This window comes from Mesoplodon densirostris, chromosome 3 (assembly GCF_025265405.1).
Source record: "Mesoplodon densirostris isolate mMesDen1 chromosome 3, mMesDen1 primary haplotype, whole genome shotgun sequence".
Lineage (NCBI taxonomy): Eukaryota > Metazoa > Chordata > Mammalia > Artiodactyla > Ziphiidae > Mesoplodon > Mesoplodon densirostris.
In genome coordinates, this window is record NC_082663.1 from 125,042,679 (window position 1) to 125,164,574 (window position 121,896).

Here is a 121,896-nt window from a genome sequence, read left to right on the forward strand (position 1 = left end):
TAAGAGTTTTATAGTGTCTGGCTTTACATTTAGGTCTCTAATCCATTTTGAGTTTATTCTTGTGTATGATGTTAGGGAGTGTTCTAATTTCATCCTTTTATGTGTAGCTGTCCAGTTTTCCCAGCACCACTTATTGAAGAGGCTGTCTTTTCTCCACTGTATATTCTTGCCTCCTTTATCAAAGATAAGGTGACCATATGTGCGTGGATTTATCTCTGGGCTTTCTATCCTGTTCCATTGATCTATATTTCTGTTTTTGTGCCAGTACCATACTGTCTTGATTACTGTAGCTTTCTAGTATAGTCTGAAGTCAGGGAGCCTGATTCCTCCAGCTCCTCTTTTCTTTCTCAAGATTGCCTTGGCTATTCAGGGTCTTGGTGTTGAGATGGAGACCTCTAGGAGATTTTCGCCATCTGATATTATGTGGAGCTGGGAGGTCTCTTGTGGACCAGTGTCCTGAACTTGGCTCTCCCACTTCAGCGGCACAGCCCTGACACCTGGCTGGAGCACCAAGAGCCTGTCATCCACACAGCTTGACAAGGCTGCCTGCCATCAGCTCCTTCTTGACCCTCCCAAGGACTGTCAGCTCCTGTTCAGTAGTGTCTTCGCCACCCTACTGTAAGCTCTAAAAGGCAGATTCTGTTTGGTCTTCTTCACCCTGTATCGTTGGTACTTGGCATAAAGCCTGGTGCATCACAGACATCCAATAAATATCTAGAACCAAAGAGCTTTCTGACTAATAGCTTAGATGTATATATGAATTTCAGCTCCAAAAAAACACATCCTATCAGAGCCCCTGTGGATAGGTGTGTTGCACTTTGTAACTTGATCCTGCTTAAAAACTCAACCAGAGACCCACAACAGCTGGGGCCTCAAAAAACTTGGCGGCAGTCATCAGGAAAACTGTAGCTGTCTCTTTAGTATCCTCCTCAGGTTTCTCATGAGCAATGTCTAGCATCCCATTCAAGATCCGCCCTCTAGTTCCCCAGCTCCAGGGCTCCGCATCCACTCAGTCCAGTCTCCACATAGCGCTTCCCCGGCTACCTGCATTTGCTTTTAACAAAAGCTAGAAGAGATGTTTTCCATGTTCTCGCCTGGGGAGAACAGAGTTTAAAGTCATGCTGTAAGGAGAGCTGGAGCCTTCAAAAGAAAGTGATGCTTAATCTGTTCTATTTCTGAAGCACAAATGAAACCAAACAAAAAAGGAAAATAAGCTACTGCTTCACCAGTGCCAAGTTTCTTCATGCATAAACAGAGAACTATCCAGAAAAACAGCCTTCTCAGTTGGGTGGGACAAATCCTCATGTGCTTTTGTGGAAAATTTCCCAGCAAACTGGCATCAAGGACACTGTCTACAGCTGCCTCCAGGTATGGCCAGAAAACCGCACAAAGGTAGTGAGATGCCATGAGCTATGCTGGGGCAAGTGCCTGAGTGGGAAAGTTGCCCTATCTCTGATCCCATGGAATAAATATAACTGACACCTCCCAAAATGACTACAAGACCATCCTGAGCAAAACTTCTGTAGAACAGGTTTGATTTTAGACCTCCAGTCGCCATGTTTTTGGTGTCTTCTCCTGGCCCAAGAATGTCCTTCCCCCCATCCCACCCAGTGAATCTTAGTAGTGCTCAGTTCTGCTTCCCCATGGATCTATCATTAATCCTCTCTCCCCCTTCCTCATTAATATCTTACTCCAGAAGGGACCGTAGTCACAATCATTCAAAAATAAAATGATGTGGCTTCCTGTCATCTCTCTCATCAGGAGCAGGGGGAGCTTCTGGGTCCACCTGAAATCTCACATCAGAACTGCCGCACTATGAAAGTACAAGACAGGACCTCTTTTTCTTCTTTAGCTACACACTCCCTCTAGCTGAGCCCACCCAATCCCCTGGTTTTAAATACCACATCTGCCTTCAATAGTAAATGGTAAAAAAAAAGCTATGGTACATACAATGGAGTATATTCTGTGATAAAAAAGTAAATTAGCTATTAAGCCACAAATATACATGGTAGATTCTTAAATGCATATTGCTAAGTAAAAGAAGCTAGTCTGAAAATGTTCCTACCGTATGATTTCAACTCTGTGACATTTTAGAAAGGCAAAACTATAGGGACAGTACAACTATCAATGGATGAGAGGGTTCAAGGGGAGGAAGGAAGAGCTGAATTGGTGGAGCACAGGGCATTTTTAGGGCAGTGAAATTATTCTGTATGATTCTGTAATGATGGATACATGCTATTATACATTAGTAAAAAGCCATAGGACTGTAAAACACGAAGAGTAAATTATTCTAACTATGGAGTTTAATAATTATGTATCAATATTGGTTCATCAATTGTAACTGCACTAACATAAGATATTAGTAACAGGAGCAACCATGTGCGGAGGAGAGACAAATGTGGAAACTCTAATTATTATATGTGCAACTTTTCTGTAAACCTAAAACTTCTCTAAAAAATGAAGTCTGTTAAGAAAACTAGACTTAATAAATAAATAAATACCACAGCAGTATTGACGACTTCTGTATCTCTCCTGGAAATCCACACTCATATAATAAAGTCTCCATTTGTCATTTATATTTGCATATCTAATAGGAATCTTTACTACAATCAAAACAGAACTTTTTTTATTCCCCAGACAGTCTTCAGTTTTCTTCAAAGGAAATAGCATCACCACTTACTCGTTTACTCAAGCCAAAAATCTAGGAGTTATCTTTGGCTCTTTTACTTCCTTCATGCCCCACAATTCAGTTGCAGATCCAGGTAAATGTCTTCAAAAGAACCGCAACAGCCATTTCTTCTCCACAGCTCCTACCCTATCCTGAGTCATCATCATCTCTTGTCTAGACCGTTGCTATACTTCCCAACTGATCTCCCTGATTCCATTCTCCCTAAAATCAATTTCCCAAAGAACAGGCAGTTAGATGTTTTTTGAAACATAGATCCAAGCAAGTCACTCTCCTATTTAAAACCATCTAATGCTTCCCACACTTAGAATAAAATCCAAACTCCCTGCCCTAGCTTACAAAGCCCCACACGATCTGATGCTTGTCTTCCTCTCTGACCTCATTCTGCTCCCACTTTACCCACCACTATCCAGCAACACACACACTGGCCCATTTTCTGTACTTCCCACCCACCAATTTGGTTTCTGCTCTAAAGCCTTCAGGTGTTGCTATTCACTCTCCTGCAATGTTCCTCCCCAGAACATTCCCATGGACAGCTTCTTCTTGTCATTTAGGTCTCAACAGGTAAACTTCTCTGCAGAGAAGTCTTAACCACCAAACTAAAGTAGCCACCCCAGGGACTTAGCCGGTGGCACAGTGGTTAAAAATCTGCCTGCCAACGCAGGGGACACGGGTTCAAGCCCTGGTCCAGGAAGATACCACATGCCGCGGAGCAACTAAGCCCATGTGCCACAACTACTGAGCCTGTGCTCTAGGGCCTGTGAGCCACAACTACTGAGCCCTTGAGCCACAACTACTGAAACTGCATGCCTAGAGCCCATGCTCTGCAACAAGAGAAGCCACTGCAATGAGAAGCCTGAACACCACAATGAAGCGTAGACCCTGCTCTCTGCAACTAGAGAAAGCCCACATGCAGCAATGAAGACCCAATGCAGTCAAAAATAAATAAAATAAATTTCTTAAAAATATAATACTAAAGTAGCCATGCTGTCTAGTATCATCACATCATTGTATTTTAATTATCTACACAGCACTTATCATTGGTATTTTCTTGTTTATTTATTTGTTGGTATAAGTCTAAGATTTTTTTTCTAATGTAAAACTCAAGAACTCTCCATTGTTCAACATAGTTCACTAATGTCCATTCAGTGCCTAGAATGCCTAGCACACAGTTGGCTCTCAATAAATATCTACTGAATGGATGCATAAATGAATAACCAAGGAGATAAAGCAAAGATTTTTACAATGAGGGGAGAGAAAACCATGAGGAAGCCTTCAGAAGATGATGAAAAAATCATGGTGAGCTACCTTAGTCTTGACTCATTCCTGTCAGAGCCACATTGTTTTGGGTGGGGGGCCCCCGTAGGAAGATGCTTGGGAACCTCTTTCTCACACAAGGGCAAATCAAGATTTCTTCTTCTCTCTCCACATTTCTTATCATTTTATACTGACATAACAACATTTTGAAAGACATTCTGAAAACATAAAAAGGCAGCCCACAATACCATCATCATAGCAAAGCAATTCTTTCCACATATAAATATTTCCTTTGAGTTTTTATTCATAAGCAGATATAGTTATCACAAAATTGCAACCGAAGAATATATACTATTTTACTGGGTTGCTTTGTAAACTCACTACTGTATCATAAACATTTTCTATGCTACTGAAGATCTGAATATTTCTGTAATATTAATAATAGCTACCATTTATTGAGAGTTTGCTATTTGCCAGGCATTGTTCAAAGCACTGGTATTTTCTTGCTTTATCTGCACAATAAATTTTTAATGGGTACTATTATTATTTTGTAGATTCCCCTGGTAGACAAAGCTCATGCACATTACATGTATCAATAACAAATTTCAGTATGAGATTGTTGATAATATTGACTGGCTACAACCCATATATTCATCAATAATGGAACACGAATAAACTAGGATGCATCAGGTCCATGTATGCTATACTGCCACTAAAAATAATTACACAGAAATATATAAGATGATATGAAAGAAATACTAAGAGAAAAAAGAATCAGAATGATATGTTTATTATGATCCCATTAATACTTATTTTAAAAAGTCATATGCAGCTAAGTAAAAGAAGATCGCATATTGTTTGATTTCAGTTATGTGAAGTATCCAAACTACACAAATCCAATGACTGAAAATTTATTAGTGGTTGTGCGATGCTAGAGGAAGAGAGAGATGGCAGGTGACTATTAACCACTATGGGGCTTCTTTTGGGGTGATAAAAATGATGTGGAAATAGTGACAATGGTTATATAACTTTATGAAAATACTGAAAACCACTACATTGTACACTTTAAAACAGTGGAATTTATGGCATGTGAATTGTTTCAATAAAGAATATATTTAAAAAGTAGCTGAAGAAAAAAGTTGTGTAATAGATAAGCATATGTATTTAAATATAAAGAAACAGGATGAAAGATGCACCCAAAAACTGTTGATAGTGATAGAAGGAGGGGCAGGTGGACATATGAAATAAGATAAAAGGAGGGGCTTCTATCCTGTCTAGTTCTACATCATCTGAATACGATTTGAATAATTTACAATTAAAATGTTTTATTACTTATTTAGTTTAAAATAATAAATTGTGTAATAAAAATAACAAAAAATTCTTAATTCAAATCAAGTAAGTAAAATAGACAATGTTTGATTTTTGTTAGTTAGTTAACTCACCAAGGTATTAAGATCAACAGATATCTAAAAAACTAAAAATAGAACTAACATATAATCCAGCAATCTGACTCCTGGGCATATATCTAGAAAAAACCATAATTCGAAAAGATACATGCACCCCAATGTTCATTGCAGCACTATTTACAATAGTCAAGACATGGAAGCAACCTAAATATGCCCCTCGACAGAGGAATGGATAAAGAATATGTGGTACATATATACAATGGAATATTACCCAGCCATTAAAAAGAGTGAAATAATGCCATTTGCAGCAACATGGATGGACCTAGAGATTATCATACTAGGTGAAGTAAGTCAGACAGAGAAAGACAAATATCATATGATATCACTCATATGTGGAATCTAATTTTTAAAAAGTGATATAAATGAACTTATTTTCAAAACAGAAACAGACTCACAGATTTTGAAAACAAACCTATGGTTATGAAAGAGCAAATGTAGTGGGGGAGGGATAAATTAGGAGCTCAAGATTAACATACACACACTACTATATATAAAATAGATAACCAACAAGTACCTACTGTATAGCACAGGTAACTCTACTCAATATTCCATAGTAATAAATGGGAAAAGAACCTGAAAAAGAATGATTATATGTATATGTATAATCGAATCACTAGGCTGTACACCTGACACTAATACAACATCGTAAATCAACTATACTCCAATAAAATTATTAATAAAAAAAAAGATCAGCAGGTATCATACAAATGAGAGGACTTCAGAGAAATGTTTCTCCTCCTCAGTACATGTGGTCTTCAGAGGCTGAATATTTTCTTCTCCATGTTACAAAGAATGACTTTTTTGGACTCATAATGAGTCTTAACATAATACTACATACACATACATACACACACACACACACACACACACACACCCCTACAGGTGCTGCCCCAACTCTCAAATAATCACGCTGGACAATACAGGTAAGAATAAATGAAGCTCATGGGCAACAAAGAACAAACCTGACACTGCTATATTTTCTTACTTTTATTTCACCCAAGTACAAAATAAAATGCTCAAAATGCAACAGTGAGTACTGGAAACATTACTTATAGATTATATATGGCCGTCTATTTAGAAAAACCAACATAATCTAAAGACAAACTACTAGAAAAAAATCAGAGAGCTTAGCCATGTTGTTGATATATGATTGACCTACAAAAATCAACAGTATTTCTCAACATCAGCAATAGCCAATAGAAAATATAATAAGCAACAAACATATTAAATATTTAGGAATTCAGCTAAGCAACAAATCTCAATACCTCTCTAGAAAATAATTTTAAAATCCAATAAAGGACAAAGATGAGTGGAATAAATGGAAATTATAATTTTTAAAATGTAAATTTTCCCATAACTAATCTATAAATTCCCAATAAAATTTCAACTTGAAAACCTTTGAGAAAGTCATATTTACTCTAAAAATTACATGGAAGAGGAAAGGTCAATGCATATCTAAATCAACTATAAAACAGAAAGTTAAAAAGCTGCCCACCATATATAAAGACACACAATAAAGCCATAATAGCAGAAAAATAGACCAATGGAAATGAATATCTTAAAAACACAATCATGTGTATATGAATACCTCATATGACAAAATGCAAATAAATGTATTTGACAAAGTAAATATGATATAAATAAAAAGTAGAAGAGAAGGGAGAGGGAAAATGGAAAGGAGAATAAATTCACTGATGTTGCACAAATGTGGGATTTGACCTCCCAAATCCTTGCACTTGTAAAATTTGAAAATCTCAGAAAGTTTTTATTTATTGAATTATAGGTATCAATATATCCCATATTACAAATTAAAACTGAGAAGCTATTTATTTACTTACAAATAAGAATAATAAGCCTATTACACAGAAACATAAACAACAGTTTTATGAAAAACAATGCTTTTCCCAAAAAATATAGTTAGAAGAGTGGCATCATTTCACATTTTTGCAAATCCCTTTAAGGTCTGACTTAATAGAAGACACCTTAATTTTCATATGTGTTTCACACATTTCATTAGCTATCAAAGGGATAATATCATCACATATCATGTAGCCCCTGGAAAATGTTCATGTGCATTCATGAGAGAGTGAGAGTGGAAAAGCAAAGTAAAGTCTTAGTATTATTATGAAAACAGTTTTGACATCACAGACCCTCTGAAAGGGTTTCAGGGGCCTCCAGTGGACCACACTTTGACAACATCTGTTATACAGATAAAAGGGAGGAGTCAAAGGATACATTAGAAACTGACACACCAGATAATAAAGGTTAACGAAGCAAACAGTAGAGAAGGGCATTTAAAAAGGTATAAGTACAGAGCTTATCAATAGATACCTAATCCTAATTTTAAAAAAATGTCTTGTTATTAAAGACCAAAGCAAACACGTCACATAGAGAAACAGAGAAAATTTAATAAGAGGATATAGTAATTATAATTAAAATAAAATGACAGAGACCCAACGTAACAAGTATATTAATAAATGTGAGTTAGCTTAACTCATCTTTTAAGAGAAAAATATTTCCAAAATGACTCATAAAGAAATATCGAACCTTTGGTATACAAGAGCCACACCTGAAAAAAAAAAAGTGATTCTGAAAGGCTAAACATATAAGGATGGATACAGCCACAACAGGCAAATGAAATCAATACGAAAGCAGTGTTTGCAATCCTGATATCAGTCAAAGTAGGATGCAAGCCAAAAACAAAAAAATATTAATGTGACAAGGGCACTACTAATGCTAAAAGCTGCAATTCAAAATAGAGCTATAATATTCAGAAGTGTCTATGCACCAAATAACACAGCAATCATCTTCATAGAGCTGAAACTACAAGAGAAGCAAGTAGAAGTACCCAAAAATACACTGATAATACACTTCAGCAAACTACGCTCACTATAACACAGGTGAAGTAGACAAAAAGTTAACAGGGCTATAGAACACCTAAACAACATGCTCAATAAAATAGATCTTATGGAAACATAGCAAACATTAAACCCTGATAATGAAACATACATTTTCCTCTCAAACAGCACAGAACATTTACAAAATTGACCACTCATCTCTTAGGTCACAAAGAAAGCATCAGTAAGTCCTATGGAGAAGAAATATTACAAACACCACTCCCTAATTATAATGCAATAAAATAAGCAATAAATTTTTATCTTAAACAAATATTAAGTGAAAGAGGAAATACAGCTCCAAATTTCAAAATCTCTAAAATATGATAATGAAACTACTACATATTAGAATTAATGGAATACATTCAAGCAGTAATCAGAAGAAAAAAATTGATTTATATGCTTATTGCAAACTAAAAATATATCTTTTTAGAGGGAACCCAGACATACGGAGGCCCTCCACGATATTCTGAGGTTTACTCTCAAAAATTGTTTTTTAAAAGAACAGTAAAGTTAACCAAAATAAAGTACAAAGAAGAAAATAATAGATAAAAGTAAAAATTCATGTAGTAGATACCCAAAGCAATCTACAGATTTAATGCAATCCCTATCAAACTACAAATGGCATTTTTCACAGAACTAGAACAAAACATTTCACAATTTGTATGGAAACACAAAAGACCCAGAATAGCCAAAGCAATTTTGAAAAAGAAAAATGGAGCTGGAGGAATCAGGCTCCTTGACTTCAGACTATGTTACAAAGTTACAGTAATAATGACACTATGGTACTGGCACAAAAACAGAAATATAGATCAATGGAAAAGGATAGAAACCACAGAGATAAACCCACATACATATGGTCACCTTATCTTTGATAAAGGAGGCAAGAATATACAGTGGAGGAAAGACAACCTCTTCAATAAGTGGTGCTGGGAAAACTGGACAGCTACACGTAAAAGAATGAAATTAGAACACTCCCTAACACCATACACAAAAATAAACTCAAAATGGATTAGAGACCTAAATGTAAGGCTGGACACTACAAAACTCTTAGAGGAAAACATAGGAAGAACACTCTTTGACATAAATCACAGCAAGATCCTTTTTGATCCATCTCCTAGAGTAATTGAAATAAAAACAAAAATAAACAAATGGGACCTAATGAAACTTCAAAGCTTTTGCACAGCAAAGGAAACCATAAACAAGACAAAAGACAACCCTCAGAATGGGAGAAAATATATGCAAACCAAGCAACTGACAAAGGATTAATCTCCAAAATATACAAGCAGTTCAAGCAGCTCAATATCAAAAAAATACAAACAACCCAATCCAAAAATGGGCAGAAGACCTAAATAGACATTTCTCCAAAGAAGATATACAGGTTGCCAACAAACACATGAAAGGATGCTCAATATCACTAATCATTAGAAAAAGGCAGATCAGTACTACAATGAGGTATCACCTCACACCAGTCAGAATGGCCATCATCAAAAAAATCTACAAAAAAATTCTAGAGAGTATGTGGAGAAAAGGGAACCCTCTTGCACTGTTGGTTGGAATGTAAATTGATACAGCCACTATGGAGAACAGTATGGAGGTTCCTTAAAAAAGTAAAAATAGAACTACCATATGACCTGGCAATCCCACTACTGGGCATATACCCTGAGAAAACCATAATTCGAAAAGGGTCAGGTACCACATTGCTCATTGCAGCACTATTTACAATAGCCAGGACATGGAAGCACCCTAAGTGTCCATTGACAGATAAATGGATAAAGAAGATGTGGCACATATATACAATGGAATATTACTCAGCCATAAAAAGAAACGAAATTGAGTTAATTGTAGTGAGGTGGATGGACCTAGAGTCTGTCATACAGAGTGAAGTAAGTCAGAAAGAGAAAAACAAATACCGTATGCTAACACATATATATGGAATCTAAAAAAAAAACACAAAATGGTTCTGAAGAACCTAGGGGTAGGACAGGAATAAAAACGTAGATGTATAGAATGGACTTGAGGACACAGGGAGGGGGAAGGGTAAGCTGAGAGGAAGTGAGAGAGTGGCACTGACATATATACACTACCAAATGTAAAACAGATAGCTAGTGGGAAGCAGCTGCATAGCACAGGGAGATCAGCTCGGTGCTTTGTGATCACCTAGAGGGGTGGGATAGAGAGGGTGGGAGGGAGATGCAAGAGGGAGCGAATATGGGGATATATGTATACGTATAGCTGATTCACCTTGTTATACAGTAGCTACTAACACAACAATGTAAAGGAATTATACTCCAATAAAGATGTTAAAAATAAAATAAATTAAAAAGATAAAACCTTGCTGATGTTACAGACTTGTCACCCAGGACCTCTCATTACTGCCTCTGGTGTCTGGAAAATGCAAATTGAGTATCATTTTTAAATAAAACAAGATGACAAATTAAAGTCCAGGCAGGTTCCTTTGCAATTACTACCTAACACTGCAACTGGTCCTTGTTAAAATGGTTCCATTAAATCCAGCTGCTCAATTCCCTCTTTCAACGTATGGTATTTAACTGCTGCTACACAGTGAGGCCACACATTTATTATAAAAATAAAATGCCAAAAAGCACAATTACTTTGGTCTTTTTTTCAAAATAAAGTTTTTATCAAGTGTACAATATAGTGACAAGTGGGCTGCTCAGACCTGTTTTTTGAGAAAAACATTTTTGTTTGAATGTATGTACTGGTGAGGCAGAATAGATGCTAAGTGAATTGTGAAATGGATTGTCTTAACTTTACACCTCCCATACTCCTGAGCAAAATATTTGTTAAATGAACACCAAAAAAAGAGAGGGTAGCAGGTGGATAAGCAGCTAATGTGGAGATGTAATTCACAAAAGATACGTAAATGATCAATAATAATATGAGAAAACCTCAACTGTAAGCTCCATGAGAGCAAGGCCTTTGTTTTGAGAGTTGTTCTACGTCTAGGGCCTTCTTCCACAGAGTTTGGAACATAGAAGATGTTCAATATTTGCTGACAGGATGAATAAACTTCCCTGGTATTCAAATAAGTACAAAACAGAACCATAGTAAGATGTCATAATTCATCTAACATAACCAAAATTTTGATTTTGTTTTTCATGATAAAACCTAATGTTGGCAAGGCACAGAAGGAGAAGATTTCAGGTATGATTCTATTTTGGAAATTATTTGGAAGGGGGAGGTGGGAGAAAAGGAGAGAGAGAAAGAGAGAAAATGGGGAGAAAAAAGGAAAAGAAGGGAGAGATGAAAGATCTCTAAGTTCATCAATTTCAACTCCCTCGTTTTACAAATGTTGATGTCACTCATTTAATCAGGATGGGACCAAATTCCTGCCCTCAGAGCTGTCAAATGGAGGAGACAGACATTGAACAAAGTCATTAGAACAAGAAGTGCAGAGTGCTATGGGAAAGAGAAATGGAGCGTCAGCCTAGGGTGTAGACTCAAAGGGAGTTTCACAGAAATGACACTTCAGCTAAGACTTGAAAGACAGGTAGGATTGAAGTAGAGAAAGGAGCCCAATGACTTTGGACTCATAAAAAGTCAGTAGTAGTAAACTTAAACCCCTGAACAATGAACATTGTGGTACATGACTCTTATTGAATTCTGGTTTTCTCAGGGTATATGCCCAGTAGTGGGATTGCTGGGTCATATGGTAGTTCTATTTTTAGTTTTTTAAGGAACCTCCATACTGTTCTCCCTAGTGGTTGTATCAATTTACATTCCCACCAACAGTGCAAGAGGGTTCCCTTTTCTCCATACCCTCTCCAGCATTTACTGTTCCTAGATTTTTTGATGATGGCCATTCTGACTGGTGTGAGGTGATACCTCATTGTAGTTTTGATCTGCATTTCTCTAATAATTCACCAGGACATGGAAGCAACCTAAATGTCCATCTACAGAGGAATGGATAAAGAAGATGTGGTACACATATACAATGGAGTATTACTCAGCCATAATAAGGAACAAAATTGGGTCATTCGTAGAGACGTGGATCAATCTAGAGTCTGTCATACAGAGTGAAGTAAGTCAGAAAGAGAAAAACAACTATCGCATATTAAGGCATATATGTGGAATCTAGAAAAATGGTACAAATGAACCTATTTGCAGGGCAGGAATAGAGACACAGAGGTAAAGAATGGATGTGTGGACACAGGGGAGGGGGATGAATTGGGAGATTGGAATTGACATATATACACTACCATGTGTAAAACAGAGAGCTAGCGGGAACCTGCTGTATAGCACAGGGAGCTCAGCTCGGTACTCTGTGGTGACCTACATGGGTGGGATGGGGGTGGGGAGGGAGGTCCAAAGGGAAGGGATATATGTATACATATAGCTGATTCACTTCATTGTACAGCAGAAATTAATACAACATTGTAAAGCAACTATACCCCAGTTAAAAAAAAAAAAAAAACCCTGAACATGACATACAAAACAAAACAAGAATGCTATGAAAAATGAAGTAAAGAATGCAAACCAACCAGGAAACTTGACACCCAAATGACAACACTGCAATGAGTTTTCTGAATTCTCTCCGTGACACTCATATTTCAGACTGAGTGTTAGAGAAGCCAGCAACCTGGAAATGCCAAGAGGCACAGACAAAAACAAAAACAACAAACAAAAACAATAAAAGCCTTCTCTCTCTAGGCAGAGGACCAGGAAAGGGGCAGCCTAGCAATCACTAGAAGAAAAGGCTATACAAAGAGATTCACTCAAAAACACTGTATTGATAAACCAAACACGATTTCTAAAATGTGTTTGAATAACACCAAGGAAGGCCCCCACTCAAAAAGAACAAAGATTTTTTTGAAAAGGAAGACTTAAGCCCTAATAAATCAATAATTACATTAAATGTAAATTATCTAAATCACCAATTAAAAGTCAGAGATTGGCAAAGCAGATTAAAAAACATGACTCAACTGTATGCTATTTATAAGAAATGCACTTAAAATGTAATGTTAATTAAAAGAAATGTAGGCACTCCTATTAAAGGTACTCCAGCTAAAGGAAACTTCAGGGCAAAGAAAATTATCAATGACAGAGAGCAACATTATAAAATGATAAAAAGGTTAATCCAAAAAGAAGACATAGCAACCCTAAATGTGTTACGTACCAAACAACAGAACTACAAAATATGTAAACCAAAAATCTATAGACATAAAAGAAGGAACAGACAAATGCACAACTGCAGTTTGAGATCTCAATACCCTTCTCTCAATAATTGATAGTACAACTAGACAGAACATCAGATAGAATACAGAAGAACTCAAAAACACCATTGACCAAGAGGAGATAATCAACATTTGCAAAACACTTCCCCCAACAATAGCAGAATATCCATTCCTCTCAAGTGCCCATGAAACATATACCAAGATAGTTTATACATCCTGGGCCAGAAAACAAACCCCAGCAGATTTAAAGAGTTGAAATCATAGAGGGTGTGTTCTCCACTCACAGTGTAAGCAGATTAAAATGAATTGCAAAAAAGACATCTATTTTTGACTTACCTCACTCTGTGACCACCTAGAGGGGTGGGATAGGGAAGGTGGGAGGGAGACACAAGAGGCAGGAGATATGGGGATATATGTATATGTATAGCTGATTCACTTTGTTGTAAAGCAGAAACTAACACACCACTGTAAAGCAATTATACTCCAATAAAGATGTTAAAAAAAAAAAAAGACATCTAGAAAATCCCCAATCGGAAGACTAAACAACACACTTCTAAATAATCCATGGGTCAAAAAGAAAGTCTTGAGAGATATTTTTTAAAAATAAATTGAACTGAATGAAAATGAAAATACACCATATCAAAATTTGTAGAACACAGTTAAAGCAGTGCTAGGAGGGAAATTTATAGCACTCAATGTACACATTAGAAAAGTGGAAAAGTCTCAAAAGAATACTCTAAAGCTCCCACCTCAATACCTAAAAAAGAAGAGAAAAATAAACCCAAAGCAAGCAGGAGATAGAAATAATAAAGAGCAGAAGTCCATAAAATACACCAGAAAAGCAATAGAGAAAAATCAATGAAAGAAAGAGCTGGTTCTTTGAAAAGACTGATAAAATTGACAAACAGAGCTTATCATTAAAGACCAGGCAGACATCAAAAAGATAATATGAAAATACTATGAACAACTCTACACACATAAATTTGACAATTTGTATAATATACAGCAATTACTCGAAAAACACAAACTACCTCAACTCACCCAGTACGAAACAGAACATTTGAATTCTAATAGCTCTACAACTATTACAGACCACATTTGTAATTAAAAATCTCCCTAAAACAAAAATCTGAGGCCTGAATACTTTCACTGGTGAATTCTACCAAATGTTTAAAGAATTAACGCCAGAGTCTCTTCCAGAGATTGCTGAGTGTTTATATGTGCCAGGCACTGTTCCATTCCAACTGTTTTTACATGTCTGGAACTTATTCAATCCTTTCAACAACCCTATAAAATAGTCCCTATTATTACTCCATCCCATATGAGGAAAATGAAGCCCAGAGAGCTTATGTACACAGCCAGCACAGAGCATAACTAGGATTCTAGTTTAAACCTTGGGGCTATATTCAAATCCAATCAGATGCTCAGATTTCTTGTATTTTAATCTAATGCCAAATTTATTGTCAAATATCACTTTTGTGAAGGGAAATTCAGATCTGACCAGGATGTGCTATTTCAACAAAGAAGCTGGGGTAATACCAAAGTTGTCATTCTCAATAGAAATATGTGTTTTGTAAACAAAAATAAAGGTTATTCCTGCTAGCAGCTGCCATACAATTTCCATCTACATGACAGTTAAAATATATCTGTAAACCAGAAAAGAGGTTTCTTATTGGAAATGATAAGAGCTTCACTATAGCAGAGCCAGTCACACCACTATAATTACAAGAATCAAAACACTGCTTCATTAATTTTTCCCTGCATTTGTTATTTTACCTCATCAAGACTTAATCACACCCCTTCCCATTGATTTTAACAAGCAACCTGGGTTAACACTGCAGACAGCCTGGTTAGAGAAAGCTGTGGTTTATAGGTGCATCTGAACTGCCTCTGTTTAGGAGAAAACAGTATGTGAAAAACATTATATTGACAAATAAAATTTTCCTGACTAATGTTTTCTCTGAACAAAAGTGGAAACAGAACTGCCCCCCAAAAAATTATAGTGAAAAATATTTAAATTTTAATATTCAATAATTGCTCTTCCTACTTATGTTCTTCCTTCTCAACAACTAAGAGACATTAACTCAGCCCTCAAAATAATCTGTGATGCCCCTGAAGGCAAGGTTTACCCATTTTATATTACAAGACATTGGCAGACAAAGGCCATGCTGCTGGGAGGGAAGACCGACTCTGAGGGGCATGGGAATTCTGGGAGTTCCAGGGGTTGGAGGTGGCCTACATCAGGGTTTCTCCAACTTTTCCAAAGAGGGATTTCTCCCCAGCAGAACAAGGCCCTGCAGTGTTTGAGGATGTACTAATTGTAAGTGCTTCTATCAGGCTGAGCCTATGTAAATGTCATCCTTTGGTATTTCCATTATATTCAACCTAATATAACACCTGCTACGTACAATGCAGCTTTCTAAGCAGTGTCCCAAGCAAAATGTCTTCTACATCTCCTTTTTTAAAAATTAAGAATCCATTCCAATCTTACCCTCTACGAAGTTATACGTTTGTTTTAATAAAAATGTTTTTCCCACAAATCTTTGAGAAAAAATGTTCTAAGAGGAACATTTTGCCCGTCTATCTTGTGGCTCCACACCTCCCTCACATAGACGGCCATACATTCCCACTACAAATACATACCCTGCTTTGATTATGGCAGGTGATACCCCAGGAAGAGGTTTCAGAGGCAGATCGAGGGAAATAAATGCCTGGCTAGCACTTTGCTATTCCCCAATTCTTCTCGGCAAAATCTTTGCCTTTGATACGGCCCAAAAACATTGTTAGCATTTATTTTTCCAGGAGGAAATGGACTCATACCACTTGACAGAACGATTAACACCTAAGGAAATAAGATATAATGCTAGCTCTAACTTCACACAGACAAAAAGACTACTTCCCATACTGGAATCGTTCTAATTGTATTCTGAGGCATAGTTTAATCCAATTTAAAAATCGTAGCCATCTAGTGCCTCAGATGTGACTCCAAGTTTTCCAAAGGCTTTATTTAAATCCAATCATCAAGATACCAGAAGAACTGTACTGAACTTTTTTCTGCTGTATCTATGGGTATGTTCAGAAATATTTTTTTTAAGATATGAATTAAGGCTCTAAACTTCCATGCTATATCCCCCAACTCTGAAATGTCACTTGGGAAAGAAATTGTCAGACAGTAAAGGTTTCCTGGTAGTCACCCTAATGAGTGACAGGTATGACCTTGTACATTTCTCCCCCTCCTTGCCCCAAATTCTGTTCCCATTTACAATAATGTTACGCTGGGGTAATTCATTCATTAAATATTTCTGGCTATTTTTGTAAACCTCTTGTCCTGAGGACCAAGGGAATTTTTTTTTGGACTTACTGACAAGAATGGTTTTGACTACACTAACGACTACATCCTTAAACAAACACAAATAACAGAGGAGCTTCAGCCCAGAAAATAATGTCCCCTAAACCTCTAAAGAAACTGGCAATGTGATGATTTCAAAGTTTGAACAATTTAAAGACTTCTGAATTTAAGAAGACACCTAAACTCAAAATAGGAAAACAAAAACATACAACTGAACAGTTAGCATTTTCCTTTGTCATCGGATCTAAATGTTCATCCTGGCACCGACACAAAGAAGAAATGATTCCACCGGCAGCCTAACAGATGGCAGGCACAAAATGGCTCTAACCTTCTCTGAGAATGCTGGAGAAGAGCTCCATGAAGTTTAATTTAGCAGGATGGGGGCTGCTATTTTCTCTCCGTTGCCTCCTGCACAGCACGGCTGTCCATAGCACAGAGCACTACATCTTAAGGTCTGGAAGTACAGTTACTCAGTTTAACCCTTTCAGACAAGTAAGGGTCTTGAGTTATTATGGAATCCTTTTTCTGCATGGGATCCTGTTCCACCAAATACAACCCAAACTTTTAATCATAACAAAGCAGGCTGAGCATGGTGAAATATTTTTAGGCTCTCTTTTCTTCTATTAGCATTTAAGAGACACTGGAGCACCTTTTTCTTAGACAGTGAATTATATTTTTCTTAAGGACTAGAGGCAAAACATTAGAGAAAAGAGTTCACGTATTGCAAACTCCTTCTGCCAGCTAGCTTAAGGATAACCCCTTCTGGGAGAACAAACATTACTTCTGAAGTTGACAGAATTGCTGTCCATGGCATCAGGATCACCTGGGGAGCTTGATGCATTCCTGATGCAGGGGCTGCAGCCTAGAATCTCGGGGGGTGGGATCCAAGCATCAGTATTTCTGAAGCTCCTCAGGGGGTTCCAACTGGCAGTCGAGCAATGTAAGAAATACTGCATTTTAAATTTCTGTCAATTGTTTCTGTAAGTTAATTTTTATTCTGAGTCCTCACCACACCGGGTTTGTCGTTCTTAGGACTCTACCCCTCTATCTGCCTCAGACTCTCCAAGGTTCACGTTAAGGTTCCGCCGTTTGCAGGATTAGCCAGAACTAGTTAGCATGACCACCCAGACATCAGGGAAGCAAGACACATACTGCAGCCCTGAATTCAGGGACGTCCTCAGATCAGGCTGTAATAGAACAGTCTGAAAGTAAAAGACTTTTATGCCAGAAAATCCTGCACCCTGCAATCATTGTGCACTGTGCAGCCCCTACGTGGCTCAGATGAGAAGGTGGTCTCATGCAGGGCAGCTCCACCTTTCTGTATATAAGGCTGAGGCTGGAGAGAACCCGTTATCTTCCAAAAAGGTATGAGGTGTCTCCCACTAACTCAGACATGATTACGCAACCATGCAATCTGCTGGTGAGGCTCTGAGGCCATCAAGCTATACATTTTGTGCTAAGCTCTCCATTATGCTATGCCTCCTGTGCTATTTTCTGCATCCTTTAAGCAATCATGGTGTGATTTACCCAAGAGGTAAATGTGCCTGGTCTTACCATCAATTGGTGCCCATTACTGCCCTCTGTCAGCACAATGAAGGTGCAAGCCTCTTGGAAACCTACTGGATCAAGTCAAAAGAGAAGACATATCCTGCCTTTCTCTTGCATGCAGCAGGTGCTCAGTAAGTGCTGGGTGAACCAAGGACTCTACCCCTGAAGGCCTTCAGGCTCTAACAAAAGAAAGGCATCAATAGGGCTTGGACAAGGCACTCTGGAAACCAGGCACAGAAATCCACTCGCATACATTCAGGTAAAAGGCAGACAAATAAAAGGATAAAGGCAAATCTCACGGAAACAAAGTACAGAAGGTACAGCTGAGCCTCACATGCAGGTCAACAAGCACTTGCTCTGTCTCTCCCTCCCCCTTTGGGACCCCATGACTTCATGCCACTGTTTGTGCTTCATTTCTTCTTGCTCTGCATATCCTGGTCCTTTGCTCCATTAGCACGTGGCCCATTCTGTCACCCAGTAAGAGCAGCTTCTGCTTATTTCTGGGAGAAACGTTAACAGCTCAACTTGGGGGAAGCGGGGAGCTAACATCATCTGGCTGGTATAACACTCTTATCTGGGGCTGCTGAAAGGACTAGAATCACTACTACAAATGATAAACACAAGCTCTGCCAGGTGATGTGATACCCTCAAGAAATTAAAATTCACACATAAATATCAGTTGTGACACCTTTATTTCAGAATGACGGCAGGAATGAATTTCACAGGTATACAACTAATTTATAGTTCTAGATCACAGTAACACTGAATCAAAAACACTTTATCCTGCACAGAAACTTGGCACAGAAATGTTCACTTGTAATCTACTTACATTTCACATTATAAAACTGGACATATAAAAACACTAACACAGCTGGGGAGACAATAGCTTACAGATCTAAGTAAATCATTTGTAGCAATATCTCAGTTATCTTGAGGTCACAGATCAGACAACTGCAATCAAGGATGAGGAAGTAAGTTAGAGGAAGTAGCAGAGCCACTAAAATAATGTCACCAAGTCAATGCAGCAACGTTCATCCATTTCACTGCTAAAAAAAAGCCTCCCAAAGACTCACTCAGCTCCTGTTTACTGTTACTTGACATATAGTATGCAATTAAAGCAATTCCCAACTCCATACAGTAAAGGAGAGCAAAGTTCCTAAAGACAGGCAGAGTTAAGGAAGAGAGAAACGACAGGGAACAGTGACGGAAAAGAAGAAACTATGAAAACCATGGCAAAACTCAGAGCAGAGCCATTCAGTGGAGGGGCTTTAACAAACCTAAATAGGACCTGAAATAATTCAAAACGTAAATGATGACTCAAATGATTTCATTATGTTCAGTAGATTCTGCTTGCAAAAGCAGGGAAATGTATACTAAATTAGGAGGAGGCTCAAGAGGGAGGCAATACAGGGATATATGTATACATATAGCTGATTCATTTTGTTGTACAGCAGAAACTAACACAACATTGTAAAGCATTTATACTCCAATGAAGATGTGGGAAAAAAAGAGTTCCGCGTAAATGGCAGAAATAGAGCAAAAAAGATGTGAGACTTAAAAGAATAACCTTGAGTCAGCTATACCATGCATCCACGATGTCTGATAAATGGGATGTTACTACACAGGTACTGCTTATAAAATACACAAAGCAATTTATATCAAAAGAATATAGCACCTTTTTTATCCCCACGATTGAAACCATAAAAGCCCGTTCATGGTAAAAGCACCTCAACCACGTAGGGATAGCCTCAGTCAGCTTCTCTGTGCAAGGGAACTTTATATTGTGTCCTGAGTGATCAGCTGTATTGATCAGTAGGCCCAACTGACTATAAACCCTTCTTAAATAATAGAAGACACAGAGGCCACAAACACCTCCCCTAAATCACTGTTTCTCAAAATCTGGTCTGCGAAACAGCACAACCAAGACTCCTGGTGAGCTTGTTTTAAAATGCAGATCCCCGAGTCCCAAATGAAATTCCATGAATTAGAATCTCTGGGGGAGGCCCTGGGAACCTGCAGTTGAGCCCACCTACCCAAGGATTTCTGGTACAAGTAGAAGCCTGGGAATCACTGTAATACATCCGCACCTTCCGTGTGTAGGTTCAGCAACCCAGTCAGGAGGATACTGGTCAGGTCTGTGAATTAACCCTTCCCACACTTGTTCCTAATGTACCCAGTAAGGCTATACTCCCGGTTTTGACATTTTATAGATAATCAAATCACATGTGGACTTCTAAATGTTTTATCACAGGAAGAAGATTCTGACACATAATAAAAAAGTTTAACAAGCCCTAACTGATTTTAAAAGGAGCATACGATTTCTAAGCCATATATGTGAAACCTGAAGTAATGGATGCCCGCGGCGGGGGGGAAAAAACTGAGGATAAGTGTCTGATGCAAGTTCAGAGGATTGCTTGGGAATGTGGAGGAAAATACATGTAAAAGCATGTATTGGAGGAGAGACAGAAAGCAGCTTACAACCAGAATAGGGAAACGCAAATCTCTTAAAAGTTGGCTGAGATGTTTAAGCTGGTCCTTAACACTCTTGAAGCAAAGGCTGGAAACTACTGGCAAACATGTTTTGTTTGGCCGGCACAATGTTTTAAACAATCCTGAATTCGTTGCCAACACATAAAAATTGGGTGATTTCTTTCTTTTTTTTAATACTATCTTTTCCTGGAAAATTGGAAACTGGAAGAACTAGAAAAACCAGCCACTTGGCAACACTGTGCTGGAGCCGGGCAGCAGCTGCCCACCTTTCACCACAGCCATGTACTCCTGGGGTCTCCCCAGTGGCCACCAGCCTGCTGCACACATCAGATCACCTGCCAGACCGCTGCAGGCATTTGCACTGGCCATGCCAGCTTCAAGGAATTAAGGCAAAAAATCAGCCTCTCTGTGCTTCACTCTAACAATAATTCTTACTACAAAGATACTTTCCTACCTCGGAGATGTGAAGAAAGGAATCAGATGATATCTGCAAATCACCCAGAACTGTAGTGTTCGCTGGCCATTGGAATCACCTAGGGAGCTTTAAAAAATACTGCTGATTGGGTTCCACCCCCAGAGCTTCTGACTTATTGGTCCGAGACGTAAGGTAGGCAGCAGGAGTGCAGAAAGCTCCCAGGTGGTTCTAATGGACAGTCAAGGTTGAGAACTTCTGCTTTCACAGAATGCAAGTTGTTGAGTATGAAGGGTTACATTTATTCTTTTTTTTTTTTTTTTTTTTGGCTGTGCCAGGAGACTTGCAGGATCTCAGTTCTCCGCCCAGAGATTGAACCCAGACCCTGGCAGTGAAAGCTTGGAGTCCTAACCATCAGGCCACCAGGGAACTCCCAGAATTACATTTATTCTAACATCAACCTCCAAGTACAGATTTCTCACCTCTCACCTCTGTGATAATTCACATCACCTTTTATGTGTGTAAATGCACTCTTATTCCTAAAGCCTACCAACTGCCATTTACAAACCGGAAAAAGGTCAAAGTGTGTTCTGGCTTCTATCATTCATTTTCCCTCCAACACAACTGAAGAATGAAACACTAAGGAAATGAAGGGAAATTATCCTAAGACACAAAACTCAGGCAGAACAAACAGCTCAAATGCAATAAGAGGAGCTCAGTGGCAGGCTTGTATTAAAATTAAAAAAAAGAAATTTAAAAAAACAATTGCTTTGAAATTCATCAATTCACTAAATGGAAAATTTTTCAAATATTAAAAAAATAATAATTTCCCCAGGACTTTCCAGTAATAGCCCAACTTGTTTTATCTTAAGACAATGAATTGCAAATTATTGCCCCTCTTCAAGCTTTCTTTTAGGTAGTGTGCATTTACATTTTGGCTTCGGATCATGGGGAATGCAAGCTACCATCACCTAATTTTCAAACAATACCACTACATTACCTTACGTTAGAAAAGTATATTTCCAAAATGGTTTCATGTACTAATAATAGCTTCTATTTACTTCTGTGTACCAAGTAGCATGCTAGGCACTTTATCACATGATCTCCAATTGTTCCAACAGCCTCATAAGGTTAACTCTATAGTCCCATTTTACAAACCTAAAAAATGAATCTAGGAAAGATCTTTAAGAAAGATTTTAAATTACATACATAATCACCGAGCTGCTGCGTGGTCCTGCTCAGATTCAAACCGGAGTGCGTCTGACTCCCAAACCTGTGCTTTTCATACCAAACAACCTTGTTTAATCATCACAAGTAGAAAGAGCTGTGCCCAATTATCCCCATTTGCCCAATGAAAAACAGAGAGGTCACGTAATCTGCTCCACATGCCAGAATGAGTTAGAAGGAGCCAAGATGATAGCCTGTCTCCCCACTCCCCAGGTTCTTTTAAGGACCAATCACAGTTCATGTGTTATATTATAAAAGCTAGCTGATGGCAGTTATGTAGTACTGATGGGTAGAAATCAAATGCTCCTGATTTCTGAGAATCTTCAACATTACTGTGAATATGGCTTAACTTCAACACAGGTATGGTATATTCCTGTCTGTTCCAGGCCACCTAAGAATCAGGTATCAGGTTTAAGTCCTTTATTCGCCCCAGAATCCTCTCATGAATCCTATGAGCAACGATGTAGAGAACGAACAGGCAAAAGCAGCATTTTCCATGCCTCTGGCCCATCCTTGGCTGCCCCAACACTGCCACCAGGCAACCAGCAGGACATCCTGAAGAAGGGCAGACATCACCTTCTATGGGATTTTTCCTTTATTTGTAAAATCGTAGAGATTATGCCATAAGAATCAGCCAGAAGGTCTCAGCTCCACGAGAGCCACTATGTGAGGTCAGTTCCCAGGGGGAGTGTATCATGTCAAATCCCGGCAGAAAGGTTTCCTCTTCTGTAAGCTGCCAACACCTGTATTTCGAAAACTGTGTCTTTGGATGTGTTGTGTCCGAGAAAAGATTCTCGAGCAAAAGTAGACACAACACAGCTTCCCTGCAAGAAAAAGCAAACAGGCTTTATCACCTAATAAACATGTCTGAACAATCAATACTTATTTTCCCTCTTTTCTGAAGCAACTCTTAAGAGTCACTTGAATTCTATCACTACGGATAATTCTTGAAGAAATTGCATTTCCGCCTCCTAATGATCTTCAAACAAAGCAAGCACCTCATTTTATTAATAAGCTACCAACTGCCCAGAGGAGCTGGTTCAAAGGGCAGTTAAGACATAGCTAAAATTGAGGTCTTAATCATTCCGATGTGAAAGAACTCTCCTGTATTTTCAAACCTCACCAAGCTCGGTCTCCCAACTGCCAGCAGCAAGAATAAACAGATGTCAGGGCTATTTGTTTTCTTCAAAAATGACAGGAAATCAAAAATCTATCAGATGGATGTGTCAGCAGCAACACCCCAAGCCCACTGATTAGTGAGATTTATGCACCTCCATTTGTCCGTTTGGCTCAGGACAAAATCACTTTCTAAGCTTTTTAACTATCAAATGCCCACTTAGATATACAGGCCAGAGAGATCTAGGGAGCATCTTTAGTGTGAGGTACCCTACCCAATGTGGTCACGTTCTATGTGACTTTAAATTATGCAAACTTGAAATGTGGTAGAATATAAAAATATTAAATAATGTCTCCTTAGGCACACTTGTGCAGACCCCATGGAATGTTTTTTTAAAACATTAAGAACTGCAAAATTCCAAAGCTCAAAATTTGAGTACACTGTATACGGCACCTACACTATTGCCACATCCCAGTGCTATCTTATCTGCGAAACAAAATGCCTATATTCCTACCCCATTCATGCACATGCATTGGAACTTTATGAAGCAGTTTTAATGATCACTATTGCTGGTATCTTAACTTCCTTGTTGTGATCATTTTAGTGCTTTTTTATGCCTTAAAATAATACCATCCAAGTGGTTATGTTGGCGCTAATGCAGAAAAAAATAAACTCTTGCACTATTAACTTTGGAATAGAGGTAAGATGTGATCAAATGCTACATTAAAAAAAGGCCAAACCACCACCACGAGGCCACCTGATGTTAATTTAGGCAAACTGTAATCCCAGGGAGAGCCAACTTTTTTTTTAAAGGACCAGATAGTAAATATTTTAGGCTTTGCAGGCTGTAAGATCTCTGTCACAGTTCTTCACTTTTCTGTTGTAGCTGGAACATAGCCAGGAACATAGCTGTTTTCTAATAAAACTTTATTTACAAATGGAGGCCACAGGCTAGATTTGGCCCCCAGGTTACAGTTGGCTGACCTCTGCTCTACAGCTATGGAGCTAATCCCCCCCACAGCCTTTTCTTTTAATGTAGCATTTTACTGCTCATAAAAGGTAGTTCCCCTATCTACAAACATTCTCCCACTTCCAGTAGATATAATTTTGAGAAAATAAAAAGTTCCATTAAAACAGGTGTATTTCAAACTTGCCAAACTTTGTAAAATCAGTCAAGAAAATGAGCTAAAAGTAATAAGCTGGCAACAGCACTGCAGCAACAGCAATGCCTCAAAATGTTCCATATCATGTTTTTTGTGATGCTTACATAACTGTACATATGTGTCAAAACTTACCAAATCCTACATTGAAATTAGTCGTTTTAACTGTGCACAGATGATACCTAAATGAAGCTGATTTTGAAAAAAGCTTAAAGTCTCATCAATAGCCCCTAATTTGCAGTAATTGTAGATCCAAGTGGTAAGAGTATACACCTCTTACTTCATATTTACTCCTGAGAAAACTGGTCATAAATTATGACAGTTCCAACTATGTAAATCCTTCAGGAACTACGTTGCATTAAATGCATTATATGCACCTGTCCTGCACTAAACTCGTAGTTATCCGGACCTCAACTATTTCACTTCAGCGAGGAGGAATTGGTTGCTTTTTAGAAACAATACAGGGACTTCCCTGGTGGCACAGTGGTTAAGAATCCGCCTGCCAATGCACGGGACACAGGTTTGATACCTGGTCCGGGAAGATCCCACATGCTGTGGAGCAACTAAGCCCATGTGCCACAACTACTGAGCCTATGTGCCTCAACTATGGAAGTCCGTGCACCTAGAGCCCGTGCTCCACAACAAGAGAAGTGACAGCAATGAGAAGCCCGGCACTGCAACCAAAGTAGAGCCCACTCGCCTCAACTAGAGAAGGCCCGTGCGCAGCAACCCAACACAGCCAGAAATAAATAAAATACAATAAATTTTTTTTAAAAAAGGAAATACAAAGCCCTGAGTTCATGACTTAGCTCTCCACCACAGTAAAAGCAAAACAAAAAAACAAAAACATGAGTCATTTAAGACAGGAGGTAATACTTGTTTAGTTTCCTCTTTCCCATTAGCAACACTAAATCACAAACACAAGTTGATAATTTCAAATACGAGTTGTTGTTGAATCTCAACTCTTCTTTTCAGTCATCTTTGCTCCACTGTGGAGCCTGTCAACATTCAAGCAGGGGGAAGAAAAGAAGAAAAGAAAAAAAAGAAAAAAGGGCAAACAAGCAGAAGCTGAGATGCTAAAATCAGGGAAAGGCCCCACAAAGAAAATCATTCCTCCTCTGATTAATCTAAAGTCGATGGAATACGTGACAACAGTTTCAAAACCCCAGCTATTAGCTTTTGCGGGGCTTGCATTTCATCTGTCTCAAACTCAGAGATGAGAACTTATTTAAAGCAATCGTTCTCAAAGTGTGGTCCATGGATCAGCCTCACCAATATCACCCGGGAACTGGCTAGAAGCACAAATTCTCAGGCTCCCCTCCCTGCAGACCTAATGAATCAGAAATTCTGACAGTGGGACTCACCACGCTGTGTTTACCAAATTCTCCAGATGATTCTGATACTCACTAAAGTTTCCAAATAACTAATTTAAAATCTGAAAACCAATGTACACTTGTAAGTGGAGTTTCCTCGTCCTCTCTTTTAACTTGGAGCTGACTTTAGATCCCACCCTGCAGGATAAGATGGGCTCTGTGCTCAAGTGCACAAGTACTAGTGGTGCTTGGTGAGCCTCACAGGAGGCCAGCCTGGAAAAACAGGAGGATATGGCCAAGTTCTTCTCCACAGCTTTTCCACATACAGAGATGTGGGAGCACGCCACATTTAGATTCCATGCCAACATTTTTTGATTGAGCACCTGCCATGTTCCAGGCTTGCGCTAAATGAAATTATCTTGCTTAGCCATTCCAATAATAAATAAATGTATTAGTATGTGTTATGTATACAGAGGCTTGATATTAATCAGAATGGAGTCAAACCTGCAAACAAGCAGAAACCTTTATAATTCTCCAATTCTCATTCACAGGCCTGGCCATCATGCTTTGAAGGCTGAGGTTCTCGTACACAAATATTCCTTTTGCTTCCTCTTTGGTTAACTGTTCTCAAACTTTATTGTATATCAAAATTAGAGACCAAGTTGCTTACACAAAACCATGTATACTCTAGTTTTAAGCCAACATAAGGAAATTTGAGGTAATTCTGAACTACCCACAACAATGTGTGCTCTACTCAAAGGTTTTACCTTCTCTCAGACATTAAAAATCAAAGTCCAATAAATCTTGTAAGATGCAAATCCACTATACAAATTTATTTTAGGCTTTGAGTCTCTCAGATAATTTTGTTCTGCGCTTTCCACCATGAAGACCATTGTCCCTGAGGCAGACCATAAAAACTTAAGGAATAAAAAAAGGAAGTAATTCCAAAATCCCCCTGCTTATCTGTTAACCCTACATCACTTGCCCTAAAAGTGCCATGTGCTACAGCACAAGTGCTATATTCTTCATCCTGTGCCCATGGCAGACTTTGTTAATCAATCATAACACTCTTACCCAGAGCTGGAGAGTTATTCTCAAGGCCTTGGAATCCTTCTCAATAGCATTTCAGGGAGCACCCTGCCCCCAAATCGGGAGGAGTATTCATGACTGGTAAAATGTCTGTATTTCACTGGCCAATCAACATGCCCCTTTCTTGTTTTCTTTTAAACAGTTGAAGCAGTTTAAATCTGCTCCAAATACAATTTTAAACCCCTCCTTTCACTGCTCTCAGGACAATGAAATTAAGCTTCAGTTAATTCTGAACTGCAGTCTCTACAAACCTATGCCACCTTGAGGGTGCTAATCATGGTGGATTGTGTTAAACAGTTTAAACAATTTGAGTGCGGTTGTAACCCAGAACGTAGTACAAAACTGCTTTGAAAATCAAAGAACCAAGTAAATAAAGGTACAGAACGGATAACAAAAACCTATGAGGCAGTATCCCATGCATATAACTGGGAAACGTACAGCATGAATAGCCCAGGGAGGCTGATGCATAATACTCAGGCTTATAAGCATGAAGACATGGCTTGAGTAAATAATTCTGATTTTGCTTTTGGTACTCACTGATGATTCTTTATTCAGCTAAGGGGGCACCACACTGTTCCTTTAACAGCATCTCCATTATTCTAATTCCCTATGGAGAGAAGAAAGAAAAATCAAAATGCCACATTTCACGGACAAGCACTTTTACATTTATCACAACCTTTCCCTTCAAGGAATCCAAGCCATGGCCACATATTCTTTTCAGAAAAGGCTCGTAGTCATACTTTACATTTTTATAATATTCTACTCAGCAATTTCACATACTTTATCTTCACATGTGCTCAGAACTACTCAGGGAAGCAGGCAGAGCAGAACTGTGCCTCTTCCATTTTAAATATAAGAAAGCCATCCAAGTGATGTTAAGAACTTCCTGAAAGTGGCCCAGTTACTAAGTGGCACTGCTAGAGCTGGAATAATCATGGTAATAGTTAATACTACAATAGTGACATTAAAAATCACAGATCACGGGGCCTCCCTGGTGGCGCAAGTGGTTGAGAGTCCGCCTGCCGATGCAGGGGATACGGGTTCGTGCCCCGGTCTGGGAGGATCCCATATGCCGCAGAGTGGCTGGGCCCGTGAGCCATGGCCGCTGAGCCTGCGCGTCCGGAGCCTGCGCGTCCGGAGCCTGTGCTCCGCAACGGGGGAGGCCACAACAGTGAGAGGCCCGCATACCGCAAAAAAAAAAAAAAAAAAAAAAATCACAGATCACCATGACAAGTATAATGATAATGAAAAAGTCTGAAATTACTAAAATGTGACACAGAGACACAAAGTGAGCAGACGATGTTGGAAAAATAATGCCAAAAGACTTGCTTGATGCAGGGTAGCCACAAACCTTGGGCTTGTAAAAAGTGCAATATCTGCAAAGTGTGCTAAAGCAAAGCATGATAAAGCGAGGTATGCCTGTGTTCACTGAACACTTACAAATGTGCTAGACTCACTGCTAAGGTCTGTATGTGCATTATTTGAGGTAGTGGGTGCAGGGTGCACCACGGAGATACCCCCAGGACTCAGGCACTCCTCCCCTTTCTGCCAGCACCATAGGCTGGCACGCAGCTACCCTCAGCCAAAGGGAGATGCATTCCCTGAGGTCATGCCCCTCTGCAGGGGTGGCCCACATCTCATGGCTGGTGGGTATAGCGTAGAAAGACCCAGCCCCCGCCCATAATTCGGGACAACTCTGAAGGGCATCCCATCGCCACAGTTCCCCACGGGATCAGCTGGGACCTACATCACAACTGCATCGCTGTTCAACGTCACCTTCTACCTAATCCTGCTTGCCTCGCTCCCTTACAAGAGGTGTTTCCGAGAGCCCTCTCCAGTGACCCTCCGCATAAAAATGTCCATCTGAGTCTGTGTCCGAGAGCCGACTAGGACACCTTGTGTAATACACACAAAATCTATGAACAAGTACTATTCTTACCCCCGTTTTACTGATGAGAAAAACAGAAATTCAAAGAGAGTTAAGTAATTTTCCCAACGTTATACAGCTATTAAGTAATAAAGCCAGGGAAGGAACAGACACTGAATTCTAATTTCAAGGGCACCCCTTAACATTGCAAGGCTCACTCCATGACTGTACGCATCAAGCTGTTTGTATGCATCAAGCTGACTGCCCACCCACCCCAGCCGGTCAAATTCTACCCTGGAAAAAAGAGGAAAGCAGATACTCCCTCTTTCCTCCTTCAAGGACAAGTCCTGTACCAGAGGCTGAACCTTCAGACGGAAAGGCAGGATTGTGATATAATTATGAACTGGGGTGTTAAGGAACTCAAAGCTGGATTGTGGGGAATGGGACACGATACTCTCAGGGACAGGAGTGTGGATGAGAGGGAATAATAATGATCAATGCTAACTTAAATTGCAGGTCCCCAGGCCCCGCACAGGAAGGCTTTGATTTCATAGGACTCAAGTAGGCCCCAGAGGGCTGTACCTTTAACAAGTACCAGCTGCTTGCTCCACATGGTCAGGCAGGGCTGGGAGACACTGAGTGGGCCTACAAGAGAAAGGCAGGGACTTCTTACCTGGGGTTTGTTCTGAGCCACAGGAGGGGGATGCACCTCCAGAAGACAATAAAATATATTGAGTCCTAAAGTACACTGAACAAAATCTAATGTTTCCTTGAGGTTTCCGAAGGTCCTTCAGATTCTAGCTGGCTATCACCACAAATACTGCCACTAGCTTGAGAGGAGAAAGTATTAATTAAAGGATCTTGGCAAGGCCAAGGAGCACGGACTGTGGGGTGAGCCACAACAGTAGACTGTAGGACCAGGAGCCCTGTTGTCAGAGTCAAGAGACCTGGGTTCTGGTCACAGCCCTGCCAATTATTGTGCTGGGTACCTTAGGCTAATCACTTTTACAAAGTTGCAACTTAGACCAGAGAGCCAAGGGGACTGGGAGGTTGACTGGATAGTGCAGGTGCACACCAGAATTACTAGGGGAACCCACAAAAGCAAATACAGATTCCCAAGCCCTACCCAGACCCATTCAATCAGAACTTCGAGGACTGGGGCATGGAATCTGCAAATATTCCTCATGTGGTTCTGAAGCACAACTAGTTCATATACTAGAATTTGTAAAAAGCAGCTTGATACCACCTCTGCAAGCCTGGGAATTGAGGAAATAATTGTCCTTAATCATTTGTGAAGATACAGTAATATACTCTTGTACTCTTAGAGCTACTCACCTTTTTAAGAACTAGGGGGAAAAGGAGGGGTTGGGGGATGAAACAACCAGTGGAATGAAATTTAACTTAATGCTTAACCTAAGATCTGAATTGTGCTCACTTCTGCTCTCTCTCACTCAACAACAGAACAGTTAACCAATATTTATTGTGTACCTGCTATGTGCACTGGAGATGAAGTGGTGAACAAACCTAAGTCCCTGCCTTCATGGAACTTACAGACTAATAGATTTCATTCCCCTTGTCTCAACTTCTTTTGTTTGTTTCAACAAACCCCTGGGCAATAATTAAATGCCTTCCTTCTATTTTCAGGAAGAATAAAAATAGCCATGGTAATTCCTTTGCAAGCTTCTTTTGGCAGAGTGGGCCCATAAGTCTAGTCAGAATGTCTTTAAAACCAGAAAAGCTGACTCCTTCCTTAGGAAGTGAGCACAGGTGAGCTCTCCCCATCTGTCTAAATTAAGAACGCCACCATTTACTGAGCTGAGCGCTAACTGACACAAGTGAAGACGCTGGGGTTTGCCTTGGGAATTGAAAGACATTATTTATTGAATCAATTATGCTCACACTGTGACAGTTGATTTTCTTTCCCTTTTTCCCCCCTCTCTCATACCACTTTAGTCTTTTTAAGCAGAACAGTTAGAAATAGAAGGTGGAGAACAGGGGCAAACAGAGAGAGACCTATAAATGAATTAAAAACACAAAACCTACCAGGGAGGCCAAGCCATTATTTAGTCTGTCTCTTTGGTAAGGAAGGACCAAATCAAAACCCAATGGATAGAGTCCTTTCGAATAGTTTCAATGCTTAAAATTCAACCCCCAAGAGATCAGGCTTAAAGGGGCTAAATTTACACCACTTATCACACAGTGATGCCTGAAATGCAGAACAAACATTATGTGGATCCACCTTTATAGATAGAGCTTAACTTAAAAGCTTTTTGGACTGACAAACCATAAACCAGCTTGATTTGATTATGTCCTTCCCCTCTGAGAATGTTTTCTCCCTGTTACCAGGCCATCTTTCTGTATTTGCCAATGTACAGACAAGGGAGACCTCCCAGGCTCATTTCCCTAATACCAGGGCTGTGCTGGTCAGACACGTTCCCACAGAGGGGTCCCAGAGTCACGTCTTTCAGATTCAAAACACTTCACCAATTCCCCACTCTAGAAGTGTCTGAAAAATAGCTGATTATTACAGAAAACGAAAACCTTGCCTGAAGAGAAGGCAGAATAAATTGGAACTAAATGTGGCTAGATCCAGATGCTATCTTTATTTTGTTATCAAACTGATGCTTCCTTAAGAAGCTCTGATTTACCTATGAGTCCCCGAAGAGGGCTGCATGAAGGGAGGACCTGCAGAAGCTGCTAGAAGATGAATGGTTTGAATAAGACACAAGCCTGGTTATGAGTGTGACATACAGAGTGAGGGGAAGGTCCAAGCAGAGGAGAAGAGGGTAATATTAGATGTTATAAAAATTACAAAGTTCTTGGGGAGTTCCCTGGCCATCCAGTGGTTGGGACTCTGTGCTTCCACTGCCAGGCGCCTGGGTTTGATCCCAGGTTGGGGAACTAAGATCCCACAAGCTGTGTGGCACAGCCAAAAAAAAAAAAAAATTACAAAGTTCTAAAGCAGTTCTCAAAAGACACATATATAGGGAGCTCTTAACAAAAGAGAATTGCTCAGTTAGTTATCACAATGATAAAAGATTGGCCATAACTAGATGAAGAACAACTGTTTGCATACTGAGTGTTTACCAGAAGCTAGGTACTGTGATAATCAGATTAGGCACTGGAAGACCTCTCCTCCCGCCACAGAAAACAAGCTTTCTTTTGGATCATGGCTTTGGAATAAGTACCGGAAACAGTATCCATGCCCACTGTGTGTAAAAGACTGCACTGCTGCTGTGAGGAATGAGATGAATATAAGACATGATGCTTCTACTCAAGAGGGCATCATCGGTCTCTTGGGAGGAATTAGAAGAATGCAAAATAACTGAAAAACAACACAGCCTCTGAGAAACATTATCACACTTGAAAAAAAAAAAAAAAAGGTCAATGGAAGAAGGGAAGTAGAGACTGATCTTGCGTAAACGGAGGACCTGCAGAAGCTGCTAGAAGGTGAATGGTTTGTATAAGACCCAAGCCTGGTTATGAGTGTGACATACAAGAGTGAGGGGAAGGGCCAAGCAGAGGGATTAACAAAACGCACGGGGGTGGGAACATCAGTCCATGTGCAGTTAAGCGGACTGGATGCAGCAGGAGACGAGACTATTACACTTCCAATGTTTCCACTCCCCTGCAAACTCCCCACCTGCTCACACATACTCTTCCTCCCACCTTAGTTCTGCTCTTTCCTGGAAGAGACAACAGCACATAAAACATCTCACAAATAGCCCTGTAATTAGGCAACAACACTCTTAAAAGGTTTTAGGGTTGAGTCCAAGCTAGCTGTGAAACCTTGGGCACTTTAAATTCTCCAACCTTCAACTGCCTCATCTTTGAATGGAGATAATATAGTAACTTGGGTTTGTGCTAAGAATTTGTCAAAATAATGTCTGGTCTGGTTACCACAGTACCTAGCCTCTGGTAGACACTCAGTAAATGGTTGTTCATCTAAATCTCTTTCATGATCATCTAATCCCACTAGAATTCAAATCCCATAAGGCTAGAGGCCTTGTCTGTCTTGTTCAAGATGTAACCCCTAGGAAAACAATGCCCAGTACACAGAAGGCATGCAGTAAATGTGTACTGAATGAACGAATGAATCTATCAATCAACCCATCAATCATCGGCTTACAAGTCTACCACACTAGATGGTAAGGTGCTCAGAAACAGGGAACAAAAGTTACTTACGTTTGAATCCTTATTGTCTGGTGCAGAATCTGGCACAAAATACATGCTCAATGTTGATGAATCATAAGACGGACCAACTGATACTTTTGAATGCCAGGCTGATGAGTGTGAATTTTGGAATTATAGTGCGATCTGCCCAGTAGCTGGCATCCTAGAAAGTGTGGTGAAAGGTCAGGATAACAGGGGCTGCCATAGGAAACGAAAAAAAACCAAACAAGGAAAGAATGAAGAATGAAAGACAAAAGGAAGGGAATGCTGTGGGAAGAACTGACAGCAAAGCAGGGACTTAAGATGAGTCCTGAAGAATCCTGATTAGCCGAGAGGAGTTAGAAAGTGACATAATCTCAGATGCTGAAGTGTGCATTATAAAACCACTCACCTTTTGATAAAAAGGTACACATTGAGTTTACTTTAAAAATATCACTTCCCTTTTGATTCTAAACTTTTTTTATTAAGTTGGTTTACAAAAAACTTTCTCGGAATCTTTTCATTTCCGTTATGTAGAATCATAACAGTATGAATAAATGGTAGAAAAAAGAAAATGTCGCTTCCCTGCTTCAACCCTTCAACAGTGTTCCACTGCTCTTAAAACCTAAGGCTCTGTCTGATCTGCCTCTAGCCCACTTCAACCGCAGGGAGGGAGGAAGGGAGGAATCCTCATTCAGTTTTCTCATCAAAAGATAAGAGAACACTGCTCAATGCTTCTCCGGGAAAGGATTCTTTGCCACAATAAAGTATCTTTTAATCTGATGCTGTCCAATTCTTTTATATTTAGGATTTCTCATCTATAAAACCAGGATAACACCAAACAACAGGAGTTCAAATGTACTGGCACACACTGTGTGCCAGGAACTGTGCTGAGTACTTCATCTGCACTGGCTTATTATACCCTCCTATCTGCCTTAGAGAGTATTTTCTTCTTTTGGATGAGACCCAAGGCTCAGAGAAATTAAGCATCTGGACCAAAATCACATAATAACCAAGAGGTAGAGCCTTGATTTGACCCAAGGCAATCTGGATTAAGAGTCCAGGATCCAGGATCTTACAACACTGGGGGCTGTAGGGTTTTAATGAGATTGCATGTGTGAAGACACCTAGTATGATGCTGGGTACACAGCAAGGGCTTTCCTTCCCTTCCCTATTGATTATGTTCAAAAAGCCTGATACATAAAGCAGGTATTTCAGCCCTACGCCCAAACTAAATGGCATGATTCTTAATATACAAATCAATATTTAATTGCATCCACAAATTATTTTAAATATAATGCTTTTCAAGTAGGAATATCCTAACAGACTGTATGACTTCAATATAATTTTCCCACAGGGGCTAATAAACTATTGAGTGAGATTCACTTTTATTTTGATAAGTAACTCAAAATCTTTAAATGTAACTGCAGAACATTAAACTGATACAGTAATTCAGATGTCTTTGCTTCACATTATAAAGCTTCCTCTCTCCTTAAGGAGAACACTTAATCTCACAGTTTGTAAAGGAAAAGAATATATTCCAAAATAATAAAATCTAAAAATTGGAAGGCACATTATATTACCTAGTCCAGATAGGAAAGTCTCAGCAAAGAAATGGAAGTGGACCATCCAGTTTAAGGAGTTGTCCTGGGATCAAATATCACAATGGAAGATGACAAAGCCATTTCCATATTGCCAATTTGCAAATAAACCCTGATCTGACATGAACCTTTTGTTGGCTAAAAGGCATTTAGTCACTGGTCTCCCACCCTCCAGTGTGACTCAATAAGTCTATTTCCATTTTTCGTTTTTTTAAATGTGACTTGTATATAATTTCAGTTTTTCTGACTTAGACTTCATGCAAAATATGGCTTGTTCATGTGTATCTGTTGGGTATAATTATCAGTAATTGTTTTAAACATCAAAGCCAGCCTCCCATGCAGTGCCACATCCACCCATGACATTTCTGACAATTGTGATCTTGCTTAGAAACCTCCATGGATGGGATGCTTTATACTCCTTATTCCCTCTGTCTCAGGCCTAATTGTAAGACAATCTTCCTTACATTGAAGCAGCACTGGCTCGGTGCCTGGCACCAAAGGGTCCTAGTACCAAGTCTTGTACCAACTCTTATACTACCAAACTAAAAAACAACAAGGTTCCTATCAATTCCCTTTATTAGCCATTTTTTTCACTATTCATCAGATTTAAGCTCAGTCATAATTTCCCCTTGTTTCTTCCCTATTCTGAGAGAGAAAATGGTTAGCAGCATGCTGGTACATTTAATCAATGAATTGTCTCTAACAGAGTAAGTAAATCCAACTGATGCCTAGACAATAAACAAATCCAATGGGTGCCCAGATAATTCTCTTTTTATCTTAAGTTCGTATATACCCTATCAGAGAGGGGACGGAAATTTAAAATCAGGTTGGGTTGACTCCAAAACAGCCTCATTATAACCGCTAAACATTTGTCTATCATGTCATAATGAAAAAATTAAGTTTTTGCCTATAATTTCCTTGCATTTTTCTTTTTAAATAATAGTAACAACTGGGACTTCCCTGGTGGTCCAGTGGGTAAGACTCCTCTCTCCCAATGCAGGGGGCCTGGGTTGGATCCCTAGGCAGGGAACTAGATCCCGCAAGCCGCAACTAAGACCTGGCACAGCCAAATAAATAAATAAATAAATATTTTTCAAAACAGTAACAACTGATCATTTACTGTATGCCAAGTCGGCTCCTAAGCATTTTATGTATGCAACTCATTCACTCCTCACAAGTACTCTCTGAAATAGGTTCCTGTATTATCCTCATTTTACAGATGACAACAGTGAGACTCAGAAAATTAAACGGCTTGCCCAAGGTCACATAGCTGGTCAGTACAGGGTACGCTGCTTTCAGAGAGCGCAAGAGCAAAAGAACACAAATGGCTCTGCTGCAAATATAATTTAACACATTTATGTGCAGGTAATACCTACTCAAAAACATTTTATATAAAATGTTTTTTTTTTAATTCTGCTTAAAAATGGAATAAGTCTTTTTGGGGGGAGTGCAGCAATTTTTTAAATTATGAAATATTTCAAACATATCAAGAAGTGCAAAGAGTAGAAAAACTAGTGGGCTTTAACAAACATCAATGTCTTTAAAAGTAACAAAAGCTACATCCTCATCAAAGGCCAGTGATCAAGAAAATTTTTAATTATAGCCTTTAAATTCTTCTTAAACTGGGTATCAACAACTCAGCTCTCAAAAACCCACCATTTTCCTTTACCAAGGAAATTCAGAAAAAAATAGTTTAGCCAGAATCTAAGAAAGAAACCCAGACAAAGAATAAGGGGTCAAATCCCAGGCAGCAAACGGAATTCTGAGGATATTGAAAGTGACAAGAAACATCACTCCAACAAACCTGGGCTCATGAAATACAAGGCTTCTTTTCTCCTTAACAGGCAGACACCCCAGTGTCCTCCCCATCATCTGCTTGGGGCTCTACCTGGTGCCCCTAGTCCCACAGAGTGTGGGCACACCAAGGGGTCCTTCAGCAAGAGATGAAGTTCTACCATAGCGTGGGGATACAGAATAAGAAATGATCACTGACAGAAGGGGTGAGAATGACCAAGAGGAACAGCTGAACACCTCAGAGAGCTCAAGGGGCATTAATTAGCATGCTTCAGGGCTTAAGCACACAACTGAAGTTTAACTATTAGATGTACCTTCAAAAAATTAAATTAGCTTTGCAATTCAAGTTGCTCTGTCCAGAATTCTGTATTAATTCCTGGCCTTGTTGGTCAAACTAACAGCCTTAATTTTGCACCAAGAGCCTAGCTGAATCCAAGCCCGATCCTACAACAGATTTGATCCACCAAAGATCTGTGACTAAAACACTCTTAGTCCACACAAGCTGCGGATACAGCCCCTATTTTTCTGCTATTTCAATGCAGCCCAGCCAGAGCTGTTTCAGTTTTCAATTCTGTGTCTGCCTTAGGTTTACATGAGGTACGTGAAGATTTACGGTAGCCACAAATTCCTATTTTCTCATTGTCTCTGAATTTAGCACAACAGAGTACAAGAACGGGCTCAGAAAAGTAACAGACTGGTTGGAAATTCCATCCAGAACAGTGAGGAGAACATGGCTCCCAAATTTCCAAAGATTCCAGTCGGCTGTGAGCGTAAAAGAGCAACAGCAAAGCAAGTACAATGCTGTACACTTCGAGTGTCTACTTCAAAGTCATATGCGTACTAAGCTCTGTACACTGGCTGATGACACCGTGCAAGTAATTTAACCTACGTGTGCCTCCACTTCCTCATCAGGGCCTGGCTCCTGGTAAACACTCAATAAATTATAGCTACAACTATTATTACTGTAACTGGCTTTCTCCAAATTTTCCAGAAGAGTCTGCATTTACAGAAGACATGGACTGAAAACAAGCCAACGTATCTATTACCAGGCACCAATACTCAAAGACATCTAAGAGATTTACAATCTTTGCAATATGTGGTGTATTCAGCTCACGTGCATAGGATTTTAAAATGAAATTGGAACATCAGTACCACGTGCTTACTACCCTCTCTTGCTAATTAGTATTTTTTTAAAAGCATGTGTCTGGGAATTCCCTGGCGGTCCAGTGGTTAGGACTTCGCGCTTTCACTGCCAAGGGCCCAGGTTCAATACCTGGTCGGGGAACTAAGATCCCGCAAGCCACAGGGCATGGCAAAAAAAAAAAAGTAAAAGTGTGTGTCTTATTTTTAAATATATTGTTACCAACACCTCAAGGCGTGACCATCTACTTGTTACATGAATTATCTCTGATGCTCTTGGATCCATACTTAGCTTCAACTCCTGAATTTTTATGCAGACTTCAAGACTTTGTCAGACAAATTTAAAAATCTTTTTTTTAACATCTTTTTCAGAGTATAATTGCTTTACAATGTTGTGTTAGTTTCTGCTGTATAACAAAGTGAATCAGCCATATACATACACATGTCCCCACATGCCCTCCCTCTTGAGCCTCCATCCCATCCTCCCTATCCCACCCCTCTAGGTCATCGCAAAGCACCAAGCAGATCTCCCTGTGCTATGTGGCTGCTTCCCACCAGCCACCTATTTTACATTCAGTAGTGTATATATGTCGATGCTACTCTCACTTCGCCCCAGCTTCACCCTCCCACCCCATGTCATCAAGTCCATTCTCTATGTCTACCTCTTTTTTCCTGCCCTGCAACTAGGTTCATCAGTACCTTTTTTTTTTTTTTTGGTTCCATATACTTGCATTAGCATATGGTATTTGTTTTTATCTTTCTGACTTACTTCACTCTGTATGACAGACTCTAGGTCCATCCACCTTACTACAAATAACTCAATTTTGTTTCTTTTATGGCTGAGTAATATTCCATTGTATATATGTGCCACATCTTCTTTATCCATTCCTCTGTCGATGGACATTTGGGTTGGTTCCATGTCCTGGCTATTGTAAATAGTGCTGCAATGAACATTGTGGTGCATGTCTCTTTTTGAATTATGGTTTTCTCAGGGTATATGCCCAGTAGTGGGATTGCTGGGTCATATGGTAGTTCTATTTTTAGTTTTTTAAGGAACCTCCATACTGTTTTCCATAGTGGTTGTATCAATTTACATTCCCACCAACAGTATAGGAGGGTTGCCTTTTCACCACACCCATTCCAGCATTTATTGTTTCTAGCTTTTTTGATAATGGTCATTCCGACTGGTGGGAGGTGATACCTCATTGTAGTTTTGATTTGCATTTCTCTAATAATTAGTGATGTTGAGCATCTTTTCATGTTCCTCTTGGCCATCTGTATGTCTTCTTTGGTGAAATGTCTATTTAGGTCTTCTGCCCATTTTTTAACGGGACTGTTTGTTTTTTTGATATTGAGCTCCATGAGCTGTTTGTATATTTTGGACATTAATCCTTTGTCTATTGTTTCATTTGCAAATATTTTCTCCCATTCTGAGGGTTGTCTTTTTGTCTTGTTTATGGTTTCCTTTGCTGTGCAAAAGCTTTTAAGTTTCATTAGGTCTCAGTTGTTTATTTTTGTTTTTATTTCCATTTCTCTAGGAGGTGGGTCAAAAAGGATCTTGCTGTGATTTAGGTCCCAGAGTGTTCTGCCTACGTTTTCCTCTAACAGTTTTATAGTGTCTGGCCTTATATTTCAGTCTTTAATCCATTGTGAGTTTGTGTATGGTGTTGGGGAGCGTTCTAATTTCATTCTTTTACATGTAGCTGTGCAGTTTTCCCAGCACCATTTATTGAAGACACTGTCTTTTCTCCATTGTATACTCTTGCCTCCTTTATCAAAAATAAGGTGTCCTTGGGGGCTTCCCCGGTGGTGCAGTGGTTGAGAGTCCGCCTGCCGATGCAGGGGACACGGGTTCGTGCCCCGGTCCGGGAAGATCCCACATGCTGCAGAGTGGCTAGGCCCGTAAGCCATGGCCACTGAGCCTGTGCGTCCGGAGCCTGTGCTCCGCAACGGGAGAGGCCACAACAGTGAGAGGCCCGCGTACCGCAAAAAAATAAATAAATAAATACGGTGACCATATGTGTGTGGGTTTACCTCTGGGTTTTCTATCCTGTTCCATTGATCTATATTTCTGTTGTTGTGCCAGTACCATGCTGTCTTGATTACTGTAGCTTTGTAGTATAGTCTGAAGTCCATGAGGCTGATTCCTCCAGCTCCGTTTATATTTCTCAAGATTGCTTTGGCTATTCGGGGTCTTTTGTGTTTCCATACAAATTGTGAAATTTTTGTTCTAGTTCTGTGAAAAATGCCATTGGTAGTTTGATAGGGATTGCACTGAATCTGTAGATTGCTTTGGATAATACAGTCATTTTCACAATGTTGATTCTTCCAATCCAAGAACATAGTATACCTCTCCATCTGTTTGTATCATCTTTAATTTCTTTCATCAGTGTCTTATAGTTTTCTGCATACAGTTCTTTTGTCTCCTTAGGTAGGTTTATTCCTAGGTATTTTATTCTTTTTGTTGCAGTGGTAAATGGGAGTGTTTCCTTAATTTCTCTTTCAGATTTTTCATCATTAGTGTATAGGAATGCAAGAGATTTCTGTGCATTAATTTTGTATCCTGCAACTTTACCAAATTCATTGATTAGCTCTACTAGTTTTCTGGTAGCATCTTTAGGATTTTCTATGTATAGTATCCTGTCATCTGCAAACAGTGACAGTTTCACTTCTTCTTTTCTGATTTGGATTCCTTTTATTTCTTTTTCTTCTCTGATTGCTGTGGCTAAAACTTCCAAAACTGTGTTGAATAATAGTGGTGAGAGTGGGCATCCTTGTCTTGTTACCGATCTTAGTGGAAATGGTTTCAGGTTTTCACCATTGAGAATGCTGTTGGCTGTGGCTTTGTCATATATGGCCTTTATTATGTTGAGGTAAGTTCCCTCTGCCTACTTTCTGGAGAGTTTTTATCATAAATCAGTGTTGAATTTTGTCTAAAGCTTTTTCTGCATCTACTGAGATTATCATATGGGTTTTATCCTTCAGTTTGTTAATATGGTGTATCACATTGATTGATTTGCGTATATTGAAGAATCCTTGCATTCCTGGGATAAACACCACTTCATCCTGGTGTATGATCCTTTTAATGTGCTATTGGATTCTGTTTGCTAGTATTCTGTTGAGGATTTCTGCATCTATGTTCATCAGTGATATCGGCCTGTAGTTTTCTTTCTTTGTGACATCTTTGTCTGGTTTTGGTATCAGGGTGATGGTGGCCTCATAGAATGAGTTTGGGAGTGTTCCTCCCTCTGCTACATTTTGGAAGAATTTGAGATGAATAGGTGTTAGCTCTTCTCTAAATGTTTGATAGAATTTGCCTGTGAAGCCGTCTGCTTCTGGGCTTTTGCTTGTTGGAAGATTTTTAATCACAGTTAAAAATCTTGGTATTTACACACTGGGGAAAAGGAGGGTGGTTTCGGAAAAAAAAAAAAATCATACAATGTCAGAATTGAAAATGACCTCCTAGTCCAATCCCTGATTTTACAAAAAATGATAGTGAAGTTGAGAATAACTAGTCCAAGCACCATGGCCAGGAGAGTGCAGCCAAGGCAGGGCCAGAGCTCAGATTTCCTGATTCCTGGCCCCTGTGCTGCACAGTCCACTGTGCAGGGACATGACTTCTGATCACTATGCAAATAATGACAGAGACTCATCTCAAGCTCAGGAAACCACTTTCTATCATTTCAGGAAAGAGCTTAACTTCCCAGGTTTCATCTAGTTTCATAGAAGATAATACCCCAGAATTTCAGCTGGCTGACTTAAGGGATTCCCAGAAGCTTTACCGCTGAGTAGTCTATCACAACCATGATGAATTCAAATGAGCCACTGAGGGGTTTTGGATTCCTGAGTCTCACAGTCAAGGTAAAGGCATGGATTTAAACTTCGTGGAAGGAACAAAAACTGTTATCAGTTGCAGAATACTCATTTTCACTAAGATGTTTTCACTGCAAAGGTTATATTTCTCGGGACTAAAAACTCTAGAGATAAGAGCAGGCTGAGATGAGTTGATGGGGAGTGGGATATGCAAAAAGAGAGCAGCTGCTATTACTTAACTGATCTAGAAATAAGTTGTTAAAAATCAGAATCCTGGTAATATTCTCATGGCATCTAATGAATAAATATCAAGTAAATCAATCTATTTGAGCACCCAAGAGTGGGATTAAAAAGTATTATCAACAGATTTAAGTTGAAAGCTGGGAAATAAGAGGGACAGAAAATATTTCATCAGTTCTTCAAGTGATTCAAGTAATGAAAAGAATATTGAAAGAACTCACATAATCAAGCACGAAATAGAAGTCTCTAATATATAGTCAGCAGAACATTACACTAGTGTTCTTATGTCATCTTTGTGAGTTTATTCTTTTGAATGACAGTTTTATTTGCTCTTTTCCTCTATCTTGGAATTATTACTGGGTTTTGAAATGTCCGCTCTTTTTAGGGTTGTGACTGCCATGCATGTGTGGACACTATATAGTCAATTCATAGATAAGGAATTGAGCAGTTCAGGGCAACTAGCCCAAGGTAACACAATTAAAACCTTGGAAGAGGACTGAGGTCACACAACTAGTTAATGACAGAGCATTAACTCTCACTGTCTTTGGAGTAAGAATCAGAAGACTGGAGCTAACAACTTCATTTCTTCTTCACAACAATCCCATGAGGATAGACTAATTAGCCCTGCTTTCCTAGTGACAAATACAAGTTCCTAAGAGGTTGTGATTCATTCAAGTCATACAGCAAGGAAGCTGATAATACCCAGAGCCAGCTGGTGGTGGAAGCTACAAATGGGCAGAATTCTTCTGGAAGCAAATTGGTGTTACATATCAAAGAAGATGTGGCACATATATACAATGGAATATTACTCAGCCATAAAAAGAAACGAAATTGAGTTATTTGTAGTGAGGTGGATGGACCTAGAGTCTGTCATACAGAGTGAAGTCAGTCAGAAAGAGAAAGACAAATACCGTATGCTAACACATATATATGGAATATAAGAAAAAAAATGTCATTAAGTACCTAGGGGTAAGACGGGAATAAAGACACAGACCTACTAGAAAATGGACTTGAGGATATGGGGAGGGGGAAGGGTAAGCTGTGACAAAGTGAGATAGTGGCATGGACATATATACACTACAAAACGTAAAATAGATAGCTAGTAGGAAGCAGCCGCATAGCACAGGGAGATCAGCTTGGTGCTTTGTGACCACCTGGATGGGTGGGATAGGGAGGGTGGGAGGGAGGGAGATGCAAGAGGGAGGAGATATGGGAACACATGTATATGTATAACTGATTCACTTTGTTATAAAGCAAAAACTAACCATTGTAAAGCAATTATACTCCATAAAGATGTAAAAAGAAAAAAAAAGGTCTTTAAAATGTGCACACTCGTTAGCCTAGGAAGTGATCAGAAATATACACAAATATTTACATTCATGGATTTACTATAATATTATCTATAATAGTGAAAAAAATAGAAAACAACAATAAGAGCTATTATGCCAGTGGAATATTATGAAAGCATCAAAAATCATGTTTTCAAGGAATGTGTAATGACACAGAAAAATGTTCACAGTATGTCCATAAATGACAAGGTCGGGCTAAATAAACAGAACAATTCCAATTTTGTTATTCAAAAAAAAACATATGCATACATGCGCAAACATACACAAGGACATATGGAAGGATCTATATCAAAATGTTAAATGTAGATACAACAAGTAATAAAATTATGGATCTAAAAAATGATTAGAAAAATAATTTTTAAAGAAACGAAACCTTACCCATACTGCTGCTATGTAAAATTTTTGTTTGGATAAATATTTAAAAGCCTATTTACTTAAAAAATATACTTCTTATTAGAGAATTTCTCTTAATGCTAGTGATTATTTAAGTTTTTCTATGTGCCAGGCATATTTCATATATATGCCCTCACTTAACCCTTAAAATAACCCTGTGAAAGATTATTATCACTCCATTTTAGAGGTGAGAAATTTGAGGGTCCAAGATGTGAAACATGACATCTGGGAAATAAGAAAACCAGATCATGTACCACGGGGCACTTCTCTAAAGCTTCTCATTTGTTAAGCACACAGGCAAAACCTTGTTTCACACTGAATAATCTTTCTAAAGGCAGAACATACTAGGCTTTTAGTTCAGGAGTTGGCATGTGGAAAACGATTAATAGGATGTCTATAATTTGCTTCAAAATATTTCAGCATGTGCAGCATAATGTTATGGTGCATGTGTTAGCTCAAGTTATACACCAGGTAGTAAGTTGCCCTAATGTAGGCTTCATGCTCCAGGCGTTGGTTATGAGCATTCTAATCAGCAATCTTCACTCCATAGAAACCTCGGTAATCTTTATCAGAAACCACCAGAGGCTTTGATAATTAGCATAAGGAAAGTTAAAATAGTGAATTTTCACTGGCTTGCTAACCAGCATAATGGGTATTAGAAATGGACTCTCATTACCTCAATTAGTAGAACTTAAGATATGGGGATTAGCTCAAAATTCTAGAGCAACACTCATCCTTGCAATGAGGATTTAAGACAATTTAGCAATGCCTTCACCTGCCAACTTTAGGGAAGGCACCCACAGTTTATGACTAAATAGTCCTGTAGCCGGACACTGGACTGAAGATTCTGGCTACCTGATGCTATCTGTAAAAGAGCTGAATCTTGCCTTTGGAATATCATCAGCTCTGCCTGCAGAGAACGAAGCACCCAGAAGGACAGAAATGTAATCAAACTTACAGAACAGGAAGCTACTTTGGGTCTCCTTGTAAATGATTAACAAAGCATCTGTATGTGTTGCAGAAGTTTTTCATAAGCTGGTAGTGAGGTTACGTGGGTGCAGCTTACCCTCACCATTCCCAATAGGTACCAAAAAGACCTTAACAACTGTACATACAACCTGGCACACCAATCTGCTTAGGTCAGTATGACAGGCAATTCTGACACTGCTCCTAGTGTTCCTGACCTCTTGGTATTTATGCCCTTGTGTAACCCCTTCCCTTGACTGTGGGCTACAACTGGTGACTTGCTCCTAATGAACAGAATACAGAAAATAAAGAGATGTCACTGCTGTGATTAGGAAACAAAAAAACTATGGCTTTTGCCTTGTTTGCACCCTCTTGCCCTCCCTCTTGCTTGCTGCCATGTTGTGAGATGCTGCACAGAGAGGCCCACATGGCAAGGAACCAAGGGAGGCCGGCAGAATCCTACCAGCAACCACGTGAGTGTTTAGAACTGAATCCTCTCCATTGAGCCTTCAGATGAGATCGCAGCCCCAGCCAACAACTTAATTACATCTTTGTGAGACCATAAGGCTGAGCACCCAACTAAGCCATGCCAGACTCCTGACCCACAGAAACTGAGAGACAATGAACGTGCGCTGTTGCAAGCTGTGGAGTGTTGGGGTAGTCTGTTACACAGCAACAGATAACTAATACAGTTAGTTTAAAAAAATGATGCAACAAACAGATTTTTCCAATGCCCATTTGGACTACATATATAGTACCTGAATATACTATACTATATACATATAGCATATAGTGTGTGTGTGTATATATCCATATATCCACATACCTGCATCCAATATATATACACACACACAACATACATATATATATATACTAGTATATACACAGGAACAGTATCTTCTGTCTCAAAGAATTATCTTCCACTATTAAAATGGATTTCATAAGGCTCAAATAAGCACACACCCTAAGGAAGCAGCATATTCAGATCTCTTTAGCCATAACATGTCTAGGCCAGACCTTCTTTAAAAAGAGGCACAAGTTGCTTGACTTGCCCACATTGTTTCAGTGACAAATATTTCACATGCTGTTGAATTCAATCTCTCTCTGCTTCAGCCTCCTAATCAACACAATAAGAATAATGATGGAACCAATAATGGGGCCTTGCCAGGAGAGTGGCTGAAATAACAAATTATTTTATCACACATTGAAAATGTATTTCATAAACTTAAAAAAAAAATCTCTGTGTGAGTGCATAATGAAGGCCCTGCATTTCCGCAGCAGTTGTAGTCATCCCAAAGTACTCAGACAACTGGACTAAAAAAAGAACACTTGCATGACAAGACTATTAGCACCCATATTATCTCCTGCACCTCTCCCAGAAAAGTAAAATGTGGGATTTACAAGAACCACATGGGAGTTCACCAAAAAGTTCTTTTGATTTTTGTTTGGAATTTGGGGTGGGGGGAGAGTGGGGGTGAACTGGTGATTGTTTTGTTTTGATTTGGAGAGATGGAGACAAAAACTACAAAAGACTATTACACCCAATGCAGTATAAAGCACGCTTTCTCAGCGGGGACAATATTGAAACCAGATGACAATTTGTTCATGGAAGTGAAAAATATCTTGCAATTTTTATGTATATAGCAAAGATATAATACAGTGTATAAACAGATAATTAGGATATTTATCATAATTATAGGATAATACTATAGGATATTAGTATTAACATTGGGTGGGGGGGACAATTAGGAAAGTCTACAAAGGATCCTTAGTTGGGGGGTGATAATGGAAAAAAGACTGAGCAACACTGGCCTGAGGGTTGCCTTCCCAGAATTGGGGAGCACCTGCAGAGCCATGTCTGCCCCAGGTAATATCTTGATCTCTGTTTCCTGTTCTGAGGATCCCTGAGGTTAGACTTGGCTGGCCTGGGTTACCACCAGCTCTGCTTCACAGTTGCTGGCCATTCCCCTAGGCTGCAGAAATGTGTATGAAGCCTTACATGTTTCCCAGATTTCCACCAATCCCTATTTTCCTTCAGATATTCCTCTGTTTCCTTAGTCAGTTTTTTGAGTGCTTGCTTACCTGGTGGCATATGTATCTGTATGTATATGGCAAAATATGTATTTGACAACTAGCATATTACTTGTCCACAGTATGAGGAAAATACACAGTAATGATACTGTCCATTGCTGTCATGGACAAAGATAGACAGCTATCTCAAAAAGAAACTTTTAGGAAGTTTCCTTGAAAAATTAAACACAGAATTACTATATAATCCAGCAAAGAACTGAAAGCAGAGATTTAAACAGATATTTATTCACCTTTGTTCATAGTAGCAATGTTTGTGTCAGAAAGGCCCCCGAATTGCAAGTCACCTCAAAATGGTAAAGGGAAAAGAGAAAAGCAGTTGAACAAGCCCCCAGAGGAACAAAAACAGAAGTGATCCTGAAACAGGAGGGAAGGGGGCAGGGCACAACCTTTAAAAGAATGACAGCCATAGGACATGACAAAAACTGGTGAGAACTAACTAGGTCCAAGATGGCAGAAGATTCGACTTCCAGTAGACCTTGAGCCTCAGGATATGCTCACTGTAACACATCAGCACGCTAAATGACAAACCCACAGGCGCCATGACAGTTCCAAGGCCGACCATAAAAGGTCAAAAAGTGGGCCATGGTCCAATTCCCCACTCCTTCCCCAAAACAGCTGAAATACTCCTCCCACTCATTAGCCTATGAAATTATCCACCCCTATAAACACTGACAACCCCCGTACGCTGGTGCCTCTCACCTTCTGAGATGGCCCACACTCTGTCTGTGGAGTGTGTTTCTCTCTAAATAAATCCACTTCTTACCTATCACTTTGTCTCTCACTGAATTCTTTCTGTGATGAGAATCAAGAACCTGAGTTTCATTAAGTCCTGAGACCAGGTGTGTGATCTCAATTAAAAGACCGTGGGTTCCATGTTCATTGCAGCTCTATTTACAATAGCCAGGACATGGAAGCAACCTAAGTGTCCATCGACAGATGAATGGATAAAGAAGATGTGACACATATATACAATGGAATATTATTCAGCCATAAAAAGAAACAAAATTGAGTTATTTGTAGTGAGGTGGATGGACCTAGAGTCTGTCATACAGAGTGAAGCAAGTCAGAAAGAGAAAAACAAATACCGTATGCTAACACATATATATGGAATCTAAAAATAAAATAAAGGTCATGAAGAACCTAGAGGCAGGACGGGAATAAAGAAACCGACCTACTAGAGAATGGACTTGAGGACACGGGGAAGGGAAAGGGTAAGCTGGAACAAAGTGAGAGAGTGGCATGGACATATATACACTGCCAAATGTAAAATAGATAGCTAGTGGGAAGCAGCCGCATAGCACAGGGAGATCAGCTCGGTGCTTTGTGACCACCTAGAGGGGTGGGATAGGGAGGGTGGGAGGGAGAGGCAAGAGGGAGGAGATATGGGGATTTATGTTTATGTATAGCTGATTCACTTTGTTATACAGCAGCAACTAACACAACATTGTAAAGCAATTATACTCCAATAAAGATGTTAAAAAAATAAATAAATAAGAAGGCATTCCATAACATCTCAAGATTAATCTCCTTCTCTCCCGTGGTCACATAGGGCACAATTAAAATCATTAAATATATCCAAAAAAAAATGACTGTGGGTTCAAGTTCCAATCTGGGTTTTGGCCAGGTTTGAGTCCCAGCATGTGGGTTCAAGTCCCAATCTGAGTTGCACGGTTTCAATCTCACCTTGGGGGTCCATAACTAGGACTAGGTTTTAATTTATACACACAGATATATATATATATATATATATATATATATATATATACTTAGTGAGCACCTAGTTTTTCTTTTTCTGGGGAAAAAAAACAGATCCCACCTTCACCACTGTTACCATGACTATTAGCCTCAAGCTCTAACCTGCCCTCTTTCTTGAAGGAAGGGAAGTGTTATACTGTCTTACAGGAAACCACCAGAACAGAAAAACAAGAGGCCACCAGAATTGGTTAGAACGAGCCAAATCCAAAAAGGTGGAAAACCTGACCTCCAGTAGACCCTGAGCCTCATTATATGCTCATGATAACAATATCATGCTGAATGACACACCTACCAGTGCCATGACAGGAAGTACCGGACCACAGAAGGAAGAAAAAGAAGTGGCACGCAGTTGCAGGAAGAACCCTGCCTTTTCCCAGAAAACCAATGCATATGCACCCACCACCACCATTAACCCTGCCTTTAAAAATCTTGCCTTGATCAACTCCCCACCCCCAGAAGTTGATTTGCGAACTAATTTCCCACTTCTCCATTCTCTGGCCATTGAATAAAATTTGTGCTGTTTCAGTAACAGCATCGGTTTCATTATTGGCTGTCTGAATCCAAATGGAAAAGGAACCTTCGCCACCGAGGCAGAGGGCTTCTGCTGAGCTATGGTCCCTACTAAACAGCCTCAGGGATAAAGTTCTAAACTGAAAACAAAGTCACCTAAAACACTCTAATGATGACTTCTACAGAAACCACTTAATCAGGCTCAGCTGTGAAGGTTTATCAGGAAGTCGGGCTGATACCGGAAAACATCACCACTTGGGTAAAAGATAAAAGACACTTAAGCATGAGTGGCTCCTAAAATTGAAAAGCTAACTAATTAAACTAAGCCTCTTTAAAAAAAAAAAAAAAGTAAAGTCAGAAAAGGCAAAAGCTAGCAGGAAAAATATATTCTTCCTTCTGAGCATAATAAGTGGGAATTCAGAGGAATCACCTGGATTACTCACTTTAAAAATTTAGTCACTTGATGATTTCCAGATAACAGTCACCAGAAACCTGCTGTGGACCTTGCTATGCATTCTATTTCCTTTTTACTCATGTCCACGTATATGTACTGAGCACTGTCCTAGGTACTATGGTTGGGGGGACTGGGTGTAAGATGAATAAAACTGTCTCTCTGTCATCAAGAGCCTAGTACTACTGTTAAGACCATGCCAGAAAACTTTAGGAGTATTTACCCATTCTACCACCCCTTTCCCTGGGAACTAACACCCTAATGCTGATCCACGTAGTTGTGACATAGGATTAGCCATATTTACACAACCTGGCTTCTCCCCTCCTGGCCATGTTTGACCTATGGAAGGCCACTGAGAGTTCCTTCCAGAGAATTTGGAAAGGAAGAAATAAGCAGTCTCTCTGTTGGCCAGAAATCTACATAACAGTACACTTGGACTGCGGAGGTCACACTATACAGCCTGTGAAGCAGAGAAAGCCAGACTGCATAAGAAGAGAATAAAGCTGATGCATATTCGTATGGACAAGTGCTAAAGAAGGAATACCACCTGGGTTCCTGGCAGCTCTCAGTTCCAGGGCAGACCATTCTGAAGCCTGCCAGCCTCACCACCCTTGTAGCTCTATATCAAGCTAGCCAAAGGTAGTTTCTGTTATTTGCAACCAAAGAGCCCTAATAACTATAGAGGGAGTAGGACTGCAACACAAATTCATCTAAAGCACAACAACATGATGCTGAGTTGGCTAGCATTCTGCTTCATTCATCTGAACACATCTTGAACAGTGAGTGGCACAGTAAGTGATAAAAGATGGGGATGTGAGTCAAGTCTCCACCCTTTGCCAGTCCTGTGACCTTGAGTAAATCCATTTAGCCCACACTCAACACAGTGCCTCCCACAAAGCAGGTACTCAAAATATATATGCAAGAGGAAGAACTCTGGGCAAGTAGCCACCTAAAGACTGGGTGCACTTACCTCTTCAAGACATTTCTCATCAACAAAATGGTAATAATAGTGCCTCTTTTTTTTTTTTATTTTATTTTATTTTTTTTTTGCGGTATGCGGGCCTCTCACTGTTGTGGCCTCCCTCATTGCGGAGCACAGGCTCCGGACGCGCAGGCTCCGGACGCGCAGGCTCAGCGGCCACGGCTCACGGGCCCAGCCGCTCCGTGGCATATGGGATCCTCCCAGACCGGGGCACGAACCCGTATCCCCTGCATCGGCAGGCGGACTCTCAACCACTTGCGCCACCAGGGAGGCCCAATAGTGCCTCTTTATGTATCTCACAGAATCAGAATGTACACAATCACTGTGTGATTAAAAGTCACTAAAAGGTTCAGAATGATGGGCAGGTCAAATAGAGACCCACTCGGATTAAACAAACAATATTTATTTATCTAAAGGAAGGGCTGGCAAACTATAGCCCACAGGCCAAATCCAGCCACCACCTGTGTTTGTATGGTGCACAGGATAACAATGGTTTTTACAAATGAACATTTGCAACCAATTTGATGGTAAGGAATACTAATTTTTAACCCCAACTCAGGTAAATGTTATCTCCCCCAAAAAAAGAATTCCATTCTTTTAAGAATTATATGCTTAGTAGACTTTTATTGTAAAAACTATACTCAATTACTATTATTATAATTTTAATTTTGTCAATTAAAAATGTGTGCACATTTGGTTCTCTCTTGTTACAAAGCACCTACACAGTATCTTGATTTTGCCTATTGGCCTACAAAGTCTAACAAATTTACTATCTGGCTCTTTACAGAAAAACTTTGCCACTTTTAATCTAAACAATGTCCCTGGGGATTCCCTGGTGGTCCAGTGGTTAGGACTCTGCACTTCCACTGCAAAGATTCCGGTTCAATCCCTGGTTGGGGAACTAGGATCCTGCAAGCCATGCAGTGTGCCCATAAATAAATAAATAAACCAAACAAACAATGTCCAAGAAGTCAACTCAGTCAGGGACATAGCACCAAAGTTATTTTTCTCATCAGCACTATTATTTTTAGAGTGCAGTTTTGCAGAACATGGGGCTTTTTACAAATGCATATTTTGCAAGATAGCAGGGTAAACCCACAATAATGTCTGAGTAAGTGACAGTCACATCAGACCTTGCAGAAGCTCAACGATCCACTTCAAGCCCAGGCTTAAACAGGCGGGGCCAGCCTGGCAATGTGCTCACCAGGGTCAGGAACATATCATCAATCTAGACAGTATGTCTATGGAGTACAGTACAGTACCAAATATTCATCCATCACCCTCAGCCTCCCAGATTAACACATTGTGGTCCAGGTTCATTCTTGAACCTAGATCTGTAAAATGAGAACCAAGTTCTATTACCCATAAAATCTCTAAGGTCATAACAATAGTTCTTTAGACCAGCCATTACGCCTGTCCCACAAAACAAAACTAGGTAACATATGCATCATACCTGAGTAAACCCTGGAAATAAGTGATTATGTTCACCAACATAATTAATAACAATAATAATGACAAATAATTTTTAAATATAATAAAATAAAATACTAATAAAATAATTTTAAAATATTTTGGAACACCTACAATAGGCATATAAAGGTGCATAAGAAATGGACTTTCCTAGGCAAGAAAACAGGATATATCAATCTCATATGTAATGCTATATAAGACAGATGAAAAAAAGAATAGCACTACTTAAAACACAGGGTAACACAGGACCTTAGAACTTCAAGGTGGCCTCTGAATAACATTCATGGAAGCCTAAGCTCCCACAAGTACAGAGCTTGAAAACCACAATAAAAGACAATCAGGAGCTCCAGAACTCTGTGTCTTCTTTGTCCAGAATATCAGGACAACAATAACAGCTATTTCCAAGGTTTGTGAGCATTAAACGAAGATTAAATATTCTTTTTAGTGAGTAGCACATGGTAAGCACTCCATAAATATTAGCTATTATTATGTTTTTCACTAAATAGCTGTCATCACATTGTATATACAGTAAATATAATTATTCATTCTGATTATTTCTCTTTATTAGACTGTAAGTATTCCCACATTATCACATACTCTTCATTGGCAGGTTTTTAACTTAATGAGCCACAAATGGCACTTTAGTTTTACTCTGATTTGGATTTATGTAATAATTAGTGAGGGTAATTATCTTTGCATATGTTTATTAATTTTATTTTTTTCTTGTTTTGTCTGTTCATGAGCCTTGTTCAAGAACCCAGTGGGAATCTCCATGGTTTCTTAAAATTAATGTTGGTTCAGAGTGAAAAGAAGCTTACCTTCTGGGCACCCTGTCTTAAAAATGTGCTGGCAAAAGTTTCCAAAACGCAGTTGAGAAAACCAGCCCCTGTGATTGAAATCCTGCCTTTTTGAATGAACTCTGTCCTGCAAAAAACAAAAATATACATCTCTGTAACACAACATTGTAAAGCAACTATATTCCAATAAAAATTAATTTAAAAAAATATATACACACGTTTGGGGTCATTGGTGTCACCTTTGGTGTCAGTCTATATTTGAATATTTAAATTATAGGGATTTCCAACAGCATTACTACCACTTATAGTCAACACAAAATAACATCCATAGTAATTCAATAACTGCCTATTACAACAAAGATTTTATCAAAAGGAGACTTCCAGTTTATATAATATAAGCAATGTATTCTATTCAAATTAAAGACTATTCATTTCAAGTTGCTAAGAAAGTAGATTTTAAAAGTTCTCAACACACACACAAACTGTAACTATGTGAGGTAACGGATGTGTTAAATAACCTTATTGTGATAATTATTTTATAATATATACAGGTATCAAATCATTACACTGCACATCTTAAACTCACACTATATTACATGTCACTTACATCTCAATAAAGCTGGAAAGAAGAGAAAACACATGGGTACATTATTCTGATTATAAAAACTGCAGAACACAGAATTTTTATTTATACCTAATGAATAATTCAGTGATCAAACTGTGAGTGTCAGGACAGTCAACAAGCTTTAAGAATCTCTACCTGACCCAAAATAAATAAACTTATTCTAAGTAAATATATATATATATATATATATATATATATATATATATATATATATATTTCTCATTCCATGCTACAAAATGTCTTGTTAAAATTGAGTATGAGACAATAATCAGCTGTATGACCTCAGGTAAATTACTTAGATTCTCTTAACTCAGTTTCTTCCCATGAAAATTGGGAATAATTATAGTATCTTCCTTTTACAACTAGTATCAGAAGTAAATGAATTAATACATACAACAGGAACATGAACAGTTCCTGACACAAAGTAAGGAACTTAATTATATGTTAGCCACCATTACTAAAGAGAGACAGACAGACAGAGAGGGGGAAGGACCCTGGAATGACTTCTTTAATCTTTGATTAGAAAAGGAGGTGAGACAGATTATATGTGCCACTAACCTATTTAAAGTTCTACCAATATTGGGACTTCCCTGGTGGCACAGTGGTTAAGAATCCGCCTGCCAATGAAGGGGACACAGGTTTGAGCCCTGGTCCAGGAAGATCCCACATGCCGTGGAGCAACTAAGCCTGTGTGCCACAACTACTGAGCCTGCGCTCTAGAGCCCACAAGCCACAACTACTGAAGCCCATGTGCCACAACTACAGAAGCCCACACGCCTAGAGCCCATGCTCCACAAGAGAAGCCACCGCAATGAGAAGCCCGTGCACTGCAACCAAGAGTAGCCCCCACTCGCCACAACTAGAGAAAGCCTGCACACAGCAATGAAGACCCAACACAGCCCAAAATAAATAAATAAATAAATACATTTATTAAAAATTTTAAAAAAAGTTCTACCAATATTAATTATCTCCATTTCATAAAGCAAAGATTTGAATAACACTTGAGAGTGATGTCATAAAGATGGTAGGATAGGAAGCCCCAGGCCCTCATTCCCCCACAGCAACCCCAACTTATGGGCCAAGTTGCCTTTATGAGAAGTGCATAAACCAGCTAAGAGACTGCAGCACCCCAGGCGAGTACAAAGCCAAGCAGAGCCACACTGAAGTGAACAAGAATGTTTGCTGCATTTACCTGTCACAGTCCCCATCCACCCAGCACAGGGCACCACAATTAGGAAAAAACCCCTGACTCCTGGCTTCTCCTTGGAAGGAAAGAAAAGAGCAGAATGTACAGCTAACAATCTGAATTTACAGTGGGCTGTCCAAGGAACTGGTTTCTGTCTTGCCTGACTCAGAATGCTGAAGGGAACAGCAACATACTTTGGATGTCTGGGGGCTGCTAAAAACAAAAGCAAGCATGGTGGCTTGTTATAGCACCAAAGAATCTGCAGTACCACAAACAGACACCAGGGAGAGCAAGAGAATATGAGCTCTTGATAACAGGGGCAAACCTTCTAACTGGAAAGTTACACACACAAGCCCCAAAGAGAAACATCCTCACAAAAGACATGAGGGCCCCCCCCGAAAATCTCTACCCAGGCTGATGGGTGAAGGTCTTCCCCTGCACAAAGCCAGTCTGCAGAGGTTGGGAGAGGTGGCTGTCTTTTCAAATGCCCAAGTCTCAACAAAAGATCACAAAGTAAACAAAGAAACAAGGAAACAAGGCCCAACCAAAATAACAAGATAAACCTCTGGAAACCAATCCTAAAGAAATAGAAATCTATTAATTACCTGACAAAGAATTCAAAATAGCCACCTGAAAGATGGTCAATGAGTTAAAAGAGAACAGAGGTAGACAACTAAATGAAATCAGGAAAATGCGGCATGAACAAAATAAGAATATCAACAAAGAGATAGAAACTAATTTTAAGAAAAAGAAAAAAAAACAGAAATCCAGGAACTGAAGAATAAAATATAAAAACTGAAAAATTCACTAGAAGGGTTAAACACCAGATTTGATCAAGCAGCAGAAAGAATCAGTGAACTTGAAGACAAGTCATTTAAAATTACTGAGTCAGAGGAGAATGAAAAATGAAAAAGAAAAAAGAATGAAGAAAAGTTAAGATGGCCTAATGGACTTACAGGACATCATGAAGTGGTCAACGTACACACTACAGGAGTGCCAGAAGGAGAGGAGAGAAAGAAAGAAGCAAAAAGCCTATTTGAAGAAATAATGGCAGAAAACTTCCCAAATTTGAGGAAGAAAATGGACATCCAAATTCAAGAAGCTCAATGATGCCAAAGAGGATAAATCTTAAAGAGACCCACATCAAGACTTTTATAATCAAATCATCAAGTCGCAGACAATGAGAGAGAATCTTGAAAGCAGCAAGAAAAAAAGCAACTTGTCACATACAAGGGAGCCCACATAAAATTTTCAGCGATTTCTCGGGAGAAACTTAGTAGGCCACAAAAAATTGGTATGATATATTCAAAGTGCTAAAGAAAAAAAACAAACTGGAAACCAAGAATACTGTATTTGTTAAAACTATCCTTCAAAAATGAAGGTGAAATTAAGGCTTTCCCAGATAAACAAAAGCTGAGGGAGTTCATCACCACAAGATACTGGACTTTGCCTCATTTATTCATTTGTTCATTACACACTGACTGAGTGGCTACTATCTACTAAGCACCTTACTGGGTGCAAGAGCCCCACAGGGAAGGACAGTTTCTGTCCTCCAGGATCTCACTGACTAGTGGGAAAGACACACAGACAAGAGGGTGAGTGTCACACCAGCAAATGCAGGCAAAGCATTCCACCAGAGGAAAACCACAAGGATTCAGACAAGAAGGTGTGAAGGAGCAGAGAATGTCTGAAGAGCAGCCAGTTATCTGAAAATACCCAATACTTAGTAAGGGGCTTGATCAATTTTTTTCCATAAAAATGACTAGCGTATAAGGTAGGTGTGGGAGATGTTAGGAGATAGGGCTGGAAGGACAGATAGAGACCAGATTGCAGATGGTATTCCCAGACTGAGGAGTTTAGACTTTACCCTGAAGGCAAGAAGGACTTCGCATCTGAGGCCACCAAGTAACAGGTACAGATGAACAGTTACATGTGCACCATTGACTAAAAGGCTTGTTACCATCCCTTAATGCTTTTAGATGACTTCCTATCCCCCATTTTCAGCACAGTGCCTACATTCAATGAGTTCAATGAGTATTTGTTAAATGGATAAATTAATATTAAATTTCTTTACAATCAAAAATATTCCACAACAACAAAAAACTTCCCCCTACCTTCTTGTATCTCTAAGGAAAGGAAATGGGAGCCAAATCTCCCATAGGTGTACTTGGGTGTATTTGTACATGTATATATGAGCACATTCACTAACACTAAGAAATATATTGAGAAAACTATGATTTCAAAAAGCTGTGATTTTGGTAAAAATAGCTACTATAACCTCTTAATTAGAGCTTCTCTCTAATTCTCCAATAGCAGTAGCCTCTACATTTAGATCATGCATATAGTGAAAGGAAGCCTTCAGAATATTTCTCTCTCCCTCTCCCTCACCCTCTCCTGTCTACCCCCTCCTCTCTCCCCTCTCCCCTCCCCTCCACACACACAGTTATCTCAGCCAATATGACATAAATAGTCTAGGCAACTAGTCAGTCTAAGCAAAGCAGCTTCCACCTTAGATTTAAGCCTATTTTAAATGATTTGCTCATGTAAAACTATATCCTGGTGACACTAATCTTTCCTGTCTTTGTTCCCGATCAGTCAGAGTAGAAATTTACAGTGATTTTAATATTTCAAAATGAAAAGTTGAGCAGTCTTACACTCTTAGGAGAAATGTACTCTTCAGTCTGCAAGGAAAACATAGGTGAGGGATTAATATAAGTCTCACTTATATCATATTCTAACCAACATTTCTTTCTGCCACTTTTGGGAGAAGCAAGTGCTCAGAAAAGCACTCTCAGGCTTGGCCCACATATAAGAGAATAACAGGGCAGTAAAGCAGGGTCATGCCCTTGCCATCAATGAGATGAGAGTTTATCCCACTGTATTTTAAGACTGACAGAGAAGGAACTGCTGTGCTTTCTCTCAATAACTCATTGACAAAGCACATCAGACATTTTCTTCTTAATACACATAGCTAACCTAAATCCCTCATGCTAGATAAGCCTCCATTTAAGTTCCTACACAAAACACAGCAACTTACACAACAATTTACGGGTTTAATTTCAGCTCTTTTTTATTATTTTTTTTTTAATTTCTTTGTTTATTTTTTGGCTGCATTGGGTTTTTTGTTGCTGGGTGCAGGCTTTCTCTAGTTATGGCAAGCAGGGGCTACTCTTCATTGCAGTGCGTGGGCTTCTCATTGTGGTGGCCTCTCTTGCTGCAGAGCATGGGCTCTAGGCACGCAGGCTTCAGTAGTCGTGGCACACGGGCTCAGTAGTTGTGGCTCGCGGGCTCCAGAGCGCAGGCTCAGCAGTTGTGGCGCACAGGCCTAGCTGCTCCGCAGCATGTGGGATCCTCCCAGACCAGGGCTCAAACCTGTGTCCCCTGCATTGGCAGGCAGATTCTCAACCACTGCACCACCAGGGAAGTCCTCAGCTCTTCTTTAAAAAAAGAAAGAGAAAAAGATGGATGGATGGATGGATGGACGGACAGACAGAAAAATGGACAGAGCTGAAATATGAACAGACTCTCCGGGCATTAGAATTATAGGTGTTATTTATTTACTTCGTTCTTTTCACTAATTTCTGTAATAAAGATGTATTACTTGGCAATCACCAAAAAACATCACTAATAAATCCTTGAGGATCATTTTTATATAAATAAAAAGTTATTCTTTAAAAGGTTCTGTGCTACCAAGAACCATTTTCAGCAAAGGGACTTGCTAACTTTTTTTAAAATGTGTATCCTGCCACTTTTTTAAATTTAATTTTATCTTATTTTATTTATTTATTTTTGGCTACGTTGGGTCTTCATTGCTGCACGTGGGCTTTCTTCTAGTTGCAGTGAGCAGGCTTCTCATTGCAGTAGCTTCTCTTGTTGCGGAGCATGGCCTCTAAGTGTACGGGTTTCAGTAGTTGTGGCACACGGGCTTAGTAGTTGTGGCTTGAGGGCTCTAGAGCACAGGCTCAGTAGTTGTGGTGCACGGGCTTCGTTGTTCTGTGGCATGTGGGATCTTCCCAGACTAGGGCTCGAACCCGTGTCCCCTGAATTGGCAGGTGGATTCTTAACCACTGCGCCACCAGGGAAAGTCGAGGACATGTTAACTCCGGCCTTATCCTTCATTTAAAGTCTCATTAAATCACCTCTTGGCTTTCCTTTTCTCACACTATGTAATTCCATTTCTTTGTGCCTTTTGATCTAAGACTTGTTCCTGCCCCCAAGTTTTGTTTGATGTTTCACTCAAGAGATATATAAAGATGATTCAAGTTTTCCTACACCTGTCTTATCTCTGTTAAGCCTAAAGGAATGACTGCATCCATTTATGATGTTATATACTCAGGGTCACACTTATTCTTCAAAAAACTGTATAGTAACAATGTGTATTATGTATCAGACACTGTACTATGTTCTGAGGTCGTTACTCAATGTTTTCTCTCTCTTACACACGAGGAAACTGTGGCAAAGAGAAGTTAAATAACTTGCCTGAGGTCACAGCTTAATGTCATGCAGATTCACCTCAAAACCCAAGTCCTGCTCCTATCTCAGTGAAGGAGACAACCATCATCCTAGTCTGTAAGATTAGAAATCTCGGCAACAGGTTAAATGGTTCTTTTTCTAATCAATCCAAACATTCACTCAGTCCCCAGATTGTGTTTATTTTACTTCCAATGTTCCTCAACAGTCCATGTCATTCTCTCTCTTGCTGCTGCTACTGCCTGGGTTTAGCACAGCACTTTCTCTCTCCAGGACCACCACAACTGCCTCCCAATGGGATCCTTGCCTCCAGCATGGGCTCCTCATAACCCACACTGCCCCATCAGCTTCCTAAGCACACCCTGATCTTGTCACTGTTCACTAAGGCACAGGGAATTAAACCTGCATGCTCAGTGGAGATTCACCCCTACTGTTGCACGAAGCTGTTGTTTGTTAGTTTTCATTGCTGCATACTGTTCTATTGCTTGAAAATACTCCAAATTATTTATCCACTCTACTGAAGATGGACATTTAATGTGGACTCAGTTTGGGGCTACTAATAGTTCTGTAAAGTAAATATTTATAATGCATCCAGCTACATATGTGCACAAGTGTCTCTAGAGTGTCTAGTGGTCAAATATCTGGGTCACAGGACATGCACAGTTTCAACTTTTAAAAAATGCCGGGACTTCCCTGGTGGTCCAGTGGTTAAGACTCTGCACTTCCACTGCAGGGGGGCGCAGGTTCGATCCCTGGTCAGGGCACTAAGATCCAGCATACTGTGCAGCGTGGCCCAAAAAAAAAGAAACCGGGGGAAAACATGCCAAATGTTTTTCTAAATGGTTGTACCTATATATTTTTTCTTCATTGCATTATTTCCTATTGCAGTGACTTAGCACATGGTAAGAAATCAACAATGCATTAGGGGCAGAAGGATGGAGAGAGGAGGGAGAGGAGGGGAGAAGCAAAAGAAGAGAAATTTATGGCACATCTCAATACTTCTGTCAGGGAAATTGAACCAAATGTCTCAGGAGGTCACTTGCTAGTGTCAGTAGGGGGCAGCCTTCACCTGGCTGAGAGATAAGCCAGCACAGCATCTGGAAACGTGTTCAAAGAGGAGGCTCACTCACTCCCATGGTGCCTATACCTGAGTCACATCTATCGCTTTGTCCATGGGCGGACAGAATTCAACACAGAACACAATGGAATCATGACAGAGCGCACAGCTCAAAGCTAGGAACACCTTTGTGACAGTGAATGACAGCTTACACCATCAGTCTCCTACTCTGGGGTCATTTGAAAATGTGTTTCCTTCTGAATTTGGGGAAATAAAAAAGTTCAGAGGAAACATGGATCAGGAATTAATCCCCAGAGCACACAGCCACCAGCTCTGAATCCTCAAAACAGCAGTTTCCAGAAAGCAAAAGCTCTTAATGAGATCCTGTCCCTGAATTATTGACTGGTTGGGTATGGCAAATCTTGCCCAATTGTTTTCATGATTGGGAATTTAATTAAAGTGTCTTTGAGAAGGAAAAATGGTTCCACGGATATGCTTGTTGTGATGACATCTCAGTTCTAGTCAGGCTGTTTTTGGCATTCTCCTGTAACCACACAGAGGGGTGGCCCAAGGGACAGGCAGGGCCCAACACTGCTGCGGACACTGCCCGGCCCGGGCGTGCACTTCACCACGCCAGGACACGCGGCCCCTCCCCCCAGCTTACCAGACCCACTTACAGAACTGTGCTTCTTCAGAGACTCAATTCAATTTTCAGGGTCCTCATTAAGTGCTAAGCACTTTTTAGCCTTAACACGAACACACATAATTATACACGCGCTTCTTATATTTTTTATATCTGTATTAAATATATATATCTTTACAGGACATGATTAGGCATATGGTTCCTGGAGTCAGATGGCTTGGACTCACATCTCCTCTCTAACACCGAATGGGGACCTGCCCACGTTAGGCAAGTTCCTGAAGCCCAGTCTCCTCTGTAAAATGGGGTTAATCACACCTACTCAAACTTTGTTCCAAAGGTGAATAAGGTAATAGGCGTGAAGCACTCAAGGTAATATGAGTAAGCATTCGATACACGTCAGTTAATCATACTAACACTGGTAGTAATAATGCTATTTACTACTACCATCATTATGATTCCCATTTGCAGAAAGAAGGGCACGGTGTCTGGGAAGTTAAATGCCCACAGTACAAATCCAGCTCCAGTAAACTCCAAAGGATTTCCACTTCACTGGCATCTAGATGGCACTCAATCCCCATAAACTACTTGGCAAGGAGTCCCTCCCGCCCCATGCTGGCATTCAAGGCCCTCGGAGCTCCAGAACCCTCCATCTTTCCAGCCTTCCCTCCCTCCCTGCTATCACATGTCACACACCCCGCACAGCGGCCACAGAGACCAAACACCCTGCTGGTCTCTATAACCTTCACTCCTAAAGCCCTTCCCCTCTGAGCGGCTCTCCTTTAACCCATCCCAGGAACCACTGGGTTGCAGCCTAAACGATTAACCAGGAGCAGGAACAGGGAGTAAGTAAACGGTGGATCTCAGGAACCTAGCAGCCTAATGCGGGTAAACATTATAGGGCAGGGTGGCTCAGTCTCTTAAAACATAGCATTCATTCTCACAATCTATCTTATTAATAGCCTATCGTGCAGAAGCACTGTATTAAGTCCTTTATATACACATTTCAGTTAATTCTCACTATCTATCTTATGAGGTAGATAATATTAACCCCATTTTACAGATGAAAAAACTGAGGTTCCGAGTGGCAAATTTGCTAATGAGGTCACCCAAAAGTAAATGGCATGACCACTTTTTGAATCCACACAGGTAACATCAGCTCCTGTGTCCCTTCCCACAGTCCTGCCTCCTAGAAATGTGTCTATTCAGTGCAAGCTTACTGGCATCCTAAGTGGTGGACAAAGCTTCAAAATACACAAGTCTGTGAACTGGTCCAACTGGAGGCTGGTCTTGGGATATCGGGCCCACCAGCACATGTATCCCATTCAGGCTGGCTTCAAGGATGTACGTTCTACGGGGTGGCACAGGGCTCAGCTACCAGAAGGGCTACACACTCAGTTGAATGCTCCACTGTCCCTGTTTCAAAATTTGTATCTATTTTTTAACAGGGATTCTGCATTTTCATTTTGCACTGGCTCCTGCAAATTATGTAGCTGTTCCTGATCCCATTTCAAACATAAGTCTATACAACACTGCCAACTGCCAGGTCCCTGGGAAGTTTTATGAGATGCTTAGGAATACATACTTCAGTTTAGCAATACCTAATAAAAGCCTCAAATACATGCAAACCCTTTGACCCATAACATCTACTGCTAACAATGGGTTCTGAGCAAAAAATCTTAGATGAGGGCATAGACCAGCCTACAAACATATTCATCACATCACTATCTATAAGAGCAAATAATGGCAAATAATGCAATGCCCGATAATTAAACACACTAGAATAATTTTATTCAATAAATACAGCTGACCAGCCATTTTTAAAAATCATTTTAAAATGACACATTCAATAAGGAAAGACAGTCCCAAATGCAATGTTTAATTGTAAAAGTCAGAACACCATGTACAGTATGATTCCAAGTCTGTAAAAATTCTGCACAATGAGTAAATAAATTGTAGCAACTACAGTATGCTCCTACCATGGAGTACTACACAGCAATGGGAAAACAACAAACTAAACTGCTGATACACACAAGATGAAGCTCCTAGACACACTGCCGAACAAAAAACAACAACGACAAAAAACTAATACAACAGAATACATACTATACGATTCCATTCCATGTGAAGATCAACAAGAGACAAAACTAATCTATAAAGATGGATGTCAGAATATTGGTTCCCTCTGGGGTCACTGACTAGAAACAGCACTGACCTGAAAAAAGAAGTATCCATACTTCTTTTTTCTTATATGTATCTTGTAACTGTCCTAGAATGAACATGTAATACTTGTGAAAAAAAAGAGGAAACTTTTTTTTTTTTCTTTTTGCAGTACGCGGGCCTCTCAGTGTTGTGGTCTCTCCCGTTGCAGAGCACAGGCTCCGGACACGCAGGCTCAGCGGCCACGGCTCATGGGCCCAGCCACTCTGCGGCATGTGGGATCTTCCCGGACCGGGGCACGAACCCGTGTCCCCTGCATCGGCAGGTGGACTCTCAACCACTGCGCCACCAGGGAAGCCCTGGAAACATTATTTTTAAACATGATAATGAAGAATACTTGGAGCAAGACTCATCCAAACAGGACCTATGTGAGGGCCAGAACGTTTTCCTACCTTCAGAAAAGAGGCTGTTGAGTCTTCCCAGAGCAGAGCAGAGAATAAAACAGAGCAAGCTAGGAATTACCACTTAGATTCCTCTCAAGGCTACCCCCCTCTTGAGGTCAGACACATATGAAATGGAACAGCCTCCACCTCCAGCACAGAAAATGTCTCAAAATGTAGCTGTGAATTCAAACCAGGAAAATGAACTCAGCTGGTCAATTTTTTTTCCCATCTCTTTGCTTAGCTACCAACACTAGCCTTGATTAAAAAGAGGGTGAACAGCTCCCAGGCGTTGACCCGCAACCTGATGGAGGAGTTAGACCCTTACACTGGGAGGACAGTCATCAGGCTCCTGGCTACTGTCCCAGGACCGTTAGGGTTTCTGCATGGCATCGATTCTTGGTTGGTAAAACATTCTAATTTTTAATACCCAAACTTTTTATTTACTAGAGATGGATGGAGGAAGAGAAAGAAAGGGGAGGGGGGAGGGGAGGGGAGGGGAGGGAGAAAGTAAAAAGGAAAGAAAAAAAATAAGAGAAAGAGAGGAAGGGAAGGAGGGAGGGTGGGAGGGAAGGAGGGAAGTGGGGAGAGAGGGAGGGAGGAAGGGAGGAAGGAAATTAAACTGGCCTCTCTGCTCCATAAGAGATTCCAGAAGAGTTAATCCAAATTTTGCTAAACCTTTCAGCAGGGTGTTTCTGCCAAGAAATGTTTACTGTTTGCTGGAGAGTCAGATTATCAACTGGTCATGCTTTATAAGATTAACAGGAACTTTGCACAAAACAGAGCTCCAAAAGTGGTGCCAGCTGTATGTCTGCTTTCCACTGTAAGCACAGGATACTAACTAGCTATCAAGGGTTCCCAAATCTGGAGGCTCAACAGATTCACTGGGAAAACTTTAAATATATTGACTCCCAGGAGCCAGCCCAAGCCGACAGAACTAGAATCACCACAATGAATCCACACGTTTAAACTCCCCCCAACCCTTCACTAATACACAACTGAAAACCAAAGGGCAAAGGAGGATGGGAGAGGAAAAAAAAAAAATCAATAGGCATTCACTAATATATTTCAAAAGCTCTTACTTGTAAATGGCACAGAATGCTCTCTTGGCTAAACATCATTGTTTCCAGTTCAATCATCACCTCCATTTTCAATAAAACAGCTTACTCCACTTGTCAAAGTTAGTACCTTTAAGGAAACACGGCACTTTGAAAACAGCATTTATTCACCATTAGTTCCAACGACAACCTACATTATCTAGTGCTTTATACTCCCCAAGTGTAGGGCATTTATTATCTTATTAAATCTTCACACCACTCTGTGAGGGATCTCAGGCCAGCTTTATCCCTTCTCCCAGAGTCCAACAGCACGTAAGCGACCAAGCAGCAAAAACCAGCAGAGAAGTATCCATATTACTGGGTTCAAGAGTCCCTCTACACCGAATTTCGTACCAAATCCTATCAGACTTCCCCAATCTGCATGTGCCCTTTCTGCCAGTCCCCTTTTCAGCCCATAAGAAGCATTATCTGCCATTCATTCAACAAATGGCCACGGAGACTTCTCTGTGAGCCCAGCACTGTGCCAGACGCAGGGGTGCAACAGGATGGAAAAGCAGAGAAGGCCCTGATTATATGGACACAAACGTATCTTTGTAGGGCAGTCTTACTGAGTGGAAAATAAGGTTCTTGCCCAGACGCCTGCCATATTTACAGAAAAGGCACTGGTGCTCCGTGTTCTATAACTGGCAGTACGTTCTGCTAATTATCTCATCACCCACTGGTGCATGGGAAATCAAGGTCAATATAAGCACAGGGCATCCTGTTTGGGGATGAATACAGTGGTTTTTATTCAGGATATTAGATAACAACACCCTCAAGACCTTTATCATCATGATCGAGGCTTAGGAATCATTCCTAAGTAAAGTTGACAAAGCCAGAATATTTTAATACCTCAGTGAAAACAAGCGTGGAGGTCAACTAAAAAGGCTACTGCCAAATGCATGCAAGTCACCAAACTATCAAATTTGCTCGTGGGAAAAAAATACATCAGAGTACGGAAAAAACAAATACACAACAAAAAATGCCCAACAATTAGTCCCTCGAAACATGCAAATTATACTATTTGTGAATCACCAAATGAATACTTGAGACTTGGGATGTTTTAATCCAGAAATTTAAAAATTAAACATTAAAAATATTATATACCTTATTTAACAGAACAAAGAATATTCATACGAGTCACTTCAGTGATAACGAAAACTTACTGAACTAAGAACAGCTGCTCATCCGAGTCATTTAATCTGTGTGTAAAGTTTGATTTTGACTTTTTTGTTTCTTTTACTATAGTGCAGGTGGGATTTTTTTTGATATCTTATAAATGTTGAGTCAACGTAACCAATGTTATTAACACACATTCTACTAGGCTGAACATCTCCAAATCTCAGAAATAAGGTTTGCAAGCCTCAATGGATAAGCAGAAGCTCTTAGACACGGAAAGGTGAAGACATGAGCCATCATGATGCTCAGTGCTGAGTATGGGATTATGGTCTTGTCACTCAGAAGCAAAACCCAGCTCTGTACCCTCACAAACAGCATGAGTCTCCAGTGACAGTGATAACTTAAATCCTGCTTCAAGATAACAGTTTTTATTTACCACCAAAACACACACAGTTATGATGAAAGAGCAAAGCCCAAGAAAAAACTTTTACAAGATGATTATCATTTAGAATTACATTACTTGGATACAGTAAATGTTATTAAAACCAAATCTAGTGCATATCAATTACATTCCCACATAGTACAATAAAAATCTATTTATAATAAGGAAAAGAACCAGGACTGACAGATAAATACATTTTAAAGTCCAGAAGCAGGAGGAGCTTCAAGATGGAGTTGTAAGACGCGGAGATCACCTTCCTTCCCACAGATACACCAGAAATATGTCTACACGTGGAACAACTCCTACAGGACACCTACTGAATGCTGGCAGAAGACCTCAGACCTCCCAAAAGGCAAGAAACTCCCCACGTACTTGGGTAGGGCAAAAGAAAAAAGAAAAAACAGAGACAAAAGAATAGGGACGGGATCTGCACCAATGGGAGGGAGCCGTGAAGGAGGAAAGGTTTCCACACACTAGAAGTCCCTTCGCGGGCGGAGACTGCGGGTGGCGGAGGGGAGGAGCTTCGGAGCCATGGAAGAGAGCACAGCGACAGGGGTGCAGAGGGCAAAGCGGAGAGATTCCCGCACAGAGGATGATGCCGACCAGCACTCACCAGCCTGAGAGGCTTGTCTGCTCACCCGCCAGGGCGGGCGGGGCTGGGAGCTGAGCTCGGGCTTCGGAGGTCAGATCCCAAGGAAAGAACCGGGGTTGGCTGCGTGAACACAGAATGAAGGGGGCTAGTGTGCCACGGCTAGCTGGGAGGGAGTCTGGGAAAAAGTCTGGAACTGGCTAAGAGGCAAGAGACCATTGTTTCGGTGTGCATGAGGAGAAGGGATTAAGAGCACGGCCTAAACGAGCTCCAGAGACGGGCGCAAGCCACAGCTATTAGCGCGGACCCCAGAGACGGGCATGAAACACTAAGGCTTCTGCTGCCGCCGCCAAGAAGCCAATGTGCAAGCACAGGTCACTATCCACACCTCCCCTCCCGGGAGCCTGTGCAGCCCAGCACTGCCAGGGTCCCCGATCCAGGGACAATTTCCTGGGAGAAGACACAGCATGCCTCAGGCTGGTGCAACGTCACGCTGGCCTCTGCCACTGCAAGCTCGCCCCACATCTGTACCCCTCACTCCCCCTGGCTTGAGTGAGCCAGAGCCCCCGAATCAGCTGCTCCTTTAACCCCGTCCTGTGTGAGCGAAGAACAGATGCCCTCAGGCGACCTACACGCAGATTCGGGGCCAAATCCAAATCTGAGCCCCTGGAGCTGTGCGAACAAACAAGAGAAAGGGAAATCTCTCCCAGCAGCCTCAGGAGCAGCGGATTAAATCTGCACAATCAATTTGATGTACCCTGCATCTGTGGAATACCTGAATACACAATGAATCACCCCAAATTGAGGGGGTGGACTTTGGGAGCAATGATATTTTTTTTTTCCTTTTTCTCTTTTTGTGAGTGTGTATGTGTATGCTTCTGTGTGTGATTTTGTCTGTATAGCTTTGCTTTTACCCTTTGTCCTAGGGTTCTGTCTGTCCATGTTTTTCTTTTTTTTTTTTTTTTTGGATTTTTTTTAGGATAGTTTTTAGTGCTTGTTATCATTGGTTGATTTGTTTTTTGGTTTGGTTGCTCTCTTCTTTCTTTCTCTTTTTTATGACTTTTCAACTTTTTTATTTTTTGATTATTTTTTATTTTAATAACTTTATTTTATTTTATTTTACTGTTTCCTCCTCCCTTCCTCCCTTCCTCTCTCTCTCTCTCTATCCTCTCTTTCTCTCTTCCTTTTCTCCCTTTTATTCTTTTTTTTTTTTTTTTTTTTTTTTAATCTCCTACCCTTACTTACCCCTTCCCCTTACCCCTTACCCTTCCCTCTCCCCACTGGTAACCACTAATTTGTTCTTTATACCTGTGAGTCTGTTTCTTTTTATTATATTCACTAGTTTGTTGTATTTTTTTAGATTCCACATATCAGTGATAACATCCAGTATTTATCTTTCTCTGTCTGACTTATTTCACTTAGCGTAATAATACCCTCCAAGTCCATTCATGTTGTTGCAAATGGCAAAATTTAATTCTTTTTTATGGCTGAGGAGTATTCCATTGTATACATATATCACATCTTCTTTATGCATTCATCTGTTGATGGACACTTAGGTTACTTCCATATCTTGGCAATTGTAAATAATGCTGCTATGAACATTGGGGTGCATGTATTGCGTTTTTGTTTCTTTTTAATATATACCCAGGAGTGGAACTGCTTGATCATACAGTAGTTCTTTTTTTAGTTTTTTTTTTTTTTTTACAAATTTAATCAGTTATACATATACATATGTTCCCATATCCCCTCCCTTTTGCGTCTCCCTCCCACCCTCCCTATCCCACCCCTCCAGGCGGTCACAAAGAACCGAGCTGATCTCCCTGTGCTATGCGGCTGCTTCCCACTAGCTCTCTACCTTACATTTGGTAGTGTATATATGTCCATGCCGCTCTTTCACTTTGTCACAGCTTACCCTTCCCCCTCCCCATATCCTCAAGTCCATGCTCTAGTAGGTCTGTGTCTTTATTCCTGTCTTACCCCTATGTTCTTGATGACATTTTTTTCTTAAATTCCATATATATGTGTCAGCATACAGTATTTGTCTTTCTCTTTCTGACTTACTTCACTCTGTATGACAGACTCTAGGTCCATCCACCTCATTACAAATAGCTCAATTTCCTTTCTTTTTATGGCTGAGTAATATTCCATTGTATATATGTGCCACATCTTCTTTATCCATTCATCCGATGATGGACACTTAGGTTGTTTCCATCTCCGGGCTATTGTAAATAGGGCTGCTATGAACATTTTGGTACATGTCTCTTTTTGAATTATGGTTTTCTCAGGGTATATGCCCAGTAGTGGGATTGCTGGGTCATATGGTAGTTCTATTTGTAGTTTTTTAAGGAACCTCCATACTGTTCTCCATAGTGGCTGTACCAATTCACATTCCCACCAGCAGTGCAAGAGTGTTCCCTTTTTTCCACACCCTCTCCAGCATTTATTGTTTCTAGATTTTTTGATGATGGCCATTCTGACTGGTGTGAGATGATATCTCATTGTAGTTTTGATTTGCATTTCTCTAATGAGTAAAGATGTTGAGCATCCTTTCATGTGTTTGTTGGCTGTGTGTATATCTTCTGTGGAGAAATGTCTATTTAGGTCTTCTGCCCATTTTTGGATTGGGTTGTTTGTTTTTTTGCTATTGAGCTGCATGAGCTGCTTATAAATTTTGGAGATTAATCCTTTGTCAGTTGCTTCATTTGCAAATATTTTCTCCCATTCTGAGGGTTGTCTTTTGGTCTTGTTTATGGTTTCCTTTGCTGTGCAAAAGCTTTGAAGTTTCATTAGGTCCCATGTGTTTATTTTTGTCTTTATTTCCATTTCTCTAGGAGGTGGGTCAGAAAGGATCTTGCTGTGATTTATGTCATAGAGTGTTCTGCCTATGTTTTCCTCTAGGAGTTTGATAGTGTCTGGCCTTACATTTAGGTCTTTAATCCATTTTGAGCTAATTTTTGTGTATGGTGTTAGGGAGTGATCTAATCTCATACTTTTACATGTCCCTGTCCAGTTTTCCCAGCACCACTTATTGAAGAGACTGTCCTTTCTCCACTGTACATTCCTGCCTCCTTTATCAAAGATAAGGTGACCATATGTCCGTGGGTTTATCTCTGGGCTTTCTATCCTGTTCCATTGATCTATCTTTCTGTTTTTGTGCCAGTACCATACTGTCTTGATTACTGTAGCTTTGTAGTATAGTCTGAAGTCAGGGAGCCTGATTCCTCCAGCTCCATTTTTCGTTCTCAAGATTGCTTTGGCTATTCGGGGTCTTTTGTGTTTCCATACAAATTGTGAAATTTTTTGTTCTAGTTCTGTGAAAAATGCCATTGGTAGTTTGATAGGGATTGCATTGAATCTGTAGATTGCTTTGGGTAGTAGAGTCATTTTCACAATGTTGATTCTTCCAATCCAAGAACATGGTACATCTCTCCATCTATTTGTATCATCTTTAATTTCTTTCATCAGTGTCTTATAATTTTCTGCATACAGGTCTTTTGTCTCCTTAGGTAGGTTTATTCCTAGATATTTTATTCTTTTTGTTGCAATGGTAAATGGGAGTGTTTCCTTGATTTCACTTTCAGATTTTTCATCATTAGTATATAGGAATGCCAGAGATTTCTGTGCATTAATTTTGTATCCTGCAACTTTACCAAATTCATTGATTAGCTCTAGTAGTTTTCTGGTAGCATCTTTAGGATTCTCTATGTATAGTATCATGTCATCTGCAAACAGTGACAGCTTTACTTCTTCTTTTCCCATTTGGATTCCTTTTATTTCCTTTTCTTCTCTGATTGCTGTGGCTAAAACTTCCAAAACTATGTTGAATAAGAGTGGTGAGAGTGGGCAACCTTGTCTTGTTCCTGATCTTAGTGGAAATGGTTTCAGTTTTTCACCATTGAGGACGATGCTGGCTGTGGGTTTGTCATATATGGCCTTTATTATGTTGAGGAAAGTTCCCTCTATGCCTACTTTCTGCAGGGTTTTTATCATAAATGGGTGTTGAATTTTGTCAAAAGCTTTCTCTGCATCTATTGAGATGATCATATGGTTTTTCTCCTTCAACTTGTTAATATGGTGTATCACATTGATTGATTTGCGTATATTGAAGAATCCTTGCATTCCTGGAATAAACCCCACTTGATCATGGTGTATGATCCTTTTAATGTGCTGTTGGATTCTGTTTGCTAGTATTTTGTTGAGGATTTTTGCATCTATGTTCATCAGTGATATTGGCCTGTAGTTTTCTTTCTTTGTGACATCCTTGTCTGGTTTTGGTATCAAGGTAATGGTGGCCTCGTAGAATGAGTTTGGGAGTGTTCCTCCCTCTGCTATATTTTGGAAGAGTTTCAGAAGGATAGGTGTTAGCTCTTCTCTAAATGCTTGATAGAATTCGCCTGTGAAGCCATCTGGTCCTGGGCTTTTGTTTGTTGGAAGATTTTTAATCACAGTTTCAATTTCAGTGCTTGTGATTGGTCTATTCATATTTTCTATTTCTTCCTGAGTCAGTCTTGGCAGGTTGTGCATTTCTAAGAATTTGTCCATTTCTTCCAGGTTGTCCATTTTATTGGCATAGAGTTGCTTATAGTAATTTCTCATGATCTTTTGTATTTCTGCAGTGTCAGTTGTTACTTCTCCTTTTTCATTTCTAATTCTATTGATTTGAGTCTTCTCTCTTTTTTTCTTGATGAGTCTGGCTAATGGTTTATCAATTTTGTTTATCTTCTCAAAGAACCAGCTTTTACTTTTATTGATCTTTGCTATCGTTTCCTTCATTTCTTTTTCATTTATTTCTGATCTGATTTTTATGATTTCTTTCCTTCTGCTAACTTTGGGATGTTTTTGTTCTTCTTTCTCTAATTGCTTTAGGTGCAAGGTTAGGTTGTTTATTCGAGATATTTCCTGTTTCTTAAGGTGGGATTGTATTGCCATAAACTTCCCTCTTAGAACTGCTTTTGCTGCATCCCATAGGTTTTGGGTCGTCGTGTCTCCATTGTCATTTGTTTCTAGGTATTTTTTAATTTCCTCTTTGATTTCTTCAGTGATCACTTCGTTATTAAGTAGTGTATTGTTTAGCCTCCATGTGTTTGTATGTTTTACAGCTTTTTTCCTGTAATTGATATCTAGTCTCATAGCATTGTGGTCGGAAAAGATACTTGATACAATTTCAATTTTCTTAAATTTACCAAGGCTTGATTTGTGACCCAAGATATGATCTATCCTGGAGAATGTTCCATGAGCACTTGAGAAAAATGTGTATTCTGTTGTTTTTGGATGGAATGTCCTATAAATATCAATTAAGTCCATCTTGTTTAATGTATCATTTAAAGCTTGTGTTTCCTTATTTATTTTCATTTTGGATGACCTGTCCATTGGTGAAAGTGGGGTGTTAAAGTCCCCTACTATGATTGTGTTACTGTCGATTTCTCCTTTTATGGCTGTTAATATTTCCCTTATGTATTGAGGTGCTCCTATGTTTGGTGCATAAATATTTACAATTGTTATATCTTCTTCTTGGATTGATCCCTTGATCATTATGTAGTGTCCTTCTTTGTCTCTTCTAGTAGTCTTTATTTTAAAGTCTATTTTGTCTGATATGAGAATTGCTACTCCAGCTTTCTTTTGGTTTCCATTTGCATGGAATATCTTTTTCCATCCCCTTACTTTCAGTCTGTATGTATCTCTAGGTCTGAAGTGGGTCTCTTGTAGACAGCATATATATGGGTCTTGTTTTTGTATCCATTCAGCCAGTCTGTGTCTTTTGGTGGGAGCATTTAGTCCATTTACATTTAAGGTAATTATTGATATGTATGTTCCTATTCCCATTTTCTTAATTGTTTTGGGTTCGTTATTGTAGTTCTTTTCCTTCTGTTGTGTTTCTTGCCTAGAGAAGTTCCTTTAGCATTTGTTGTAAAGCTGGTTTGGTGGTGCTGAACTCTCTCAGCTTTTGCTTGTCTGTAAACGTTTTAATTTCTCCATCAAATCTGAATGAGATCCTTGCTGGGTAGAGTAATCTTGGTTGCAGGTTTTTCTCCTTCATCACTTTAAGTATGTCCTGCCACTCCCTTCTGGCTTGTAGAGTTTCTGCTGAGAGATCAGCTGTTATCCTGATGGGGATTCCCTTGTGTGTTATTTGTTGTTTTTGCCTTGCTGCTTTTAATATGATTTCTTTGTGTTTAATTTTTGACAGTTTGATTAATATGTGTCTTGGTGTATTTCTCCTTGGATTTATTCTGTATGGGACTCTCTGTGCCTCCTGGACTTGATTAACTATTTCCTTTCCCATATTAGGGAAGTTTTCAACTATAATCTCTTCAAATATTTTCTCAGTCCCTTTCTTTTTCTCTTCTTCTTCTGGAACCCCTATAATTCGAATGTTGGTGCGTTTAATGTTGTCCCAGAGGTCTCTGAGACTGTCCTCTGTTCTTTTCATTCTTTTTTCTTTATTTTGCTGTGCAGCAGTTATTTCCACTATTTTATCTTCCACCTCACTTATCCGTTCTTCTGCCTCAGTTATTCTGCTATTGATCCCATCTAGAGTATTTTTTATTTCATTTATTGTGTTTTTAATCGATGCTTGATTCGTCTTTAGTTCTTCTAGGTCCTTGTTAACTGTTTCTTGCATTTTGTCTATTCTATTTCCAAGATTTTGGATCATCTTTACCATCATTATTCTGAATTCTTTTTCAGATAGACTGCCTATTACCTCTTCATTTGTTAGGTCTGGTGGGTTTTTATCTTGCTCCTTCTCCTGCTGTGTGTTTTTCTGTCTTCTCATTTTGCTTATGTTACTGTGTTTGGGGTCTCCTCTTTGCAGGCTGCAGGTTCATAGTTCCCGTTGTTTTTGGTGTCTGTCCCCAGTGGCTAAGGTTGGTTTAGTGGGTTGTGTAGGCTTCTTGGTGGAGGGGACTACTGCCTGTGTTCTGGTGGATGAGGCTGGATCTTGTCTTTCTGGTGGGCAGGTCCACGTCTGGTGGTGTGTTTTGGGGTGTTTGCGGACTTTTTATGATTTGAGGCAGCCTCTCTGCTAATGGGTGGTGTTGTGTTCCTGTCTTGCTAGTTGTTTGGCATAGGGTGTCCAGCACTGTAGCTTGCTGGTCGTTGAGTGAAGCTGGGTGCTGGTGTTGAGATGGAGATCTCTGGAAGATTTTTGCCGTTTGATATTATGTGGAGCTGGGAGGTCTCTTGTGGACCAGTGTCCTGAAGTTCGCTCTCCCACCTCAGAGGCACAGCACTGACTCCTGGCTCCTCAATTTGGGATGATTTGTTGTCTATTCATGTATTCCACAGATGCAGGGTACATGAAGTTGATTGTGGAGCTTTAATCCGCTGCTTCTGAGGCTGCTTTCTCCCTTTTATTCTGAGCCACGTAGATGACAGGGTCTTGCTGCTCCGGCTGGGCATCAGGTCTGTGCCTCTGAGGTGGGAGAGCCAAGTTCAGGACATTGGTCCACCAGAGACCTGCCAGCTCCATGTAATATCAAATGGCAAAAATCTCCCAGAGATCAATATCTCAACAGCAAGACCCAGCTCCAATTGACGACCAGCAAGCTACAAGTGCTGGACATCCCATGCCAAACAACTAGCAAGACAGGAACACAACCCCACCCATTAGCAGAGAGGCTGCCTAAAAACATAATAAGGTCACAGACAACCCCAGAAAACACCACCCAATGCAGACCTGCCCACCAGAAAGACAAGATCCAGCCTCATCCACCAGAACACAGGCACAAGTCCCCTCCACCAGGAAGCCTACACAACCCACTGAACCAACCCTAGCCACTGGGGGCAGATACCAAAAAAAATGGACACTACAAACCTGCAGCCTGTGAAAAGAGACCCCAAACACAGTAAGTTAAGCAAAATGAGAAAACAGAGAAACACACAGCAGATGAACGAGCAAGGCAAAAACTCACCAGACCTAACAAATGAAGAGGAAATAGGCAGTCTACCTGAAACAGAATTCAGAGTAATGATAGTAAAGATGATCCAAAATCTTGGAAATAGAATGGAGAAAACATAAGAAATGTTTTAAAAGGACCTAGAAAAACTAAAGAGCAAACAAACAATGATGAACGACACAGTAAATGAACTTAAAAATTCTCTAGAAGGAATCAATAGCAGAATAACTGAGGCTGGAGAATGGATAAGTGACCTGGAGGATAAATTAGTGGAAATAACTAGCACAGAGCAGAATAAAGAAAAAAGAATGAAAAGAATTGAGGACAGTCTCAGAGACCTCTGGGACAACAATAAACGCACCAAGATTCAAATTATAGGGGTTCCAGAAGACGAAGGGAAAAAGAAAGGGACTGAGAAAATATTTGAAGAGAGTATAGTTGAAAACTTCCCTAATACAGAAAAGGAAATGGTCAATCAAGTCCAGGAAGCACACAGAGTCCCATACAGGGATAAATCCAAGGAGAAACACGCCAAGACACATTAATCAAACTATCAAAAATTAAATACAAAGAAAAAATATTAAAAGCAGCAAGGGAAAAACAACAAATAACATACAAGGGAATCCCCATAAGGTTAACAGCTGACCTTTCAGCAGAAACTCTGCAAGCCAGAAGGGAGTGGCAGGACATACTTAAAGTGATGAAAGGGAAAAACCTACAACCAAGATTACTCTACCCAGCAAGGATCTCATTCAGATTTAACAGAGAAATTAAAAGCTTTACAGACAAGCAAAAGCTAAGAGAATTCAGCACCTCCAAACCAGCTTTACAACAAATGCTAAAGGAACTTCTCTAGGCAGGAAACACAGGAGAAGGAAAAGACCTACAATAACAAATGCAAAACAATTAAGTAAATGGTAATAGGAACATACATATCGATAATTACCTTAAATGTAAGTGGATTAAGTGCTCCAACCGAAAGACATAGACTGGCTGAATGGATACAAAAACAAGACCTGTATATATGCTGTCTACAAGAGACCCACTTCAGACCTAGGGACACATACAGACTGAAAGTGAGGGGATGGAAAAAGATATTCCATGAAATTGGAAATCAGAAGAAAGCTGGAGTAGCAATTCTCATATCAAACAAAATAGACTTTAAAATAAAGACTATTACAAGAGACAAAGAAGGACACTGAATAATGGTCAAGGGATCAATCCAAGAATCAAGAAGAAGATATAACAATTGGAAATATTTATGCACCCAACATAGGAGCACCTCAATACATAAGGCAAATGCTAACAGCCATAAAAGGGGAAATCGACAGTAACACAAGGTGGAAATTGACAGTAACATAATCATAGTACAGAACTATAACACCCCACTTTCACCAATGGACAGATCATCCAAAATGAAAATAAATAAGGAAACACAAGCTTTAAATGATACATTAAACAAGATGGACTTAATTGATATTTATAGGACATTCCATTCAAAAACAACAGAACACACTTTCTTCTCAAGTGCTCATGGAACATTCTCCAGGATAGATCATATCTTGGGTCACAAATCAAGCCTTGGTAAACTTAAGAAAACTGAAATCATATCATATCAAGTATCCTTTCCAACCACAATGCTATGACACTAGATATCAATCACAGCAAAAAATCTGTAAAAAATACAAACACATAGAGGCTAAACAATACACTACTTAATAACAATACACTACATTACTTAATAAGAGATCACTGCAGAAATCCAAGAGGAAATCAAAACAAACCTAGAAACTAATGACAATGAAAACACGACAACCCAAAACCTATGGGATGCAGCAAAGGCAGTTCTAAGAGGGAAGTTTATAGCAATAGAATCCTACCTTAAGAAATAAGAAACATCTCAAATAAACAACCTAACTTTACACCTAAAGCAATTAGAGACAGAAGAACAAAAAAAACCCAAAGTTAGCAGAAGTAAGAAATCATAAAGATTACACCAAAAATAAATGAAAAAGAAATGAAGGAAAGAGAGCAAAGATCAATAAAACTAAAATCTGGTTCTTTAAGAAGATAAACATGATTGATAAAGCATTAGCCTGACTCATCAAGAAAAAAAGGGAGAAGACTCAAATCAATAGAACTAGAAATGAAAAAGGAGACGTTACAACTGACACTGCAGAAATACAAAGGATCGTGAGAGATTACTACAAGCAACTATATACCACTAAAATGGACAGTCTGGAAAAAATGGACAAATTCTTAAAAAGTACAACCTTCCAAGACTGAACCAGGAAGAAATAGAAAATATAAACAGACCAATTCCAAGCACTGAAATTGAAACTGTGATTAAAAACCTTCCAACAAACAAAAGCCCAGGACCAGATGGCTTCACAGGCGAATTCTATCAAACATTTAGAGGAGAGCTAACACCTATCCTTCTCAAACTCTTCCAAAATATAGCAGAGGGAGGAACACTCCCGAACTCATTCTATGAGGCCACCATCACCCTGATACCAAAACCAGACAAAGATGTCACAAAGAAAGAAAACTACAGGCCAATATCACTGACGAACACAGATGCAAAACTCCTCAACAAAATACTAGCAAACAGAATCCAACAGCACATTAAAAGGATCATACACCATGATCAAGTGGGGTTTATCCCAGGAATGCAAGGATTCTTCAATATATGGAAATCAATCAATGTGATACACCATATTAGCAAATTGAAGTATAAAAACCACATGATCATCTCAGTAGATGCAGAAAAAGCTGTGGACAAAATTCTACACCTATTTATGATAAAAAAAAAAAAAACCCTCCAGAAAGTAGGGATAGAGAGAACTTACCTCAACATAATAAAGGCCATATATGACAAACCCACAGCCAACATCGTCCTCAATGGTGAAAAACTGAAACCATTTCCACTAAGATCAGGAACAAGACAAGGTTGCCCATTCTCACCACTCTTATTTAACATTGTTTTGGAAGTTTTAGCCACAGCAAACAGAGAAGAAAAAGAAATAAAAGGAATCCAAATTGGAAAAGAAGAAGTAAAGCTGTCACTGTTTGCAGATGACAGGATACTATACATAGAGAATCCTAAAGATGCTACCAGAAAACTACTAGAGCTAATCAATGAATTTGGTAAAGTAGGAGGATACAAAATTAATGCACAGAAATCCCTTGCATTCCTATACAATAATGATGAAAAATCTGAAAGTGAAATTAAGGAAACATTCCCATTTACCATTGCAACAAAAAGAATAAAATACCTAGGAATAAACCTACCTAAGGAGACAAAAGACCTATATGCAGAAAACTATAAGACACTGATGAAAGAAATTAAAGATAATACAAACAGATGGAGAGATATACTACGTTCTTGGGTTGGAAGAATCAACATTGTGCAAATGACTGTACTACCCAAAGCAATCTACAGATTCAATGCAATCCCTATCAAACTACAAATGGCATTTTTCACAGAACTAGAACAAAAAATTTCACAATTTGTATGGAAACACAAAAGACCCAGAATAGCCAAAGCAATCTTGAGAAAAAAAACTGAGCTGGAGGAATCAGGCTCTGTGACTTCAGACTATACTACAAAGCTACAGTAATCAAGACAGTATGGTACTGGCACAAAAACAGATACAAATACAGATCAATGGAACAGGATAGAAAGCCCAAAGGTAAACCCACACACATTTGGTCAACTTATTTTTGATTAAGGAGGCAAGAATATACAATGGAGAAAAGACAGCCTCTGCAATAAGTGGTACTGGGAAAACTGGACAGGTACATGTAAAAGAATGAAATTAGAACACTCCCTGACACCATACACAAAAATAAACTCAAAATGGATTAAAGACCTAAGTATAAGGCCAGACACTGTAAAAGTCTTAGAGGAAAACATAGGCAGAACTCTCTATGACATAAATCACAGCAAGATCTTTTTTGACCCACCTCCTAGAGAAATGGAAATAAAAACAAAAATAAACAAATGGGACCTAATGAAACTTAAAAACTTTTGCACAGCAAAGGAAACCATAAACAAGACTAAAAGACAACCCTCAAAATGGGAGAAGCTATTTGCAAATGAAGCAACTGACTAAGGATTAATCTCCAAAATCTACAAGCAGCTCATGCAGCTCAATATCACCAAAACAAACAACCCAATCTAAAAATGGGCAGAAGACCTAAATAGATATTTCTCCAAAGATGACATACAGATGGCCAAGAAGCACATGAAAAGCTGCTCAACATCATTAATCATTGGAGAAATGCAAATCAAAACTACAATGAGATATCACCTCACACCAGTCAGAATGGCCATCATCACAAAATCTACAAACAATAAATGTTGGAGAGGATGTGGAGAAAAGGGAACCCTCTTGCACTGTTGGTGGGAATGTAAATTGATACAGCCACTATGGAGAACAGTATGGAGGTTCCTCAAAAAACTAAAATAGAACTACCATACCACCCATCAATCCCACTACTGGTCATATACCCTGAGAAAACCATAATTCAAAAAGAGTCATGTACCACAATGTTCACTGCAGGTCTATTTACAACAGCCAGGACATGGAAGCAACCTAAGTGTCCATCAACAGATGAATGGATAAAGAAGATGTGACACATATATACAATGGAATATTAGCCATAAAAAGAAAGGAAACTGAATTATTTATAGTGAGGTGGATGGACCTAGGGTCTGTCATACAGAGTGAAGAAAGTCAGAAAGAGAAAAACAAATATCCTATGCTAACACATATATATGGAATCTAAAAAAAAAAAAAAAGTGGTCATGAAGAACCTAGAGGCATGATGGGAATAAAGACGCAGACCTACTAGGGAACGGACTTGAGGACACAGGGAGCGGGAAGGATAAGCTGGGATGAAGTGAGAGAGTGGCATGGACATATATACACTACTAAATGTAAAACCGATAGCTAGTGGGAAGCAGCCGCATAGCACAGGGAGATCAGCTCGGTGCTTTGTGACCACCTGGATGGGTGGGATAGGGAGGGTGGGAGGGAAGTGAGACACAAGAGGGAAGAGATGCAGGGATATATGTATATGTAGAGCTGATTCACTTTGTTATAAAGCAGAAACTAACACACCATTGTAAAGCAATTATACTCCAATGAAGATGTTAAAAAAATTTTTTAGATTAAAAAGTCTAGAAGCAAACGCAAAAGAGTAAGAAATTAATAAGCTTATCTTGGAAAGTAATGTTTCAGAGGGCAGACATCATGACTTTTCATTCTGAAAAATCTAAAATAGTGTACTCCTTTCCCCACTTCCAAGAGTAAATGTCTGTATCCTACTCTACATAATAAACAAAGCACAGGACTTCCCTTTCAGTCCATTGGTTAAGACTCAGTGCTCCCAATGCAGGGGACCTGGGTTCGATCCCTTGTCGGGGAAGATCCCGCAGGCCACGTGGCACAGCCAAAACCATAAATAAATAAATAAAAATAAAGCATGTTCCCATGAGAGCTGACTTCTGATTTTTTTTATTTCAGATTAAGATTCATTTTTCTATTCTCTGATTTGGCCCAAGTGTCCCAAGGTCAAGCTGTGCATCGCCCGCAGCATCTGACTCTGGAAACCCAGTCAGTTCCTCAGAGCACTGCGCGTGACAGTCCTGGGTCTACAGCAGCCATGGTCATAGCAGGAGACAAGAAGAGAACCCCAAATCCAGGAGAATTCAATCCATGACAAATGCTTGCACTGACCCCTCCATGCTATGCTCTCCAGCGCTTCAATCTCACTCTGGAACTAAAAGAGAAGTGTTCCTACTCCCATGACTCTCGAACTGAGGAGCTCATACCCCCAGAGACGGTGAACCTGGGGAATGCAAAATCACAACGTGGAACATCTCCCCGCAGCATGATGGAAATAACCATAAACACTGTTTCTTTTTTTTTTTTTTTTTTTTTTTTTTTTGCGGTACGTGGGCCTCTCACTGCTGCGGCCTCTCCCATTGCGGAGCGCAGGCTCCGGACGCGCAGGGTCAGCAGCCATGGCTCACGGGCCCAGCGGCTCCACGGCATGTGGGATCCTCCCGGACAGGGGCACGAACCCGTGTCCCCTGCATCAGCAGGCAGACTCTCAACCACTCTGCCACCAGGGAAGTCCCATAAACACTGTTTCTGTATTAAAATAGTACATGCTTAGGATTAGGATCAAAAGCCATGTGAATTTTTAAGCAGATGAGGATGCCAACAACAATAAGTCATGATGTTGAGCACTAACATTTATTGACCACCACGGGCAGGTGCTGCTCTAAGCTCTCTGCATGTACCAACTCATTTGATTCTCACAACAGCCCTCCAAGGTAGGGATATCATCCCCATCATACAGATGAGGACACTGAGGCTTAGAGAAGCAAAATAAATTGTGCAAGGGCATATAATTTTAGTTTCAGAGGTGGTTTCTAACCCCAGAATCTAGTCAGTTACCATGACACAGGACAGGAGAGACCCTGCACAGGCCTGGAGCAGCCAGGCTGGCTGTGTAATGAAGTAGATCTGTATTTTGGACAATTGAGCCAAGTATGGAAAGACAAGAGACTGTGAGACTGCCTTAGTTCCTGGTTCCTGTCCCTTGGGAGGCCCAATGACTGGTACAGAGATATCCCTGTATTCACTTGCTGTAGTAAGTGTTTATCACTTCCAATGCATAACAAAGACAGTGGGTACCATGTTGAAGAGGAAAACTGGTATGCAGTGGTCCTTCTTACTATACTCTAGTGGTGTTTGTGTCCAGGTGCCCATCCCTCTCCCATGCAGCCCATGTGTTTCAGAGGGAAGGGATCCCACCCCCAGCTCTAGGGGCAGATCCTGACTAGTGAGGGCCAGTCAGCCGGTATCAGCCTCCGATCACACTTACTGGTCCACGAGGGAGCAGGTGATTGAGGCTGACTCAAAGAGATTCAAGGAAAGGCCTTTTCCCTCTTGGTTGGGATGGGTTCTCTCACTCTCACAGGTCTCTTTCCCTCACTAAATGAGGACAAGTATGTGTGCTACCCTAGTTGCTGCTGGCAGCCAAGAGCTAAACAAACTTGAAAAAAAAATTGGATACACAGGGAAAGGTGGAGCCGAAAGAACAACAACTATGAAACTGTACCCCACTTGGTTAGGAGATAATTGAGCTCCTTACTAAGAGGAAGGACAGTGTCATTGCCAGCAGCATAGATTCTGGAGCCAAACCACCTGGGGTTTGAACCTGACTCTGACACTTACTGGCCATCTTAGCTAGTATAAGTTACTTAACTTCTCTAAGCCTCAAGTTGTAAAATGGGCATAATAATAGTTCCAACCTCATAGGGTTGCTATGAGAATTAAATGAATTTATATATAGAAACTCATATAGACACAAATACATACATATATCAAGCACTTAGAACAGAGGCTGGCACCTAGTAAACATATATAAGTGATGGCTGGAATCACCTGAGTCAGAGTGTCTGTAATTTGCTGTGGAAGGCGGCCTGATGGGTATAGGAGAAGGAACAGAACAAGTATAGGAGGACGTCTCTGAGGCATGGAGTGCCAAGCTGGACTCTGGAAAATTTGAGATGAGTGCAAAACATCACATCACTCTAGCTTCTGAAAAGGATGTAAACTCCATTCCATAAAAACTGCAGGGGAAAAATGTCCAATGAAGGTAATAAAGGAAGAAAGCATATTAGAAATACCCAGTTGTGTGACACACAGAGGAAGACCGAAGGAGCTCTTCCCCAAGAAGGTGCCACAACTGCAGAGACGTCAGCAGAAAGCCAAAACTGGATCTATGTAAAGAGACACAGATCAAGGCTTGGCCAGATTCTACGGGAAACCCATTTCAGGCCATCTCTGAATTGAGCCGACAGGCCACGCACAGGGACAGAATGACATCTGGTTTCCCGTCACACATCCACACCTGCTAACCAACACACAGCTTGAAGGTCTAATTTTAGACTCAGCAGCCGTGACAGCATTTTTTTTCTTTAAAAAAAGATTGTCCATATTTCATCTTCTGGGTGCAGTAGATAGCCCTTACTCTCACATTCCCTGCAAAGGAGAGGAATGGAAATAATAATGGGTCCTTTCTTTCATGTCCCCCCAAGATTACCCACTCATTTAGAATGTCCACCTAAAATGCCTTTCTAAATCCATGTCAAGACCTAAGAAAACATAAGTTTCCCAGAGCCTAAATCACAGCTGTCATTACATCATCCCCTGCTCAGAAAGCTTTGTGTGACTGCGTGTTGCCAGAAGAACAAAACCCATTCTCCATAACCTGGAATCCAAAGCAACCTACAGTTTGAGATTAAGTCCATCCTTTAAAAATGTCCATATTCCTGCGTCACCACTTTGCTCAAGATGGGGTCACATATTGGCTGGGCAACTTAGTGACCATCTCTCTTTGGGTAAGTTATTTAACCTTAGCTTCAAAACACCTCGGGTGAAGGATCTAGCTTTGATCTTGACATAATAGGAGTCAGTAAATACTGGCCTTCTGTGTCAATCATTAAAAAGAGAGTGTTTTGCAGAGGACAGGGACATAACAAACCAAAGAAAGGAAAAGGTGTAGTTGGTCAAACTTCTTTACAGAGGAATCTGGTAATATGTATCAAAATATAAAATGCACATAACCTTTGAATTGACCCAGAAATCCCACCTGTCCCATCTACCTTAAAAGGTCACTGAATAAGTGAGGAAATATGTAATCATAGGGATTTCATCACAGCATTGTTTATAATAGAGAAAAATTCAGAAACAATCTAAATGCCATTAGGATTGGACCAAGAAACCTATGTAAACAGACACTATTGATAGATGATGAAAACTGCTTTTTTCCCTGAATTTAGTGTTTTTTACAAGATACATGTAACATTTTTTCCAAAATCAGAATGACTATTTAAAAAAACACAATGGAAAAAGGTCCTGCAGGACACTTTCTTGGATTCTCCAGGACAGTTATTATTTTACGAAGAACTGATGAAGGTTTAGTACTGCTTTTCAGACCAGCCGACAGCCCAGATAGCTGATAAAATGAGGCTGAAATGAGGTATATGAGAGACTTCTGTGCTTTTTGCATAAAATCAGCCAATTCTGTCCTTTTACTACTTCTACAAAAAAAGGAAAAAAAAACCTCTATTCTTTACCCACAACTTTTATAGTTAATCCTAAACATCTATGTTCTATGTGAAGCTCTTGACATGAGGGAGACTAAGAAGAAAAAAGCTAGTGGGTGGTTCACAGCAAGCCCACCTCAGACACTAATAAGACTTGACATTCATACTCACCCAGTGTGCTGCTGGAGCATTCTAGAATTAACACTATAGGACCAAAATTATGGGGAGCAGAAATGATTTGAACAAGTGATAGGGCTTCAGACGGATTTTAGATTTCTGATTTTTAGTTATTTGGGTTTGAGGGCTTTATTTCCCTTAAAATGACAGGTAAATAAAAATCTCAAACCATATAGAACAGAAAAACATACAGTAAATTATCCTCTGAAATCATAGTTCACAGCAATAATCACTATTAACATGTGGTGCTTGTTATAGTTTGCTTTTGTTTGTAAACCTATTTCAAAGGAATTAATCATTTCTCACCCATTATACTGGCAAAAATTAAAAAGTATGTTAATATTAAGTCCTGGCAATATTGTAGGAAATAAGCTTTCATGTGCTGCTGCTGAGAGTGTAAATTAACTTATTAATATATTGGTGACAGAATCTGTATACACTTAAAAGATGCATGTCCTGAGAACCAGCCACATAACTTTCTTTTATCGAGGAATAATTCATATACCATGAAATTCACCCCTTTAAGGTACACAGTTCAGTGGTTTTAGTATCTTCAGAGGTGTGCAACCATCAACGCTAGTTCCAGGATATTTTCATCACCCCAAAGAGAAATTCCATACCCATCAGCAGTTCACTCCCTCTTCTCCTGTCCTCCTTGCCCATGGCAACCACTAATCTACTTTCTGTCCCTATGGATCTGCCTGTTACGGACATTTCAAATCAACTGACTCAAACAATATATGGCCTTTTGTAACTGGCTTCTTTCACTGAAAACAGTGTGTTCGAGCTTCATCCACATTGTAACATGAATCATTACTCCATTTCTTTTTATGGCTGAATAATATTCCATCGTATGGATATACCACATTTGGTTATATATTCATCAGATGAAGGACATTTGGCTTGTTTCCACATTCTGCCTATTACAAATAATGGGGCTATGAACATTCCTGCAAATTTTTGTGGATTTTTTCAATACAATGTAGAATTGCTGAGTCAAGTGGTAACTCAGCATTTAACTGTTTGAGGCACTGAAAAACCATTTTGCACAGCAGCTGCAGCACTTACATTCCCACCAGCAGTATGCGAGGGTTCCAATTTCTCCACATCCTTTCCAGCACTTGTTACTGTGTCTCTTTTTTATTATAGCCATCCTAGCAGATTTGAAGTGGTATCTCAATGTGGTTTTAATTTGCATTTTCCTAAACACTAAAGATGTTGAGCATCTTTTCATGTACTTATTAGTCATCTGTATACCTTTCTGGATAAATATCTACTCAAATGCCTTGCCCATTTATTAATTGGGTTGTCTCTTTATTACTGAGTTGTAACAGTCCTTTACATATGCTGGATACTAAACCCTTATCAGTTATACAGTTTGCAAATATTTTCTCCCATTTGTTGAGCTGTCTTTTCACCTCCTCGACAGTGTCCTTTGAAGCACAAAAGTTTTTCACTTTGATGAAGTCAATTTTACCTATTTTTTTCTTTTGTTGCTTGGGCTTTTGGTGTCATATCTAAGAAACTACCGCCTAATCCAAGATCGCATAGATTTACACCTATGTTTTTTCCTAAGAGTTTTATAGTCTTAACCCTTTCATTTAGTTCTTTGATCCATTTTGAGTTAATTTTGTATTTGGTGTGAGATAGAGGTCCATCTTCGTTCTTTTGAATGTGGATATTCAGTTGTGCCAGTACCATTTGTTGAAAAGAATACTCTTTCCTCATGGAATTATCTTGGCATATAGCTCTTTAAAATCTACCTGAAGTGTTCTGTAGTTTGATTGTGGCAATGGTTACACAACTGTATATGTGTGTGTTTGCCAAAACTCATTGAATTATACACTAAGAATAAATTTTGTATGTAAATAATAACTCAATAAACCTGACAATTAAAAATTCTCCTTTAACATAATACTGTATGTCAACTATATTTCAATAATAAAATCAATTCTCCTTTAGAGAAACATTCACATGTAGAGTATACAAGGATCATATGCTTCACAAATATTACAGTACTGTTTATATATAAGAGTAACTAAAAACCATCTGAACATCTGTCCAAGAGGAAAAAAGCTAAATAGAATGTAGTATAATGATAGGATTGAACACTATGCAGCAGTTCAAAGGAATAAACGATTTTATAGACATCAAATGGATAAAGTTTAGAAACATTCTACTAAACAAAAAAGATAAGTGCACAATGATTTACACAGAATGAAAGCATGTATGTAAAAAAGATAATCAAAACCATACTATACAGGTTCTATGAGTATCTAAAGGTATCTCTTAAAGGTCTGGAAGAATACTCAATACACTGATAACACTCACTGCCTCTGGAGAAGGCAAAAAGGGCACCAAATTGGATAGGACAGTCAGAAAGGAGTTGAGCTGTCATTTTTCCCCCAAAGGGAAATCTAGTTACTGATTACTTGTGTGATTAAAAATTAATAGTATATAATTTATGTGAGTTGTAAACAGAGGTTATAAGTATGGAATCATAGCTTTTTAATATGCGTGCTCATTTGTGCTTCCCCACACCCAACCTACATGCACACCACACACACACACACACACACACACACACACATACACACACACGGTGATCTTACCAATTTGGATTTTCTATACTTTCCCGGAAGACAGACTCTTCCTTCATGGATGCATATTGTGTCCACGTAAGGCAGTGACTCCTTATAGCCATGTTCCTTTCCTGAGGATTGAACCATGATTCCTCTTCTAACTGGACATTAGGTACCTTTAACATGTTCACCTGTCCAAAAGACAGAAAATGGCTTTCTGAATTTAGGAAGAACGAGCTACATAAGGACTGTGTTCAGAGTTGCTTTTAGTCTTGGGGAATTAAGAGGACAAGTGATCCTGATATATGGATGATGGCTCACCAATGGCTGTAAGTCCTTGATAATCAAACATGCTATGACCTTACTAAATGCTAGTAAGGACATGCAAATGGCCCAGGATTTACACAGCCTGTATAGTCCCTGGCCTTATTTCCCTAACTGCTAAACACTAAGCAAAGTATCAGCCTCCTTCGTGTCTCCTCTAGGGCTGGTTATGGCCTTCTTAAATTGACAGATTCTAATTGGGCCCACTTATGGGCTCACATGCAGGACAATATCAGATAAAATATTTTCTTCATTTTAAACTCTGCCCAATATCTAGAAATGTATGCTTTCCTAGGTGGAGGAAACATGCAAAGCTACAAAGGCAGAATTGTACAAGTCAGGGTGTTCTTAAATTATTTAAGAATGGAGATACAAGACAAAGTTGAATGCCTTTTTAAATAATAGATGCAAAGCATGTATACAGGGCAAAGGCAGTGTGCACACTCTGTGGAAAAAGCCAGCAATAATTTGCTGCACATACTGCAACATGTTATTATCTGGAAAATAAAAGAAAGTTCATTTTCATTGTCCTATCAGCCTTCTTTCCACTAAAGCAAGCAACAAAGTCTTAATCCATGATAAGAAAGTGATGGAAGCTGCCATGTTTTCTACATACAGCACAGCAAAGCAATTTGCAAGCTAACCGGCAGGAGCCCCGCTGGGTTTTATATCACACATAGGATCACTTCCAGGTTGAAAAGACTGAGACATTTTTAAAAGTACACAGCAAGACACTCTCCTCTATTTCCTAATGATTCTAAAAGGACTCTTGTCAATAATCCCTCTACGGTTAAAGCAATGTGATTAAAAATTTCACTCACCTTTTTCCAACAATCACCAGAGTGCTCAAGGATTTCAAAGAGAGAAAACAATTTGCTATCATGAAGATTTCATCATCAATACCATTACTTTACAGAAACACACACAAAAAGACTTACAGAGGGTGCTGAAAACACTATACTCCCCAAACCATTCTTACTGACATTAAAATGGAAACTGAAGCTTTTCTCTTCCTTACTGAAGATTTCACTTAATATTTACCATCTGCCCACTTCTGATCATTCTTACCTAAGAGTCATATCTACCATGGACAGATTAGAAAACACGGCCACTTCATGCAAAATGTCCAAAGTATCTTTTAAAATAATTGTAGCCCATCTCTATGTACACTAAGAGCCCTCCATAAAAGAGACAAAACAGACAGGAAAAAAACTCTCTCTGGTAGCACCTGTCAAAACTGAGGTTGGACAGGAGACAGATTTCTTCCTTTGAAGGGCTCTGAGGTAGGAGAACTGGGGAAGTTCTAACACTCCTTCACATCAGAAAATGCTATCTCTTTCTATGACTGTTTGGAAAACACCCAATGTTACACCAAATCTGATTAAATTTTGAAATGAATTTACCTTCCTTAAAATTTCTGGAACCACATTTTGACAGACTGCAATCCTCTTTCTATAGATGATCCCTGTTGACACATCTAGAAACAGAAAATTTTTACACTCAAAAAAAAACTGACAGAAATGTATTCTTGTTTTAATGTCAATAAAACTTTTAATGTCAATCTCAATGTTCTATATGTAGAATTCCCAGAGAAAATATTTAACTCAAAACCCAGCATCCTGACCACTTTTCTGGGCCAAATCCCTCCAAGTATCTGTGAGCAAGGAATAAGGATAAAATAGCTAGCCACTCACACTGCACATTCTAAATTCAAGGACGAAAGAATCGTAAATCGTTCACTGCTCAGGACTATCAATGTCAACACTCCAATAGCCATGACCAATGAGCCTCCTGCTCAGCTCCAATGAAGAGAATGTTTTTTGTTTTTGGGGTTTCTTTTGTTTTTTTTTTTAGGGGGGTACGCGGGCCTCTCACTGTTGTGGCCTCTCCTGTTGTGGAGCACAGGCTCCAGACGTGCAGGCTCAGCGGCCATGGCTCACGGGCCCAGCCGCTCCGCGGCATGTGGGATCCTCCCGGACCGGGGCACGAACCCGTGTCCCCTGCACCGGCAGGCGGACTCTCAACCACTGCGCCACCAGGGAAGCCCAAAGAGAATGTTTTAACAAAACGATGGAGAATCTGATTCTGCCACCTTCTGCACCAAACATGTTTTCAAGCACAGGTTTCTGGCTACAAATTTAAACCTATTATTAATTATATTGGGCATACTCTTCTCTCGTAGGGGAGCAGACCCCCTGTGGCTGGAACTATTCTGTTCTGGAAAGAAGTTTACAGAATAGCACTAGGGACATTAAACACACACACACACACACACACACACACACACAATGAATGTGAGCTGAGAAAAAAAGGAAACCAAATCAGAGAAAAATATAAACTCTGAAGTGTTGTCTTTTGCTCTGTGAATTACTGTGACTCAGCATGTTCCTACAGTTTCTCAAAGCTCTGGCTATAACAGCCCTGAACCTTGGTGCAAACACCCTGAGTGCCCAGAAGTTGTTGGTAGGGTGAGAAATTGGTTCATCTCCTCTGCCCACTGGCATGCCTTTGGCCATCTCATCCAATGTCTGCAGCACACATAGTGAAAATGGATGAGCCACTCCCGGAGGCAAAGATGCCCCTGTCAGTGGTAGAAATTATAATTAACCACTTAGGAATATGCACATTGTTCTATCATTTGATCTTCTCAACAATCTAAAGGCAGGTTGTTATTATTTTCCCATTTAACGGATGAAGAAATAGAGCCTCCAAGAAGTTAGGTCATGTAGATAGTAACAAAATCAGGACCTGAAATCAGACTTTCCTAATGCCATATAAAACCTTTCTCCTACAAGTGCAGGTACCTGAGAAAATGGCTTTTAATCATATTTACAGAGTTATGGGAGTGCAGGAAATACCCTCGCAAAGACAGTCCTCTCTTCACCAAGCAGAGAGAATGCCTCAGAGTCACGAAATGAACATCTCATACGTCTTCTCAGAAGGGTCAAGAGCATGGTAGACCGAGCCTGGGTGTCTCCAAAGGTTTACACATTGGTGATGTGCATCACTATAGCTTCCTTCATTGCCAGCTCTCGAGTTCAAACACTGACAGTGAAAACGCTTCTACCAGAGGTGTAAATGACAGAGAACAGGAAAGACTCCTACACTCCAGTCCAAGGATCAGTAAACATCTTCTGTAAAGCGCCAGATGGTAAATATTAATATTTTAGGTGTTGTGGGCCACACAGTCTCTGTTACCACAACTCTATTGTTGTGATCAAGAAGTAGGCACAGATAATACATAAACAAATGGGCATAGCTGTGTGCCAATAAAACTTATTTACAACCACAGGCAACACATGTATCATTTGTCAAGCCCTACTCTAGTCAATACTGCACCGTATTGTTAAGCAGTTTTGATTCCGTAATCCAATCATTTTACAGTCACAGCTCATATACATGCTATTAGTCATATCTATTTTGCCATCTATAAAATGATATATGGGGCTTCCCCGGTGGCGCAGTGGTTGAGAGTCCGCCTGCCGATGCAGGGGACACGGGTTCGTGCCCCGATCCCGGAAGATCCCACATGCCGCGGAGCGGCTGGGCCCGCGAGCCATGGCCGCGGAGCCTGCGCGTCCGGAGCCTGTGCTCCGCAACGGGAGAGGCCACAGCAGTGAGAGGCCCGCGTACAGCAAAAAAAAAAAAAAAAAAAAAAAATGATATATGAATAGATCAAGAAACGTAGCCATGTGACCTCACTGTTCCGGGGATTAAGTTAATAAGAGTAAGAGTGCCTGGCACACCTTCAGTGTTCAAAAATGCAAACTTTCACCGCTGTCATCAAGTCTTAATGGAGAAAGCGACAAGAGCATAAGGCATGCCTTCTACTGCTGGAAATGCCGGGTGCTCTTTGCTATCGGTCACCTCGAATACAGAACTATACCTGTTAATATACCTGTTTAAAATATAACAGGCCACACACACACACAAAGACACACATCTTTACAAAGATCAGTAGCACTTACCTGTTTTTTCCTCCACAATTTTTACAGAGATGACATTTTTATCCATGGGGTTTGGATACTAAATGAAAACACATAAAGAAAAATTACCATTCTTTTTTTTAACCAAAGTGAATTACTTCATAGTAACCAGTTATTTGCAGAAACAGTAAATATTATCCAAGCAATCTCTAAGGCCAGTTTTCAATCAAGAGTCTTAATTTTACTAGTTCGTAATAGGTAGGTAGATGCTGTCATCAACTGGACCTGTATGAAATCAGGAGAAACCTTCTTTGGAGTCAACCTAGCTCTGGATGGAGAGGGGGAGGTTAGGTTAAGCTAATGAATAAATAATACTATTAATACTGAACCAGCCTTACATAAATCAAGCGTGTTCTTTGTAAGAGGCACTGCATTGAATGCTTTACTTGCATGATCTTTTTTAAAAGCAGCCTCTCTGTTGTGATTGGATCATGGGATATCATGATCCCATCTTTCAGAAACTAAATGGAAACTAAATAAAATCAGAAAGCTTAGGGTCACCCAGCTGGTTAGTGGTAGAACCACAAAATTAAATCAGGCCTAGTATCAATACATAGTGAATTCCTTCACTATTGTCCTTTACTATTGCCTGGTGGCTGGGTCAGCATCACAGGAGTATAATCACAGAAGGAGTCTATGCCAGGTGCTCAATAGTTTATTTATGTATATATGTGTATGGCTGAGTCACTTTGCTGTACAGAAGAAACTGGCACAGCACTGTAAATCAACTATATTTCAATAAAGCAAAAAATACAAAAAAAAAAAGTTTATTCATTGATTAAATTCCCCTGAAACACAATTTCATGTTAATAAAAAGCTGATAGGGCTTCCCTGGTGGCACAGTGGTTAAGAATCCACCTGCCAGGGCTTCCTTGGTGGCACAGTGGTTAGGAATCCACCTGCCAATGCAGGGGGCATGGGTTCAAGCCCTCGTTCAGGAAGATCCCACACGCTGCAGAGCAGCTAGGCCCATGTGCCACAACTACTGAGCCTGCGCTCTAGAGGCCGCACGCCTAGAGCTGGTGCTCCGCGACAAGAGAGGCTACCGCAATGAAAGGCCCACACATAGCAATGATGAGTAGCCCCCGCTCACCGCAACTAAAAAGAAAGCCCACGCGCAGCAACGAAGACCCAATGCAGCCAAAAATAAATTAATTAATTAATACGAAAGGGAAAAAAAAAAAGAATCCACCTGCCAACGCAGGGGACATGGGTTTGAGCCCTGGTCCAGGAAGATCCCACATGCCACGGAGCAACTAAGCCCGTGCGCCACAACTACTGAGCCCGCGTGCCTAGAGCCCGTGCTCCGCAACAAGAGAAGCCACCGCAATGAGAAGCCCACGCGTGCACCACAACGAAGAGTAGCCCCTGCTCGCCACAACTAGAAAGGTCGTGCGCAGCAACGAAGACCCAACACAGCCAAAAATAAATTTATGAAAAGAAAAAAAACTGATAATAGCTACCATTTTTGTCCTAGGCAGTTTAATATATTATTTCAGTTTAATTCTCAAAACTATTCCATGAGTTACATTCTGGGTTTTTTTTTTTTCCCTTTCACTTGTGAGAAATTAAGCTTGGATAAACTAAGTCATTTGCTCAAAATCCCCCAGCTAATGAGCATCAAGACTGTAATTTAGCCACAGATACTTTCTTTTGCCTTCAAGGCCTGCCCACCTAACCTACCCTCAAACACCTCAGTCACTCAAACCCCACACTTCCCACTGCTCAGATGCAAAAAGAGACTCAGAGAGTAGAAGTCCTCAAAGCCAGAGGACAAGCAGGCTGCTGACCAGGCCTGCTGAACGCCTGTCGGGCGCTATTCCCAGAGGTTTACTGCTTCATCATGCGATCTAATATGAAAGGAAAATCACAGGGAAGTCTTATCCAAAACACCGTAAGGTGCTGAGGGGGAGATGAGAGCAGCGAACAGGCTGGGGGTGGGGGGGCAGGGGACAGGGCCCTCCACTTGGTAAGCTTGAGCTTTAAGCCTTCTGAACCCAGGAAATGGTCTACAAAACTCAGTGAGCAGGGCTCTTCCCCACCCCACGGCAGCTCTGTGTCTGCATGCATCCGTTTGTATAAGAGGTTGACTGAGGGACTGATTTTTCAGGGAAAAGGAACCATCACTTTCACACATTGTTAAAGATATCTGTGGCCCCAAAAGACCTGGGATAAGAACACAGACTCTACAAGAGCAGGAATTTTGTATCTCCACCAGCCAGCACAGTGTCAGGCACATAGCAGGCACTCAATGAATATTTGCTGCATGAATGAACAATCTGGAAGATAACCTCTGGGATCAATGTGGAAACTAAACCTTACTCCCTTCGAGGACCAGGGGAACCAATCTATGAAGCAAGCAGTGGGCTCAGTCCTTGGCATCCTCAACACCACATCACACCCCATGCCGTAAACTCTGCCAGTCACACTCCCATCCGGGCAACTGCAATCTTGATAACACATCAACAACTTGCCTTTTTGTTTGTCTGTGGCCACACGCTCGGCTTTTAGGATCTTAGTTCCCGGACCAGGGATCAAACCCAGGCCCCGGCAGTGAAAGCACCAAGTCCTAACCACTGGACTGCCAAGGAATTCCCCAACATGGCTGTTTAAATATTTATTTATTCATTCATTTATGTTTGCTCCAGAAAAAAATGCTCAAAATTACAATGCTTGTTTTCTTGAAGTTTAACCTTCAGTATTTGTTTGAAGATAATGGCCATCACGGGGGGGTCAGGTTTAGCTATTCTGTCCCTCAGCAAGGGGGCTTCACTTACACAACACCCTTGAAGTGAGGGAGATATCTGAGACTCACACAGATGCCCTTAATTTTTAGTGTGTGTGTGTGTGTGTGTGTGTGTGTGTGTGTGTGTAGAAATCAGAACTCTTATACTAAGGTAAAATGAGAGTATGAGAATATTGCCTCTACTACAGTTCTATTTTACTCATTTTATTATATTCATCAATACATCCTAACTGACTGAATATTATAAATACACTGTAAGTTGTAGGAAGATGACTGAACTAAATTATGAAAGAGGTTGGAAACATAATCACCAGAGAAGGCTAATGATAAAAATTCCCCAAGTTCTGATTACTTCACAAAGTTATCAGTGAAATTCCTAAAGATTATAAACTCAAATGCTTTACTCATGCTTTTATATAACTTTAATATCTGCTTATTAGGGTGAAGGGTATAGATTTAAATAATAGTGAAACTATTCTTCACTTAACAGTTTTCTGACTACCTAAGCATTGTTCCAGGCACTACGGACAGTGTAATGAAACAAACAAGATTGTAGCCTCTTAGAGAGTTTACATGTTAGTCAGAAAAACAAAAAATAAAATATATAAGGAGAAAATAAATCAGACTAAGGGATAACAGGGGCTTGGGAAATCATGAAGAGGAGCCATTGTAAAATACTTAAGGGTCACTCATTAGACAATTCTTGCAAATTACAAAGTAAAATGGAAGTTGTCTCAGCCAAACACAAGAAATCCTAAACTATTCGCTCTAGTAAACTCATTTGCAAGATTCAAGGCATTTTCCTATGCAACTACTTTTGGAGTTGAAGAGACGTGAGCCTCAAGTTTCCTTCCAAATGTGAATGGAAAAAGAAATCAGAGGTTTATTTACAATAGCTAAATACCATGACGTGAAAGGCATATATTTTAACTTTTTTTAAAGATTTATTGTGCTGAGGCGCCCCCTACCTGGCATTACTCAAAATTTTCTGACACCATCTTGTGGTAACTTGAATATTCATGATTGAATTCACAAAAATGTATCTGAAGTCAGCTAATAAGGGGTCGAGAGAGGGAAGGCTGCTCAGAGAGGATCACCACCAGGAATGCCAATTGGGAAGACAGGAAGCAGGTGACCAGGCTTTTCTGGACACCTGTACAAACACAGTGTGACAGTGGAAAGGGTTAAGCTAGATCAGGATCAAGCCCATCAGACTTAATTGCACATCTACTTTGCCCGTGCAGAGTACTATATTAGAGGTCACCATATGTATTATCTCATTTTGGTCTCCTCAAAATGAGTAAATCTCTTAACAAGTGTTAAGATAAGGAGTCTCCATGTTAAAAACATAATGGTATAAGACCTGCACACAAGCAGGGTAACCCTGGGATATTCTGGTCCCCGCTACACACTAGTGACTTTCATGGAAGCAAAGTGGACTGATGACCCAAATATCTACCAAAAACACTTGCCATCCTTGGAACTCACTCAGTGGACCACAAACTGCAGTGGCTAATAATTACTGCACAGGGCTCTGCACATTTGCCATACTTTCTGGGTGACACAAGGGATTTTTCAAGGTATATTTGAGTTCGTTCTGAATTTACTTACAATTTTTACATTCTTCACAGAACGTATAAACTAATCCCTTCCCTTTCCCCAAGATATAAATGTGTTGCAAATATCACTGCTTATATTATATGTATGTAACAGTCTAACAAGGGTAAAACATAGACTCTCCTACACTGTCATATACCTTGCTTTCATGTGTTTTACATATTAAAAGGCAAGAGGCCAAAAATTTCAAAATAATGGGTAAAAAACAAAATACACATTAAAACAAATACATAGCTATGAAGAGTGAGAGGTCAAGAAATAGAGTCCATCTAACTACAGGAATAACATTCAGTACATTTCTGGGAGTAGATCCATGAAGATAGGGTATATTTACGTTTCTTACTTACAAGGGGAAAATATAATAAGCTTTCATAAAGCTGACTCTTAAGAGAGTTAGGAGTTATTAACATATCAACTTTCCAGGACTTTGGTGTCCCAGTGGTTAAGACTCCAAACTCCCTATGCAGGGGGCCAGGGTTCGATCTCTGGTCAGGGAACTAGATCCCGCATGCATGCCACAACTACGACCTGGTGCAGCCAAATAAATAAAATTTTTTTTTTTTAAGAGAAAGGGGCTTCCCTGGTGGTGCAGCAGTAGAGAGTCCACCTGCCAATGCAGGGGACACGGGTTCATGCCCCGGTCCGGGAGGATCCCACATGCCACGGAGCGGCTAGGCCCGTGAGCCATGGCCGCTGAGCCTGTGCGTCCGGAGCCTGTGCTCCGCAACGGGAGAGGCCACAACAGTGAGAGGCCCACGTACCACAAAAAAAAAAAAAAAAAGCAAAGTTGACTTTATACCAAGACCAAATGATTAGTCAAAATGTCAATGACCAAAGACTAAACACAGGGCTTCCCTGGTGGCGCAGTGGTGGAGAGTCCACCTGCCGATGCAGGGCACGCGGGTTCGTGCCCCAGTCTGGAAGGATTCCGCATGCCGCAGAGCGGCTGGGCCCGTGAGCCGTGGCCACTGGGCCTGCGCATCCGGAGCCTGTGCTCCGCAACAGGAGAGGCCACAACAGTGAGAGGCCCGCGTACCGCAAAAACAAAAAAACAACAACAAAGAAAAAAAAAAAAAAAAAGACTAAACACATTTAAGTCAACAAACATTTTGAATGGCTGTTCGTTGGCCTTCGCAGTAGGAGGATGAAGTAGAAGAAACAAAGGACAAGGAGGCAAGATGTGCAGACTGTGATGCTGCCACCTGTGAAGCCCGGGTGGTAGACCACCAGATGATCCTCAAAGGCCCTTCTGGTGGGACAAGTTATGATTCTAAACAAAGGCCAACCAACGTCACTTCACACTCATTCATACCAAAATGTCCCAATAATTGGCAATGACATAATGACGTTTATTAAAAAGAATCATTCATACAATTGTGACACCAAGGAAAATCCTCTTCCCTAAACATTAAATGCAGCACTATGTACAATAGCCAAGACATGGAACCAACATAAATGTCCATCGACAGATGAATGGATAAAGATGTGGCATATATATACAATGGAATATTACCCAGCCATAAAAAGAAAGGAAACTGAGTTATTTGTAGTGAGATGGATGGACCTAGAGTCTGTCATACAGAGTGAAGTAAGTCAGAAAGAGAAAAACAAATACTGTATTCTAACACATATACATGGAATCTTAAAAAATAAATAAATAAATGATACTGATGAGCACAGTTGCAGGGCAGGAATAAAAACATAGACACAGAGAATGGACTTGAGGACACGGGGGCAGGGAGAGGGAAGCTGGGGTAAAGTGAGAGTAGCATCGACATATGTACACTACTGAATGTAAAATAGATAGCTAGTGGGAAGTAGCAGCATAGCTCAGGGAGATCAGCTCGGTGCTTTGCAATGACCTAGAGGGGTGGGGTAGGGAGGGTGGGAGGGAGGCTCAAGAAGGAGGGCATATGGGGACATATGTATGCATATGGCTGATTCACTTTGGTGTGCAACAGAAACTAACACAGTATTGTGAAACAATTATATTCCGATAAAGATCTATTTTTTTAAAAAAATGCATACACAAACCCAATGCATTTAAAGTTACAAAGTCTACAAAATAACTAATCAGTACTCTTGGGAAGCACCATGGTCCAGAAAGCACTAAGGAACTGAAGAGGAGACTAAGATACAACAACTAAATGTAATGTGGGATCCTGGATTGAATCCTAGACTGAAAAAAAATCGTATTAGTAAACAAGTGCCAAAATTTGAATAATGTTTATAGGACAGTTAACATGGTATCAGTGTTAATTCCCTGATTTTAAAAATTATATAGTGGTTTGAGGAAGTTAAGGACACGAATTTTCTGTCTGTTTTTGCAACATTTTTTAAGTCAAATTACTTCTAAATGAAAAGTTAAGAAATACACGAAAGTAAAATAAAGCAAGTCTGGGAAACAGAATGAGTTTTAGAATCTAAGAGACCTCAGTTGATGCCCACCTATGGCAGTCTCAGGCAAATTATCTCAGTCAATCCAGTTTTCTCATCTGTAAAATTAGAAAAAAAAAAAAAAAAAAAAAAATCTACCTCAAAGAGTTGTTATAGAAATTCAAGGAAATAATTTTATGTAAGTGTAACACCTGGCACCCTTACTGGTTTTGCTACTAAAAAATGACTCAATATTTTTGAAAACTTAGTTTCAAGACTTCAGTCTTTATCTTGTAACCTACTGTGGTATCATATTAAGTATACTATTAGTGCCCATTTGCAATCCAGATATATTTAAATGATTATTCAAAAATTACTAGAAGATATTTCTTATTTTCCTAGACTAGTAAAACCTCACAAGCTCATGCTTTACCATTGCAGAATTTGTAGAAGATACGACAAGGACTCCTTGACACATCCCTGCCCACTAGCATTAGGGGAAGCGCCACATTGGAGAAGAGAATAGAGAGAACACTTACTTTTTAAAAAGGCAACAAACTCTTAAGTACTCTAAAAGCCCTTACAGATTTATAATTAAAACATGAAGCTTGCACCACACTGTATGTCTGTGATATGCCCCTGAGAAGGCACTTACCACAAAAATTAATTTATTTCCCTTTGTCCCCTTTGACAGTGAGCTCCTTGAGGCCAGGGATATGTTTTATTTAGCTTTTCATCTCCCAGGGGCCAAATGATACACAGACCTATTGTGGATTTCTATTAGGAGACACATAATGAATGTTTAACTACTATACTTTGATACTTAAAATTTTCCTATCTTTCAGGCACTAAGCCACAACTTCTACTAGGTAACTTACTAAGTATGCTTTAATATTATTTAAATGACATTTTAAAAATAAGTCATAATTCGGGGTATCCCTGGTAGCGCAGTGGTTGAGAGTCTGCCTGCTGATGCAGGGGACACGGGTTTGTGCCCCGGTCTGGGAAGATCCCACATGCCGTGGAGCGGCTGGGCCCGTGAGCCATGGCCGCTGAGCCTGCGCGTCCGGAGCCTGTGCTCTGCAACGGGAGAGGCCACAACAGTGAGAGGCCTGCGTATCGCAAAAAAAAAAAAAAAAAAAAAAAAAGTCATAATTCAAATATGCACCTTTATTCATGCTTACTCTCCCTTTAATTACTCCAAGTTAAAAAGATTTCTGGGAGAACTTCCGGGTAAGATGGCGGAAGAGTAAGACGCGGAGAGCACCTTCCTCCCCACGGATACACCAGAAATACAGCTACACGTGGAACAACTCCTACAGAACACCTACTGAACGCTGGCAGAAGACCCCAGACCTCCCAAAAGGCAAGAACTCCCCACATACCTGGGTAGGGCAAAGCGGAGAGATCCCCACACAGAGGATCGGTGCCGAGCGGCACTCACCAGCCCGAGAGGCTTGTCTGCTCGCCCGCCGGGGCGCGCAGCGCTGGAAGCTGAGGCTCGGGCTTCGGTCAGAGCGCAGAGAGAGGACTGGGGCTGGCGGCGAGAACTCAGAGTGAAGGGGGCTAATGTGCCACAGCTAGCCGGGAGGGAGTCCGGGAAAACTCTGGAGCTGCCGAAGAGGCAAGAGACTTTTTCTTCCCTCTTGGTTTCCTGGTGCGCGAGGAGAGGGGATTAAGAGCGCTGCTTAAAGGGGCTCCACAGACGGGCGCGAGTCGCGACTGAAAGCGCGGAGCCCAGTGACGGGCGTGGGACGCTGGGGCTGCTGCTGCCGCCGCCAAGAAGCCTGTGTGCGAGCGCAGGTCACTGCCCACACCGCCCTTCCGGGAGCCTGTGCAGCCCGCCACTGCCGGGGTCCCGGGATCCAGGGGCGGCTTCCCTGGGAGAACGCACGGCGCGCCTCGGGCTGGTGCAACATCACGCCGACCTCTGCCGCTGCAGGCTCGCCCCGCACTCCGTGCCCCTCCCTCCCGCCCGGCCTGAGTGAGCAAGAGTCTCCAAAGCGGCTGCTCCTTTAACCCTGTCCTGTCTGAGCGAAGAACAGACGCCCTCCGGCGACCTACACGCAGAGGCGGGGCCAAATCCAAAGCTGAGACCCAGGAGCTGTGAGAACAAAGAAGAGAAAGGGAAACCTCTCCCAGCAGCCTCAGAAGCAGCGGATTAAAGCTCCACAATCAACTTGATGTACCCTGCATCTGTGGAATACATGAATAGACAACACATCATCCCAAATTGAGGAGCCAGGAGTCAGTGCTGTGCCTCTGAGGTGGGAGAGCCAACTTCAGGACACTGGTCCACAAGAGACCTCCCAGCTCCACATAATATCAAACGGCAAAAATCTTCCAGAGATCTCCATCTCAACACCAGCACCCAGCTTCACTCAACGACCAGCAAGCTACAGTGCTGGACACCCTAAGCCAAACAACTAGCAAGACAGGAACACAACGCCACCCATTAGCAGAGAGGTGGCCTAAAATCATAAAAAGTCCGCAGACACCCCAAAACACACCACCAGACGTGGACCTGCCCACCAGAAAGACAAGATCCAGCCTCATCCACCAGAACACAGGCACTAGTCCCCTCCACCAGGAAGCCTACACAACCCACTAAACCAACCTTAGCCACTGGGGACAGACACCAAAAACAACGGGAACTACGAACCTGCAGCCTGCAAAAAGGAGACCTCAAACACAGTAAAATAAGCAAAATGAGAAGACAGAAAAACACACAGCAGGAGAAGGAGCAAGATAAAAACCCACCAGATCTAACAAATGAAGAGGTAATAGGCAGTCTACCTGAAAAAGAATTCAGAATAATGATGGTAAAGATGATCCAAGATTCTATTTCCCAGATCCAAAATCTTGGAAATAGAATAGACAAAATGCAAGAAACAGTTAACAAGGACCTAGAAGAACTAAAGATGAATCAAGCATTGATTAAAAACACAATACATGAAATAAAAAATACTCTAGATGGGATCAATAGCAGAATAACTGAGGCAAAAGAACGGATAAGTGAGGTGGAAGATAAAATAGTGGAAATAACTGCTGCAGAGCAAAATAAAGAAAAAAGAATGAAAAGAACAGAGGACAGTCTCAGAGACCTCTGGGACAACATTAAATGCACCAACATTCGAATTATAGGGGTTCCAGAAGAAGAAGAGAAAAAGAAAGGGACTGAGAATATATTTGAAGAGATTATAGTTGAAAACTTCCCTAATATGGGAAAGAAAATAGTTAATCAAGTCCAGGAGGCACAGAGAGTCCCATACAGAATAAATCCAAGGAGAAATACACCAAGACACATATTAATCAAACTGTCAAAAATTAAACACAAAGAAATCATATTAAAAGCAGCAAGGCAAAAACAACAAATAACACACAAGGGAATCCCCATCAGGATAACAGCTGATCTCTCAGCAGAAACTCTACAAGCCAGAAGGGAGTGGCAGGACATAATTAAAGTGATGAAGGAGAAAAACCTGCAACCAAGATTACTCTACCCAGCAAGGATCTCATTCAGATTTGATGGAGAAATTAAAACGTTTACAGACAAGCAAAAGCTGAGAGAGTTCAGCACCACCAAACCAGCTTTACAACAAATGCTAAAGGAACTTCTCTAGGCAAGAAACACAACAGAAGTAAAAGACCTACAATAACGAACCCAAAACAATTAAGAAAATGGGAATAGGAACATACATATCGATAATTACCTTAAATGTAAATGGACTAAATGCTCCCACCAAAAGATACAGATTGGCTGAATGGATACAAAAACAAGACCCATATATATGCTGTCTACAAGAGACCCACTTCAGACCTAGAGACACATACAGACTGAAAGTAAGGGGATGGAAAAAGATATTCCATGCAAATGGAAATCACAAGAAAGCTGGAGTAGCAATTCTCATATCAGACAAAATAGACTTTAAAATAAAGACTACTAGAAGAGACAAAGAAGGACACTACATAATGATCAAGGGATCAATCCAAGAAGAAGATATAACAATTGTAAATATTTATGCACCAAACATAGGAGCACCTCAATACATAAGGCAAATACTAACAGCCATAAAAGGAGAAATCGACAGTAACACAATCATAGTAGGGGACTTTAACACCCCACTTTCACCAATGGACAGATCATCCAAAATGAAAATAAATAAGGAAACACAAGCTTTAAATGATACATTAAACAAGATGGACTTAATTGATATTTATAGGACATTCCATCCAAAAACAACAGAATACACATTTTTCTCAAGTGCTCATGGAACATTCTCCAGGATAGATCATATCTTGGGTCACAAATCAAGCCTTGGTAAATTTAAGAAAATTAAAATTGTATCAAGTATCTTTTCCGACCACAATGCTATGAGACTAGATATCAATTACAGGAAAAGAGCTGTAAAAAATACAAACACATGGAGGCTAAACAATACACTACTTAATAACGAAGTGATCACTGAAGAAATCAAAGAGGAAATTAAAAAATACCTAGAAACAAATGACAATGGAGACACGACGACCCAAAACCTATGGGATGCAGCAAAAGCAGTTCTAAGAGGGAAGTTTATAGCAATACAATCCCACCTTAAGAAACAGGAAACATCTCGAATAAACAACCTAACCTTGCACCTAAAGCAATTAGAGAAAGAAGAACAAAAACATCCCAAAGTTAGCAGAAGGAAAGAAATCATAAAAATCAGATCAGAAATAAATGAAAAAGAAATGAAGGAAATGATAGCAAAGATCAATAAAACTAAAAGCTGGTTCTTTGAGAAGATAAACAAAATTGATAAACCATTAGCCAGACTCATCAAAAAAAAAAAGGGAGAAGACTCAAATCAATAGAATTAGAAATGAAAAAGGAGAAGTAACAACTGACACTGCAGAAATACAAAAGATCATGAGAGATTACTATAAGCAACTCTATGCCAATAACATGGACAACCTGGAAGAAATGGACAAATTCTTAGAAATGCACAACCTGCCGAGACTGAACCAGGAAGAAATAGAAAATATGAACAGACCAATCACAAGCACTGAAATTGAAACTGTGATAAAAAATCTTCCAACAAACAAAAGCCCAGGACCAGATGGCTTCACAGGCGAATTCTATCAAGCATTTAGAGAAGAGCTAACACCTATCCTTCTGAAACTCTTCCAAAATATAGCAGAGGGAGGAACACTCCCAAACTCATTCTACGAGGCCACCATCACCTTGATACCAAAACCAGACAAGGATGTCACAAAGAAAGAAAACTACAGGCCAATATCACTGATGAACATAGATGCAAAAATCCTCAACAAAATACTAGCAAACAGAATCCAACAGCACATTAAAAGGATCATACACCATGATCAAGTGGGGTTTATTCCAGGAATGCAAGGATTCTTCAATATACGCAAATCAATCAACGTGATACACCATATTAACAAATTGAAGGAGAAAAACCATATGATCATCTCAATAGATGCAGAGAAAGCTTTCGACAAAATTCAACACCCATTTATGATAAAAACCCTGCAGAAAGTAGGCATAGAGGGAACTTTCCTCAACATAATAAAGGCCATATATGACAAACCCACAGCCAGCATCGTCCTCAATGGTGAAATACTGAAACCATTTCCACTAAGATCAGGAACAAGACAAGGGTGCCCACTCTCACCACTCTTATTCAACCTAGTTTTGGAAGTTTTAGCCACAGCAATCAGAGAAGAAAAGGAAATAAAAGGAATCCAAATTGGAAAAGAAGAAGTAAAGCTGTCACTGTTTGCAGATGACATGATACTATACATAGAGAGTCCTAAAGATGCTACTAGAAAACTACTAGAGCTAATCAATGAATTTGGTAAAGTTGCAGGATACAAAATTAATGCACAGAAATCTCTGGCATTCCTATATACTAATGATGAAAAATCTGAAAGTGAAATCAAGGAAACACTCCCATTTACCATTGCAACAAAAAGAATAAAATATCTAGGAATAAACCTACCTAAGGAGACAAAAGACCTGTATGCAGAAAATTATAAGACACTGATGAAAGAAATTAAAGATGATACAAATAGATGGAGAGATGTACCATGTTCTTGGATTGGAAGAATCAACATTGTGAAAATGACTCTACTACCCAAAGCAATCTACAGATTCAATGCAATCCCTATCAAACTACCACTGGCATTTTTCACAGAACTAGAAGAAAAAATTTCACAATTTGTATGGAAGCACAAAAGACCCCGAATAGCCAAAGCAATCTTGAGAACGAAAAATGGAGGTGGAGGAATCAGGCTCCCTGACTTCAGACTATACTACAAAGCTACAGTAATCAAAACAGTATGGTACTGGCACAAAAACAGAAAGATAGATCAATGGAACAGGATAGAAAGCCCAGAGTTAAACGCACGAACATATGGTCACCTTATCTTTGATAAAGGAGGCAGGAATGTACAGTGGAGAAAGGACAGTCTCTTCAATAAGTGGTGCTGAGAAAACTGGATAGGGACATGTAAAAGTATGAGATTAGATCACTCCCTAACACCATACACAAAAATAAGCTCAAAATGGATTAAAGACCTAAATGTAAGGCCAGACACTATCAAACTCTTAGAGGAAAACACAGGCAGAACACTCTGTGACATAAATCACAGCAAGATCCTTTTTGACCCACCTCCTAGAGAAATGGAAATAAAGACAAAAATAAACACATGGGACCTAATGAAACTTCAAAGCTTTTGCACAGCAAAGGAAACCATAAACAAGACCAAAAGACAACCCTCAGAATGGGAGAAAATATTTGCAAATGAAGCAACTGACAAAGGATTAATCTCCAAAATTTATAAGCAGCTCATGCAGCTCAATAACAAAAAAACAAACAACCCAATCCAAAAATGGGCAGAAGACCTAAATAGACATTTCTCCACAGAAGATATACAGACTGCCAACAAACACATGAAAGGATGCTCAACATCTTTACTCATTAGAGAAATGCAAATCAAAACTACAATGAGATATCATCTCACACCAGTCAGAATGGCCATCATCAAAAAATCTAGAAACAATAAATGCTGGAGAGGGTGTGGAAAAAAGGGAACACTCTTGCACTGCTGGTGGGAATGTGAATTGGTACAGCCGCTATGGAGAACGGTATGGAGGTTCCTTAAAAAACTACAAATAGAACTACCATATGACCCAGCAATCCCACTACTAGGCATATACCCTGAGAAAACCATAATTCAAAAAGGACATGTACCAAAATGTTCATAGCAGCCCTATTTACAATAGCCCGGAGATGGAAACAACCTAAGTGTCCATCATCGGATGAATGGATAAAGAAGATGTGGCACATATATACAATGGAATATTACTCAGCCATAAAAAGAAATGAAATTGAGCTATTTGTAATGAGGTGGATAGACCTAGAGTCTGTCATACAGAGTGAAGTAAGTCAGAAAGAAAAAGACAAATACTGTATGCTAACACATATATATGGAATTTAAGAAAAAAAATGTCATGAAGAACATAGGGGTAAGACAGGAATAAAGACACAGACCTAGTAGAGAATGGACTTGAGGATATGGGGAGGGGGAAGGGTAAGCTGTGACAAAGTGAAAGAGCGGCATGGACATATATACACTACCAAACGTAAGGTAGATAGCTAGTGGGAGATCAGCTCGGTGCTTTGTGACCGCCTGGAGGGGTGGGATAGGGAGGATGGGAGGGAGACGCAAAAGGGAGGGCATATGGAAACATATGTATATGTATAACTGATTAAATTTGTTATAAAGCAAAAATTAAAAAAAAAAAAGAAAGCTAAAAAAAATTTTAAAAATAAAAAAAATAAAAAAAGATTTCTGCAGACTACTTCTCTCAGCTTTTTATTTTCAAGTTCATGGATTTACATGTCATAAATTATTTCTGTTAGTATTATTATAACGATTTTTAACAAGTACTTTAAAAGTACTTGTTTTAAACAAGTACTAAAGCACCTACTATGTGGTGACGTTAAACTATGTATATTGTATGCAACTGTGTGCATTATCCAACTTACTTTCCCCCAACAACTCCAGATGATATTATTATTAATATTATGCAGATGAGGAAACTGAGGCATAGCAAAATGAACTGACTTGCCCAAACTCACACAGCTTGAAGCACCCCAACACCTGGCTGATGTCAGAGCCCACGCTCTTCCTGTCTGCACCTTCTTCCCGTCGTGCCTAATTTTCTAGTGGAATTGAGGATAGGAAGATAAAAGTGAAGAAAGACGATTATAGTGTGAACAAAAAGATAAATAACCATTATGCTAACCCAGGCCTATCATTTTCAAATCACTTATTTTGGAAGTACGGGTCCACTCCAAATATTTCAGGAGCTCTGTAGGGAGAGATGTTCCACACATGTGCCAGATATGCAAGGAAGAAAAAATAGGATCAGAAATGGAAACATTATTAATTACCCAATCAACTTTCTACTCTAAATGGAAATAGCCATTCATAAATCCCCTTTCTGAGTTTAAGGGTAAACATTCAAACCATTTTGTTCACAACATCAAGCTCCTGGCTAGAATAAATAAAATCCGAGGCCACTGTGTTGAAGCAAAGAAATTATTTTAATCTGTCTGCTTGATTACAGTACCCAAAGTAAGGACATGTTACTGAATCCACACCGGCTTCGGTCTGAAATTACATAAGGCTAAATCCTGAAGACAGTATTTCACTCATTCATTCAATAAGATTTTGCTGATAACCTACTATGTTCCAGGATCTCTTTGGATACTTGAGATACATCAGGAACAGATGATAAAATCTCCACCCATGAAGCTTACACTCTATTCACAGTGATTCTTTTACCTACAGCATAACAAGAAAATCAACCTGAACAACTCTATGCTAAGAAAAACTGTAGCTTCTTTGGCCTCATTTAAGAATAAACAAGAAAAATCCAGGCCACATAATGGCCTTTTGTATGACTTTAAATTTCAGGTAGACAAAATTTAGGAAGTCTTTTAGGAAGAAATTTTTAGAAAATCTAGGAATCCAGCTCATGCAAGGCAAGCCCATTAAACAGGCCCATGTTAGCTTCCAGAGATGAGTAAGCCTATCAGCTGCTATATCCATCTATGCAACAGTGTGTTCTCTTTGCAGATGGTTTTCAGTAAAAGGAAGGAAACAGCTATAAGTGATGATAACTAGAAAGCTAAGAGTCATTCAAAGAAAGAAACCAAAACACACTGTCAGGAGCACTGACACTGTAGTTCATGGAAAGTGTAGTTTAGCATCTGATGAATAAACCATCTTGGTTTTCACAGCACTCCTCTATGAAGAGTTCAATGAGAAACATTGCACTCCACGAACAAAGAGTATTGTGGTGTTTGTTTTCAAGGTGCCACTTAGCTTTGAGAGTATGTAGCTAATATTTTGCCTGTGGTATCCAACAGGCAGGTGTAAGAAGAGCAAACATTCCTCAGGTTTTAAAAATAGCAGGATATTATAACTTGGAAGGCAAGCCGTAACATACCAAAAGCCAGAGATCAGTAGACTCTATTTAAAATAGAACTTCCTCAGTGCTGTAGCACCTTCAAACATACCATTGTGCAAAATCAGATTAAATGCTTCCCAGAGATCCTATGATTGTCCCTTCTGCCAAGTGCTTTCCTTTGAATTAAAAAAAAAAAAATACAAAAGGAGTAAAAGAAAAATAAAAGTGTATTTTGCTAAAAGGATCATTCTTACTACCTTATGCTTTAAAAGAAACACATGCTTGTCAAACTGTTACACATCTGATCCTCACAACAATCCTGGGAGACTGGTGGGGTACATAGCATATCATTTCACAGATAAGAAATTAAGACAGTAGGGTTGTGTCATAAGGTTGTGCATGTTGCTCACTGCACAAGGTTTTCTAGTCAAGCAGGCCATTGGGCACCTAGAAGAAGGAGCACTTTTTTCTAACTTGCATAAGTAGCCCCATACACCTCCCACTAGCCCCATTTACTGTGAGCTTATGGGTGTAGAACACCTAGATGATGCCTCTTTCTAATTTGCTCAAGGGCACAGTATAGGCTGGTGAAAACTGTTTCCCAAGGCCACCTCAAAACTGCTTTTAATGAAGGAAGCACAATGATTGGAATCCAGGTCTACTGACTTCCAGTTCATGGCTTTAAATAATGTAAGGTGGGGACCTCCCTGGTGGTCCAGTGGTTAAGACTCCTTGCTTCTACTGCAGGGGGCACAGATTTGATCCCTGGTCAGGAAACTAAGATCCCGCATGCCGCGCAGCCAAAAAAAAAAAAAAAAAAAAGAGAGAGAAAGAAAAGAAAAGAAAAAAGAATGAATAATGTAAGGTAAAAATTCTCAGAGCAACTGAATTTACTGACATCCTAGAGACAGTCACATAGCCCCATCCAGGGATCTCTGAAGGACTGCCTTGTGAATAGAAAGAATGCAAGTGTACTGTCCATAGAGATAACACTGTCCCATCCCTAGACCTTTTCTGCAAATGTCCTCCTCCACTTTCCCTAGCCTTACCTTCCAAAATGTCCTCCTCAGTTTTTACTTACTATGTGCCAGGCACTTTGCTAAGTATTGTATAAGAACTCTTCCAGGGCTTCCCTGGTGGTGCAGTGGTTGAGAGTATGCCTGCCGATGCAGGGGACGCGGGTTCGTGCCCCGGTCCGGGAGGATCCCACATGCCGCGGAGCGGCTGGGCCCGTGAGCCATGGCCGCTGAGCCTGCACGTCCGGAGCCTGTGCTCCGCAACAGGAGAGGCCACAACAGTGAGAGGCCCGCGTACTGCAAAAAAAAAAAACAAAACTCTTCCAGATCCTAACTAAACCGAGCTAGAGAAGTGACCTCAGCTATAACACCTGGCACCTAAAAACTGCCCACCTGAGCCCAGCCAACTCATAGAAATGTGAGAATTAAAAGCTTTCCATCAAAAGCTTACCATTGGTTTAGGCCACTAAATCACTAGGGTGATCTGTTACACAGCAGATAACCAAAACAATGTATTTTTCTCACCCTCGCACCTTCAAAGCTATACCCTTAGACCAGGCACAACCGGTCGGAGATGAATAAACCCTGAGAGAAGACTGCAGGCAAAAGGAAACTGTAGACTCTACACAAAGTGGAGTCTACAGCACGGTATTCCCTCAGTGATTATCTGAGTGTCTATTATGTGCAAGGCAGCACAGCCTGGTGATTAGGGGGTGTGAGCTTGGAGTCAGATGTGTTGAAATCCTGGCTCTCCCACTTGCTAGCTGCGGGAGCTTGGAATCTGAACCGCAGTTTCTCCAGACCATGGAATGGAAGTCAATCCTAACTACTTCCTGAAGCTGCTGGGAGGAGTAAAAACGATAACGTATGACAGCACTTCCTCCCCCACCCCACCGGCCTAGGAAACTCGTCTCATGTTTCAGCCATCACTTCCCAAATGTCAGTTTCTCGAAGAAGTCTTCCCTATGTCACCCTCCGGGACTTCGCAACACTGTGAACTTTCCCTGTGTAAATACATATCATCAGCTGGAGTTACGTTTTCCCTTGTTAATCATTTATTAGTGTCAGTCTCACCCACCAGAGACCATCAGCTCCATGAGAAGAGAGTCTGTCTGTGATGCCCTACACCCAGCGCTGAGCCTGGCACACAAAGTGTCTCTAAACACCTGCTGAATGAAGGAAAAGCATTTAGCCCAGAAGCTTGACACATGCCAAGTACTCTCTAAATGAGAGCTTGGCACTGTGCTACGTGTTTCCTCAGTAGTGAGACCTACCCCGAGGAAGGTTAGAGCCTGATGAGGGAAAAGACACATGCAGTAGTAACTAGCCAACACTGTAGAAGACGGTCACTGAGGCCCAAAGTGTCCCTCCAGCTCTGACAAGGCAGAGACTGCCTCTTGATGAGGACAACCCAGAAAGGCTTTCCAAAGGGGCAGTGACACTGGAGAATCCACACTCCAAAGTGCCAGCCCTAAAACAAAAATGGGGTGTTGGCTTTTTCTCTTTAGGGCCCAGAAGCCTAGCCTAAGGCAAAGTCTACAGCACATCTGTAATTCATTTATTCATTCATTTATTCATTCATCATTCATCAGATTTGTATTGAGCACCTAGTAGGTACCAGGTACTACATACAGGAGATAATTAACAATATTAACCAGCTGACATTCCCCCCCAAAAAAGGCCTCCATGGCAGCATCATGTTAACCAGGGTCCTACTCACTCCTTTGTGACCTGGGCCCCCAAGTGCATCCTCTAATGGAGGTCAGGTCTTATCACTTAAAAAAATCCATCTCCAGGCTTCCAGGTGGCACACCGGGAGCACTGCCAGTGGCAGCTGTCCAAGGCAAATTACAATTCTTGCAAATCTTCCTCAACATCGTGAAAGCTGAAAGAAGATCTGATACAACACTCATCTGTGGACAAAAAACGTCACCTGCCATTTCAGTAAACAAACGATGTTGTGGCCATAAGTCCTTCAGCCTCTGCAGCCATCCCCAGCGGTGCACCCTGAGGGGGTTCAGGACGGAGAAAAACAGGATACAGGTCCTAGATAGTTAAGGCACTTATCAAAGGAATTTCAATGGGCCCAGACTCTTGCATTGTTCCATACACAGAAAAACACTAATTTCATTAACTTGAGATGTCCCATTTTCTTTAATTAGCAGTAATCTTTGGATGGTCAACTATCCTTTTTTTTGTCTGAACTCCTATATACCCTGGCCCCTCCCTTTCCTCCTCAGACCAGCCCCAAGGAGCTATCTCAGAGGCTGTATCCAGGCTTAAGTCCTCAGCAAGTCTGCCCAATAAAACATAATTCTCAACTTTTAGGCTGTGCATTTTTTTAAGTGGACACATCTTAGATGCAGAAACTGAAGCCTAGAGAGAAAATGACCCTTGACCAAGGTCATCAAGTGAACCAACTAAAGGCAGAACCAGACTAGAAAGAAATTTCCCATTCTACCGTTACGAGCCACAGTCCCAGGAGCAGCTCTTGAGATAAAGAGGGCCACTGAATATTGAGGCTAGGGTGTACAGTTATAGTAGCACAAACAACAACAATATATTTTAAAGAACTTAGCAAGCATCAGTCACTGTGATAAGCACTTTACGGGAATTATTTCACTTGAATCCTCACAACTCCTGAGTTGGTACTATTATTTTTCCCATTTTACATATTACAAAACTAAGGCATGGGGACTGCCCAAAGTCCCAAGCTGTTAATAAAAGAGAAAGTGGTGAGGTGGTAGATGACGGCTTCAACAGCCTCCACTAGCTTTGAAGGAGTCAATGATGTACTAGAGAGATCGAGAAGCCCTGTGCAGCCTCACCGGAGCTCCAGAACTTGGGTTCCCCGCGACTCTCCCTCCAGCTGGGGCAGGGTGTGAACGTGATGCCGCGCACGGAGCCTTTCGCTCATCCTGGTGGGGGAGCTCTCAAGGAAATCCACCCCCGCCCTCGCCCAGCACATCCCAGAGGCGAAACCCGCAGTTGGAAGGGGAGACCGACCGTGGGTGTGGACCTCCGAGCGGGCAGAGGGGTGCAGAGTGGAGGTGAGGGGAGCTGCGGGCGCCCGCTGCCCGGAGCGCAGACCGCTGGGCCACCGGGGCAGCGCGGGAGAATGCAAGCCCCGGCCGAGAAAGAGCGGGGCGAATACCTTTCGGAGGAAGCTGGCGACCACCTGCTCGAAGGGGTACTTGAACACCTCGTGCACGTCCACGGTGACCCCCATTCCGGCGCGCCTGCCACGCCTCCGCCGAGCACACTGCTGCTGGAGCTCTGTAGGTGCCGGGCCGCAGGCGTCCGCGTCAGGGTAGCCGAAGGGGCGTGGGAGGTTTTTTTTCTCCTCCTTTTTCAAACTTTCGAAACTTTATTGTCCAGAGAACCAGACAGTCGGTCACGCCCCCGCCCCCTTCTGCCAGCGTCCCGTCGGGCGGCGGGCGCGGGAGGTGCCTGGGCCCCTGGCGGTGTCGACTGGAGGCGCCTGGAGCGGCCCAGCCCCGGCCCCGCCCCTCCCCGCGCCGGTCACGCCTCTTCCTGACCACGCCACGCCCCCGACCACGCCTATGGACCCAAGTATCCGCCCTGGAGCCGCGGCGCAGTGTGTTGGAGGCTTGGACCCTGCCACTGAGGCTTTTGTCATCACCTCTCCTGGACCCTTAAGCCGCTATTGGCAGCACTAAAAAAAAAGTAATAATAAATACATAAACTACCCTCCCTCCAAGTTTAGGGATTGTAATATAACCCCCCTCGTGTTGCCGAGTCCTGTGTGACAAAGACCAACAGCTTCATTACTCACACGACCCGGGCAGCTGCCTCTGTGGCTTTAGGTTGCATCTCAAGTACTTAAAAATTGCCCATATCTGCATCTGACTCCGTAAGGAAATCCTACGCTCAGGAAAGGTTAAACACCATGGAGCAAGCAAGTGAATCCATTAATCCAATAACTTATCCAACATGTTACTTCCTGAGCACCTACTATGTGCCAAGCACTGTGGTAGGCACTGCATTCCGCAGTAAGGAAAGCACAGTCCCTGCTGTCAGATAATTTAACACCCAATAAACAAAATAGAAAAAGAAGCAGGATAATAGCTCAAAGTTACAGGCGGCATGATTTTAGCTCGGATAAATAAGGGAGGTCTTTGAGGTGGTGGCTTTTTCATTTATAATTTTATAATCTCACTTACACATAGTCATACTGGACTGGCAAAACCCTAGCCTTGGATAAATCCAGCTCTCCACTTACTCACTGCCTCACCCAAGCCACTGAAAGGGCCTGGAGGAAAACTACTATACACCCAGGCCTCTCTTTAGATTCATAACCACCAACCTCAGGGGGCCTTTTTTTTTTTTTTTTTTTTTTTTGCGGTACGCGGGCCTCTCACTGCTGTGGCCTCTGCCGTTGCGGAGCACAGGCTCCGGACGCGCAGGCTCAGCGGCCATGGCCCACGGGCCCAGCCGCTCCGCAGCATGTGGGATCTTCCCAGACCGGGGCACAAACCCGTGTCCCCTGCATCGGCAAGCAGACTCTCAACCACTGCGCCACCAGGGAAGCCCTCTGGGGGCCTTTTTAATGGTGCTTAGACAAAAACACTGCATTTCTCTAACCCACTTACTGTGCCAGGCTCCTCTCTCTTCAAACCTCCAACACACCCCTCCCCAGCCTTATTCTCAGGTGATTACCTTGCTTCCTTTTTCCCTTACTAAATAGGAAACATCTCTCTACCACATCTATCTACCCACCTGTCCAAATGCCCTGCCTTCTCTCCTGTTCTTGTGGACAAACTGTTGCCACTTAGTTGAGGGCCAATCTCTCCCCTTGTCCACCAAATCCAGGCATGGGCTGCATATAGTTAACAAACAGCTCTCCTTTAAAAAACAAACCAAAACAAGGCCCTGATGTCTAATGGCTGCAATTTTTGTGGTGTAAATATTCCCACCATGGCCAATTTGAAATGACCAGCATGGTGTCATTTCCACCACCCACCTCCACTCACGATAGACATAACTGCAAGAACACAGACCATGGTAAAGGTAGCAATGAAGTTAGGAAGGGAAGCTTTTTGAATATCTATTACCTTTTAAAATATTGTTTATTTAATAGTAAATTTATATAATTTAATATTTAATTCCAGTTGTGTTTAACAACCAGCTGATGAGGTTCAGAACACAGTATCCCAAAACATGCACTTTAGCGTATAGGATATTTTAAGCTGAAGGAGTCTGAGAAAACAGCAGAAGCAGAAAGATCTCTCTGGCTGTCCCCCACCCTTCTCCCCTGAAGCAGGTCATAAGACCCTCTTCTAACAGGTGCCCCTCTATACCTGGAGGAAAGAAGCATCTTTATCTCCAGGATGAAGGGTCACCAGGAAGAATCCGAACAAACAGGCCTTGCCAAGTTTCCCCCAGTTTACTACACTTACCTCGTACCCTTTGTCCTATCATATTTCTCCACAACTGCCCACTCTTCATCAAACCTAGAATAAAGACACTTAGGTTTAACCATTTCTTCAGGTCTTCATTTCCTGATGAAGGCTCCCATGTCACTTATAAAACTTACAGTAAGTAAATGTGTATGCTTTTCTCCTGTTAATCTGTCTTTGTCAGTTTAATTTTCACATCCAGCCAGGGACCCTAAGAGGGTCAATGAAAACTTCTTCCTCCCCTACACAGCTCTACCACATCCCTAAAAGTTCTTTGTCCTCTTTCTGGTTCAAGGACATCTCAAGCCATATCCACTCCCTCTTTTTTGAATCATCAGTTTTGCCTCTACTGGATCATTACAACCGGCATACAAGTACACTGTGATTTCTTCCATCTTAAAAAAAAAAAAAAATCTACTCTTAACCCCATATCTTCTTTCAGCTCTATTTCAACTCTCTGCTCCATTTTTTTCCTATAATCTCTTGAACCCATTCCAGCCAGTTCAGGCCCCTGGCACTCCACTGAACTTACTGCTGTCAAGGTCGCCAAGGACCAAATTGCTAAACCCACTAGTTAATTCTTAATCCCCACCTTACTAAACCTATGGGCTGCATTATCTTGAAATACTGAATGAGAAGTGAGGTGGAGAGTTAGGCACCAAAGCCATTGCATGTTGAATGTATGTATAAAGCAACTCTACTATATCACCAACCCATCCTTACAGGAAAAGAACAAACACCAATGTCCCTGGGGAATTACACAGGCCTACAAAGGAGAGATAATTTGCTTGTGGAGTTGATGGTGTCTCTGATCTGCCTCTGCAACCGACAGCAGCTGGATACTGGGTGTGAAAGAGAAGCTCCTACCAGACTGGACCCTGTGCCCACGCTCCACCTGGACCACCGATTTCTTCCAGAATGTATCCTTGGACAGCTGCTCACCCACTCCTGATCAACCAGCCACAAAAGGCTAAGGTTGTGTCCTGAAAGATTAAAGGACCCAGCACCTGTTGGCTCTACTTGGGCTGGCTGGCCAACTGCCTTGTGTAAGAACAAACACTACCTGCCCGTTCCAAGGACATCAGAGCACTCTGAAGGTGAAAAGGGGTGCCAGGCTTGACAAGGGAGGCCACCTCCAAGCAGTCTTGTGGCTCAGCATCACAGCCAGTTTGCACAACTTACTCGCTGTGTCCCAAGGAAGAGAAAAGGGCTATGAAACAAATTTCCTTTGCTTTGAAATTGAGTGGCTTAACCAGTCAGGGACTCGAGTTTGGAAATTTGCTGGCCAACCTCACAAGTTCATGACCTTATTTGGCCTTTAAGATACCAGACTCATCTTTGTATCTTCAAGGCAAGGCCCAGTAGAAGAACATCCAATACATTTGGATGGAAAGAATGGATGATTGGCCCATTATAAATACTGTGAGATTTAAGTGGATGGAGAGCTTCAGCCCTGAACTTCTCTCCTTGCCCTCTCACCTCTGTGCTGTTCTCACCCTCTTCATGCTGACTGTCTCTCTCTCACTGATCTTTCTTATCCAGTCTTGTAATTGTCTGTTTATGTGAATTCTCCATTGAACTGTGAGGTTGTCCAGACTGGAAAGAACTGTGTCTTATTCACTCTTCCCTATTCAGTGCTGGGTAGGAAAAAACCTCAGTCCACCTCTTGTGTTTCTTTTATTCTCACATTACTACCACACTCACACTTCTGACACTAGATGCGTAGGGGTTTCCCTCACATCAGGCAATTCTGTGACACCTGGGTGTCACAGCTGGGTGTCCTCCAATTTAACACAATTCTGACACGATCTATCTGAAGATAGCTTCAGACCCCACGGGTTAAGGGCTCACTCCCACAAGACGGCCCCTCCCTCCAGGTGTCAAGCCCATGTCAAGGTGATTACCTGATGGGCTATAGATCAGAGGTTCCCACGGTTCAATTGATTTGCTAGAGCAGCTCACAGAACTCAGGGAAACAGTTTACTTACTGTTTACCGTTTTCTTATAAAAGGATATGACAAAGGTTAGAGATGAACATCCAGATGGAAGAGTTGCATAGGACTAGGTGGGAAGGGGCATCGAGCTTCCGTGCCCTCTCCGGCCATCCCATTCCCCCAGCACCTCCACATGTTCAGCAACCTGGAAGCTCTCCAAGCCCCATACTTTGGGGATTTTTATGAAGGCTTCATCACACATAGGCAGGATCAATCATTAACTCCACTTCCAGCCCATTTCCCGTCTCTGGAGCATGGGGGATGCGGCTGAAAATTCCAAGTTTCTAATCCTGATTTGGTCTTTCTGGTGATCAGCCCCCATCCAGCAGCCTACCCAGAGTTGCCTCATTAGAACAAAAGACACTCCTATCACCCAGAAATTTCCAAGGGATTTAGGAGCTTGGTGTCAGGAACAGAGTCAAAGACCAAATACTAGAACAAAATATGCTCCTAGTGCTCTGATCACTTACGATATGACAAGGGTTTCAGGAGCTCTGTGCCAGGAGGAGTTTAAGAGGTGGGAGAGGGGAGTGTAGGGGGGAGGGCGGCAGAGACCAATATATATTTTTTCTATTATTCTACAAGTGCCTAGCACATAGTATATATTGAATAAATTCATGAATGTACTTAACATAGAATATGACCTTGAGCGAGTTCCTTCCTGCCCCTGCACCTCAGTTTCACCATCAACAAAATGACCACATGGGCCAATTTTATCTCTAAATTCCCTTCTAGCTCCCTGAGATTTCAGATATGGACTAGAGACTCAGGGCAGGCAACATGGACACAAGGGCACAAAGCAGAAATCTGCAGGGAAAACAAGGCAAAATCTCAGAACAAGTTCACAATGTCAGGGTAAGATAGACCCATGGCATCATTGAACCAGACTTCTCTTCCCCCAATTAAGGATGACACTGGTCAGACAAAGCGTATGGTCAGGTCACTCAGAATAGCGGTTCTCTTGCTTTCTGTACATCCCCTGCTTTAACTACACCTACTCACATGACTGACCTTCCCTCTAAATTATAGAGCCTAATTGGTAAATGCCTACATACTTGCCCCTAGCCCCAACTAGTGATTGTTCTAATCTTTAGATCAGAACTATCTCCACTATGATAATTTATCAAAAGAGTGTGCCCCTCTGCTGGTTTCCCTGGCAACCTGACTTCAATTCCCTCTGCAACTGGTAACACATACACATTCCTCCCCAGCCAAAGACTTCTGCCATGCCCTGCCCTCCCTCTACAGACGGTGGGGTGACAGTGGGGTGTAGCTCCAGGACCTTGCTTTAGACATGTAAGCTCTCCCATCCATTAAACCGGTGATGTCTCTGTCCCTGACTCTGGGCTCTTTCTTCAGTCTTAAGGCTGGGCAAGTAAAGGGCTTGCAGGCCTGAGGGGTGCAGCTCCACACAAAGGAAGTTCAAGAATTTTAATCAGGCAGAGAAGAAACGTTCCAGGGCAAGGAGCCAGCTGGTCATCATACCATCCATGTGTTATAGAGAACCTAGAAGGTATTCAATTTCCAACGCAGAGCAAAACAAATATGTAGAATATCTGGTATTACAGAAGTATGTGTGCTAAGGAGAAAAAGTGTAGAAGAAGGATGATAAATGGGGGCAGGGCAGAAGGGAAGACTTCCCAGACAAAGTGACATTTAAGTAGAAGATTTGAAAGAAGAGAGGGAGCAAGTCGTGCTCATACTTGAAGGATGATCATTCCAGGCAGAGGGAGTAGCAAGTTCAAAGGCCCTGAGACGGTGCTCCTTTGCCTGGTGTATTTGAGAACTGAGGCCAGTGTGGCTGGAGCAGAGTCCTGGGAGAAAAGGTCAAAAAAGTAACAAGGATGTAGGTCACAGAGAGTCTTCTAGGCCTTTGGTGAAGATTTTGGCTTTATCTCTGTGTGAAATGGGAAGTTACTGAAAACGTTGAGCTGGGGAGGGACATGATAGGAACTATTGCTATCATGAAAATCTTGGTGGGTAAATTTTTATCAGCATGTTTTATTGCTTTTTTAGAACAGAGTCCTTGAAGGGTAGTTACAGGGTAAAAAGATAGGGCTTTTTTTTGAGGACCATTTTAACCCTGTCAACATCTTGATCTTAGACTTCCAGCCACCAGAACTGTAAGGAAATAAATTTCTTTCTTTTTTTTTTCTTGGCCATGCCACGCAGCCTGTGGGATCTCAGTTCCCTGACCAGGGATTGAACCAGAGCCCTCGGCAGTGAGAGCACAGAGTCCTAACCCTGGGCCTCCAGGGAATTCTCAGGAAATAAATTTATATTGTCTGAGCCACCCAGTCTGTAGTACTTTGTTATGGCAACCCCAACAAACTAACACATCATCTTAACTTGCTCATCTGTTAAAATTCTCTTTCCAAATAAGGTCACATTCACAGGTACTGGGCATTAGGACTTCAAAACCTTTTAGAGGACAAAGGTATCAGCCCACAACACCAGACACAAAAGAGCAGAGATCAAAGATGAAAAGAGAGACTGGTGGAACCGGATTTCCAGGTCTAGTCCCTGAATCCCATGAGTTGCCCTGTTTCCTGCAGCTCCTTGGGTTTTCTGAGTTTCTCCAGAATCCTTCTAGTAAATCGCCTTTTCTGCTTAACTTAATTTGAGTTAAGTTCTCTAACACTTTCAACTGAGACTCCTGCCTAATATAATGTGGGAGAAAAATTTAGCTGTTATGAGTTCATATGCCAGGAAAAAAAGAAAAGAGAAAAGAACCCCTTATTGCCTGCCAGGCCTTATTCCATCTGCAAATCAACCCAATTCTTGATACCTTTGAAAGTTGAGCTGCCTTTCACATTTATATTTTCAACTCTCTCTTTTTACTTTTTCCACCTTGATTGTTTAGAAATCCACTTAGAATTTTATTCATTTTGTTTGGTAAAACTGCATCCTTTAAGGCCAATTTACCTCATGATGTTCGTACAAATAGGGAAATTTTCTTTGTACTAGCGGTAGCAATTAATGGCATGAATTTTTTTTTTCTTTTCAGTAGGTGGGCCTCTCACTGTTGTGGCCTCTCCCTTTGTGGAGCACAGGATCCGGACGCACAGGCTCAGTGGCCATGGCTCACGGGCCCAGCCGCTCCGCGGCATGTGGGATGCTCCTGGCCCGGGGCATGAACCCGTGTCCCCTGCATCGGCAGGCGGACTCCCAACCACTGCGCCACCAGGGAAGCCCAATGGCATGAATTTTGAAAGAATCTAAGATATTTCCTGTCTGAGAAGGCCAATTTTAAAAGACTGATCTCACACCAGACTGAAAACCAGAAATTACGGAAGGGCAGTTGTGGTCATGATACAGGGAACAATAATAATAAAAGAAAAGGCACACAGAGAGAATCTCAAAAGAAGTGTAACTTAGAAAGCTAAGGGGTAATATATTCAGCCTCAATGAGAATAAGTTTACCAAGTCTTTTCCCTTCCCACCTATTTTTCTAGGGCAAGAAGGTATGAGCAGTAAGGAACTGGAGGGCTGGAATTGTTGGAGGGGAAAGAGGCAACCATGAAGAGCCCCAGGGCAAAAGAAGAGTGAGTTTAGGGACAAATAACAAACTTAAGACAACTTAACTTTGCCTTGAGTTAGTTATTACTTTTCTCAAAGGACTATCTGATTGATGAGATCAGGCAGAAATGTGAATGTCATCAGTCAATGACGTACAGGAAGATTGGGGGCGCTTTGGGAGATACAACCACAGGTAGTGAAGAATGCAAGATTAGGCAAAGAGATAGTCTGCCCCAAAATATGGTTCCAATTGAGTCTCAGCCAACCCTCTAGGAGCAGAATCTCTGGTTCTGGGTGAGCCCCACTGAGGCGAGGGGCTAGGGGAGGCAATTCCCTTGCAGTGCAGGACAATTCCCAGTGAGGAGCACGGCTTTGGGTTGGGGGTTGGAGGAAGCATAGCTCCTGAAGAGGGGATCCGGGTAGAGTACCACAACCGTTATCATTCCTGTCCACAGTTTACAGATGAATAAACTGAAGCTTGCAGAGGTTAACTCATCTGAAGGGAGTAGAATCCAGTCTCCTAAAATTTTTCTCTGCAGAGGTGTAAACTAATAGACACAAAGTCACTGGAAGAAAACTGGAATGATTTGAAGGCAGAACACAAAAGAGCGTTTAGATTAAAGGCATTCATAATTCTGAAGAAAGAATAAGCCAATCAAAAGAGGTACTGCTGACTCATGAAAGCATGAGAAAATAAAATTCGAGGTAAACATAAATATTAGAGAAATGACCCCTAGAAATAGATGATTCATGCAAGGACTTTGAATAATTCTTTCCTCTTTGGAAAAAAATATTCTTTTCCTAGAACGGTCACATCAAGATTAACTTAAGCCATCAAGCAACTGCCTTTGTTTGCTCACCAAGAAGGCTGATCTTACCAGTAAGAGCATATCTAATTAATGTGGTAGTGATGTCTCAGAATAAAGTGGTTCCTGACTTTGCTTTTAGCTCCCCCAAAGCTTAAATGACTATTGTAGATGATATTATGCAGTGGTTGTGTGTACTTGGTTACCCCAAGTCTACCCCTAAAATATGGATGCTGTCTCAGTTAGAGATGAGATCAAAGAGATGCTGAGCATGCAAGTCAAAGGGTTAATTCCAGGGATGTAACACATTTACCAATGTCACATGTACCTAACATTATTCTTACTTGTGACCAGGCATTAGACTTGCTTTTTTTTTTTTTTTTTTTTTTTTACTATAGTTGTTACCATTGTCATTACATATGGTGACTTGGGAGGCTAGGCTGGGTTGTTTTTTCTGCATGAAGCAACATTCCAGTGAGGCTCTCAGTGTCTCTCTGGGACAACCGATTAAACAACAGTTTAAGGATGGGGAGATCATTCTGAGTCCTCCTAAGATGCTAATTAGATGTCCATCAACATCTGCTTCCCTAACCTCAGAGTTGAAATACAGAGGGAGCTTAAATGGCAATTTCTCTGGGCACAAACCTTAGAAGATTGACTCATCTACCATGACGTATGATACCAACCAGCCAAAAGATGCCCCATGACCTGGGAATGAATGAGGAACATCACAACTTATAATTAATCAACGATGGGGCTCCAGAAGGAAGGGTCAATCCAGACCTCCCCTCTAGCACTACTGGGACTAGATGGAACCCATGGTTATATTGCTAAGGGAAAAGGCAATTAAACAAGAAAGAACTGGTCATGCTAGTTCCTGGGACAAACATTTCTCGGACTCAGGAGGCTTACGTAAGGTGAATAAATAATTCTTCCTACATCTATTTACTACCCAGTCTTTCTGCTAGTATTTATTAAGTATCTTCTGTGCAGCTGGCACAGAACGTGTTAGAACATAAAGAAAAGTAAGATACAGTTCCCCCTTCGGAGGGTAGGCTGGGAATTGTTGGTTGTGTACTCTGCATTCATCCTGCCCTCTGTCTTCAGGATAGAGCCCTGTTTTTCTTCAGGTGTTCACTCGACCCCTAGCTTCAGTGGTGGGCCTTACTGACCTAGGAAAGATCTTCATTACCACTGATTGGCAGTAGAATGGGCATCTGACCCAGTCTGGACCAGTGAAATGTAAAGAGAGGTTTACTGGGGCCACAGCCTTGGTTTGATGCCATCCCTGTGATGATAGGAAAATCTAGGCCTCTTTTTCTTTTTCTTTTTTCTTTTTTTTTTTTTTTGCCGCACCACACAGCTTGTGGGATCTTAGTTCCCTGGCCAGAGATTGAACCCGAGCCCCCTGCAATGGAAGCGTGGAGTCCTAACCACTGGACTGCCAGGGAACTCCCAGTCTTTTTTTTTAAATCTCGGCCTTAAAGTGAACACTATGGAACCCCTCGCCAATTACCCCCAATTAATCCACACTATTTTCATTGCCCCATACATGGGTTAACAAATCCACTTTGTAGCCCAAGCCAGTCTGAGCTGGCTTCTCTTACTTGCAACCTAGAGAATCCTAATTGGTAAAAAGCTGACAGTCCAAATTTAGCTCCCTTGGAGCGGTATTTTCTAAAAGCAAGCCATAGGATAAAGTACTTTGCTGGAACTCAATTGCAAATTTCTCAAAGATGGGACTGGGTCTTACGTTTCTTTGTATCTCTGGCACCCTGCAAACACTAAGTGCTGAATCTTTCATGCAATTCAGATAAGGTGATGTATAAATAAGTTCTCTGATAGAGGAAATTGCTATTCAAATAAAATAATAAAGGAACTAAAGCACTAATACAAGCTTTTCGTAATAATAGGTAACATTTCTTGGGCACTTAATATGAGCCAGGCACTGTTCTTTGTGTAATTGCTTTGAGTAATTTGCATGTGTTAACTCATTTCATCCTCACCACAATATCCAGGAACTGTTATATCCACAGTTTACAGACGAAGAAGCTGAGGTCCAACACACCTACTCAGATACTTACAAGAAAGTTTGCTTAAGATGAAAATTCTCAGTAGTTAACTAACGACTAATAAAAAGAAAATCTTAAAGTCTCCATACTTCAACCAATAGGACTTACCTAAGCCAGTTCATAACAGGATCGTGTTTCATCTTCTAGACAGGATGAGAGGTTGAAAAATATAGATTTGCTTAGTTTTTTACAACACTTTAAAATGCTATGTTGATTTATAGATTCTTGGAAACTCGTTTTTTTCATTTTGCTGCAGTCTAAAAGTTATTGTAGAAGCATTTGATAATCCATGCTATTAGTGCAATCTGTTAGCTGTACTGTCATACTAAAATGCATCTTCTTGGAATTCC

The 121,896-nt window shown here is 40.6% G+C and overlaps 1 protein-coding gene across 4 annotated transcripts; it reads right to left on the reverse strand.

Moving 5' to 3' along the window:
* Positions 1–19,089: 19,089 nt before the first annotated feature.
* On the reverse strand, positions 19,090–111,050 carry PRELID2 (PRELI domain containing 2). Of its 4 annotated transcripts, none has more exons than XM_060093570.1 (7): positions 110,890–111,050; positions 90,482–90,539; positions 87,917–87,990; positions 86,220–86,380; positions 52,599–52,704; positions 27,744–27,813; positions 19,090–23,351 (listed from the first exon to the last, which is right to left on the reverse strand). In XM_060093570.1, exons 1-6 carry the CDS (start codon positions 110,962–110,964, stop codon positions 27,754–27,756), a joined length of 534 nt encoding a protein of 177 aa, XP_059949553.1. In that variant the 5' UTR covers positions 110,965–111,050; the 3' UTR covers positions 19,090–23,351; positions 27,744–27,753. The 4 variants fall into 4 exon arrangements, with proteins under 4 accessions (XP_059949553.1, XP_059949555.1, XP_059949554.1 ...); XM_060093572.1 differs by lacking the exon at positions 110,890–111,050 and adding an exon at positions 97,311–97,332; XM_060093571.1 differs by lacking the exon at positions 110,890–111,050 and adding an exon at positions 94,214–94,238.
* Positions 111,051–121,896: the final 10,846 nt, after the last annotated feature.

Coding starts and splice junctions, on each gene's coding strand:
- PRELID2 (XM_060093570.1), bottom strand. CDS start 110,964: ATGGGGGTCACCGTGGACGTGCACGAGGTGTTCAAGTACCCCTTCGAG. Junction 86,381..87,916: donor TTCCAGAAATTTTAAGGAAG/GTAAATTCATTT, acceptor TCTTTTGGACAG/GTGAACATGTTAAAGGTACC. Junction 27,814..52,598: donor TAAGACAGGGTGCCCAGAAG/GTAAGCTTCTTT, acceptor TTCTCTCCATAG/GGAATTAGAATAATGGAGAT.